Here is a 144,179-nt window from a genome sequence, read left to right as displayed (position 1 = left end):
CATTATTAACCAACCAGGCACGGGGTATTTTGCCTTATTACAGCAACTTAGAGTCACTGGTGAAGCAGTTCTCTGTGCCACATTTTTACAAAATTTCACCTGTAATCTTCAAAAACAGCACAAGTACTTTACGCATAGCTAATTTACATATCAGCCCCCACCTTTCCCATTAATTTCCATGACGTCAGGTGAAAAGCCTGGTTTACTCGAGTAAAATAAACCGAGCAAACGGTGGTTCAGAGAAGGCATAAAATACGACACGATTCTGTGGCAGTATGGGCAATTCACACAGACCAATAAGCCGCTTCAGTGGCAGTTCTGAACCGTCATTAGTGTAAAAGCACCTTGGAAGTATTATTATTTTTGTTTTTATATATAAGATTTTTTTTTTAGGGATTTAAAGGAATACTCAGGGTTCTCAATTTTCACTCATCTTTTGGAAGTCTTTAGGAGCCAAGAGCTTTGTTGTGAAACCTGTTATCATGAAAGTGAACAAGCTGAGTGGAAAATATATTTATCACCTTTCAACTAGAACTCTTGCATATTCAATTATATTTTCACCCTTCATGTAGAATTTAAAACACAATATTAAAGTTCAGTATTACAAATAGTACTGTTGTAATTATCTTCTGTGTCTCTTACGAGTCCAACAAGGCAGGTGTTAGACATGATCGAGCACTAGCTTGCCAGCTTATCACCTTCGATGTCTCCGCTCTACTACAATCCAATCAGGCTTTGTTTCAGCTGGTCAGACACAACAAATACATTTAATATTATCGCATTAAGCCTCTGCTTTTCTCACAAACTTGTTGTCACAATAAAAAGGTTTTAATTATGTTACTAAAAAATGTTAGCATTATAGCAATAGCTAAAGATAGAAATGATCGGAAATTTACTGCAGTAAGGGGAAATCCAAAGTTTTATTTGTTATCATTATCATCAACTACTTAACTAGCACATACATAAGCACAGTTTGAACTGTCTGGGAATCTCATGGCTATGAATACAGAAAAATCACCTGTGATGAAATGTACTTGTTAAAATGCCCATCATAAACAAGTAAGTACAATAGAAAAAAGGGGGTTTTAAATTTTCAAAGCTGATAAAAATTACCTTCCATTTTCCTTGATCATTTTACTATCCTTGTAGTGCAGCCACCACTTCCACCTTCCCTGCTGGTTTAGCTCTTCCAGTACATTGGCTAATTCTTTCAAATGCTCTGCAAAAAAAAAAAAATAAATAAATACAACACACATTAAGAAGACTATTCAAGTCCAAATCTCCATAATATTTACAATATTTGGGGTTTTTCAGTGTTTACTTTTTCACCCAAAAAATGTATTCTGGGCACTTGTTAGTAAAACACTGAAATGATCCGGCCCTATCAATAAAATAAACCTTGGCAAACAAATACATTCCACACAGAGAATTCCAGTCCACAGCACTTCAACTTCAACAGTGGTGCAACGATAACACATTTTTTGAGCACCTTATCAGGAACTGATCTGCATATGAAAATATGGGTCACCCTTAGTTTAAGGATTCACTTAGAAAACATTTCAGGAAATATGTCTGATTATTAGCCAACTTTTTCTTCTCCCACCGCACATACTGAACTTTCTACTGTTGCAATTACTGGTAATCTTGCTTAAGAACATTTTATTTCTATACACTACTCACACACAGCATTAAAAAATGCACACATTTTGCTAATAAAACAAAAACACATGTGTATGTTTGTTTCATCCAGGGAGAAAGTGATACAGTCATTACTTCATGTTTCAAATGAACATCTGGATTTATTAATGCTTAATTCCTGCATACCTAATTCTAGACCTTCCAGTACAGCACCATCACAGACAACAAACCCTCCTTGGTTGAAAAGCTCCTGGTAGTTGAAACTGAGGACATCATCAATGCTGTCAACACCGGCAAACAAAACATTTGGCAACTTCTTCAGATCCACCAAGTGCGGAATCTGATCAAGAAAACAACAACATAAAACACAATAACCATGCAATCTTCCTTCTCCTGCTGCATTCATTACAAAGCATCTCCTTGGAAGATTACATTTTAAAGTTACTACATAAATAACTCTTTACAGACAAAATGCTTAACGATTTAATGAATTGTATTTCAATATACTCATGTTCTAAACTTACTCTGTGCACATGTTTAGCGATATCTTCATTCCTTATGATAATGATCAGGGGGCTCGATGGACACTCATCCGGCTGATCAAAGTAAGACAGTTGCACTTCAGCATGGCCTTCTTTCTTAAGAATTTTCTGAGTTAGCATCATTTTAGATATAAAAAAAAAATAGATTGTAAATTTGTCAGCAAGTTCAAACATCACCTGTACAATGTTGGTCCTAAATTGAATTTGCAAAGTTATATGCATACAATAAAATAAGTTCAAGTAAAAGCTTCAGCAAATACAGCTTTCATCAGCTCAACTAATCTTGACTTTGCAGTTTATGAAGTAACTTCTTTCAACGGATGTGAGTGGGTCTCAAAAGCCTGACCTATCAGAATGACTAAGATTAATAGAATGCAGATTAAGAGAATTAATCCAATTCAAAGACAATATTTGAAAGTGTTTGGTCTTTATGATCAAGTAAGCAAAATGTCACATGACCATAGGAAAACCGTCCATTTTAATTGGACAATACCAATCAAATTTAACCAAGAGAATTCTAAAACACAGCAGTGTACCAAAGATATTGGTCTCATCTCTATCAATCATAAGCAAAAAAATGCACATGACCGCAATTTGGCACCATTCTTGGTAAAGATAATAATGCAATAGAATGCCACCATGTCTTATTTCAGTTTCAGTCAGCAATTTAAGTGTGTGTGTTAATACAGGAATTCAACTTTAATCCAATGTTTTGTTTTACAACCCTGCTGAATTGTTTACTGTGTTTAAAAAAAAAAATGAATACAAATAATAATTATTACCTTAACGTTCTCAAAGAATTCATCAATCTTTGTTTCAACGATGTAAAACTTGAACTTGGTTTTAAACGACTCCTTTACTACAGCATTCAGGCTTTGGTGGAGGCCAGTACATAAATGATCTATGACTTTCTGAAATGGCAGAGGCTTCCTTGTGCTAGACTGCAGAAAGTCCTTATTTCTGTTACGACTGTCTGTACTGGTAGTACCCAAATCCAGTTCTTTCCCCTTTCCAGAACAAACATGACTCATTGATGACATATGTGATTGAAAACATTTGGCTGTGATGTCTGAGACCTCGCACTTTTTTCTTCTCATATCCTTGACATAGGATAGTTTCTTAAGATGCGGAAGTGTCACATCGTTACCAAATTCGTTAATTTTATTAGCTTCTTGTATTGCGGTTCTTTGAGGCATATCCACTGTTATTTGGTGATTTCTCAAGGGTAAATAAGTGGTCTGAAGTGAGTCATCTGGTACAACATCTAAATCTGAAAAAGTTACGGTTAATGGACTAACTGCTCTACCATTTACAAGTGATGCTTTTGAAAGATCAGTGTGCTTATTCCTTTTGGTGATTTGATTCAGTTTATCAGAAAAATACAAGTATTCCCGGTCTAACGTGTTCTGAGTAAGATCAGGTTCAGTGTAATGCATTTCTTCCCAAGATTTTAAGAAGTTAAATCCTTGAAGTTGCCAGTTCTCCTTCTGCTTGTTTTGAAAAGTTCTAGCACATGTATTCTCTCTAAGTTTAACAATTGAGAAGTTTGCATATGTTTTTTGGCTGCCCCAACAATCCGTGATATGAACAACAGAAGAATTGGCCAGATTATCCACATCCATCATATTTTGCAAATATGTTGTACTAGTGTGTTGCTTCCCTCTGTTTGAGATATGTGCCTTTATACCGCCTTCATTTTCTTCTGCATTTCCAACAAGTTCAGTTTGAGTCTCTCTGAATGCTGAATTCTGGTCTAAAACCTCACTGCAGACAACACAGCTTGCTTCTTCAGAATCACTACAAAGACTTTCCTTTCTGAAGTGGCTGACAGGTGCACAATCTGTTTTAAATTCAGAGTACCAACAACAGCCTCCATAATCATGAGCTGGTTTATTTGATAGTTGTGAACCTTTCTTTTTACTACCCGCCACAGACTCATCTGCTGAAATATCTTTGTGTACTTCAAGGTCTGACAATATTTCTTCCCTTTGACTCTCATTGCCATCCAGACATGCATCCATCTGTGAGCTTTGGTTATTGATATCTTCTCCATGTTCACTGTGCATAAAAGCAACTTCCCCATCAGAACTTCCAACAGTTTCTGTGGATTCTGAGATGATGTCATCTTTTTCACTCCTTGGTGCTGCCATTATAATCCAAGACCTCTCATTTTGTCTGCACATTTTTTGTGCCACCACAAATGAAATATCTTTGTGTACTTCAGGGATTGACAATATTGCTTCCCTTTGATTCTCATCGCTTTCCAGTAATTCTTTTATCATTGGGCTTTGCAGATTGATATCTTCTCCATTTCCGCTGTGCACAACAGTCACTGCCCCCCCTGATACTTCTATATTTTCTGTGAGTTTTGAGAATATGTTGTCATCTTCTTCACTTCTTGGAGCTTCAGTTAAAATCCAAGAACTCTCATTTTCTTGGCACATGTTTTGTTCCACCGCAGACTCATCTGGGGAAAGGCTGTGTTTGACTTCAGTGTCTGACAATATTGCTTCCCTTTGATTCTCAATCCTCTCCACTAATTGTTCCATCATTGGACTTTGCATACTGACAGTGTCTCCGTTTTCACCGTGTAGTACAGCCACTATCTCACCAGAATCTGCAATAGTTTCTGCAGGTTCTGAGATGTCATCTTTTTCACTCCTTGGTGCTTCTTGGATCTTAACTGAACTCTCATTTTCCATGTGCATTTTTTGTTCCACCTCAGACTTGTCTGACGAAAGGTTTTCGTTGACTTCAGGGACTGACAAACATTGGTCCTTTTGATTCTCATTCCTATCCAGTAGTTGTTCTATCATTGGGCTTTGGATATTGATATCTTCTCCATTTTCGCTGTGCACAACAGACACTTTCGCTCCAGAATTTGTTATAGTTTCTGTGGGTTCTGAGATGGTGTTTTCTTTCTCTCTCCTTGGTGCTGCCATTATAATCCAAGACCTCTCATTTTCTCTGCACAATTTTTGTGCCACCACAGACTCATCCGATGAAATATCTTTGTGTACTTCAGGGATTGACAATATTGCTTCCCTTTGATTCTCATCGCTATCCAGTAATTCTTTTATCATTGGGCTTTGCAGATTGATATCTTCTCCATTTCCGCTGTGCACAACAGTCACTGCCCCCCCTGATTCTTCTATATTTTCTGTGAGTTTTGGGAAGATGTTGTCATCTTCTTCACTTCTTGGAGCTGCAGTTAAAATCCAAGAACTCTCATTTTCTTGGCACATGTTTTGTTCCACCACAGACTCATCTGAAGAAAGGCTGTCCTGGACTTCAGTGTCTGACAATATTGCTTCCCTTCGATTCTCATTCCTCTCCAATAATTGTTCTATCATTGGGCTTTGCATACTGACAACTACTCCATTGTCGCTGTGCGTAACAGCCACTGCCTCACCAGAATTTCCAACAGTTTCTATGGGTTGTGAGATGGTGTTCTCTTTTTCAGTCCTTAGTGCTGCAGTTAAATTATAAGATTTCTCATCTTTTTTGCACATCTTTCTTTCTTTGCCCTCTGGACCAGTGGTATATATGTGAACTAGTTTCTCAGCTTGTATACAGGTTCTCTTTGTAGTTCTTTCGTTAACAACTGGAACAGCCACTAAGGCAAGTCTCTTCATCCAGTCATTGACTAACGTCCTCTGTACTCCACTGTAGAGTTTCCCCTCAGCAATACACACATTTGTTGCTTTGTTACATAACTCAATGTACTCCTTATCAGTATCCAAGAATCTGATCGGGTACATATAAGATACATCTGTGTTATCATCTTCAACCTCCTCCATTTCTTTATGTAGCCCAACATTGACTCTGCAATCCTAGAAAGGAGAGACAAGAATTAGTTTTCCAAGGACAATGGATCTTCCAGCCCTGGGTTTGTCAATTACAGATGATGTTTCTCTGTACTTGTTGATTATGCTTTGGATACCTCACCTTGAAAATTGAGTGATGCGAGCTATTTCACTCAATGCTTTTCCTTCTTTATGAAAATTAAGGTTGTTATAATAGTATAAAACAGTACTGGAGGCTTTGAGTAAATTGTTGATGCTCATAATGGATCACAGTAGAAAAATGCAGCATGTCTAAGACTTTTGCACAGCAATGTGTGTGTGTGTGTGTGTGTGTGTGTGTGTGTGTGTATATATCTTATATATATATATATATATATATATATATATATATATATATATATATATATATATATATATATATATATAGTGCTCCCTCGCTATAACGCTGGTCTCGGGGAACACACAATACAAGCGTTATAACCGAAGAGCATTATAAACGGGAAAGGGGGTGGGGTCTGTCGCAGGACATATAAACATTTGACTAAAATACAAAACAAATTAACTCCCTCTCTATAATGCGCATATAGTTAAGCAAATGTAACTTTCTGTGAATTAACCATGAATAAAGCACATGTAATCAACGCTATATTTTTTTGTAAAATAAATAAATAAAAACATTCCTTTTCACTCATTATTAGCAGTTTTTAAACTATAAATAGCCTGTCTAAATGGCGGTCGGGAGTTCAGCTCGAAGCAACAGACAAGCAAACCAAGTGCGAGAAGGAGAGCAGGTCGGGAGAAGGGAAGAGGCAATGGGCTCACCCCAGGTTTGGCTGCCGGAGCGGGGCTGAAGTGAAGCTGAAGCGTCTCGTCTCCCAGCAGCAAAAACGTAAATACAGTAGGAAAGATAACCACGTAATAGGCCTAATATTTATTTAGTTATAAAACGAATGCTGAATAAGATGTCTGTGTTATAAAGTGCCAGCGCAGCTTTTCTTCGGTTCAGATACTGTATCAAAAGGGAGAGACTGAAACGGAAGTTAGACTGAGAAGTCGTTTACAGTTTGTACGGTATTTACTGTTGAACTATTGCATCAGTCACTAGTACAGGGAATTGGGGGAACCAGCTGTAGGAGCATTACATCCGAGGCACGTTATAACCGAGAGCCTGATAGCGAGGGAGCATACATACAAACAGTTGTAGTCAAAAGTTTACATACCCCAATGGAAATTTATAATTTCTCAAAAACAAAGAATTTTTGCTTTTGTGGATAAGGATAAAGAGTTAGAAGAAATAAATGTTGACAATTATTTATTTCAGAATTTTTTTGCAAAACTCCAAAAATTCAATAATAACTCATTCAAAAGTATTCATACCCTGATAAGGAAAATGAAATGAATACCTAGTTTAGGCACCTTTAGCAATGATAAGGATATTTGTCAATGAGCTTTTGGCATGATTCTTTAGTGATTTTTGACCATTCTTCAACACAAAACTGTTCCAGTTCATTCAAATTCAGAGGTCTTCTGTTGTGCACAGCCTCCAACTCATACCAAAGATTCTCAATCGGATTTAGATTGGGACTTTGACTAGGCTATCCCAGTGTTAGTTATATTAGTTAAATGTAACTGGCACAGGTCTGGCCTGTGGTGCTTCATAACTACCAGCCAAACTGTGCTCTGTACTGGTGCCATGGTTAATGTCGAATCCTCAATACCATCATAGCATCAAAGGGTGTGAATACTACTGAATTAGCATTTTTGGAGTTTTACTAAAATAAATGCTGAAATAAATAATTGTAAAAATCTATTTCTTGTAACTTTTTTCCTCATCCAAAAAAGCAAAACTTTTGCTGCAAAGATTTTTCCTAAAATTTTTTATAAAAAATAAAGTAAATGTTTTTTTTGTTTTTTTTACCTTGTCTGAATATTCGCCAGCAGTACTCCAGGCTTTGGTGGTGTTTGTATCTTGCAATTGTGTATAATCTATATTTTCATTTCGGCTGTCCGAGTAATTACTGACCCAGCTTTCCTCTGGAGTTTCAGAAGGCACCCGTTCACTGGTAGAGCGAGGAACCATGTTCTTTGTGTTTTTTGGAACAGTAAGATCCAGTGCTTTGCAATTGGTCTCAGTGAGATCTAATGCTTCATTAATTTGCTCCCTTCCATCCAGTGCCTCCATATTGAGCTCTTTTACAGCTTTCTGAATAACAGATGGCACCTGAAGACTCTGGTGTTTAATCCAAGAGTCACAACTGACAGCTGGGAGTGCTCTCTGAGTTCCACTTTTAGAAGGAGAGATCTGGAATAAACATTTCGATTGATGATTGCTCTGAACTGTATCTGTCTGAAAGAACCTCAAAGTAGACTTGCTGTAGAAAAGACCAATCCACATATGAAGGATAAGGTGCACTTGCTCAAATGTTTCCTCGATATTAAAGTTCCATGGTCTGAAAATGAGAAATTAAGACAATGAAGATCGATACACGCAAACAGAATCTTTCATGTACATTGCACACTTTTCATTTATAAGGTGCTCAATGCCAGTGATGCCACATGGAAATGCAAAATTGAAAATGTCATAGCTGTTAATGTCTGAAACTGGTTAAATCTTAAAAGGATTCAGCCCACAATGAATCTAATACAAGAATTAACTGGATACATCTAGATAGACCAAACTTCTAACCTTACCCTCACAGAGTATGCAGATGCAGAATACAGATACCAGCATTTACTGAATTGTGTAAGAATAGAAGTTAATTAAATGACTATACAAGGTTTGATTCAAAATGGTTGCTGTGTTTGCGAAAAGCCTTTGGACCAAACGCAACAGCTGGTGAGCCACTCTTTTCAAGATAGAGCGTTCCTAATCAAATACCTTTCAAATGTAGCAAATAAGAGAAGATGGCTTACTTTGATTCTAACATCTTCATGCACTGTATAACACTAATGTAAATTAATTTAAGATGTAGAAACTGATGCTACTATTTTAACAGGTAACACTGAATGGAGTTGCAAATATAAATATATCAGGGGAAAAAATATATATGCTACCTACCCATGGAGGGCCCGAGTCACACATTTATCCAGAGGATCGTTGCTGTATTTGCTATCCAATGCAAACTCGTAATTCTCTTTCCACTCTCTTGTCACCTTAAGAATTCCATTCACTTCAAAAACAACCCGAGGCACGCCTGTTTTTACACAACTTGATTCCTGCATATTTTGAGAAAAGGACGGATCTTTTTTGGATTTCTGATAGTCATAACAGGGTTGCTGCTGATGTATGAAAGGTGCAACTCTTCCAACTAAGGTAACTTCATTCACATTTTCCGATTCAGCTTTTGAAGATCCAGCACTATTTGTTGAGACCAAAGGTGGCTGTTCTGTTAAACCCTTCAGCACTGATGAAGGTTGTGAATAGGAATGCTCTTTAACTATCACACCAAGAATCAGCTCTTCAGTAACTGGAAGTCCTTCAGGAAATTGAGTTCTTGGGCGATTCGGATGTATATTACTGTTCAACAAAACTTGCCGCAAAGTTTCACAACTAGCCAAACTTGTTGGGCCAAGCTTTGCTTCACAATCTAGCACTGTGTGGCTTTGTACATGCTTGTCTGTAATTGAAACATTTTCTTGACAGGCACTTGTATTCACGTTTTTAGAAACATCTGAGGTCTCACTAGCTTGCACTGCATGAGCAGTTCCTGAGGTATTTGAGATAAGAGCCAAATCAGCCAGTAAGTTAAGTGCATCCGAGGGCTGACTGAGCCTTGTATTTCTTTCAAAATCAAGCATGGGTTGCTCTGATGGACTAGTTTGTGTATTTTGATTATCTGAAGAATCTGATTGAGTTTCAAAATTCAACCATCCTGCAACAAAAACAATACATTAACACACAAACACAACAAAACTAACCAATACATTAAGCATTATAGTGTAGTATCCTTTGTTTAACATTTGCCCTATGATGAGTCTACAATATTTTCTTAACAGTTCCTAATGAAGTAGCTACATCATTATTATTTGCTAAAATACTTACCATTTTCTTTCATGTATTTAGCTATCCTGGTCTGAAAATTCACTCTTTCTTTGAACGCTTTTACAATTCTTTGTTTTGTTACTTGTTTTTTAGGCTGCTGGATACTTGGCTGAGGACTGAGTCCATCTACAATGTTATTCTCAATTGGATTAATCACAGAAACCTTCTGACCTGCAGGGGCCAATGGCTTCTTTCCCCTTCTGCTGCTGTTCTTGGTTTCTGCCATTGTTTTGGTCGATTTGGAGGAATCCGCTTCTCCAGCTGGCTTTTTTCTTCGGTATTTTCTGGTTTTAGGCCTCTCCTCTGACCCAATGGTAGGCTCCTCTGATTTCGAGTCAGTAATCAATGCCTGCACACTTTGTGGACTGACCGATTTTCCACAGTTGACACCAACAATTTCTAACTTGCAGTTTTCTCTGTTGCTATCATTTTGTTTTTTCCTTTTCGGTGAACTTGGCTTATCTGTAGTGGGCGTTTCTTTAGGATCAATCAAAGCAACCACCTGTTCTGTAAGATCCAGTGGTTTTTGTTTCTTTACACTGTCCGCACCTCTACCTGTACCTGTTTTACAGGGCGGCAGTTTCTTTAGAATATCCATTAACTCATTTTCTTTAACCTGTATATCCTTGGGTTGCTCACTCTCTTTCTGTATTTCAGGTTCACTTGGAGCTATTCTGTCTGCTGCATTGTGGCTCCTTTCTGTCACTGACTGTGTCAAATCTGAATCTGCTCCACTAGCTAGACTGTCTTCTTTGCACAGGTGAGTTTTACATAAACCCTCAGCTCCAGTGGTTTGTTCAGTTGGTATAAGATCTGTATGCAACACCTTTGAACCATGTGGAACAAAAACTCTACCACAATCTGTTATAATATTTTTTAATCCATACCGATAACTCTCCCCTTTCATTTTTCTTTTCAACGGATGTAGCTCATCTCCAGTGGTTGTCTCTTTTGGGTGAATCTGATCGTCAGAATCCAATGGCCTCTTTCCTTTTGCACCATTGGTTTTTGCTAACCTTTTACTGCAACGTTCTTTTTTATCTGCACCTTGCTGATCCACTGAAGCCATAGGTTTATTTCCCTTTTCAATGTCGTTTCTTTTAGTATGTTTACTAGGTCCTTCTGTTTTGGTACCAGCAGGTAATACAGGCTTCTTTCTTTTTCTGCTGCTGCCTGAAGGCATTTTATTGCATCTTGTTTTTATTATTTTAGATCTGTTATTATTGGACAAAGCATCTTGTTGATCTGTGCCTTGAGCCCCTGTTATCTCCATTCTTTCAGCATCTCCTCCCTGGGCTTCCTGAATTGCCATTTCTAAGCCCTTGCCTTCCTTGTGAATATGCTCATGGGAGGATGCATTTTCACTTTCTAAAGTTCTAATTTGCTCATCAAGGTCACCTTCACTCCAGCACATATGCTGTTCTGCCTCTGGTGAAGACACAGGAGAATAGCAGATAATCTCACAGTCATCATCTGCATCTTCACATGCTTCATTCTGATATACAGCCAGCAGCTCTAAAGCTTTTGATACTGGTACCACGTAAGTGTCTGATCCACTGAAATAGGACTTCAAGTTTGCAACTGCCGATTTAGGACATTTTGCAGTTCTGTAGAGGTGTTTATCCACTCTGGACACATCATATTGCTCAGCCAATGGAAACAGCTCTCTAACGGGACTTGAGTCTGTGATCCCTGGCCGAGTTATAGTTGCATAGTTATGCAAGTGTTGCTCCACCAACTCACAAGGAGGAGTTTTCTGATCAGTTTGGAATTTTTCAGCTTTCATTTCTGCGTAATTAAGGGCAGGCAAAATCCGCATTACATCACGAGAAATCAGATCCTCAGATTTTCGTACAAAATAAGGAGCCTTCATAGCTGTAAAAAGATAAATGATAAACTCTGATGTCATTGCTTTTTAAATCTCAAATACAATATTGTACCATATATTACAGCAAACAAGTCACTGACAAAAGACTTTAGTAACATTTATTTTATAAACAAGTTTGTATCTACTGTATCTTTTAATAGAGCATAATTACAGAAAATGTACATACCTTTTGTAACTGTTCTTGAGTTCGGAAATACAAACAAAGCTTGTAGTGCATGATCGTTCTCATAGGTATTCTCTGCAATGCAAAATTGAGAATACAAATTGTAATTTAAAAAAAATATATATCTCTTACTACAATCTGGCGCAGCCCTCGTATTGACGGCGCAGTAATATATCAGTTTTATAACAGAGACTGCCCTCAAATAAACGCCGCTATCAATAAAGAAACATTAAGGTACTTCCCCCCCCCCCAAAAAAATAACACACACATTAAACAAATAAACGTGCAACACTGAGTATGTACATGTAACGCCCCCGAAGAGACGGGAGCCTCAGTCTAGCACATAAATTACGGTAGTACAGTTCTGAAAGGAAATGCAAGATAAACTATGTACAGAACAGCAGTCTTTCTGAAGTTCTTATAGGTGGTTTTGTTGTTTTGTTTTTAGTTCAATTGTAATTCCCGTCCACATAAAAACAATGTGTTTACTATCTATGAGAAGACTTAGTTTTGGTTTCTCTTGCAGAGAAATTACAAACAAGCAAGTTACATTGAGAAAAAAAATAACCGAGTAGGATATGTTGTTTTTTTAAACTGATATTCTGAGGTAATTTTTGGTGCAGAAAAACATCTGTGTCACACTGTTGGATTTAATTGCCATACCAGCATTGTCCCCACCCCTTAACAACCAACACACACTCCTGATTCACTGGTACAGTACTCCCTTATCTTCCAACTCCCACCTAATAGGCTCTTGGTAACTGTCACTGATAAATGTATTGTAGTCAAAGTAGGATAGCCACACACACTGCTACATACAGGTAGGCTACCGTATTACAGAAAATAAGCAACCGCGACACTTCTAAAATGTCATAAATCACGTAATAAAATATTGCAGCATTTGAAAATCAGCGTTATTAATAAAGGTCACCCTTGTATAAAGGCCGTCCCCTTAAGCACCGCATTCATTTGATCAATTTAAAATAAACACAGCGGTGCCAAATTGAAGTAATACGATATATATATATATATATATATATATATATATATATATATATATATATAATATGTTAACATGTTAACAGTTGTTTGGTTATACAGTGCACTCTGTTTATAAGAATCACATCTGTCTTAAAAGTGGACCAGTATGATTACTGTGGTTGAGAATGAAAGCTTTGTTCCCTGCAGTGTAACATATTGACCGCTAGATGTCACGAGTCCCTGCATGTATGCACAGGGACCACACAAAGTATGGTTTAGTTAGTTCTCCAACTGAAAGCAAGGTTTACTTTGCTTGTTTGTTTGTTTTATTAGCGGTTGTTTCCCCACCGCACTAAGAAAAATAAAACCAACACCGGTTTTAAACTGTAAATCAAGACTCCAGCCTGATCATTAACACTGCCCTCGGCCACGTCACATTGCAATTAGCAAAAGCACCTCCGCGCATTAGCAATTTAAATGCACTATACAGATGTCAATGGTGCTCAATCACTGAGGACAGTACATCAAAACAAGTCCTCGTGGGTAAGCAACTTGTTATATGATCACGATTATGTTTACTCAAGGCTGCAGAATCCTATTTTACTGCAGTATACTGGAGAAGCGATCGTCTCGTGAGAATGCCTAGTTTAACTGCCATGCGGTGTTAAGTGTAATGGCCTTTTGTAATAAAAAAAAAGTGTGTTCTAGAAAGTTCTAGAAATGCGTTCGAGTTCATCTGTGCCCTTGCCCTATAATAACCCGTATCTTATATAACTTGTTTTTGTCACGCTTATATAACTTGTTTTTGTCAGAATGTTCTAGGGAAAGGAGTGGTTTATTCAGAGGGCCGAGCCTCGAGGGAGTGATCTGGCCAATTACTCTCTCGCACGCAGAAGCCTAACTTGGTAAGTTATAAAGGACGGGGTTCTCCCCTGCTCTGATGAGAGTCAGCCGTGAGGATTAGCGCGCAGTCCTGCTCGGTATTTTCTTGGAGACAGCTGCTTTCTCTTACCAGGGTCGAAGGGCTCTCCCGATCTGCTTGGAAGGGTAAGAATTAGTTCAGTTGCGTCTCATGGATTGTATTGATCTGTGATTAATATAATCTTTGTATGTAACCTTGTTGGGTTGTGTCCCGTTAGGGATATCGTTATTCGCAGTATAGCATCTGTGTATGTAATTGTGTGTGTGTGTGTGTGTGTGTGTGTGTGTGTGTGTGTGTGTGTGTGTGTGTGTGTGTGAAATAATAAAGGACCTTTTGAAATTACTCTGTGAAGTAATTGTCTTATTTACTTCCACATCAACTTCCTTTTAAATTTAAAGTAATTAAATTTCACACAACACCTTTGAATTAAAATGACATTACAGTACAGTATTTTACTGTCAGGACTACCACTTCATTTAAGCATCTGTGGCTTACTTATTTTCTGTTGCAATATCATATGCAAAGCTCCGCAATCTTACACATCTTGATTCTTATATTAGTGATTCTTACAAATGGAGTGCACTGTATATTTGCATGTTGCACTTCTAATAATTTGCAAGGAAATCGACACACAATAAAGGACTCCTCAGTCCATTTAAAATCATGATACATTAGAATAACCCACTGTAAAAGAAGAACATTTTTCACTTCTACTTACCTTCATCCAGCTCAAAAGACGATGAAGCTAAAAACAGAAGTAGCCCGTGGTCATTTAATTGTTGAGCAAGTGCCTATTTAAAAAAAAAAAAAAAAAAAGTAAAAAGTCAAGATTAGGCAGACCTTTTAATTGACGTTTAAACTTTTAATCTCTAGTCGTTTTTTCTCCAGAAAACGCAGAGAAAACCTTTCAATGGCCAAGTGAGACCAATTGGAGCCGACAGAAGCCGGAAAAAAAGGGGGGGGGGGGGCAGATCTGAGCAATACACACAGTCCACGCACCACAGACCTAACACGGACATAAACAAACATGATAGCTGCTTCCGTATCCAGCGGGATGTTATTTGGTGATAACACAAGTGATCAGGAGATGATTTACCAGTATGCATGACTATGAAGAGGTACGTGATAAATAGAGCAAACAAGGGGTGGTGCAGGGCTGGAGATGCAGTACCGAGTGCCCTGCTGATATGCAGTGCCTTTTAAACCTTTTTACTTTGAATAAAATTACTTTTAGACAGCCCACGTAAAATATAACGGCGCGTGTGACAATAAAATTGGACCCGACGCACCTGACAGGCACTGAATAAATGGACCGCTAAGGGTTAAACATTATCTTACCAATTCTTTTTCTTTTAGTTCTTCTGTTAACAAACGAAGCTGGCCCTCCTCCTCGGCAGAATTTACCACTTCATACAAACTGCAGTACATTCCATCCAAGCAAACTATTGCATCAAAATAAATATATCAATTAGTCATTTCACTGACAACATTTTAAATCTCAAGGTTTACCGTGCTTTTCAAACTCCTACCCCAGTACTTTGTTTAGCCTAGCACTTATCAGAATGGATTATTATCCAGCTTCTGAAAGTTTTCTTTAAGTTTCCCTGCTCATTTACCTTTGCTTTTTTGCTTTTCTATTTCTAACCTTTTTATTCCTGTTCAAATTAGGGGTGCCTGAAAAACTTAAACAATATATTTTCACAAATGTAAGTTCAATATATTGTAGCTATCCGGTCAGCTCAGGTTGGCAGACTTGTTTCATCTGATCCTACGCATTCACGCATTTTATGTGGTGTGGTCCTAACCCAAAAACAGACCCTGTTTAATTAATAAAGTATTTTTGTTAGCTTCTGAATCCTGTCTCCTGCTTTGAGCTTTATTCATGTATACCACCTCAACACTAGCCACTGAAGTCATTTTGACGGGTTGAGGTTTTCAAATTGAAAACGTTCTGCGAGTCTGAAAGTTATGTGGTTGTCCGTTTATGACTTCTCCTAAATAAATACCCAACGGCGTTTGAAAGGCAGGATCACGAAAGAAATTTATAAGTCCACCCACCTAGCAACAAAGCCATAATTGTGACTAATACATGCTTTTTATTTTGAATATAGCCTACAATACTCTTATATTACAGTCATTGTGTGTGCTGATGCGCTGGGGAGGCAAAATAAGCTGATCCCTGGAGCTAGCATTACACTTTAGCCAGGCAGAAGGATATCTACATCATCAGATGGAAAGCAACGCAAATGGATGGAGATGCAGATGGATCACATTAGTTTACAGTAAAGCTACATCTTAGTTGGTGCTTATCTTGGAGAGAGCTGAGTTCAAATCAGCATGAAGTTTTAACATCTACTCTCATGTAATGGAAATTGTATGTGTATATATATATATATTTGTGCCTACAGAATTAAAATGCATTAAAATATATATAATTTTTTTTTCCCCATTTATCTACACATCCTACCCCACAACTGCTAAGTGAAAAAAATATTCTAGAAATTTGTAGAAAATTAAAAATAAAAACTGAAATAGGTTGGATAAGTGTAGCAATCCATATTTAGCTGGGATGGGTATAAAAAAAATATCAAAAGCCCTGAATATCTCTTGGAACACGGTCAAGACGATTATTAAGAAGTGGAAGGTATATGGCACAATCGAGACCCTGCCTAGATCAGGCCGTCCGTCCAAACTGGATGACCGAGCAAGAAGGAGACTGATCAGAGAAGCTACAAAGAGGCCAATGGCAATATGCAAGAGCTACATGCTTTTATGGCCAAGATTGGTCAAAGTGTGCATGTCACAACAATATCCCAAGCGCTCCACAAATCGGACCTGTATGGTAGGGTGGCAAGAAGGAAGCCATTACTCAAGAAAGCCCACCTTGAATCCTGTTTGAAGAAAGCAAAAAAAACACTCAGGAGATTCTGTAGCCATGTGGCAAAAAGTTTTGTGGTCTCACGAAACTAAAATTGAACTTTTTGGCCTAAATGCAAAGCGTTATTTTTGGCGCAAACCCTACATAGCGCTTCACCCAAAGAAGACCATCCCTATTGTGAAGCATGGTAGTGGCAGGATCATGTTATGGGGATGTTTCTCATCAGCAGGGACTGGGGCACTCATCAGGACAGAAGGGAAAATGAATTGAGCAAAGTACAGAGAAGTCCTTGAGGAAAACCTGCTGCCCTCTGCAAGAAAGCTGAAACTGGGATGGAAGTTCACCTTTCAGCATGAGAACGACCCAAAGCACACAGCCAAAGCTACACTGGAGTGGCTAAGGAACAAAAAGGTAAATGTCCTTGAGTGGCCCAGTCAGAGCCCCTACCTAAATCCAATCGAAAATTTGTGGCATGACTTGAAGACGGCTATCCATTAACGCTCCCCAAGGAACTTGACAGAGCTCGAACAGTTTTTTAAAGAAGAATGGTCAAATATTGCCAAAGCTAAGTGTAGTGTTTATATATAAAAAGCTAGTCACAGCGCTTCAGCAGAAACATTGCAATCAGAAAACTACAAAGCAGCAGGCTGCAGCGGCTCAACCTGGATTCTGCGCTGCACTGAGTGACACACGCAAGAGAAACCTGTTTTAAATTAAAAACAACTTTTGTTTTTACAGTTTTGTATGTACATATACCTGTTTACACAGTAGTTTCTTATAAAATGTTTATTTTATTATATATTTTTTCTTTCTTTGAAGTAGTGCTTTATATTTGGCAAGATAGAAAATAAATCCTTTTATGTGCTTGAATAAAACTTTTGAGTTGTATCGGACAGTTGTCTTTCATTTTAATATTGATGTTGTTAAAATGTACCGTCATAATGACGCCCCGGTTTTAGGTATGAGTATACCCACGGCGGCTCTAGTGTTAACGTGGTAATTTTTGTGGCATATGTATAATAATATTATCTGGCATTGGGTTTCAGTATTTGAAATTTAACGCTTGAGTACTCGAGCACTAAATTACTCTGAATTCTCACCCCTAGCTCAAAAGTAATTGAATGTAATTGCTGTGCTGTAGGATAACGCTACTTTGTGGTGGACCAGAAAGTAACATCCCGGAACCAATAAGAAACTACACTTCGTAACCAAGCAGTGATAATTGCTTGGTTACAAACAAAGGTTCTTAGGGACAGCTTACCTTCACTTGTATGGTAACTTTCTCTTTTGAAGGTCGCCTCTGGTAATGCTTTCTTCAAATCACAAAGTTTCATAACACTGTCAATTTTTAGTTTCTCTGGTCTAGGGAAAAAAAAAAAAAAAAGTGAAACTTAGGACATTTACCTGTTCAACATCAGAATATGCCTGCCCCCAAAAAAGCTGCCCCTTAGAATTAGTAACCAGCTACATCAACAGTACGGGGGGCGTGAGAAAATGGTCTTATAGGTTTTTACACAAGCAATGTAGATCACTATTCCTCTTCTTTTATTGTTGAACAGCTACTGATATTTTGTAATTACATTTGGAAAGCACAGATGATATTTCAAAGACAATGCTACAGATACTTTTGCTGCTGTTTAAATTTAAATTACCTGAAATGATCTACTTTCAATCCAATCATGGGACCTTCAGTAAATGTACCACGATACATCAACTTAGGAAGCCATTACATGGCAACATCTTTCTATTTTTAGATGGTAATTCGTTATTTAATTAATTAAATAGCCAAACAAATGAACAAGCAAGCAAGCAAACAAAGACACACACATACAACTTACAGCATGGATGGGATTACTGCACCGGTGTATGACTTGAGAGCTACATGATACACTAGGGAGTGGTCTTTGATCCTGATCTGGCCTCTCCAAGTACAGTAGTGCCAAGCTGCACACAGAAAACACATTATTATTTCAGCAGTAACTGCATCAAACAAAGACATACAATTGGAAAGCACCTGACTTCATCTCAAATTGTTTCCTAACATTGACATAAAAAAATTAATTAAAAAAAAAAAAACATCCTACCTGTTTTGTCTTGAGTAGCACTAGGGAGGGAAATGAAACAAGAATTGGTTTAATTTATTTTACAAAGGTATATGGTGTAATGTTATCCTTACTGAGAGTAGAGGTACATTACATGACTTACCTTTTTCCGTTTTTTAACACTGATATAGAGGATTTTGAATCACTGTATAGAAAGCTGACAATGGCGAACGGACAAATGTGTCTGGGGCAAGAGACGGCAGCACCGTTCTGCAACTCATACATATAATACTGCAAGAGAAAAAAAACAAAACACACCATTAAAAAGTATTCCAACATACATGCTTAATTTCAATTAATAACATAACTTACGGTAGCAAGAAAGTACCTATCTGATATTAAAAGGTGAACAGAATGATGTATACATTGCTTAATGACTTCGTTTCCATAAAAAAGGGAACAAATTGTCATATTTGTATTCAATCCACTATGTATATGTTCTCTACATTATGCCGATTGCATGGGTGAAAGTGGCCAATGATCTTTTTGACCGAAACTCCTGGGTCAAAATCTTTTGACTGGGGTTCTGGGACCTGCCCAGGCCCCCCGAAGCTCTGTGGTTTTACATGCTCTAAGGTGCATTCTGAGCCATTTTGGACCACTTTCAGAAGCAAATTTCAACTGTAGAAAAAGAAATTCGGAAATTATAACTTGTCATTTTACTAGATGTATCAACCTGATAAATCACGCGAGGCTAGTTAAACATTGTTTTTGAAATGTTACTCATCAAAACATTTACACGTATGCCCGTTTCACGTATTCATTTGATAAAACCTCAGCTGCAAATAACACACAATCTCTGCTTAAAATACAAATAAAGCTTTTGCTATTTAACTGTATATTAACAAAATCTAAATAAAACTCACTGAGTATAGATAAACTCTGGACCAGTAAACTTTTTATTCAGTAACTCTGGGTCAGTTTTGGTACCTATAGGTGAGTTTCATTCTAAAAGCCGTACAACAATTCAGTGCTTTAATCAATGACAGAAGCAGCAGTTCAAGAATTTTTGTGTCTCAATCATAGGTGCCTAACTCTGTTAAAAAGTGGGGAGCAAACAAAACAATACATTATTATTATTATTATTATTATTATTATTATTATTATTATTATTATAATAATAATAATGTGATGAATGTAATGAAAGTGTTAAACAAAGAAAAGAAAGTACAGCACTGTTGTTTTGCAGGTAAGTTTCCCTAATTAAGGCAGTTGAAAATACTTGCCATGTAAGAAGCACTAGTTTGCTATATAAAAAAATTACAATTTTGCTGAATAGAACAATTTCAACAGTATAAACTTAGTTGCAGGAAGGATCAGTCATGTGTTGTTTCTTGTTTTATACCATTAAAATGGTCTTATTTTTCTAATAAATTATGTTTCTGCCTTTGTGCTTGCTTCTAAACATGGTCCGTGGAGTTAGAGGGCAAAGCTTGCCCATAATAAAACAACTTAAAAAAAAAAAAAAGAAAATGGCTCTGTGGCAGGTCATGCTGTGTACAAGTAAAACAAGAGCTGTGTAACTATGCCCAACACAGTGAGAAAGTGTCTGAACATGGTACAAATGCACATTTAGATTACCTTTGACCATCAATGTTAAAAATGATGCAATTCATTGACATAAGAGGTTAAGCTGGTCCACTTGAGCTGGAATGACTATCAGGTGTTCTTACCTGTGTGCTTTCATAGGCTTGAAAAGAACTACTTGTTGAAGAGATTGTCCCAATATTTTCAGAGACATGGCAATCGTAACCAACAGATGGTTTTGGAAAATTAGCAGTGTAGTTTTCTGTCACTGCTTTTACTCTACCCTGTAAAGAGATTTAAAAATCAGAAAATGTCCTTTCATTATGTCAAGAGAAAAAGCAACACTAGCACTGCTAATCAATTTTACAGGCTCCAATTTTTTTTTTTAAATCTGACTTACACAAACAAAAAAATTATACAGTAAAATATAGTACTAGTATAAAATTGGCCTTAACAATGCCTAACTGTGAATTAGCTAAATATCAACAGCGATATGTATGTTTAATTTAATGCTCACTTATATCATACCTTTATAAGTCTGAAAATGACAATGTAGCCAGATTTTCCATTGTGCCATGGCTTTAGGTCTAGGCAGTCAGAATATTTAGAAACATAAACACCTAAGAAAAAAAAGTATATTTAAAAGTAAAGTATTGCCAAAGCAACCTAACAGAATGAAGCAAATCAATGACTAATTAAATGTATTCAATAGATTCACTTACTCAGCTAAGCATTTTAGAATTGAAAGCATGTTCCTAAATTGCTTATTAAAAATAAATAAATAAATAAAAAATTAATAATAATAATAATAATATATCCAGCAAGAAAAGAAAATGAGAAAAGCTAAATGTTCCACCATAATATATCCAGTGCACTTCCTCATTCAGCTGAGCACAGGATTAGTCATGTGCTAGTTAGCGCAGGACAGGCAAAGAAAATAGATAGAAGTAAGTTCTTTTCTTCATGGGTTTTTGTTGGAACAATTTAACCAAACACATCTTAAATTGGTTTGTGTAGAAACACTTAAAATTGGTGTGGATTTCAAACCAGTATATATATATATATATATATATATATTATATATCATATATATACTATATATATATATATATATTATTATAAAAACTTTCTTGTTTCTAGTTGACACAAACCTAGTTGGTACAGTCCTTCCAATTCGTACAGTACTAATTTGCAAAACTAAACTCATTTGCACAATTATCATTGTTATAACTCAAATCTCAGCATATCATTATCTTGCGTATAATATAGGGTCACAGAGTTATGGCTAAAAGTTTTGCATCACCCTAGAATGATCTAATTTTGCTTCATAAAATTGAATGAAAACTGATTTTTATATCAGGGATTCTTATAAACAGAGTGCACTGTATTTTTAATCTCCGTTACAAATCAATCCGCTGGAAAATGTGAAAATATATATTTATGTAATTTACCTTTTTTCTGCTCGATGGAAAAAAAATCTGTTCTTGTTCTCAGCCTTGAATGTTGTCTTTCAATGTAGACTAAAGTATGCCTCCTAGAGGTCTAGTTATTATCTATTTATTTAAAATCAGTATAGCAAATTATGTAAAAATAAATAAATACATAATTATATATATATATATATATATATATATATATATATATATGTGAGTTTTTCTTTAAAAGAAATTTATGTCCTACGGAGTTCAGATTCTAATATTTAAAGAGACTGAATTAAACCATTTGTAACTGGGACTTCGAAGCTTGAAGACTACCAGACCACACAAAGAATTTTTCAGCAAACTGCCTTACTCATGGAATATTGAGAAACACGTTTGTATTCATTACCAACAAAAACTAGTGCGCATTAAAATCAGAAAAACTTTTTTTTTTTTTTTTTTTTTTTAAATGCATCCATTTTGTAATAGCAATAGAACCCCCATCTGGGAAGGCCCTTCTTGTTATGTTAAATGACCTCATCTTTGGCACGGGACATAACTGTTCTATTGTTTAATTACTTAACTTTAGTGTTATATTTGAAACGTCTAAATATCTAAGAGACAACCAATCTATTCTCAGCTCAATAAAAAAAGGCCAATAATTATGTTAATAAACCTAGTAAGAGATAACAAGTTAGCACTCCTGAACTTAATTCTGCTGTTGACCATTTACAGGGATATTGTGGAAACCAAATGTGAATTTCCATGCATGTTTTGTACAGAAATTGCAAACAAAAAGCTATACAACTAAAAAACAGAATGATATATAACTGAATTTCAGAAAACAATGACACATTTGTGAATGAATCTTCTTGTACAAATTGATTAAACGAGTTAGTGAAAGTACCAGAATATGCCTATCCAGAATGCTGCTTTCTCTTTAAATACACATTCAGCTTATTTAGTTTCATTTTCTTTTAAGAAAATGAAACCATTAAGACAATGCTGATAGAACAAGCAGGGTAAGTTTTTACTACTGATCTATACTTTATATTTATTTATGAAGACAAACGCAGTAAGAATGTATACATTTGTTTATTCTCAAATTATAGTCAACAATTTAAATTTGAACAGAGCTCAGCTTTCATTCAATATTTACATTTTCCTTGCTTTCTTTCCAATGACATCTCCACATGTGTTTTGTTCATCTGTAAATCATGTACTGTATGTGTTATGATACGATTTTCCTTTATAATTGAAGTGTCTAACACTAATGTTTCTTTTTCAACCTAGTAACGAATACTGAAACAGTTACTGGTAAATCTGACCGAGAAAATAAATCCAGAACAAAAAGTAAGCAAGCTGTTGCTTTTTCAGTTTTGCTTTCAAAACAAAGATGAAACAAAAGTGAAACCAGAAAATATACTCTGCTCAGACCTAAAGTATATATAGCACAAATTCCCCACGTGCCTTAAAGTGCTTACATGCAAGGCAATGACTCTCAAACCTCTCTCAGCTGCCAGACTGCTTCTGAGAAAGGGGCTGAATGCTGTGCAACAATTGTTTTGTGGGTCTCTGCATTATTTCACTGGAACTATGATCACAAATAAGTAGCACCAGTGTTCCCTCCAAGGCTAAAATGCATCAATTTTTCACAATAACTGGCAACAACCTTCAGACTCAGGTTTACTAACTTTCACAAGTTAATATCATAAATGTCAACCTTAATCGAGACTCCAACATCTCGATTTAACATATAATTTTTAGAGCATTCTTGCAAAGCATTAACATAAGCATATTTGCGACTGTCTTGCAGCTGATTCTCTGATTTTCCTCTGTGAAAATGCATGTTACTAGTGATGGGTCGGTATACCGTTTTTTTATTCACACCATTCTTGCTGCAACGGCTGTTCTTGGCTGGTGTCTTTCTGACGTTGCACGCAGCTTCTAGAGGAATGCCTTCTCCAAACCTTGCAGCGCAGAACACATTTAACGTCCTACATTTACACTTGTCTGCAGGCTACTCGGAAACAACCAATTTAAACGTCTTGTTCTTATTATTGAAGAAAAAAATACATATTACGAAATATAAATATATATTTTGAACACAGTAATAAAAACAATTACTGGACATGCTGATTTTGTACATATATGTACATTTAAGCCGGACGCGCACAGAGAAATAGTAACAGTTTATTTCAGACACCGTTTTTTCCGCTACGCGGTGTGAAAGCCTGCATGGTACAATATTCATAATAATAATAAAAAATAATAATAACAATAACAATAATAATAATAAATATGTTGGCGTGAAAGGACCTTTTACTAAGTTTTGTACTCTAAAGTAACATTTAAAACTTGCCAGCAGTCAAAAGCAATAGTTTTTATATTGTTATTTTTTGGTACTATTTAAAAGCTTGTGTATGTTGATGTAGCTAAAGCTACATTATTTAGTGGCTTCTCCGTGAATTCTTGTTATTTTCCGCAACTCGCCTGTGAAACGTACTAAAAATTACCATAACAAAATTGTCTCCTTAATCATTAATGAACATTACTGTGGGTGTTGTCGAGTGATTGAAAACAATACATTTTGTGTTTGAATTGAAAGTGGTCTCGAGGAGTCGAATGGGTCAAATTTCAAGTACATTTTCTTCTAGATAATGTAGCACATTTTGACATCACTACTGTGATATTATGCCTTTATTTTTGACTGGCTGAGGATGCAAATATAGCCTTCATCCGTGTATTTCATATATGTGTAGATAAATCCGTCCACACTTGTAATAAAGGCAACAATCTTATTGCAGCTGTCCCTGCATAGTAATACCTAAAAAAATCAATATTAAAATCTAAAAAAATGTATATGCTCAATGAGAATTTGGTCTTTTTAAAAGCATTATTATTATTATTATTATTATTTTAGTAAATGTAACAAATTTTCAGAGAAGTATTTACAACATGGGTTATTTCATCAACCATTACAGCTACATACTTGGCTTCCTGTACTTCTGCTTTTATTGCATCTAGCAGAACCTGAGACACTGAAGACAGTAAGTCGTTCTGAATCTTGTCAGAGGTACCCAAGACTATTGACAAGCAATTGTTTAACATGCTGTTGTAGTCAGAAATCAGAGAAAATTAATTCCACGGTTACCTCTATTTGAGGAATTGGTGCCTTCATTGCGCTCTCTAAATGACAGTTCTTGCTTGCCAACTTAAACAACAGAATCAATCAAGCATTTAAAAGCCTCGCAATTTTTTCTTACTTGCTCTTTGCGATGCATTGTATCCTACGCTTCTGCTCATCCAGTTGAACATCAATCCACGTTTGTCCAAAAGGTCTGAGTGTTACAGTGGCTCGCAAGTGACTTTGGGAACGTTCATGTTTTTTTGTTGTGCTGACTTCGACAGACATCCTAGATTGCTGTAGCCAGTGTTGTTGCATATCGCCTTTTTTTTTTTTTTTTTTTTTTTTTTTTTTAATTTATAAAAAGCAATTTGAAATGTTACTTCGAAGTTCTCAATATAATTCTCATAAACCTTCAACAGTTTATGCCCCGCCTCTGCTCAATCATGATTAGACACCTGCATTACTAGGGTTTTGCAATTCAAATTTCAATTTCTCCGCGTACATGAATATCTCATGCATGTCTGTTTTTAAGTGTTACTAAATATTTGAATTGAATTACGGTGTTTCAGCTGCAGAATCGTAAAAATTTGTAAGTCATAAGCACTTGCTTCTTCACAATACACAATACAGTATGACATAGCTACTCTACTTTTTCCCCCCGTTTGCCTGTCCTCTGAAGCAGCTCAGCAAGTTTGTAACTGTCCTTTGTAATTCAATCTTGAGAATGTTGCAAACCCAGGTGTTGTGATCAATGCCTTGATCAGTCACCTCTTGATCATGTATGCCAATTCTTTTGTATTAGGTGTAGGGCTGACAACAGCCTGGCTGGTGTTAGCGTTTATCACTCTGCTGTGGGCACACCAATTCATTATTACCTGTACACTGACTGAAAAGATGGTTCAAAAGACGAGTACTGAATACAGAAGTTGTGCTTGAACTGTTACAAGATTTGGCTGAAGGAAATTCTGATGGCGGGGTGAGTGATAACAACAACGATGCATCCTGGGCTGTTGAAACCTGCAGTTCTGACAGTGAATGTGAGGACACCGAGTCGGATTTACCTGCAGGTCAAACACAACAAGTGCCGACCAGGGAGAGGAGGGAGAGGTTGTGGCCGTGGCCAATCCAGTACTGGAGAAACAACTGCTGTCCCTGCGGCTCCTCTTGCATCTGCCGCTTCAGCACCAAGGACAACTACACCTGCTGTATCAGCTTCGCCAAGCGTAATTCGGAACAGGGGAAAAGATGAGATAGTTTGGAAAATTATAAATCCCGGTGATGAGGCTTTGTGAAAAAGCACATCAGAAAATGTTTTGTCTGAAGCTTCAGGCCCAACTTTGCACTCAAAATGAAACGCAGATACTCGACTCAGTGCATTTCTGTTGTTGATCTCTATGCAACTGCTGCTTCACATTCAGTACTGTACCATGGCAGAGGCGCAGTGGGTACTGAATGTTGACCCCTGGGAACTGTCTTTGGAGGAATTACATGCTTTCATTGCAATCCTGTATGTGCATACCGCATATGCGGTTAAAAGCATTTATGTGGAGAGCTACTGGTCACAAGAGTGTGGTCTTCCCTTCTTCGAGGAAACAATGTCACGGAATAACTTTTGGGAAATCATGAGATTCATACGTTTTGATTTGAGAACAACAAGAGCAACCCGACTTATTACAAACAAATTTGCAATGTCATCAGAGGCTTGGGACAGCTTCATCACAAATAGCAGTGCCTGCCATAAGCCTGGACCTAACATTAACGTGGACAAGCAGCTGTTTCCCACAAAGGCACGCTGTCGCTGGACAAACTGCATGGCCACCAAACCAGACAAATTTGGCATCAAATTCTTGCTTGCAACTGACTTGAATTCCAAATACCTTGTAAACGGTTTCCCCTACCTGGGAAAGGATGAAACGCGCCCTGCTGGAGAGAGACTGGGATTCAGTGTTGTGCTGAGGCTGATGGAGCCGTACTTGGGCAAAGGACGAAAGTGCCACCACTGACAATTTTTTTTACTTTATTTGGCCATTTGGCCAGGGAGTTAAAGAAAAAAAAAAAAAAAAAAAACCTTGCCACACTGTGAGTGTAGTGGAGCCACCCCACTCCACTACACTCTTCAGGCAGAACGACTGTGCCACCCTGAGTGTGAACAGGTGTAAAAAAAAATGAAAAAATTAAGAAAGAAATAAAAGAAAGAAATGTGCTTATTCTAAGCTCTCTGCACAAATCAGTGACCATCGGGACTGATGCTAAACAAAAGCCAGAGACTTGCATTTTAGAACACAACGAAGTACAGTGTGGACATACTGGATCAAATGGCACGGCTGGATTCTGTCACAGATAATACTCGCAGGTGGCCTGTGGCTGTTTTTTATAATGTTTTGGACCTGGCAGCCATGTACAAAACCAAAGCGTTCAAGAAGTGCACCGGCAACAGAATCAGTCGGAGGGTCTGAATTTTGCAGCTAGCCCGAGAGCTACCGCAAGAAACATTTTGAAAAGAGACACGAAAGCCGGCTGGGAAATGCCCCTCAACCTTCAGCCAGCACTGCACCCACTGGCACACGGAATAAAAGACAATGCCAGGTTGCTAAATGCAATAAAAACATAACTTCTGATGTCTGCGCTCTATGTGAAAAGGCAGTCAGTGGCAAAAGCACTGGTACAGTTGCAAAGTGTGTTTTCTGCATAGATTGTACTGAGAAAGCTGTAACAGAACTCTGAACAGACAGAAAGAGCCTTTGAACTCTATTTCACTCAAAGCGCTTTCATGGTATGTTATATTTTTGTTTTATGCTATTTTTATAACTAGTTATTTATGTTTTAGAATTTTACATGTGCATGCAGCTTTTCACACCTGCTTACACAGAAGTTCATTGCGTAAAGTTTATTTTATTACAGTTTGTCACATTTATGTATATGTGCTCTTTTTGAAAAATAAATTAGTTTCAATGTAAATACTCTGTTTCTGCTCTGAAAATGTTATGATGTTCATAAATAAACATATTTAGTTGTATCTGATTGTTTGTTTTTCATTTTCATATGAAAGCCGTTTTAAAATGCAGCCGTACATTTTGCGGATGCGGTGGTCGTATGTAGTCTGAAAACTCGGCGAGAATACCTTTCAACTGTTTATGTCTAACCTTCTCTCAACTTCTGATTGGACTGCCACGGAGAAAATACAGCATATAAAAAAAAAAATTCTGCACAATTAAATTGTAAAAAAATAAAAATAAAAAATAAATTTGCAATTAACTCTTTAGTTAATTAAACTGTTAAATGGAAAAGCCCTACATATATTATAACAACAAGCAGATTTAGAAGGCACAGTATGTATAAGGTTCTTTGTTTCTTACAGTAACATTAGGTTAAAGATCTTACCCTTTGTAGGATCCCCTAGTGTAGAGCATGAACTATTTCCAGCTTTCAAACCAGTTTCACAGAGCTGTTTTGCCTTGAAAACAAAATTGAAATGGGTTAGGATATAGAACAGATCTCTCTTCTGAAAAGCGTGCTTTGTTGCAATATTTAAATTGTACCTGTTTTTCCTGCTCACACAGAAGGAAGCCAAAAGACTCTTCGAGCTCTTCAGGCTTATACCCTTTTTTCTTCTTTTCTACGTAACTGAAATTGAACTGAAAAAAAAGTCATAAGAAAACAGGATTAACTCATTTGGAAAGCTTAATTTATATGTGCTTTAGTTTAAATTGATGCAGACCTTTACCTTGTCCAGAAGAACATCATTTTTTACTAGATAAGCATGGTTATAGCTGAAACATTTTGCAGACTCCGGGTTCATGTAAGAATTTTGCAGTACAGGAAGGATGTTCTCTATGAAGCCACTTGATCCTGGGGATATGCTTTCAAAAAGATCTAGAAGAGAAACAGCAAGCATAATTAATAATCACTCTGGCCCAGGTGCTCAGATAGAGGAAGTTACCTAATGAACATCTACCACAAAGTATGGTTGAGGCAGGTTTTAACATGGAATTCAGGACTGTGAATTAATTGTAGTTAATATTTATGATTATACAATCAGGAATTAGACTAATTAAACTGACAAACGGCTGGATTTAACTGCAGACTGTTGATGGATACAGCAACACACAAGAGATTGATATTGGGACGAGATGAGATCAGGTTTATGGTTCAGCCTGATTACTGGGGAGAGACAGGCATGAAACATCAATTTGAATGGAGCGTAGTTGACTGGAGATGAGAATTATGAAGTAGGCCTGAGGTCTTGTTACATCTGCATTATAGAAATGTATTGCTGTCACTTCTCTGTGTTGTGTAAAATTCTGCATAAATGCAATCCCTGGTCATAATTGCCAACACATTTACCATGCAGTGTTTATATAGATCTAAGTCTGCAACTGCTTACAGTAGTCAACAACTCAAAAGTACCGGTACAATAGGGTTCATTTTTCTTTTAAAAAAAAATTCTAAAATCACAGAAAGATATTGTGTACAAAATATGAAGCTAACATGAAGAAAAATTTACGATTTGGCAATACTGTTTCACCAAGTTGTAACCACATTCATTCCGCAATACTACCGGATGCTGACTGGCTAAAACAACCCAAAAGATAAATGAGATTTTTAGGCATCATGACATGACATGACATGACACCAGATTGGTTTAGGAACCACATGTCCAATCTTGACAGATCTCTGCATACATTTACAATTTGTTTAGAAATCTTATTCCACATGTTGGGGCCACTCCAAACAGCCAAACGTTGCCTAATCCTAAATGCAATGTAACTTGCTATGTCTGTGGTGTTAATTAGGCTAATGTCAAAGCAAAACATTAACTTCATAAATAACAATAAATTACACTATGTAACACAATTTTTGTTCCTGGGTAGTAAGTGTTATTTCCTAATTGCTTATGCCTCAAAAGTACAGAAAATGGCTATTATTCGCCACAAACTTTGCTTTTGTCACCAGGACAGTGATATTTCAAAATATCACTATTTCCAATGGGAAAACGGGCAAATGTGTCTTTTCGTTCACATAAAGTCAGAAAAAAACAACATATAAATAAATTAACATGTATTTATACTAAAGTAATACAAAAATGACTACAAAAGATTTAGAAGTGAGTAGTTTTTCGAGATTTACGATTATACTGTAAAGAAAAAAATTGTTACACGGTGTTATTAGTAGCAGTCGTAGTAGTAATTATTATTGCTATTATTAAAAGGAATTTAAAATATATGCGAATCTAGCCAATACGGAACACATACAAAACAAATAAATTATGTAACCTTGCAACTTTGTCATACCGGAATAAACGAGTAAATAACACTAAAACAACAAGTAACACAAAGGCCCAATTGACATGTGGTTTAAAAACAAAAAAGCCTGCCACCAAGTTAAATTATAGTAAACGCGAATTGACATATCGTGTACTTATAAGGCTGTACTTTAAAACAAAACTAAACGATTCCCCAGAAAGGCGACTGTTGCCTTCAATCTACTACCCTCTCACCTGTGGACGGCACAGAACTGTTTTTCTCATTTTCCATTTTACAGAACCTTCTCTGCTTTTCCCTCAGTCAGATCTTTTTTTTCCCTTGAAAAGCTACATTTCTTCCGACCTTCTTTGTTTGAAACGACATTGTGTATATTTTTATTAACAAGAATAACACGTTGTAAGTAAAGCTAGTAGAATTCCATTATAACTGTGAATACCAAACTCCACGTTTTTTAATCCAGTTAGTTACAGCGTGATTTTTCAATGTTAGTGTGTATTTTATTTAAAAAGTCACAACCAGGAAGAGCTTGGTGGTGCAGCAATCAAGTCACAAAACCCTCCGCCGTTAATCAAAACAACTTTGTTTTTACCCCATCTAATCAGCACCTCTCAAAAAAACGTTACTGTAATAGACACACACGTGGAACAACACTAAATGAAAAATGAAACAGAAACTCCAAATTAGCGATCCATTTGAGTTGTGTGAAGAATATGTTTTCTGAAAGCAGAGGATCTATAAACCGGAATAAAAAAAAAAAAAAAAAAAAAAAAACAGCCTCAGAACCACTACCGGTGTCACCACGTTGGTATTTGTCAATTTTCTAAACTTCCAACGTCATAAGTTAAAGCGAATAATACAGCTGCATTATTAATTAAAGGTAAAATAATCTTTGTTAGAGTTACTCTTTAGAATTTTACACTAGGCTTTTGTTCCCCTCAACAATAGGTTTATGGAGGTTTCAATAGTATTATGCTCTAAAATGATTCAACATGGAGTTGAATATATATTCAGAATAACCACATGTTTTTTTTTTTTTTTCTTATGATCTAAATAACAGTAACGAGTTATTTTAACAAATTAATGTTATGTATGCATGTTGATATTCTTAAAGCAATAAAATGTAATTTAAATGCTGGCTTGTGGATATTTGAAGATAATGTACTATAACAAAGGGATGGCGCTAGGACTTTGTGTGTGTGTGTGTTCCCTCTCAATGGAATGACAACCATTACCAAATGGGAAAGAGCCCTCTCTGACCGCCAATCACTGAGCATATATAAAAAAAAAGCTGCCCTATCAGGGCCCTTCTGTGAAGGGGAAGTCCCTCCCACCTCCTGTTGAAGAGGGTCCTCACAGTAATATATCGCCATTTTCTCTATCACTTCACTGAGAGTTTTTTGAGAGTGCTACTACCTAATTCTCGCATCAGTTTATTGACTAGAGCTGGTTTCGACCCCTCTTTGGGAGATTGGTAAGCGGCCATTACTCTCTTTTCACTGCACAAGGCCTTGTGTAGTTTTCATATACCATGTGGGGAGCTGTTCTGGTGTGTAAAAAGACCCCGCGGGCTCGCGGCATCGTCCTCTACGCTGATTTAATCGGCCACAGCGACCACAACAGCTAGGGCCGAGCGTCCTTCTCAAGCCTCGGGCTCTCCTAGCGTGGCTGCGCTTGCCTTCAGCAACCACGCTTCTCCTGGAGCAACCCAGCATCTGCACCCTGAGCGTCCAGAACAGCAGAGTCTCTGCTGCACACTGCAGGAGCCCAAGAAGCGGACCTAGGCACATTCCCCACTATTGGGGACATGGTCACGTTATTGGTGCAAGGTTCCACCTTCAGTACTAACAATATTAACCTTCTTGCAACACCTGTTTGACGCAGGAAAATCAGCATCTACTTTGAAGGTATACCTGGCAGCAATATCAGTGTGCCACGACAAAATTGACTCCTGGGGCACATTTCCTGGCAGTACAATTTCTTAAAGTGGCTCGGAGGCTTTGTCCTCCCATGAAAAGTATGGTCTCCAAGTGGGATCTAGAACTGGTACTGCGGGTCCTTATGGGTCCCCCATTCGAGCCCATGGCGTCAGCAGAACTGCGCTCTGTTTCCTTAAAGGTGACTTTTTAATAGTCATTACATCTGCCAGACAAGTAAGTGAGCTTCATGCGCTGTCTGTCGATGACACATGCATGGCTTTCACGGGAAATGACACGCAGGTAACATTACGAACAAATCTAGCCTTTTTGCCAAAGGTGGTATCATCATTTCATATAAACCAGCCGGTGGTTTTGGAAACTTTCAGACCTCCCCCGCACGAGTCAGAGGAGGACCGTATACAGCACACGCTCTCCCCAGTTCGGGTTCTGCGTTGTTACCTGGATAGGACAGCGTCTTGGACACAGTCCAACCAGCTGTTTGTCTGCTAAGGGTCCCGCTCTAGAGGTCAGGCCCTATCGAAGCAACGTATAGCGCACTGGGTGGCAGATGCTATATGCTTGCCGTATGAGCAGACAGACTCCACCTTGCCAGGGGAAATTACTGCCCATTCTACCAGGGGCCAGGCAACTTCGTGGGCTCTCCTTCATGGCGCCTCCTTAGATGAGCTATGCAATGCTGCTACATGGACAGGTAGTCAGACATTTGCACGTTTTTACTACCTTGATGTGGCAAACCGAGCAAGACCCTCTCTGGGCTCTAGGGTGTTGCAGGAGGCATGCCTTAGGCGTCATGAGGGCTCTGTGGCTATCGCCGTGAGGCTGTACTGTCGGTAATCTGGAGCCACGACAGCTTCCCATTCGGTAATGGTTGCCATTCCTTTGAAAGGGAACGTTAGGTTATTACCATAACCCTGGTTCCCTGAAAGAGAATGACAACCATTACCCTTCGAGGTCGTGTCCCCAGCTGACCTCTGATTTCAAAAGAAAATGTCGATATGTTACTGTGAGGACGTCCCTCTTCAACAGGAGGTGGGAGGGACCTCCCTCTCACAGCAGAGCCCCGATAGGGCAGCTTTTTTATATATGCTCAGTGATTGATGGTCAGAGAGGGCTCTTTTCCCATTCGGTAATGGTTGCCATTCTCTTTCAAGGAACCAGGGTTATGGTAATAATCTAATGTTTTCTGCGCTTGAACTCTGCTTGCACAGAACTATGCCGGTTTGCAGAGCTGTGCCTCCCGCACGCAGGAGTGTTAACCCTGCTGAAGACACAGTTCCCCTATTTGCATGAGCATTAACCCCTTCCAAGCGTGAGAAACGCTCCCGTGGATCATTGAGTGCACCTGGCAAGAGCCACTGATTGATAAATACTAATACAAAAAGAGTCAAAGTCATAACAAAGTAACATTACAGTTTTTCATATATTGGCTCTAACAAAACAACTTATGATATGTAATGTTTTCATACAGGAAGAGCCTGTTTAGCAGATTTGACACTGGAGGATAGCATAGAGATAGAGCAAGATCGAAAATGGAAATCAAAGAGAGAAGACGCAGTTTATTAAGCAGAAAAAAATGGACTAGATTTGCAGCAGTAATCAGCAATAAAATAGAATCTCAGAATTGTATGTTATTGAATTGCTACTGTGTAATGCTTGTTGTGTAGAAATTAAATTACAAAGACAATAAGATCATTTATTAAGAAAAACAAGTTTTTGAAAGTAAAGGATTCCACTCTGAATATCACCATGAGTCTCTCCATTCACTTTCAATATGATAATAGATCAAACATTGCCAAAGTGAAAATAAAACCCTAGAGCTTCCCCGTAGCTTGGAAGTTTTTATTTATTTACCCCCAATTTGGAATGTCTAATTATGTTTCTTTTCCTCACCAAAGCGAGTCCCCACACAGCACAAACATTCTGAGGAGACTTCTCCACACACCAGAAGCGATTTTTAAATTGGCAACGAAATACTTTTGCAGCAACATGACCATACATACACACACACTAGAATTGACACAGAGGCGATTCGACAGGTTTGAAAACGGTTGCCTGAAAGAGAAGACGACCTCCAAATCATACTTTTGGGATATGCCTGCTTGTCAGGTATTCACTGAGAATTTTATATCAAAGCTGCCAATAGGCCCCTCTGCAGAGTGACGTCCTCAGTCCCGCCTCATCGACGTAAAAAATTGTCACTGCGCAGAACTCTCATCCTCTCTTGCATTGAACCCGCGAATGCGAGTGATGCAACCTCACTAGGTTGGCGGTTATCTTCTCTTTCAGGGAACCAGGGTTACATCCATAGCCTATCGTTCCCTTTCAATTTGAAGATGACCGCCAAATCATACTTTTGGGAAAGTATACCAGAGCCGTCGTGAGGGAGAATGATCGGACAGCATATGAGGGACATCTTTCTACCACCATCTAGTGTTGGTGGTGTGAGCGTGTAACCTCAAGGACCCTAGTGCCTATTAAAGGCATAGAGGGATCTACGACATTAAGTTGGTAGAACCTGGTAAATGTATGCTGGGTAGTGCAGCTAGCCACAGTACATATATCGGTCAATGAAGCACCTCTGAACAGGGCCCATGACATAGCCACACCTTTGGCTGAGTGTGTGACCACCCTCCCAGGTGGGTGTAGGCCGGCATTAGTATATGCAGTTGAAATCATGTCCACAATCCAATGGGACAATCGCTGCTTAGAGAGGGCTTGTCCTTGGGTGCGTTCACCATGGCACACGAAGAGCTGATCAGACTGATGCAGGACTGTCGTTCTATTCACATAGCATCTCAATGCCCGAACTGGGCAGAGGGAATTAAATCTCCTATCCGACATCTCCGCGAAGGAATTGATTCAAGTGAAATGCTGCAATCACTTTAGGGAGGAAAGCAGGGTTCATGCACAATGATACCGTTTCCATCGTAGCTCACTGACCCGATTAGCAAAGGTGATAAGCTAATAGAAAGACTGTCTTCCTAGAGATATTTCAGCTCTATGGTATCTATGGGCTCAAACGGGCCTTCATGAGAGCCTCCAGTACCACGTCATTCAGGGAGGACAGCCTTTATAGGAGGATCTAACCGCCAAGCATCCTTTAGAAAACAGGTTGCCAGAATATGAGCGATCGGGGATACTGAGTTGATGGGAACGTGGCAAGCAGATATAGCTGCTAGGTAGACTTTCAATGTAGATTGGGATTTACGTGCCTCTAGTAGATCTTGCAGAAACTGCAAAATAACGTCTATAGGGCAATACATGGGATCATTCCACTTATATGCATACAACGCTCTTGTGGAAGAAGCTCTAGCTTTCTGCAACGTACTCACTACTGCGTCTGAGAGCCTTAGGGTGGACAGACCCACAGTTGGAGTCTGCCCGGTTCTCGGTGCCAGAGGGTGTCTTTCTCCTGACTGAGGATATATATATATATATATATATATATATATATATATATATATATATATATATATATATATATATGTGTGTGCACACACACACATGTGTGTGTAGCATATATATATATATATATATATTGATATATAGATATCTATATATTATAATATAGCATATATATAGCTTTCTCTCTCTCTCTCGTTCTCTCTCTCAAACGTATATAAAATATTTTTGAAACTATGCAATTATCATTTAGAATATTGTAATATTCAATACTTTAGTTATTTCAGATGTAAAATTCTGCTGAAATCAATACTAGCAAGTAACATAAACTGTGTATATTGGTCACATGAGCATCTTTCGTTGAGGGCAACAAGACAAGATCGGGACTTGTGTTGCCATATGTTGTAGCACGTTGGCCATGCTTTCAACAACAGGGCATTTCTGACATTACCAGCAACGCGTTGCCCAGCACAGACTACAGCACAGTTCAGCAGGGCACTGTTCTGTTTTGCTGGCGACATAACAACAAACCCAATAGTAGCTGATCATATTTCATAGTAATGCCATGTGACATGGTAAAAAAAAAAATTGCTTAGGCTTTGATATTAATAACACGGCGTCAGTAACTCACATTTTAAAATGAAAGCATAATTTGATATGATGTGTAGGCTGGGCTATTTGAAATGATACAGAAGTTGCATTACGGTAGCCGAGAAGTACAAACAGATAGCAAATCAACTCTGAGACGAGGCTGCAACCAGGAGACTGAAGGGGTGTGGTAACTTCTGAGAAAGTGATGGTGACCTGAAAAAGCGCAGCCGCATCGTTTAGAAAGCGTCTACCAGAAGCGGCATTTTGTGCCAGAAATGTCGCCATGTTTATGTCAGAGGCACTCAATATTATCAGTGCAGCAGTATTTGTTCTTAGTATTTATCTATTTTTTGTAATACATTCATTTTTACTGTACAGATGTATTGTTTATATAATATCTAAACTTGTCAGCTGCTCTTGGCATTGGTAAGTTTTCTTCACGTGACATATAAAACAAATACTGATTGGTTTTCATTATTTTGTTGCCAGAATTGCGACACATTCAATTGCATCAATTTGTTAAGAACTTTTGAAAGCACGTTCTAAACAGTCGCATTTGTTGCTGGCATTTCCCAGTGCGCTGCCAGTTGTGCTCAATGCATTTTTGAGGCGAACACCCAAGTACCTAATTTTCACTAAAGGCAGGGTGTACTTACAAGCCTTGAAAACAAATTTCAATGACATTTTTGGTTTCCCCAACGTGTTGGCTGCACACCTGTGCCAATAACATGGACCATGATCTAGTTAGTGTTAATTGTTTAGACTAAGTTAAAAAAAAAACACTAAACCACTAAAATCATTTAGTTTCAATTTAAAATAATATTTTATTTGCATTGTACCCAATGTGTACAATGCAGCAGCATGATTTATTTTATGTTACCGGTAGCCTACAGGCTAAAGTAAAAAGGAAGTACACTTAGTGCAGCCCTTTCCCCAGAATGTGATTGCTTTTACATGACTTAAAAGTATAAATCTACCACACCTGGACAAGCAATCTAATTTAGAACGAATGAATGTAATTAGTAGTAAAATGTGTAAATTTAAAATTGAGATTCCTTATTTTAAGTTTTTTTTTCAGCATATTTTATAATTGTTGCACAAATTAGCATGAAAGAATCCTTGTTCAATTATGTAAAAAAAAATACATGAAATCAATTAATTTGCTTTACAAGGTGCAAAGGTGAATGCAGCAAAGTTACATGAGACGGTCCTTCATCATGCAGCCAGAGTAAATAATATGGATTTGATAGACATGCTGATTGAATTTGGAGGGAACGTCTGTGCCAGAGATACCCCTGGTAAAAAGCCAATTGAGTACACCTGAGCTGGCTCTCCTCCATCACTGTGCCTGCAGTTCTACGAAAGTAAGTTTGCTTTTGGTATAGTGGAGAACATTCACCCAACCTTCACATGGACTTTATTTAGGATATTGTTATGTTTTAATGCAAAAATCAGTCATTTACAGGTTCAGTACAGTAGAACCTGTCATATCCAATCCTGTAAGATACGCTACCCTCTATTAACCAGTCCTCTAGCATGTGTGCTACCAATTGAGCGGTACTGTTGGAAGCTGATCAGTGTGCATTATATTATGGGTCTACAACAGTAAATTCAGCTCTTAGCAGGACAGAATGAATTCAGTTGCAGATAAAAAAAAGATACTGCACCATTAAAAAGCTGAAACAAGATTTTCCTGGGCGATTTCCAAAGCCAGTTTGTGTTTGTGTGCACAGCTGCACGCTGCTTTCTTCTTGTTTCTGTCTCGGGTTACACAGACTTATTACTTAGACATGGGCTGAGACAGCGTGGTAAGAACTGTTTTGAATGCTGTTTTGTAAACTGCCAAATACTGTATTGCAGTGCTTTATTTTTCAGTAATTTAATCAGAGTTACTTTATATAGTACTCTTGCAGTATTATACTTTGGTGTTTTCGACAAACTGATGCTCCTGACGTTGTTCATTCATAATGCCCCCATGTTAATAAAACAACTACAGTGTAGTATAATAACTCCCTCTGAGATATGACATTTCACATATCCGATGGACACTTGGAACCAATTCAATCGAATATGACAGATTCTAATGTACATACAGCGCACTCCGTTTATAAGAATCACAGCTGTCCCAGGTGATTCCATTCTTATAAGTGGTTGATTCTTAAAGTGGACCAATATGATTACTGTGGTGAAGTGCTGCAGAATCTATGTTAGTTTGTGAATGAAAGCGTTGATCCCTGCAGTGTAATGGGTTGACCACTAGATGTCATGAGTTCCCACGTGTAAGCACAGGGACCACACAAAGTGTTGTTTAGTTAGTGCGCCAGCTGAAAGCTTGGTTTATTTATTTTGTTTGTTTTAATAGCAGTTCAAGACTCCAGCCTGATCATTAACACTGCCCTCGGCCACGTCACATTGCAATTAGCAAAGCACCTCCGCGCATTAGCAATTTAAATACACTATACAAATGTCAATGGTGCTCAACCACTGAGGACAGTACATCAAAACAAGTCCTTGTGTGTAAGCAACTTGTTATATGATCACGATTATGTTTACTCAAGGCTGCAGAATCCTATTTTACTGCAGTATACTTGAGAAGTGATCGTTTCCTGAGGGTGCCTAGTTTAACTGCCCTGCAGTGTTACGTGTAATGGCCTTTGAATTAAAATGACATTACAGTACAGTATTTTACTGTCAGGACTACCACTGCATTTAAGCACCTGTGGCTTACTTATTTTCTGTTGCAATGCAAATCTCATAGTTTTTCATTAAGTGAAAGATGCAAAGCTCTGCAGTCCCCACCCCCTTCCTCACTGCGTCACAATCCCACTCCCTCTACATGCACATCACACAGTAACACTGCTGTACTCAACATGTATTCAATGAATGTGTATCCACTTTATTGAAAAAAATTTTCACTAACAGAGAACACACAAAAAAAAAACATACCTGCACAATGCTGTGGTGCACTCACTGTCTGACTGCAAACAATACAGTATTTCCTGCACCACTGCACTATCCACGCTGCGTACGTGCCTAGTCTCACGAGATGTGATCAAATTAAAATTCAAAAACATCTTTTTTGGCTGTACACGTCGTTGCACTTGATCAAGTACTGTATTACATGTAGTCAGTTTACCCCAAAATGATTCTTACAGATGGATAGCTTGATTCTTACAAACTGATTATTTTACATCAGTTGGTAAAGAAAGGATTTTTTCCCCCAGTGGTTTTGATCACTATATGCAGTTGATTCTTATATCAGTGATTCTTATAATCAGAGTGCACTGTATTATCTTAAATGTGTTCTTTGATCACTAGATGGCGCTTGCAGTTCAGGCATGATGAGGCATTGCCACAGCTAGCTTTTAGTTGTTTTTTTCATCAGTGCATTAGAGAGCTTTTATGGAGTGTATAAGATCACAGTCTCCAGCCCGAGGCTGGCAAATATAACCTATACATATGTGGTTGTGTATTGTATTAGTGTTCTGTATGGAATGACTACTTTTATCGTCTCCTCCTCTGATTCCAGCAACACCTCTGAGTTTGCAACAACAGTGCAGGGTCTTTCCGAGGAAAGCACTGGGGACCAGAGCATTGGAAGTAGTGTCGAAGTTACACATTCCTCCTGGAATCATCAACTACCTCTCATATCAATGAGCAGAAAGAAAATGGTGGAGTAGCAGTATACTTGAACATTGATGCAGTATCAAATCAAATCAAAACACTCATTCCTGTCTGGCGTAGTGTATGCAGGTCAGCCACATATCAAGAAATGTAGACTTACGTCTTAATAATCATAGACCAACTTTATAACCAGTGTTTGCTGGGAAAATCAGTATTATTAAAACATATTCAATCATTTATCAATCTATCTTTTCCCCAGATGTTAGTTTAAAAGTAGAACAGCTAGCTTAAAAGTACTTGCACCTGTAAATACTTGTCTAATGAAGGCCTTTGAGACCACAAGAATTAACTTAATATATTTGTAGGTGGTTGACGAGGTTAACAATGTATTGCCAATATCACTTTTATTTTAGCTTGGAAGGCTTTTAACTTTGTTTCCCTTGCTGTTTGTTTCCCATATTGCATTTTCGCCTCATACTAAAATCAGCAGTACAAAACACGGTATTACAATTCTTGGGGGGGAGAGTGTAGTGTGGAAATTCAAGATATCAGAGTTGTAACACTTCTTCTGTATTTTTTATTTATACACACAAATAGGTTGCAAATTTTTCCAATGCAAAAATATCACAAAACCAAACTGGCTTCTGGCCTTTTACATATACAAACAGAGGACTACAAAATCCTAGAGAACCTTACTAAACAATACCTGGAGGTCCAGGAGTCTCCTTACCATTCCTTTTTAAAGTGTGGATGTCACACACCCATTGATTGTTCCCCAGCTATCCACCCATGAATACCGTGTTTAGATAAGTAGATGAAACTCCTCATTTGGATCCATATTCCAGAGCACTATGTCACTACATGTTTATATTACTATAAGCTCAGGGCCTCTGTTAGACAGCACACTCAGTGTTATTGGAATCAGAACACATAATGTAAACATAACTTTCTAAAGGGTTTGAGGATTAGGAGTTGATGATGTGCTTTTTTTAATTTTAGTTATTAATTCCCCTTTAGGTATGCAGGTTATATCCGGACCTGCCACTAGTAATTGTGTTTAAGTTGTGTAGGGAGTGTTTGGCAGCTAATTACGCACATTAAGAGCCAAATACATTATTTTACTGGGAAAATAATAGCTATAGCAGCAGTGTTTCATTTATTTAAAGCTACGGCTACAGCTGACGCAAATGGATTGCTTGGTCATTTGAACATCATTTCAAAGACACTCTCCAGACATTGCTTGTCATGAGCAGTTCCTTTAATATATAACCAAACAACAAACTAATCCTGGGATAGCACAGAGAATGTAAACATTGAACTCCAAGTGCCAGCAGCACTTCCTTCATTAAAGTGCCCAGTAAAAGTGCTGCTATAGAGCGTGTTTGTCCCATGGTAATCATTCATTATGGTAAAATTCTGTGAGATTGCTATTTTAGTTGTGTTCCTCCACATTCTATTACTTGTCTGTGCTTTTCCTCTTTATTAAATAAGAAGCACACATAAATGATCAAGAGGGGAGTTTTCTATGGATACTGTTGTTTCACAAGCTAATGACCAATATACAGTGTTACCATGCAATACAGTAGCAAAACTACAAAAAAAAAAGATCGTAATAGTCCCATAGAAAATATATCAAGTTAAAATGTGTGAAAATTGCAGCAGAAAAAGTACTTTTATCCTACAAACTATTGCTGTGGCACAAAAGCAAAAAAGCATGAGGCATTCTTTAAATGTTGCTTCATAGGACCTTCTGAAATTGTAATGCTACACTGTAATATGTCCCCAGTATAGTACAGTTGCCTGAGTTTAATACTTTCATGCTTGGCTACCTCATATGGGAACTGATTAAAAAAAAAAAAAAAAAAAAAAAAAAAAAAAAAACCTATCTTTTAGTCTTTCTATAGGGACATATGGAAGATGCAAATGGATGATGACCTTCTATCAGGATGCAAAGCTTTACCCATGTAAAGCAATGGGGTAAAAAATGTCAAAAAAAGTAAATTATGTGTCCAAAATTACTTTTTCCTCAGCTATTTTCAATATTTCATGAATAAGAACATAAGAAGGGTTACAAAGGAGAGGAGGCCATTCGGCCCATCTTGCTCGTTTGGTTGTTAGTAGCTTATTGATCTCATCAAGCAGCTTCTTGAAGGATCCCAGGGTGTCAGCTTCAACAACATTACTGGGGAGTTGATTCCAGACCCTCACAATTCTCTGTGTAAAAAAGTGCCTCCTATTTTCTGTTCTGAATGCCCCTCTGTCTAATCTCCATTTGTGACCCCTGGTCCTTGTTTCTTTTTTCAGGTCGAAAAAGTCCCTTGGGTCGACATTGTCAATACTTTTTAGTATTTTGAATGCTTGAATTAGGTCGCCGCGTAGTCTTCTTTGTTCAAGACTGAACAGATTCAATTCTTTTAGCCTGTCTGCATATGACATGCCTTTTAAACCCGGAATAATTCTGGTCGCTCTTCTTTGCACTCTTTCTAGAGCAGCAATATAGCGAGGTGACCAGAACTGAACACAATATTCAAGATGAGGTCTTAGTAATGCATTGTACAGTTTTAACATTACTTTCCTTGATTTAAATTCAACACTTTTCACAATGTAAAAAGTGAAAGGGAATGAAAGGGTTAACTACACGTATCTCTGTGTATAATTTTGACTAATTTTGGTGTTTCCTTGATTCTTCTCCATCAGCCAGCGCGTTGGCTTTAGTATATACTGGTATATGCTGGTATATGCTGGTACATGGCTGATAAGTGTGTCAGTGTTTGGATGGTAAGCCCCTCTGCTTTGCAAACACTGAAATTCCCCACGGAAACAGGAGTATTATAACCCTGGGGCTCTACATGAACATTTCCCTTCCCAAAGCAAGCACAAAGGTTATGTTAACAACAGTCTTAAAAAAAAAAAAAAAAACATGAATAAAACATTAGCATTTTATTGACTTATGAGTTCAAATTTTCTATGTTAAATAAAATGAATAGGCTCAATTTAAAATAATTAAAACAATAATAATAATAATAATAATAATAATAATAATAATAACTTTATTGTGTGCATTAAAAACAAATAAAAAAATAAAAAAATACAGTAATGATTTGAAGTAAATGGCTTTGAGAATCTAGCTCTGTATGTTATAAAATAGCTTCGGATAAAATACATCTGAAATTCTCTACAAAGAGAGAAGTTTCATACTTTCAAACAGCACACAGCTACAATGTGTTCTGCTTTAAATTGAACCTGTTGGTCTTTTGAGTGCAAGTTTTAGTAGCATGTTTTCTTTATTTTCTCAATTATTCTTACCCCCTCCGATTATTAACGTTTGGGTGTTTTATTTTGTTTTAGTATTCACTGTTAATTGCTTTTCATTCTGTACTTACAGAATTTGAATGCACTTTGATCCTGTAGCCTTATTTTTTATCTGAGCTCCTCTATTTATTTATCTGTGTGGCAATTTTAGCCTGGCCTCTAGGGGGTACAATTGCTCAAAAGTAAAAGAAAGTCATCAGTTGTCACAAGTACAATAAACTGCACAGGCTGGCTAGAATCACTCTAGAAAACTTTAATTCGCCCTTTGATACAGATTATAAATGTATCCTGTAAAGTGTCAAGATCATCATAACTACGGTATATTGCTGGAGGAGGATTTTAATATGTGATGTGTAAGATCAAATCTAAACTGACCAGATAAATAGCAAAGAGCAACTCTGCATGGCCTCGTGCTTCACTACACACCCTGGCCTACATAACCAGACACCTAAACTAGGGTCATCTGCTCTGAACACAACCTGCAGTGTCACGCAAAATGGAAAAATTCCATCAAGAAGAAAACTAAAACTTGTTTGTGTGTGTGTGTTTGTTTCCACCAAATAAACACTACATAAAATACATAATACAATTTAAAGAAAATAACAATTGCTTCATTTTTAGTTGTCTTATTACATATTACATTTTATTGTTATAAAATCACTTAATGTACTTGAGTAAAAGGCACTATGCAAAATAAATATATCATTAGCAGTTGTGGGGTATCTTTAATACCTTAATTATTTAAATTGCACTTTGAAATGTGTGCTGTGTGTTTATTTAAAGTGCTGTAAAGTGCATCGTAAATACTGACAAGGCTCTTCAAAGTCTCAGAGAGGCATGGGTATTCAACCACTGACCAGTTAGGATCATGTTTATCCTGTGTGGTCTATTCCTGCATGGATTACTACTTATTTATGTACATAGTAAGTGATATTGTATGCAGTTAATACAGATCTAATGGAATGCCTCGTTACAACATGCAGTCCCAGGCTAAAAAAGCAAAATTGTAGGGCGTTTTCCTCTATTGTTTACTAATGTCTTTCCGCAACATTAAAGGGTGTTGTCTCTCAACATTAAACGCTGTCTGTTTCCTTGGCATTTCCCACTGGAATGTCTTCTCTTTATTTCCTTTAAAATACCCCAAAATCCAGTTGCTTTGTCAGGAATCAAAAGCCAATTATAGTTAAACAAAACTGATGTTGTTTTTTTTTTTTTTTAATAGTCCCATTATTATTCTGTCTGCATACCTTTAGCTTTGGATAATGGTATATAATAGGTTGCTTGGAGTGTGCCAAGGTCTGTATGCAATTACATACCCATGAACATTTAAACCTTCAGGGCAAACTGATTGGGTGCAAATCAGTGTTGAGAGGTTGAAGCCAGTGAGCTGTGCAGGAGTGTATTTGGTTTGCAACAACCCACTTCTTTATAAACAAGAGTTTGAAATCTCACTATAATTGACCTTAAAGTCCCAGTTCAGGTCTGCTAAGCCCCTTAAGCAAGTGTGTGGAGTGGAGCCATGAGGGTTGCTTTCAAATGCATTAGGTTACGTTACTTAAAAATGATTATTTTGTATGTGAATCGGGGAGGGGGTAGAATTATGTGTACTTCACTGACACAGATGGGCTTTAGTCATCAAACTTAAACTCACACTTGTAATGCCTGTTTTAAGGTATATAAAAAAGGGGTTGTGATTTATTTTTTGTGTTTTCAAAAACACAGGGTCAATTAAAGTATAACAAAACATGTGTTCATCATAAACAAACACAATGTTGTATTATTATTATTAGTTTGGAATGTAAACCTTTAATTCTGCTAGCCAGCTGTATCGAGACACAGGGTGTAACACATTTATTAGGAGGGTAGAGATGAAAATAAGTCTAGAAGTTTAAAGTTTAGAGCAGTTGGCATACAACATCTATGTATTTGTTTTTCATGGTGTGCAGTAATGATTGTTATATTAGGTAACACAGCATTGGTTTACAATCATCTGCTGTGTAATTACAGTAAATGAAGGTTGCATTCCATTGCCCTTTCGTAATCTGTATATACTTTGTTTTGTCGTTCAGCACGAAAATAAATCTTGGTGGGCTTTCCCTTTCTCTGGTCAAGGTCTCATGATTGAGACTGCTACTCCTAACGCTGAACCCATTCTGAGCTCTGGGTTAATCAGCACCAGACTTGTTCTGCTGAACGAAACCAATTTTTCAGTTATCCTAATTAACCTGGAGTCAGATAAGAATGTTCAGCTGTTTGGTTGTTCACTACATGTTCTTTCCAAACCTGTAATTATGAAATATATAACCAGCTCTAATGATAGTGATCCATTTAATGACATCATCCAACTGCAATGGCCTTCAGTGGTTGTCATTCCAAAGATTTCTTCATAATAGAATGTGTAAGTAAATATGCTTGGTAACAAAGCTCCTGCTGAGAAGGAGTCAATAGTCTCTAGCAGTTGAAAGGCATAGAAACTTATTATATCATTGCCAAGTGCAGTAAACAAAGAACACCTTAAAAGCATGAACAGCAAATAATAATAGACTACTGGAAGAGTAGTGGGACACTGGCATTAGGCCTCACCATGTGAATTGTACTGTAAAGTATATATTAATATAATTATTACTTCCCTTCATAGTATTTAAGTATAATACTATGTATTTTTACAATAGGAACTATTTTATGTTGAATATCTTATACTTTTGTGGAAAGTTGAGTTAGGCTTTAGTGATTTAAAATACTAGTTGGTTGATTCATATACAGAACAGTACATTTTCCAAGCAGGCTGCACATCTTTACACTTTTGCATGCCCTTGATTTGCTCCTGACTTCCCAAGAGATGCACTGCAATACAAATGCAATTCCAGCTGATTTATGTGAATAAATTGCACATCAACTTAAACTATATAACGTGTTGTAACCAAATACTTACAATAAACTTAAACACAAAGCTCTTGTGTCTCAATTTGGAACCATATGTTACCTATTTTGAGGTAATTCTTTTGCTTTAGCTATCTGATAGCTATGACGTTATACCACAGTTGAAATTCTAGCTTTGTTGAACACATTGCTTTTCTATCATTTTTAGATCACCTCATTCCTCCTGGCTATAGAAACTGCTTGTGACCTAAATTTTCGCAGTGTGCATGTGTGTCTGCTATGTAACTTCACAGAGGTGCTAATAGGTAATAAAGGTATCTTAAATGACAGGTGACATGATCGGCCATATGGGCAGAACTCTAGCCCATTATTCAAAGGTCACAAGGGCCTTCTTCTGAAATGAGTTTACTGGACAATAGGATCTCTTTGAACACTCAGCTGGCAAAGCCAACAGCTCCAAATACCTGTCAGTAAACCCTTCTCTCTATCAGTCCCAGGGGAGTCATGATACATTTTTCACATATTTTGTTTACCTAACATTGTCCAGGTTTCAGTTGGATAGCTTGAATTAACTGTTAGGCCTCCTAAATGATCATGCAGACAAGACAGGCTTATTAACCTTGATAAGTGTCAAATGATTATGTAAAAATGTAAAGATCAAAATGAAATAGTATTATTAGAATTTGGAGACTGAAAGGAAAAAAAAAGTGCTTTTTAATGAGCAAAAAGTTACTACTATACTTTAACAGATAAGAGTGATTGGACTTTTAAAAGCACTTTGAAACTCATAAACATGGTGATACAAAGCAGTAATTTATGATTCTTAGTTAGAGATGACTAACAGAAAGATATGTCTTCACATCGTGCAGAAGCATTCAGTTTAATAATATCAAGTACAAGATTTTCTTGTAATGTATAATAAGATTTTCTTGTAATGTGAAAACTTCTTAATGCTGTACTTGAATTGCAGGATAAATTGTACACTGCAGACAGTATTAGCCAATGGGTCCTGGCAGTAATTTGGGCACAGGCAAAAATTGATCTTACTTGGCTGTTTGCAGGCACACTGAATTTTGCATAGGTTCTTATCTTACACACGGCCTTCCTGTGACATATACAGTATATATATATATATATATATATATATACCAACAACCTTGTACTTGGCTTGATTCATGCTTCCTTCACAAAGACAAATCTGCTCGATTCCAGCCTTGGTGAAGCACCCCGTGATGAGTCCAATTTTCAGCTTTGCCCAACACCTGGTCGTTTTATGGTTAGAGGGAGACCTGGAGAGGCCTACAAGCCACAGTGTCTCGCACCCACTGTGAAATGTGACGGAGGATCGGTGATGATCTGGGGGTGCTTCAGCAAGGCTGGAATCGGGGAGCTTTGGCATGAATCAAGCCAAATACAAGGTTGTCCTGGAAGAAAACTTGCTTCCTTCTGCTCTGACAATGTTCCCCAACTCTGAGGATTGGTTTTTCCAGCAGGACAATGCTCCATGCCACACAGCCAGGTCAATCAAGGTGTGGATGGAGGACCACCAGATCAAGACCCTGTCATGGCCAGCCCAATCTCCAGACCTGAACCCCACTGAAAACCTCTGGAATGTGATCAAGAGGAAGACGGATGATCACAAGCCATCAAACAAAGCCGAGCTGCTTGAATTTTTGTGCCAGGAGTGGCATAAAGTCACCCAACATCAATGTGAAAGACTGATGGAGAGCATACCAAGACGCATGAAAGCTGTGCTTGAAAATCAGGGTTATTCCACCAAATATTGATTTCTGAACTCTTCCTAAGTTAAAACATTAGTATTGTGTTGTTTAAAAATGAATCAACTTATTTTCTTTGCATTATTCGAGGTCTGACAACACTGCATCTTTTTTTGTTATTTTGATCAGTTGTCATTTTCTGCAAATAAATGCTCTAAATGACAATATTTTTATTTGGAATTTGGGAGAAATGTTGTCAGTAGTTTATAGAATAAAACAAAAATGTTCATTTTACCCAAACACATACCTATAAATAGTAAAACCAGAGAAACTGATAATTTTGCAGTGGTCTCTTAATTTTTTCCAGAGCTGTGTGTGTGTGTGTGTGTGTGTGTGTGTGTGTGTGTGTGTGTGTGTGTGTGTGTGTGTGTGTGTATATCTATCTATCTATATATATATATATATATATATATATATATATATATATATATATATATATTTTTTTTTTTTTTTTAAGGCTCTGATAAGGCCAAGTCTCAGGCAGTAATTGTGCGTGCTGCGCATATTCTTTAAATAATTTATATAAAGTTTTTTGGCAAACAATTTAGCAAATTTGTCAACACTACTCTGTTTTAAAGATCGCTCATCTGCAATACAATTATTATTCAGAGAAAGTGGATTTGTAACTAAATCTACTACGGTGTTTCCCTTGTCTTGTGAAATTAAAAAAATATCTAGACAGAAAATTAAATTCTAATTACTGAAATGTATTATTTTTCTCAGTAACAGTTGGCGAAATTCAGTGCTTACCTGGCGTATTAACATCCCGCCTCTGCTCACAAACGATTGGACAGCTGTCAGATCTTTCACTTTCCTATTGGCTACTCACTCGCTTTCAATTTTCATGCAGAATACCGTGAACGTCCTCTGCTTGCTTATGATTGGACAGCTGCGTAAAACTTGGCAGATATTTGACTCTCCTATTGGTTGAACTTACTGTCAGTACCTGCAACTGAAACAAACACATTTTATGTCCCACCCAGCTAACTTATGATTGGGCTACCGCAGAGACAATGCAGATATTCAATTGGTTGATTGAATCGCAGAGGCCTTTGATAAAAAAAAAAAAAATATATGTCTAGTAAGTACAAGCACAGCATAAGCGAGCAGCACTGTTATACCCCTTTTGTGTAAATAATTCACTTTCCCATGTATTTAAAACACTTGCAAACATTTGACAGGCTTTCAGTTTTGTAGCTTTTTAACACAGCTTTTTACCACACCAGTTTAAAAGTCTCTCAGACATATACAGTTTGTGTCAGCGACAAAGGTGTCTTTAGCTTGCTTCAAAAATAATCCTTCTATAACCAACGAAACAGCTTAATAGTAAATCATATATTATGTAATAGTCTTCTTCAGTGTATCCCCAAGTTTGTATCAGCATGGGGAATATCCGTCTATATTGTTAAAAGAACTAGGCCATGTTTTTTGCCAGTCTGAAAACTCTTGCTTACTGACTGACCTAAATATTATCAGGAACGTATTACCACGTCCAGGCTTCCTATTTAAACCTTGTGCTGCTAGTTTATTTAGAGCAGTAAAGGCTTAAGAATAGTCTGTTGAGAGGGTGCTATCTATGTGTGATCTGTCAGGGTGGTGAAAGATCGTGTTGTAGGTATTTCTTGGAATTAAGAGACAGGTATTGCAGTGCAACCTTCATATCCAGGAGCAGAGAGGTTAGAGGTCACATACCAATAAGAAGTCATTGTGAAGTCAAGTAGACACTTGTAGATTTTGTTGGAAAGCATCTGTCCCACTTTTTTTTTTTTTTTTTACCTACAAGTACAGTATCTAGGAAAGATAACCCCCCTCAACATGCCTGATCAGTCCTCACTAAGAGCACTAAATCTTATAATGAAAGAAATTAATCTAAGTGGTGTTGTTACTTGGTGTTGAAAGTGAATTGTGTGAATCAAACATGCTTATATATGGATTTATTTTCTTCTGGTATCCATTGAATGCTTTGGAAAGAAATACTACATTTGAGTGGCTTAAATGAATCAATTAGCCATTAAGTAAATGAGACCAGGATTCTGTCAGTCAAAAAAAGAGCCTGAGCCAATATGAAAACACATTACGCTGTTAGACCAAACAGTGATAGTCCTTACAAAGTGTCCCAGCCAATCAGGATACGTTTTGGTCACAAATTTGGACCGTGTTCAAAACATGTTTTCCTTAAAGTTACTATTAAATGTTTAAAATAATAAAAAGCACATTTAAGGTATAATATTTTTGATATTAATAATAATATTATAAATGTAATTAATGTGAAAACCTCTCACTTCAGCTAGTTAATCCAACAGTCACCCAAACCTGCAGTATGTTAGCCAATATAATGGGAGTGTATATGTTGTAGTTATTGCTTCCTGAGTTCCCTTAGTCCTGCTCTGTCTGGTGTTTCTCCAGAGTTTAGAGCAATAATGAATACCATATGGGAGACTGTGTCTATGACTTGAATAGCTGACTAGCCACTCTTTCAAATTCTCTACTGAATTAGGCATTGCAGCAATGGAGGTGTTAATCCTAAAATCTTTCTCTATCCTTTTTAGCAGCAAAAAAAACCCCACTTACTTCAACACCTTTATAATGGTACATTTTACAGTAGCACAGGTACAAACAACCTTTCATACAGCTTTCAGCCTCAAGATAGGGTGTGACAGGATAGCCACAGAGGGAAGACTCAGAGTCAGGAAAATGCAGTGAAACAAACTACTTTTATTTACAAAAACACAAAATAAAAAGGCATAAGGGCCAAACAAAAGGTATAAACACAAAACAAAGGTTTCCAAACAAAACACCAATTTTGGATAAACCATGGATGTCTCTGCTTTACTCTTTTTTTACCTGAGTTTTACTACACTTTGCAGTGCTTTGCAATGCTTCTATCATGATCAGACCTGTCAACTCTCCCGTATTCACACAGAGTCTCCTTTATTTTGGACCCTTCTCCCAGACAGATCCAGTATTTTGCTCAAAACTCTACTGTTGAACCCCATGTCAGCAAACCTTTAATGTCTGCAAAGGTTGTGGCCTGTGTGTGTGGTTACAGCAATCCCCGTCTGTACCTAGCAGGGTTTAGGACCCAGGGGAGGCATGTGCAGGCATATATTAAGAGCGTGAGGCAAGTTCACATACTTAGCCACGCACCTGCACTCACCATCCCCCCACCCCCCCCCCAGCTGTTGCTGCTCTACAGAGGAAACAGTAAAAAAGGTATCATGGATTGCACCACCCTCCCACTCCCAATTTTTGCATTTTCAGAAGTTGACAGGTGTGCATGACATATATAACAAAATAAATTTTAACAAGGGCAAAAAAATATATATGAGGCCCTGTTGGCCTTAATTGTTCAATGACTAGCCAGAAGCAGCTGAGAAGGGCTGCTGAAATGTTTTGATTTTGATAGTTATTGCCACTCTGTGCAGACGCCAGCTTTTGTTATTTCTTCCATGAAGTCTGTCTGCAGTCCACACAGTGCTGAAAAGATAATCAGGAAACCAGGCCGTAGACAGGAACCCGGCAGGAAGGGTAGCCACAATGCAGCAAGCAGTTTTCCAGGAGAGAGAGCTTTGAGACAACACAGCAGCACATTATCTTTGCTTTTGCAAAATGCAAAAGGTTTAGAGGTGCAACATTGTTTTATTGTCAGAAGGTTTGTCAGAAGTTTACTTGACAGATATAAGATTTTAAACCTTTTTTTTAAAAACATTTACCAGGACAGTCATTAAAAAAAAAGATATAAAGCCTACTGTCAAATATTTTAAATAAAGCATATACTCAGTGCAATGCTTTTATATACTTGTATTTTCCTACTATGCATATTGAGTAATGCAGACCTGTAAAATCTCTCAGGATATTGTAAGTGTAATAAGCATAATTAAATCCACTATATAGGCAAAGTAAATAGATGTTTGGCAAAAGAATGGGAAAATTAAGATAGACAAAAAAACACCCTGCACATATTCCATGGTAAACTGTTTTTAAATTGGTTTATTACTGTGCCTTACTGTGTTATTTATTACTCTCTTACCCTCCTTCAACACTGTAAACTGAGACTTGCGTAACATGAAACATTTCAACTAGAGTGTAGCAAGACCAGCAATGGCAGCTGTTTTTCTGAATAGTCGCCCATTATGAACAACCTCAGCAGTGTTTTGTTGTTTTGGAAGGGGGGAAAACTGAGAACCATTAAATAAAAATTAGCATTATGGAGTCCACCTTAAAAAAAAAAAAAGCATGCCATGATGAAAATAAAGAAAGGTTATTGGACTGACATGCATTCTTCAGGAGAGACCTATGGAGGGAACAAAACCGATGTTTGGCAGAGTGTTAACTAAGCGTGAAATGTGTTCACTTATGAAAATCCCTTGTCTTAAAAAAACCTCTTTCATGGTGTATGTACTGTATTTTGAGAAGTATAGCAATTGAGATGTACACATTTTGAGGTTTGGATAAAGGAAAAACAACAAAAAGTGGTTTAAAGGCTAAAAAAAAAAAAGTATTTGGCCTTTTAAATGGTACTGTCTGAAAAAAATGTTAAAACTTACCACTGCTCAAATCTCCTTTGTTGACACATTTACTAAGATATTTACATTATAATGATCTTTATATAGCACCTTTCATAGTCGATCACCATCACAAAGCACTTTACAAGATATGAAACTAGGGTGTGTGAACCATGCATCAGCTGCAGAGTCACTTACAAGAATGTCTCACCGGAAAGACAGGGGACAAGACTTGCTTGGGGGTCACACAATGAGTCAATGGCTGAGCTGGGATTTGAACCAGGTACCTACTGGTTATAAGCCCATGTCTTATAAGCTTGAGTCTCTGGTCTGTAACCACTGGACAACACAGTCTCCTATAATTTGAATATTATGAAGGAAGAAGACAGCCCTGCAATTTGCACCACCAGCTTTTTAACACCTCAGGTGTATTAGGTCACCCTTTGCTCATTCAATGTGCAGTCTGGATTCAGACTTTCCTTTTCAGAGAAAGAGAAATTTCTTATTTCGCAAACTAAATCTTGGTGATTCTTTGGTGGATTTATAGACAGTGAACCTTGTCTTTGCCGTTGAAAGTCACTACATTACCTCAGTTTGATGGCCAGTATCATTTTGTTCATTAATGTGGGATGCTGAGGCTGAACCTGTCAGTAATATACGTGGTTTACTCAAATCCAGGGCATCACAAAACAGACATCAGTATTTTGATCTGTACTAGAACCTTCATCTAGGTCCTGACCTAGATCCAGGACTATATATCTATATATATATATATATATATATTATATATATATATATATATATATATATATATATATATATATATATACACACACACACACACACACATTCTGTTTTTTTTTTGGGGGGGGGGGGGGGTGTTGGGTGTTAAAAAATCGTGACCTCGAAAACCTTACCCACCACAAACAAGTAAGTCGTTTGAACATTCTGTAAGAATTATTATGGATTTTGATAACCCTGAAGCCTTGTGACAATCGAATGTGTCCTCGAAAACATTGACGTAGATCAGGCTTTATAAAGCATATACATTAGGAAAACAAATCGTACACATAAACAAGACCATTGCCTACTGCGTGATATTGAAAGGCAACATGATCTGAATTATGGTCATGTTTTTTTACACTTTCATAACAGCTTAAACCAATTATTATTTTCTCCAGTGTAGTTCATTCCCAAATACACCGGACTTTGTTATGTTTAATGGTATACTTATTTGTTAGACTAGTATTTATTCCAGTGTTTGAGGACAATACTGGTAATTACTCTGCCGTGGTGTGTAAAATGTAAAACCTGTTTGCATCTTGTAGATTCAGTTTAAAGGCTGTGACAGCTTATCTGGTTAACACAGCTCAATAGTTGTTTTTAGTCCTGCTTCTCCACTTTTTCTTTGCCACGTGTAAAAAAGTCGGAGACTGGCGTAAACTGATCCCCTACCTTTCTGTCTGGAATTCAAATCAACTGTAGCTACTCTGGTTCTTTTCTCATATTTTTGTTTTTAAAACATAAGCTGAATATAGCAGCACAAATCTCAATACAGAGTGGCCTGTTGGATGTTTTTCCCCCACTTTATAAAACAGCATAATCTTTATGGTTTTCAGAAAACTTAATTCAAGGAAATTTGCTTTTTGAAATGCAGACTTTTACTGGTGTTTTTATTTAATGGTGTTTTGAAACTTTGGGAGGAGGGGCAGTCATCATGACCTGTCTCCGCCCCTGCCGCTACGTATTCTACAAAACAAAAGGACAGGTCTCAATGACCTAATCCAGTGGACCGTCCAATTGGGTTTAACACAAAAATGAAATGTAATAACCCACAATCTATAGTATGTATTCATTTCTCAATCACTCAAATTGTGGGTTTGCCCAGATCTATTGAACCGGCAATGGTGTGTGACATAAAACTCTGTAGCCTGGTGGACTGAGGTCAAGCTGTTAAATACACAACAGCTGACCTCGGTCATTATTGCAGTTAAATTACAATGCTCGTTTACTTTACTAATTGACTGTATAAGTAATGTTTTTAATTTCAGTGTATGTATTTGGTGTCATTCTTTCTTGAGGGTATGCAATCAATCTTTTGAATGTGTAGCAACAGCCAATCATTTTCCTCAAGAGGTTCTGATCAAATTGTAATGAATGCATGTACTTCTAAACTCCAGCTGTGGACTCCAACTGTGTCTTCTTTGGTAAATAAATAATATACTGTACATTAAAATGTCAGCAGTCCCCAAATGCACTTGAACATATCTGGCTGTCCAAAACAAGTGGCTGCTTTTTCTGTCTTGTCTCAATGTTCTGGTGTTTATTTGACTGGTACATACTGTAATTACTGAAGTCTGCTTTTTATTACCTACTAGCATTGTGGCAATAATATTATAAGACCAATCAGTGTATACTTTTATGAGAGAAGCAGAGTCACTAGTTGGGTTGGTAAATACATCTACTTCCAGATCAGAGGGTATTGTTCTGTTCTTTGTGACAGGTACGTAATAATAATAATAATAATAACAATAATAATGATAATAATAATAATAATAATAACTGTAAATGTTCACGTCATAGCTGTTTTCAGCAGTTTTCCACAGTCTCCACTGTTGCCTATTTCCCTTTGGTTTCCAAGATGTTTTTGTTTTCATGTGATTTTGATTTCCATTACATGAGAGTAGATGTTGAACTTCATGCTGATTTGAACTTGGCTCTCGCCAAGATAAGCACCAACTAAGACATAGCTTTGCAGTAAACTAATGTGATCCATCTGCATCTCCATCCATTTGCATTGTTTTCCATCTGATGATGTAGATATCCTTCTGTCTGGTGTTGATTGCTGAAGTGTAATGCTGGCTTCAGGGATCAGCTCATTTTGCCTCCGGAGCACATCAGCACACACAATGGCTGCGATGGTGGCTCCAGGGATCAACCCAACGCGGTCTCCCCAGCGCATCGGCATGACAGCCGTCTGGATTGAGCTAAGTAGGGTACCTCTCTGGGGTCTTCAAGTGGGCACCTTCCGTCCTTGGTGTTTCGTTGACTAGCCCACGACACCTCAAGAGGGCTCAACGGTGATTTTGGCATCCCAGCATCACCCCCCTCCATTCCCCACTCAGCTCAGCCTAACTTACTTACCTGTACATCAGAGTTGCTTTCTTTCTATTGTGCTTGAGATCCCCATCCAGAATCTTTCTGTCTCAACCACAGCCAGTTGCTGCTCCTTTCTGCTGCTTCAGATAAGTTCTTCACTGTGTGATGCAACTCATGGCCACTGAACCCAACATCTCTGAGAAACCTGGTTGTAGAGTGTGCCACAAATCCTCGACAACCCACCTCCACTCCATCCTCCATCCATCATATACATTCATATTGTGTGCACATACATTCATGTGTGCTTAACAGCCAGCTTGTTTTTTATGTTGAGCCCAGTGTTTTCACAACAATAAGAGTGTTGTTATCACATGATGTGGTTGTGCGTTGTCAGGTGGCCACAGAGTCTCTTGGTTTACATCCTTTACACAGATTAGGTTACCAGACTCCTAAAACATTTTTTAGAGCTAAACTTGTGTTAAGATTTTAAGGCACCTAACTCCAAAATATGAATAAGCGATTCTGCAGAGAAGTACCTCGAGTCATGTACTTCTTCATAGGTCAAACATGAAGGTCAAAAGGCTCACCGTAGCATTGTAAGTGCTGACTGAACTCCAGATTGTCATGCCCCACATATAAAGGGATTCCTTCTGAAACCTGCCGGCAGCCTGAAATGTAATTCTATTGCCTTTAAATGGTTTTGCTTCCTGTTGTAAGACAGGTGCAGTCACATGAGCTAAAACAGTAGAAGTCATAGAGAGTTGTTAGTAAATATTCGGTTGCCAGGTGCCTCCCTATCTAGGCTGCACAAATGAAATATGTTTCATGAGGTACAGTCTCCCAAGCCCATGTAAGTCACATGCTGGTGTCCATCACTACAATTTAAACACCTTAAAGACCAATGTAGACAGACCTTATCTTTCAATCTGCTACAAATTTCACGAAAAGGTGCAGCATTAATTCGTAAATGACTGTTTACAGCAATAAAGAACAAATGACCTCTCTGTACTGGCAGTAAAGATGTTGTAAACAACTTAATGCCGGCATATTTTGTTTAATAAATGGCAAGGAATACACATTTCCAGAAGAGTGCTGACAGTGAGTGTGGATTGGGTCTTTCTCTCTCTCTCTCTCTCTCTCTCTCTCTCTCTCTCTCTCTCTCTCTCTCTCTCTCTCTCTCTCTCTCTCTCTCTATATATATATATATATATATATATATATATATATATATATATATATATATATATATATATACACACACAATATTAGTCAAATTCCCTAAAAATAACATAACACAGACATGGTAAAAACTGTACTGTGTAGTATAAGTATGGGAAAAGCATGGTACACTTCTGTGCAACTTTAACAAAATAAAATTGTTGGTCTTTGTAGTATTTGTGAGAGCATAAATGGTAAATTGTCAGTTTAAATGTTAAATAATAAATACAGCACTTTATCAAAAAAGCAAGCTGCAATGTGACAGGTTCTGTTGTTAACTATTTTCTCAGTAATTACTGCAGTGTAGTCCATCAAAGGGTCTTTTGTGGTAAAACCTTTATCCAGTTTAACATGACCATTTTCTCCAGCTGTTCCATGTACAAATTAAAAAAAAAACAAGAAAAAAAAACAATACAAAGTATTGGCAGAATGCTCTATGCATTTTCTAATAACTGCACATTTTTCCAGGTCTGTAGAATACTGTGTAGTACTTTTATCATGTGCTATGTGTGAGCTTGCAAGGATAAAGGTCTCCGAGTGGCATAACAAGAGTAAGATAACAAAGCATTGTAAACATGTGCTGTGTGAAGAAACCGCTTCAGGTGAAAAGCAGGTCCTGATAAGGGTTTGTATGCAGGTGAGTTCTTTTAAGTTCCTCATTTCGAGGCACATACTAGATGAAAGAGCAACATTTAAAAGTAAACATAATAAACAGAGACCCTTGCTGTATTCTGCTTGTGCAGTACTATTCAACATTCTGGGGTTAAGAGTCATTTCAGTGTATTGTGTCGAAATGTTTAAAACATAAGAAAAAGGCATTGTTATTTGTCGAGATGGTGGATTAAAAAAAAAAAAAAAGTGACACAATCTTTTAGATATGTTGTTACTAATATGTAAGAAATGCATAAAGATACAGTATTAAAGGCCAGTGTTTTCAGAAAAGGATTCTCTTGTAAAAATAAAGGCTCTGTGAACAAAGCAGTGGCAATAGGGAATACTGTAAGGTTTTATGCAGTTTTAATCAAGTTCTAATAACATTCCAAGTAAAAAATACGCCTCTCAGTAAAGGCTAAGGACTCATCTAGATGACCGAAATTATAGACACCTCTCCTTCAGATCTATTCCGTGAAATAATAAAGTGCAGGAAGCAGAATCTTTCTGAATTACCCAAAAGGGAGTCTGATGCATACAGTACATTCACCATTGATACAGGCAGGTAGAAAAGTGTTACTTTCTACACCTCTAATTCCAGGTTGATTCTTGAGTCTCATATCAAGCCAAATCTCACTCATCAGATTGATAATGAAGATAGTGTGGCAGTCGTCATGGAGAAAAACAAAACATCCTCCAACATCTTTGATTAAAAAAAAATTCCCCCCAAATTCCCAAGAACATGGAAGGAAGCTAGCAAAACATAAATAACCAAAAAATAAAATAAACATTCTCTCTCTCGCTTTCGTTATTTTCTGTAAACCTGAGAGGATGCACCATATAAAATGTAAAACATGATTTTGCCAAGTGATTATTTCCTGCAGTTATAGTAGAAATATTATAAATATATAACCTGTGCAGTTTGTTTTACTCGTATTAGTAATACAAATTAGTTAATACAATTTAATTATTAACAGTACAATTACATAGTGCAGTGAGAATTTATTTAATCTAGAGTAAACATTAAATCCTGCTGTATAACACCAATTAATTATTACCTTTTAAAGTGTTAGCAACATTCCTTGATGTTATGTTTGCAAATGTCTCTCTCATTAGTCACTTGGTGAATGCTGTAGTCACCATTTCATCTTTTAATAGTCAGAGCTGCCAACTTTTAGGAACCTGTTTGAGTGAGACTTTTGAAAAAGTACAATTTTAGCACGTGGTGAAGTGTTGCGAGCCCCATAGGTGCGAAGTGAATGCAGGTGGTCTGAAGTTATTCATTCATACTTTGGCTTCAAGTTGTGTCATGTTATCCACCCTTGCGTTCACTGTAAATTTTGTGATTTGCTGTGATTCCTCCACTATTTTGGCCTTCCTTTGGTGTGACTTTCTCTCAATGTGGCGCTTCACATCTGCAAGGCCCATATGATTACAATTATTATCAGTTCTGCAAATATCTCACCAAAAATGGTGCAACACCAGTCCTTTCTTAATAAAGGGCCACTCTGTTGTCCACTTGGGCTGGAATTTGGGTTCATAAGTGGTTGCCCCACACTTTTCTCTTGGTTTTCCGGCAGACTTTGACTTCTTGGCTCACACAATCGTTTTCGTGGAGACATCTGGTTCTGTCCCATTAGCTGAATCTTCCCCTACATGCTCTGTCAGCATGATCAGGTTCTGGTGAAGGGTGGGTCCAAGTTTCCTGGGACAAAGATGGCTGTCAGTTTTTGGCATTGGTACTTTTCACTTTGATCCTGCTGGCAGAGCCATAACCAGGGTGAGGTGAGCGGGGCAGCCACGAGGGGCGGAAAAATTACTGAAATGCATTGCCACTCACATTTGTTTTTCACTTGTCATCTGTCAGCGCCCCCCTAGCATAGTCTGAAGATCGCATTCACCTCTGCACTAAAAAAAGGAATGTGCACTTCCTTAGCAACGGTAAAAGACCACGAACCTGGTTCTACACAAACCAACACTATGACGTTGCCAGTTCATTATTCTGACCTATCTGTGTTGTTCGCTTTCCCTGCTGTGTGGAGGGGGGGCTAGATTCTGGTATAGTAAGCAAACTTGTTAAATTTGCAGATGACACAAAAATAGGAGGAGTGGCAAACACTGTTACAGCAGCAAAGGTCATTCAAAATGATCTGGACAAGATTCAGAACTGGGCAGACACATGGAAAATGACATTTAATAGAGAAAAGTGTAAGATACTGCAGACAATAAACATGTGCTTTATAAATATCATATGGGAGATACTGAAATTGAAGAAGGAATCTATGAAAAAGACTTAAGAGTTTATGTTGACTCAGAAATATCTTCATCTAGACAATGTGGGGAAGCTATAAAAAAGGCTAACAAGATGCTTGGATATATAATGAAAAGTGTTGAAGTAATGTTAAAACGGTACAATGCACTAGTAAGACCTCATCTTGAATATTGTGTTCAGTTCTGGTCATCTCGCTACAAAAAGGATATTGCTGCTCTAGAAAGAGTACAAAGAAGAGGGACCAGAATTATTCCAAGTTTAAAAGGCATATCATATGCAGACAGGCTAAAAGAATTGAATCTATTCAGTCTTGAACAAAGAAGCTATGTGGCCATCTCAAATCCATTCAAAATTCTAAAAGGTATTGACAATGTCGACCCAAAGGAGCACATTATGTTGAATAAGAAATTTAAAATAAACAAGGCAGCAACATTATAAAAAAACAAACAGTGTTGTCATACTATGAAGACGTTTTAGCAGGTGAAAAATCTTTTTTACAAAATATAAATTAATAAATCATTAACATTTAATTCATATCAATTATATGATTTTAAGCATTTTGTCAGAAATCCTGTTTATAATTTTGTTTTTAATGGAAGTTTCAATTAAGTGTTACTCACCAATGCACGGTATTACAGTACTGAATCAGTTTCAAATAACATACTTTATTGTTAAATATGTTTACCTTCATCTGATGTAGCTGGTTTACTTGAGCTCCTTTGAAAATGTTTTCAATACACAATTCTATACTCTGTACTCCCAATCATTTCAACAAAAACAAAAACATTATGTTTGTTACAGTAACTCTGTCTAGTCTGTTATTTTAAAGCCAGCTCCTTTATTTAGTTGTAGTTTTGTTTCTTCCTCAGGTTGGCAGACCACTGATTTTTGAGGGTACGCAGTCAGTTATTATACAAACAACAACATTTATTTTGTTGTGGCCACCATCTTGAAAGTGGGGTTTGTTTTTTGCAAATTGTTTTTTTTTTCTCTTTTCACTTCTGTTTAAAAATAAATATTTATTTGGCTAGAACAAGTGACATCATTGTCATGAAATGATTTCTCCTGCTTTCTTAGGTGCCAGACAGCCTTTCATTCTCCATTTTCTTCCCTGGACAATTTTCAAATAATTTGAACCATTTTTTTTTCTGTTTTCAAAATGAGGCAATAGTGTTATTAAGAAACCAAAGAGCACGTCAATTAAAATGTCTATGTTGTTTATTTGTACAGTAACTATAGTTTGGTATTTTCCCCCTATAAGGTTCAATTACACCTTAGAGTACCGTTTATGAATATAGCTCCCTGTGATGTTTTCTGTACTCAACGACGTACAGAGCCACAGAGGAAACCTAAGAGCTATCTATCTTTAATGATCCAAAAAATCCTTACAATTTTTTTTTTAAATCCTTAAAATTCACTGTATTAATAAGTAGTATCCTTCTCTATTTCTTTTTTAATACTGCTGGTGAAAAGGCCCTGGATTCTATCAGTTCCACTCAACTGACCTGGTCTTTCAGCAGAGAAAAATACATTTTAATTAATATCTGTTCGCATAATATGTTCATAGGCTCTAATTTTATTTTTCAGGGCTAAGCCATACGCACAAATATTTTTCAAACACACACTGTACAATGTGTTTAAAAAGTAATTTGCTCCATCAATACAAAATCTCCTTTAATACATAGGGTCATATTCACAAAGAAATTACCACCAAGAAAACAAAATATCTGATCATTAAAAGCTGCAGTTAAATAATTAATTGAAGAGCAATTGCATTAGTTTTTTCTTTATAACAAGTAAAAGGTGCAGTTTTAGCATGGTAGTAAATGTTTTGCCCATACAGTAGTTGTACAATGTCAATAATATAATTGGAGGGATGGAAATAAGACTCATTAAACTCAGTGAAACCAAGAATGACTCAAACTGCTACACAATGGGAGTCTTATCTCCATCCCTGTAATTATAATAATATATTTATTTTTATATAGTGCCTTTCATAGTGGACCACCATTACAAAGAACTTTACAGGGGTAGGTTGTGAACTGTGCATTATATGCAGAGTCACTTACAATAGAATATTTATTTAACATTCATCCGCAGGATGGAGCACAAGGAAGTTAAGTGACTTGCTCAGGGTCACACAGTGAGTCAGTCAGTGGCAGAGATGGTATTTAAACCAGAGGTCTTCTGGTTACAAGCCCTGGATTTTAACCACAGGACCACACTGCCTCCTGCAATAGATTGACTACCATAAAGACCAACAGTGTTGGCAATTCAGTACCATTCCCATTTAAAGATTCATTTAAAGCTTCATTCAGATTGCATTAACTCCCACTTACATGAGCAATATCAATACAAACTAGTGGCTTAGTTAAGGCAGAACAATTCACATTGGATAAAATACCCAATCTTGGAATTACAAATTATATTGCCGAATTATGTATGTGTCAGAATAATTATACTAATACTGAAACCTACCCTTTCCTGCCAGCGAATGGATAGGTTACTGCTGGCCCACTTCTAAATTTCATATTACTGTAATGAATGCTAAAACAAAATTTAAAAAATCCTTTTCACAGTCAATTTTATTAACGGCTGCTGCTGAAACAAGGATAAAATGACATGTAGAGTATTATGTTGTTTCAGTTTCGATATAATGGAGTATAATTTAATAAGCGTCTGTTTTTTTAATGTTTCAAAGGAACATGGATTTAAACTGATCAAACATTTATATACACATAAATAAACAATAGCTAGGATTATCTTGGGATTATTGGGTTGTATTAATTGGATACTCATAACCAAAACATTTTTATATCAAATTATATTACTTGCTTATATTGGCAGATTATTCTCATCATCTTTTGTTTACCATGGCTGACTGCAATAATCTTTCATAAGGGTATGAACGAGGTCATTGGCATTATTCACAATGCTTGTAAGTTTTGTCCTTGCTTTTCTTGGAAAAAAACTTCAGTTTCTTTTTTCAGAGAAGTCATTGAAAAATACCAACACTGACACACAGCATGTGACTGACAATATTCCATATACCAGTATTTCTGATGTTTTATAGAATATAATCTAAACAAGTGTCACTAAAAGCAACTTTAAATAAAGGGCAAAGCAGGGGCTATATGACAATTATGGTGGGTGGAGTTAAACACTGGTCTGTATGTATCTGTGTATGTATGTATGGGTGTGTATGTGAGTGGGCAGGTATTACTATCAATGTGCGGAAAAACTTTGAGAAAATGTCCCCACAAAGATAATTTAACTCCTGAAAAACCGATGTTGGAACGTCTCCATTTTGTAAAACATGTTTTTAACAACTAAATGTGCCAAATTTTTTTTTAAAAAGTGCCAAAATCTATAATTTGTCGACTTTTACCCTGTGTGGAGTTTTGTCTGACTGGAGTTAAAAATAGTAAATAAAAATATAATGAGAGTCAATGAGGAGTCCCCACAAATATAGGAATGCAAACACGTGTGTGTGTGTGTGTGTGTGTGTGTGTGTGTGTGTGTGTGTGTGTGTGTGTGTGTGTATACGTGTGGGTGTATGTGTTTAGGTGCAGTGTGTATGCTTGATTTTCTAAGGGATTAAGAATATACCCAAAAAAGCATTTTTTATTAAATATTATACATACATTTGCAGCAAAAACATTTTTCACAATCACAAATGTAAGATATTTTTACCTCTGTGCAATCAAGCCTTACATATTTTTATTTATTTTTTGTTTTTTACATATAGTGTAAACACATTTACTGTAACTTCCAACAAGTGTTAGAACTCTTAAACTGACATACAAATAATCAAGTCTGCAGATGCTAAATGTTTAGTATTGCCATTCCTTGTTTAGTTCCAGAGCACTCAAATTTAGAAGCAATTTAAAAAAATAAATAAATAAATTATACAGTAGCGCTGATCCCTCATCAACTTGTACTACCATAATTACTTGGTTCCTATATCTAAAAATTGTTCAGATAAATAACATGTAAATGTCTGTGGTAAAGTGGTTAACTATGTGCAAGTGAAGGTAATGCAGCAGTGATTAATAAACAGACAGACAACGATAATCCAGGTGCAATGAGGTTCAGTGGTTTTTAAATCCAATGGCCTGATGGCAAAACAACAGTAAATAATAACAATGGTAATGAAGCAACACAGCGGTGTGTATTGCTTATTTGAAATCTGCAGGTTGGCTCCGAAATAATAACAGTCCTGTTTCAGTTCACCCACACGTAACACATACACAAACACCAATCCACATGTGTGCTCTAGTGCTCGTGGTGAATACAGTTTTTTAGTGACAACAAAATTGCAGTGTTGATCTGGGTTTAGTGCTGACCTTTGGCGACAGCTCATTCACGTTGCACAACACAGATTCTCTTTCTGGTCATTTCATTTAACCATTCACCAAGGAACAGATCACATCACTACATCCCTGTTACATACCGTCAACCATGACCCCTTGGTTAACTAGTGCACCCAGTCCTCCAATCCATGGATGCCACATTATTTCCCGTCCGGGTCTATGATTTAGTGTACCTTAGCTTTGCCCCCTTTCTAGATGGCTGACTTCTACTTAACCCTGGGAATGAATTGTCGGGCCATCCAATACAGGGTACCATGTTCCTGTTACACAGCGCCTTCTCAAGTTGGGAGGGAGATCAAACAAAGAATCATTCGATCTCTGTCACAATGTCTCACCAACACCAACTAGCACCAGTACTTGTACTTGTTTTTAGTATTCTATTTCAATATTTGTAGCTGTTCTAGCTGTACACAGCTGCAAGTGCAAACGATAGTGAGCAAATCCTTCTTCTGATCCTGTGTTAGGTTACCATGTTCTGTGAGAGACCTGCTTATAGTTCAAGACATTTAAACTGCTCCCGAAAATTTGAGCCTGCATCTTAATAACTTAGTACTAAAGTCAATGTTGACAAGCTGGCCTTGAGTCCAATGGAAACAAACCCCCTACTAATGCTCTGGCAGAGTCAGAATTTTCAAGTTTTCCATTTACTAGCCATACAAGCAACAACAACCAAAGACTGTAGAACCGACATTTGGACAGGGCGTATATAACGTATTTTATGGTCATGTAATACTGTAGATTTATCGTTATTATAGTTCACTTAGGAGTTGTTTTTTATGATAATTCTGTCAGTGGTTACAGGAGGCCTACACATTTTAGTTAAGCTTAACAAGCATGCTTGGAAAGTGTATTTGATTTATTGTTTGAGGAAATGTCTTTGAAGATGTATGCTCTGAGGTTTTTTTTTTTTTTTTTAATGAAACTATAAACTAAAATAAACATTTTGCTGTTTAAAGGATATCATGTTTGTTTTCATTTTATTGCCCAAAAACTATACAAATGGCAGAATAACTTAGCCCAGAAGAAAAATACAGTTTGTTGTAATACCAGTGCTTGTACAACGTTATGCACACATTGTACCTTTGCATGTCCTTTTCTTTAGTGAAAACTATCAGCTTTTTTAACACTGAAGTTGAAAATACAAGCCTCCCAGATAATTAGTTGTTTAGTGTAATAATACGGAGTATAACGATTGTGTTCCGCTTCCAATATGAAAGTTATCATACAGGAATTTGAAATAGGAACTTCAAGCCACTTCTTGCACAATCTTTCATTGTTGTAACATATAAACCAAGTAAATCAACAAGTCACTTTTTAATGCATTAATAAAAAAATAAAACATAAAGAAAAGATTTTTCTGTCACTTTTGAAATTTATTTTTTCCACAAAGTAAAATAAGTTGTCATAAAGGTACTGAGAGATTTTCTTAATTTACAGCACGAGACAAGAGGGCTGGAAAAGTGAAAACCTCAGCCCAAACTCGGAAAGGATGCTTCCTGCTGTGGTAGAGAATTTTACTCTTGGTTCTGCTTTCAAGCTAGGCCTCAAGCAGAACAAAGATTGTTTGTTGTGAAAGAAAGATTTATTGCTTGGACAAATGGCCTAAGCTGGGGAAATTATATCCCATCCGATTTTCTCCTGAATTTGGATGGATGTTTTTACCTGTATTTCACCATTGCATTACATGTTCTTTTTTCTGTCAATTTATGCAAGAGCCATATAATCTATTTACTTTTGGGAAGTGTGTACCAATTTCTAACATGTAGATTAAAAATTTGGTACTGTATATTGAGTTCAACCCAAAAAGTGACTGCACATGTGCTGAGTTCTGATTAGTAGGACTAGAAAATAACAGGACACCACTTATTCTTGTTATACATCAGTGCCAACTAAATCATTTAGTCAAGAGCCATGTTTGAAGGGTGGGATTAACTAGTCAGGCTTACTAAGAGCCAGGTTAGTAAGGCTTTGTAGGAGAGCCTGATACACAGTTATTATTGTAATGATCATCTCCCTGTCTGTTCTTTGTACCAGTTTCAATATTGTATCTTTTTTATCTAATCGTTAATACAGAATTAAATTGCCTTCTTATTAAAAAGCACCGTACAGTGAAGACATCAAAACAAATAATATTATGAGTGAGAATGAGGGCCAAATAAAGCCCATCAACTCCTATTATTCTTCACCACAGCTAATTACCTTTGTGAGTTTGAACCCTTTGTGCTGCTGTGTACATCATGCTCTGAGACAGAAATCATTCAAATGCCCACCCAGTAATGGTCTGACAGCATCTAGTTTAAACCCCAAAGTCATGTTTTTCCTACACATGAATTATGTTTCCAAGCCCATTTAAGTATTCCCATTACACATAAATCAGACAATCCACACCTAGCAAACTTGATATGACAACTGCTTGGCACCTGTCCCGATTTCCGAGTTCAGTTTTATCTTGGCTGCACAAACATGTTTAAACAACGTTTTCAATGCCCAGCATGTTTTATTTATTTTATAATGCTCATGAAGTGCTCATGATGTGGGAGAGACATAATTAAATTTAATCCCTGGAGCTACCCCTCCCTCTTGCAGAACTGTAAAATGACTTCATAGTCAAATTTCTTCCAATGTATTACTATTATTGTTGTTCCACCATTTTTATTTTAGTGTAACTAATATTGTAATGGCTTTGATTAATCAACTAAATAAGGCATTAGGTTAAAGAAGACACAGGCAGTGCAGGCGAATACCGGGGTTTGCATTCATAAACTGATGAAAAATCAAAAGGTAGTTTTATAACAAACACTGAAGATAGACAGTGTATATTTTGAACACTGAAGCCACTAATAAAGACTTCTCATTGAATTAGTTTATTATTTTTGGTTTCTTTTGAAGTGATAGTGCCCGTCGAAGGCCCTACCGTAGTTGACCGACTCTGGAGTTAAGCGTCCCAAGCCAAAAGCAAGGCCGCTAGCGAAAGTCAAGATCAACTAACACTTGGGAGAGCCTTCATCAAGAGATTTTTCTCATTATTCTCTTTAAAACAACATTTTAAACTCTGGATTTACCCTTCCGCTGAGAAATGTTGATAAAGGATCACATACACAATGAGAGAGAGAAAAAAAAATGTTATAGACAAATACCTTTTTACTTGTAAGACTTGCTTATAGTTTATCACAACAGTTCCAGTTACTGTACCTGCATGCAGCAATATTACTGAATTGCCAGTGTTGTGGTTTGTTGTTGTTAAAAGATGCTGAGCTCCAGTCAAAGTAACTGACTGGCTGGTACAGGACTGGTTGCTTTGATTCACAGTTGATGCTGTAACGTATCAGCGGGCATCTACCCTCTGATAGAAGCCCGCTAGAGCTGGAAGCTGATTGGCAGATAGTACTGACTCATCTTCTGATTAGTTTTATAACAAAGCATTCAAAGGAAAATAAATAAAAAAAACTTTCAAAATTGTAAAATACCTAAGACATCAAAAAAAAACCTATGGCGTGATTAACTGCTTGAAAAACTGACCTATTCATGGAAGTGTTAGTGTAAGGTTACATATTCAAGTTTGAAAATCTGGGATCTATCTGGCTTTGGCTACAGGCTATATTTCTGTATGTGGAATGTCTAAACAACATTGTATGCTGGAGCCCCACAATTTTGGTTGTTTTAGACGATAACTAACATTGGGGTGTTTTTGCTTTCCTTGCTGAGGACTACAATTGTGATTCATGCTGACAGGGAAACTACGGCTGAAATAAAAATACAGAACTTCTATCTGAGGAGTAAGTCAATGCATACTGTATATTTGGGGGCTTATTTTAATGATCCTTTGATTTTTATGCCGTACTAAAATAACATCTTTCTATTAATCAGTGACGTGCTTTTTAGTCCAAAACTAAAATAGGCTGCTGTCAGTGCTCACAAATGAAAAACGTATAGTTATTTGTCTCCTGAAGTGCTTTTTAAAAAGTATTGTTTTCAAAGGGCAACACATACACAGCTGGCTCTGTGTTCACAAATGAAAAACGGTGTTCAGACGGTCTAACTGCACAGCCTTCTGGGATAGTTAACATAATTTTCTTAGGGACCCAGCATGTATGTTTCCAAGTCTCAAATAATAAATGTGTAATCATTCAAATAGCACTGCTGTTATCTTTTTCAGAGCTTGACTATGCATTAACAATAAAGGTAAACTCTAATCATGGCTTATAAGTTTTGAACCAAAGTCAACTATGAAAATAGGCAGAACTATCTAATTTGGTTTCAAAATTTACCGAAAGCTTAAAAGAGTATCTTCGTGTTATCACTATTGCTTTTTTTCTTTTAACCTAATTTGGTTTCAACATTCTAGAGTGACATTGTTTCTATTTTAATGCATTTGCAAAAAAACTCCACAGTCTGCTTCTGGGAATAAGTAGTTTATTCCAGTAGTGTTTGTCAGCATGGTGACATTTCTTTTAAAATATGTTAGATTTTTCTCTGTGGAGGATACTCCTTCAGACTTCAGCAATTACAAACAAATTGACATTCTTTGCTTCAGTTTTGTTACATCTTATTAAATGGCTGTTTATCAACATATAAAGACTTTATGAATACGAAAGCATAGTCAAATAATCAAAACATGCTTAAAAAACAGTAATTAAATAAAGTGCGTGTTTATTTTTTGTTAATTAACTCAACAGTACAATCTGTAAAATAAAGGTACGTCTACATTTTTATTTGTTTTTGGTTTTTGTTTAACAAACTTTACAAGTACCATTTTATGTTCAGGACCAATTTTGCTTTATAATGGGAAGAATATTTCACTTTTCTAAGCTCTTATGTAGTGTTATAGAGATTATAATTGGTGAATTATAGCAATAAGTTCATGTAAACTACACGTAATCAAGTGACGGTAAGGGAGTGACTTTAGAAACAGTTTTCTATGTGGCTAAAACACAAATGACCCTTGTTAGCTTAAGCAATATATTTTCAAATGTCATTACACTTTGGCACACCGTTTTAGACGTTTTCCTGTTGGGGAAGTGATTTGAAATGAGTGTTAGCATTTTGCACAACCCAGGTAGGGTGTTAAAGCTCAACAGACATCTTGCAGGATATTATTTCCTATCTGGACATATTCCACCATTTACAAAGCAAGACACAGTGTCAAAAAAAAAAAAAAAAAAAAGTTTTTGGAACATACAATAAAATGGATTACAGGAAAAGGGAAAGAAAAAAAAAAAGTTTGATAAGCAGAACAACCCAGTTGTAATTGTAGCATGTGATTTGACCCCAGTCAAAGCACCAGCTCATTCCACCAGGCTGACAGAACATCCAGTAAGATCATTATTTCAGCACAAGACTATAAAAATACCCAGGGACAAGGAGATCTTTGAGTGAAATATTTCTGTATAGTTCAAAAATACCACAAACTGAATTAGTGAAGTGTCCTTCCACAGCAAAGTGCCATTACCTAGACTGAATGGTTCTCACACACATCTGGTCACTTTCTTTTTTAAAACAACCCAGAAAGCCTACAACCCTTTGTAAGTAAACATTTATTGTACATGATTTTGGGATAAACTGTAGCAGACTGTTGTTGTAAAGGGCTGACCTGGCATCCTAAGGAGTGTTCTTGAATTTAGTGAGTGGATAAGCGGTAAAGGGAAGTGCATGGTGGGCCTTTTCCCGTAATATACAGCATGACTCAGACTGAAAACAAGAAGTAATCTATTTTCAATATTGTACTGACAGCAGCATTAACTTGTAGATGCCTTTTTAGATGCTTTTTAGATCAGAAGTACAATTTTATAGTAACTGAATAAAAATCGGTTGTCAGTAACCCTAGTTTCCTATTCTGTTTTTCAGCTGGACCAAAATGGTCATTGATGCATGCATGCAAAAAAGAGACTTCCTAAGAATGTGCCAACATGTGGTTCAATGTAGTTGTCTTAGACTTGTGTGTACCCTGAGAAGCGAGTTTGTATAGCAAAGAAAGGTATATCTTTCTACACAATGGCTCAGTTTTGGGTGTATTTCATTGCCTTGGCTGTCAGTGCTCTATTTGTTCAGTCGGAGGCTTTTAAAAGGAATGCATGGAAGAGGAGGGGGGCCTTGGCAGCTGACAGCATATTGAATTGCACACCCCATCTCTTCTGATCTTCCACTGGTACAGTGAAAGAGCTCTTCTGGAAAAGGTGTAGAAAACTGGATCAAGAAGACTACCGCTTGTCTAAGGAAAAGGGAATGCATGTGAGGTTGGTTGGCCGGTCCAGAGCTTTGCAGTGGAAAGGTCATTTCATTTATTTCACATGCTTTTTATGGTTTTCCTTAACTTTTTTAAACTTATGTTGCAAAATGTGGGTTTTTGTTTTACTAACATCCTTGTCTGTAGTAATAATATGAGGTGTTATTATTATACATCTTCGGTGGCATTGAAGTAAAGCAACTGCTTAAAACAGTTCTAAGAATCTCCTCAGCAACAGGCAGTATGACTTCCTTTCTTGTGAGCAGAATTCTTAAATGTGAGTTTGAGTCTGTCTTTGCTGTTTTCGGCATACATTAATGTATGCACTTCACATCTTTAATTGGAAACCCTCCCTGCTGCGTTATGCAACAGAACAGAGCACCTTTTCTTGTGCTAAAGACCAATGCTAACTTACCAAATCAGATGATACAACGAAACACACACATTAACTTTCTGGATTACAGCTGTCTTTGTATGTGGCTTGATAGTTAAATAAAACCATAGCAAGACCGGTAAATGTTTTGTTTCTTCATCCTTTCTGATTGTGTTTGAAGTAATAGATGGTTAAACCATAAATGATTTGTCACTTTGCGATCTTGTACTTGTCCATCATGGTTTATATAAAAGTATATCCAATATCTAAATGGTTTTACTTTAACATTTTGCAGATTTTGTTTCAGTGGATAAGTGCCTTTATCAGTCAAACTTGCATTACTAATTTACAATTGATAATTCTGTAAATGGCTGATTAACTGTTACAAGTCTTTGAAGACTGCACATTAAAAGTTTTCTGTAAATGCCTGTTATATTATATAGCAACAGCAATACCAGGCACTATTCCACTGTAGTTCAAAGATGAATACTCGGGAAAGTGTAAACTACATGAAAATACTGTAGCACAGTCAACAATCCAGGTTATAAAATGCCCCCTCCCCACCTCAGATAATGTGGTCAGGCATCATTTCAGAGTGACATTTGTATTGGAAAAACCTTTACATGGAAAACAATAGTGCAGAAAAACTTTTGAATACAATACAAAAAAAAATAATAATCAAAACAAACTTTATGAAACCACTCAAATAATAGTAACTATGGTATTTAAAGTACTTGGCAGTACAACCTAGTACAGAAATGTGTTTTCTACAGCAAGATATCTCAAAATTGGAACACTATTATGATTTATGACGTCCACCACAGTTTATGCAGAGGATATCCATGCATGCAATGTTGACAATTCTGTAAAAAATTTAAATGTGGAATGGAATATCATATTTTGAAATTATTACAAAGTGACTTAGATGGCATAAAATATACCTGACATTTAATGAAATGAACATGTCTGTAAATATGTGCTTCATTTATACATTACAAATGCTTGACTGAATTGCACACTACCCTGACAGTTAAGTTAAATTGTGAGTCATGAGACTAGCTCTCTTTTTGGTCTTCCCGCAATGCAGAGGCAGAGACCCACAGCAATAGCACTAACTAGTCCACATAGTTAGAATGACTCTGATAAATTAGTTGCATGAGAGTGAATAACACAAATGAACATTACTTTGTGTTTGATTTTAGAAGAATGCAGATCACCTCTAGCTTTTACAATTTATTTGGGTAGCAGAAAAATTGCAATCATTCTGTCTGTAGCAGCATAATTCCTGCTCTGTTCAACGAATACACAATCTCTTGACGAGTTTCTAAACTCCTAGCAAGACAAAGACCTTTATCATACAATGAAAATTCCACAAAACACTGTCTCTTGTAACAGGTGTTCAATTTATGTGATGCAGTGTGCACAAGTATGGTTCACAAGTCCACGTGACATTGTGTGTTTACATAGGTTGCCCTAAAATGTTTTGAAATTTTCAGTAGCCATCACAAACCGAACTGTGAAAATGTCTGCTACCCTTGAAAGAGGATAGACATTCCTTATATTCTTGTAAACAGAAGACGAGATATTCTAAATATGGGCAATAAAGCAGCCCTGCAAACATAAAATAAGAACAATGCAATGCTGTAGGTATACACTCCTAGCTTCTGAAATCTAAGTTGGCGTTCCACGATAAGATGATCCACAATTCTTGTAAACCTTATACTATCTATATGGGCAGATAATGTTACTTGTGATGTGATGCATGTAAAGTGAATTTAGGTATACATATTAAAACATAATTGTATTATTTATTAATGGACACTTGTAATTTATATGACATTAAAACTTGGTTTAACCAGATGATTTTTTCATAAACATTACACAAAGTAGCACACAGTACTAAATGTTTCCTTACACAGAATTTTATTGTACTTCATAATTTGATATTGTACACCACATAGAGAACTGCCCCTTCATAAATATCCATATATTTACAGTCCAAGTTACAACATGCCACATCTTTCTGCAAAACTCATCTTCCCCAACATACCTTTTTTCATACTTCTTAGCTTTTTATACCAAAATGAAATCCCACATATGAGCAAAACACATTTTAAAAAGCACAATGCTTGTATTCTTTAACATGCTGATCAATTTGCACAGAAGCCTTTCCTCTGTTCATTTTGTTATTACAAAACATTTTCAACGTGCACCATTTTTTCCCTTTCAGTTTTATCTTCCTCACTAACCTTCTGTAACATACCACTTTACCTCTATTTCAAACATTTAAATGGCAGTTCTCTCTCAGTAGTCCCCCACAAAAGCAATTTACAGGAACAACAAAAATATCATCATGCAAGCTGCTACATTGGATGGTTTGTTCTGTTTTATAGCTTAGCTCAAACCCATTGTGGCTCAGTTTATAGTTCTTTCAGTAAAAAAAAAAAAAAAATACCACATTAAAAAAGAGAAGTGTTATATATGAAAAAATGCTGATTGTTTAACAAAACTTAAAAATAACAAAATATTCTAAATGTAATTTAATGAAAAAAAAAAAACCAATATAGTAAATTCATGGCTTGGCAGGATAAAATCTGTGTAATAAAGAATGTACAAATACATTTGTAAGACAGTGTGTTCCAGTATAAACTATTGAATCTGGGGTCTGGTTTTTAAAATCCTGTCCACTTATTTACATTTCTCACACAATTTACAACGTGAATGAATCAAATTCCATTGTTTAACGACTGCTAAAATGCTAATACAGTACTGGTATATATATATTAAAAAATAAAATAAAAATGATTTATGAAAATTGAACAAATGCTGTAAAACCAATTTTAACTGTCACTCTACTGGGCGCTGGAACAGAAAAGGTTCTACCATAAAAGCCAGTCTAACCTCTGAACACTTACAACACTGTAGCTATTCATCAAACCCAAAACAGACCCTAAGGTTTTCAATACAGATGCCTGCATTGAAGTAGCTGCCATTAAAAAGATATATACAAAGAAAAACATTTAGAAGAATATTACACTGCTCCATTACTTAGAAAACAAGTTTAAAAATAGTCTTTCACGTCCAGCAATGGCTTTTATTTACACCAACGTTTCTTTTCTTTTCCCTATTGACCGGGACTTTTCTTTTTTTGTTTTCTGTGTAGATGTTTTTTTGCGAACTGAAGTTTGTACATTTTCAATTTCCTCTGTGGTGTTCTCAATATTACCAGTCTGGAAAGTGTTTTCATCTGCCTCCATATGGACAATGCCAGAAAGGATTGATGACCGCCTCTTCACTGTGATGTTTCTTGCCTTAGGTGAACAGCATTCTGGTTCTTCATTAAGCTGTGGGAGCTCCCTTTCTCTTGTTGGGGACTGGGCTGGTTGGTGTGCTGCTACAGCAGTACGGATACAGTTGAGCCACTGTTGCTTATGGAAGATATCGTTGCCTTGCAAAGTATGGGACTGACCCTGAGTTGCGTCTTGGAATCGCACCCTGAAAATATGTTTAGCTAAAAAAAAAAAAAAAAAAAAAAGTGCTGTTGAATGTCACTATCTTCTGACAAATTAAATTTTGTATAAAATTACATTTTTCCAATTATTTTATCATGCAAGACAAACTTTCAACATAGTAAGAACAGAGGGATGCTTATCTAAATCCCCAGGGCTAAGTGAACATTTCTATTTGGGTAATTTTGAAAAACAAACCGCTAATATCAGTAAGAGGCCAGTAAATGTTTTTTTTTTTTTTTTTTAAATGGCTGACTACACATGTTCTTTCATTTTTTTTGACATCTAGCCTGTTGAAATGTGTCTTCACCATGATACCATTTATGTTGTGTATTTTATGCTCCATCAGCCCTCAAGGCACTATTGCTGGTTACTCTGTCAATTTGTAGCAGGTGCCTTAGCAACCAATATCTTACCTTTATCCGAGTTGCTGAAAGCTCCTCTGAACGAGCCTCCCATTCTGACATCTCCATCCTGCAAGTCTTCAAGAACCAGGTCCTGCACTGGGATAGGCTGACGATACACTTGATAACACTGTCGCTCATTGCGGGTAACTGGGCGAGTGAAAATCATGATGTCTTGGAACAAGAATACATAAAGTTTCTAGGCAAAGAAGAGAAAATTCAGATTTTAAAGCATAAAAACAAAACTAAAATAAAATTAAAAAGACTTGCAAGTTACAAAGACATTTGCAAATCATGGATATTTTAAGCAGACAAGTAGACTTAAAAGCAACGTTAAATAAACCTATTACTTCATTTGTACACAAACCCAGCCAAAATATCATTGTGTCTGGCATTAAAAAGGATCCCTCGATATTCTTGTATTGCACAATAGTTATATATTACAGTCATCTGTTCTTGATAATAAGAACCCTCATATGTAGGCTTTAAATAAGAATAACGCAACTACTGAATGTTTTTAGATTTGTAAATTAAGAAACCCACAATTGTATTGCTTAACTACCTAATTTTATTACAATGTTGATCCTACAAACCAAAGCCATCGTTCCCACTTTAAAAAACTGAACTTTTTCCCTCATTTCTAAAAAATTACCAATGAGTTATGGCATTCAAAGTAAAAACGCAATAACTTACTGTTCCACTTTTGTTCCGTAATTCTCCATGGCAGAGCAATGTCTTGCTCGTCTCAATACGCGGGTCCTTCTGCCGGTCATCAAGATACTCCAGTTTGTCAATAAAATACTGGCAGTCAGATTCACCTTTCTTAAGATCGATACCAGAAAGGACTTCATGGATTATGGAAATCTTAAAAAAAAAAAAAAAAATGTTATAAAACGTGTTGCATACCAAGCAGAATTAAGGTTTAGTTAAATTATATCAATGTCTCATTGGCATATGAATTTACAAACTAATTTATTAAGAGGTGTTAAAGTCACATACCGCTCCTTCCAGACTCTGCACATCTGGGTGATCACTGGGAGTGTGTTTTAAAATCTCTTTCAGCAACAGGGGATATTTAACCAGTCTGCTTCGTGGAATGTCAAGGAAGCTCCAGAGGTCCAGCTTGCGGCTGAATGGAGACTCCAGGCAGCGCTGGAGAAAGTCCTGTACTCTGCGGTCCTGCTTTTTCTGATCCAGGAGTGTCTTTGCTGCCAGCTGCTTACTGCAGTACTCTTTATAAGCATTGAGGCCTGGCAACTAAAGATAAAAGAAAAAAAAAAATACCATTATTATTTAGAGAACATATGCTTTGTGTTATTTGACAAACACACACACCCTCCCAAAAAACATACAACTGTGGATACGCACCCAGTTTACAAATACGTGACCGATTTGTCCCACAGTTCCATCTGACCCTGTTGCCTTTGTAAGTTGTGCCAAGAGATCTGGAAGAGATGAAACAGCCTTATTAAGAATGAAAAAAAGAACAAATCTTTTACTTTAACTCTATGGGCACCAAGTACTTTCCAAAAGACAACCCTAAAATAACTGTAGTTTCAGTGTCAAGAGATTAACATTGGTAAAGTATAGTACTGTAAATTAACTGCTGTTTTCCTGTTTTTTGTTTTAAATAATAATAATAATAATAATAATATTTCCAAACATTTTACCTTCATGCAGAGGGATGTATGAATCCAGATCCCCAAATATATGAGTGAGTTCTTCCTCAGACATAATAGACAGCTTCAGCATGGGATCATGGTAAGCCTAAACAAATAAATAAATACATAAATAAATTGGCCTACATAAATAATTAGCAAATGTGTTACACACCTTATTTATTTAAATAGAGACCTGATGGATCGTGTTTATAGCTTTAACCAAGCAAAACAATGTTTTTTTTTTTTTTTTTTAAATGGCACAGTCATTCTTTTAATAGCTATAATCTTGTTTCTAAAAATACTGCCATCACATGTTCTTATATACATTTTATGACAAATTATTTTAAAACCACAAAATAACTGACCTTCCGGGCTAACTTGAGGTCGTCGATTAAATCTTTTTCCCCTCGAGACAGTTCAAAAATAGCCTGAGGAAAAAAAAAGGGGGGGGGGGGGCAAATTGAAATCCAGTACACGTCAAAACGTAGCATACAACGGGATGAAATGTCTTTTTTGTTCTCACTTGATAAATAATAATAATAACAACAATCTTTTAAACTATTAATATTCAATAAGTGTTCCTCATTTCCTTGACTTGAATATACTTTTGTAACAAATTTTCTTCAAGATCTGAAAACATCTGCTGAAGATGAACTTTCCATTTTGAACTGGTACTTTGAATGTGACTGTCACGCATACTTTTCAAATGGTCTTATAGTTTGACAGTTCTGACAATGGGTGCAATGTCTTGGAAGAAATAAGCACAGTCTGGCATAGGAAAACTAATGGGAACAGTACACAAAGTGCTGAGTTTTTATTGTATTAGAATGGCTCAACCAAATTATACATTAGCAGACTGACTGCAAAGTACATTATGTAACCACAATCTTTACACTGACACTGCTAAATAAAACAAACACTAAAGGGTGAAAATAGAAGCTGAACTCCATGTACAGCATGCAGTTATTAAACAATCAATTTCACATTCATTCAAGGGCTTGTATTGGCATACCTCCTGCCTCTTGATTTCTTTAGCTGAAAAGTTTCCTTTCATGGAAACATCCAGAGTCTCAGACCAAAGTGTGCTGTTACGCCTCTTTAGTGGGGTTGGGGCTGCAGCTTTGCTGCACGACTTCAAGGAACCGCTTGGTGACTTGCCTTCCCCTCGAAACGAGATGGACTGTTAAAAAAACAAAAAAACAAAAAAAACTGAATTAGTTATTTTTATTTAACTGCAGACTAAAATTATATGTTTTGATTAAAGTCTTTCCTTTACAGATAATTTCAACTGCCACCACACCTTTAGTTATTTTTAAAGCATTTCACATATGATTAATGTATGCTATTCTTAAGCAATGGCAAATATTGTTTTACCTGGATTGTTTGTCCAAAACGCCTGACAGCGCCATTTCTTGCAGGTGAGATTAGGTTAGCCAGTGATGTTACCCTTCCAAGAGGTCGAACCCGTTTGTTACTTGGCTCCTGCAAAGACAAAGACAGAATATAGCTGCTATAATTAATACAGATTATTCATTTGTCACATATTTTATAGAACATATCAAGCCAAGTAACATCAAATAAATAAGAACCAAAAGATGTTTTGAATAGAGGGTTCCACTTGACCCTATAAGGAATGTTTCAGAATGGGACTGGTGGACTAAGTGTCATACCCTCTTGTGTGGAATTTCTTGACTACAACAATGCCCCTCTTGAACTGGTCAGGAAATTGTCCATATCCAACAGCTGTTCTTTAACATGAGATGAGCCAATGGTTCTTATCTGTCACAATGAACTACTCTCATTTCTAGAAGGTTAGAAAGGTTTGAAGCATTTCTGGTATGCATCTTGTCCAACTCTCAGCTGTTAAGCAAGGGAGTATTGCACTTAGCAAGTGGTTACTAACTACACACTGTTGAACAGTGAATCTCAAGTAATGGAAAGATTTTTTAGTTTAGATTTGTATTTTACATTTTCCTTGAAAGATACACATATTGGCTTATACAGGCACTTTTCAATTTGTGACAAAGTTACTAGAAGTTGTCTAAACTACCATTTTATCTCTTTACAGCAGTAATTAATTAGTTTTCTTCAAATGGACAACCTGCATTTTAATTATATACCTTTTCTACTTCTATTAAAGAGGTCATAACAAAATAAATCAAAGTGATTGGTTATTTTATTTTACTGGAAAAAATGGTGAGGTACAGTATTTGTCTAGTTAAATGAAAATAACTTTTCCACACCTTTGACTTGTCATCAGTGTTCCTTTTAAGTGCTTTTAACTCTTGATAAGTAATTTGTACCATCTATTTACTCAAAACCCTGCAGCACAAAATGGCTTACAGACCTCAAATTGTTCTTGTTTGAACAGGTAGGCTTGCGTGAGACAGTCAGAACACCTGAATCATGAAACACCAGCTGCTAAAAACAACTGGCACAGCCAATATACAGTGCTTCAACAGGTCAAGACATGGATTTAAGACAATAGTGAAGTGTTCTCTAGTTGATGCTCAATGCGCTTTTAAAAGCACACACGTTCATAACTAACTAGCGGATACATCTCCATTGAATCCATGTGCAGCCAATTATTTTAACTATTAGAGTGTGCGTGTGTTACATCAGTACAATCTATCTTATCTTAAATATATGGAGTACTGTATTAACTAGAGAAAGACTAAGATGGCTCCTTGTTTTAAAATTTTCTCTACTAACCACAAGGACCGGTTTAAAAATCCTTATGACATGAACAAAACACAGGTGTTGGCAGCTTTATGGTATATCTAAAAATACAGGTATATCCACTAATATTTGACAATGATATTTGTGTGGTATACTATTGATGCAGAGCACACATTGTAGATAGACACCACAAAGGACATTCAAACAAAAACAACCTGCATTTGACAAAAGCCAGATTAAATCTGAAGCCATTTATCCTCTTTGCTTGTAAAAACATGCCATATAACCTTTAAACTTTACTTGTCACAAATGTATTAGCAGTTTAGCGTAATACATGTAATGTCCCTTGATATAGAATGACTGCTGAAAAAAAAAAAAACACAAAATAAACCTTAGCAGACAGTATGGAACTCTGGGGTACAATAAACAACAATGTTCTCCACATGTCTGACTGGATTGAGCATTCCATTAAGTCATATGTAAAGCATTATATAAAGTATACTAGTTTTTTTTTTCTGGGATTTTAAACAAAAAAATACATATCCTTAAATGTTTTAACTGCTATTCTATACCAGGTTAGTTCATGAAAATTATTACAGTATTCAACTTCACTGACAGATGGTGACTGTAATCTGACATTATTTTTTATACTGTATGTAATGTATCTATCCATGATGTTCTTTATTTCAAAACCTCTAACACTGCAAAAAAAAAAAAAAAAAGAAGCATTTCAACAAAGGAAACCTTAAAGTGCTCATCACGAAAGTTTGGAAGCAACCCAAAAATCATACACGTTACATATGCATCCCGAGTTGGAAAGACCCTGAAAAAACAATCCACTCCCTACGTTAACTCTCTCGGAAACAGAAGAAAAAAAGAGTTATCTATTTTTAGGTATTGATTAGATAGCATCCATGGGCTGTTCTCTTCCCAGGATAAATAATTTTACCCAGACCAGACAACTGACTGGATATTTTGCTGCAGAATACGGCTAGTCTGGGTTTCCACTCCACAAACCACATTTTTCCCCTTTACAGCTGGTGTGCCTCATAAACCAGCTCATATTTCCCTTGATGTGTATTAATTCAGGAGCAGCCCTCCCAATCCAAAAATTCCAGCAGAAACATAAACCTGACTAATAAATGAATGTATGTGGCAGAACACAATTATTCGTTTTTTCTTCAAATTATCTGTTCAATATAAGAGAATATTTAACAAAAGTCATTAGAAATATTTGTATATCCACCAACTAGTGCATTTGTGCCTAGTGTCAATTTACATTTTTCTAGTTTACTAAACTGCAGTGAGTAAAAACGACAGCTCGAGTTGGACCAAATGGTAATTAACATTTGCTATTAAGTCTTAATGCACAAGAGAGAGAGAGTCAGAGGGAATGCTTTTACATTTAAATACAGCATTGGGTTGGTTTCTGTTAAACAACAAAACTGGGGCCTTAGTGAAAGGAATTAAAAGGTTCCTAAGGTGCAAAGGTACAATAATAACAATATTAAACGACAAATCAGTAATGAGTTTATTCCCCACTGAACTCCACTGTCACTGACTAACTTGCATGCCAACTTCAAAAGATATTCAAAATCAACAACAAAAGGCTTCTCACTGTCCCCCAGAATACCGAAACTTGTGGTTTTAAAATGATGCTGACATTCTTGTTAAGCACTTTGAAAAAGTTGAGCTAAGAGATCCACATGGTTTGTGGAAGATAAACACTATAGAAACAACTTGATCAGCAGCTATGGAGATGCTGAGAGTAAAGCCACCAAACACATTTTATGAACAATACCTGTCTGGTAACCTGAGACAGCAGTCATGATTACAGCACTGTTACTGATAGAGAGTTAGCAAAAACATGTACATTTGGTACCAGATAGTCTACTTTACCTAAACCAAACTAATGCACACATACTAAAAAGTAGTATTAACAAAATGACCATCACAATCAAAAAAAAAAAAAAAAAAAAAACAATTATACACTAAAACATTTGTTTAAAAAATAAAATAATAATAAAAAAAAACAAAAAAAAAAAAACACTTACCTCTGATTCTTTATTGGACTGGTTTTGAAAGTCTATGACTTGAAGACTCCTTTTAATAGGCAAAAGGCTTCCGATTTCATCGTAAGCCACCATCCTTTGTAAAATCCTTTAAATCGTCTTCTACACGTAAATCCTCATGAAATTCCCTACTATTAAACAAATACCTCCCCCCTCCTCCTCCTTCTTCAGAATACTTGAACAGACCTAGTCTCTGTATCTTTGCGTGCCAACTGCTGTGTGGCAGGCTGGAGCAAAGTACACCGAACATAAGTAAATGTGGGAGGGCTTAACAGTACAGCCATTTACCAGAATCGTCTGTGCTCCAACTACTGACAGCTGCTGCTAGAGGGGGTGGAGACATTCCAACTACCCTGATAAAATGGGACTCAGTATACACAAGAAATAAAGCGGCAAAATGGATTTGCTATTAAAAAATATATTCAAGACTTCTACATATGTATACATTACTTTCAAATACTGTTTCAGAAGGGGCACTTACTAAAAGAAAAAAAAAAAAAAAAAAAAAAATTAAAAACTGTATACAAGAATAGGCAGTTCACTTGTTCTGCCTTCACCTCAGTACTAATGCATATACGGTGTCCATTTTAGGACATACTCAGACATCACCCCTCCTCAAGCCAGTCATCAGGTATGAAATATCAGTCCTCAGTCCGAGTCAGTAGTCAGGGATCAGTCCTCCTCCTTATATTCCCAGTGCCTCTAGTTGAAAATCTCATAAAATGCTTTCTTTTAAACTCAAAGAGAGGCAGTCCGGGGCCACGTTTTAGCCTACTTTAAATTACTTTACGATTTCAGCTTTAGTGCCTTAAGTAAGATGACGTTTGTTGCAACCGTTGTCGTTTTTTTTTATACACAGATAAGCTTACTTCATTTGAAAAACGTCATTAACGATACAAACAGCTTTTACACTACTTGCTTTGATTAAATGAGTAGAACACAACAAAATATGAAAGCTTAGCATTAATTTCAACAAAAACAACAACTTTTTAATGAGAAAAAAAAAAGAAATGTACCCTACTTGAATAGGACATTAACCTGCTATATTATATTAAACCAAAACAATAAAAAATAATAAGGATCGGGTTGTCTCTTGCCTTTTCAATGAATATAATTTAATATAATAAAAACAATGATAACAACTACCTAGCCTAAGTTTAATTAATCGTCTTTGAAATCTACCAGCTGCTTCTGTTGCATACACATTGCTGATAGCGCAGACCGTGGTTCATGTTGGGGTGCGTATCTTTTTATTTTATTTTTTTTATAATCAATATCGTCCTTCTGGAGTCCTCCGAATGCCTTTTAATTTGTTTGTTTTTTAAAACCATTTAAAATGCAAAACCATAACAAAGCATGTATACAGGCTTATTTTTTATTTACTTATTATTTGTCCCCGCCACTCCTTTCTTTACAAATTAAGCACTGGGCATCGGTCCGCTTCGAGACAATCTTCAGGAATCAGCCCTCCGAGTTCTTTTCTTTTTCTTTTGGGGAGAGTGAACGCTTGGACGGAGTCGCCTGAATCAACCACTCAAACCACAAACGATAGCAAGAGCATAAAAACTTTCGGAGCTTCCATTGAATGACACATGTCAGTGTATCTGCTGATTGGTGCATGCATGTTTACCTTTCTTTAGCATTTAATATGTATATTTTAAGTTTTAAAAGAACACTTTAAAAACAACGATATGCAATTCCATTGTTTGGATTTAAATTTTAAGGAAAATCTTTTCAGCATACGGCATCAGACAACTTTATTTATTTATTTTTTAAAACAGTTTCGATGTATTTTTTTAATTTAATTTACTTTTGTTATGTGAAGCGTTTTGAGATGTCTTACGTAAAAAAGCTATATAAAAATAAATTATAAAACCCCGTCATTAATCATTTTTTGATTTAACAGTGCTAAACCCGGAACGACAGAACTCTGAATAAAACTTAAGTTTGCATTTTCCTTCATAATGTCTTTTTATGTTATGAATTCTTAAAAAAAACAAACAAACAAAAAAAGCCACACAAAGGGTTTTTATACATCAAAATGTCACATAAGACAATCTAAATTACACATATAAACCAGGTCTATTGCATTATTAAACTGCTCAGGTTTTTGTCCCAGCACATCTAGTGTAAGTCTAGTGCCCCAAACAATTGCCCCTTACATTGATTGGATGAAGCATCTCCAATTACACAGTAGTAGTTTTGTCCTGGGGAATAATTCCTAACAGTTCAATAATGCAATATACCTGGTTTATATGTGTAATTTAGATTGTCTTTTGTGACATTTTGATGAGTAAAACCTGTTTATTTTAAGAATTCATAATATAAAAAGGCAATATGAAGACAAGATTTTGTTATTATAGGAAAAAGCAAACAAGTTTTATTTTGAGTTCCGCGGTTCTGGGTTTACCCAGTCCCTACACAAACACACTATTAAATCAAAAAATGATTAATTATAGGGTTTATTTACAATTTATTCTTATATAGTGCTTTTTACGTAAGACATCTCAAAGCGCTTCACATTAAAAAAAAAATTAAATAAAAAAATACGTCTGATGTCGTAAAAAATGTCTGATGCCGTATGCTGAGATTTGCCTTACAATTTAAAACCAAACAAATACAAATAATGAAATTGCACGTCTTAGTATTTTTAAAAATGCTTAAAATATGCATATTAAATGCTAAAGAAAAGGTAAAGGTAAAATGCAATCAGCAGCTACAGACATCTCTGCCATCCAACGGAAGCACCGTAAGCTTTTTTGCTGTTGTTTGATTGGGCGATTCAGATAACTCCGCCCAGATTTCAAACTCCCTGTACAAAAATGCTTTTAAACTTCAGGTATTAGAGTCCTAATTGTTCTACATTATTTAATTCATGACCTTGAATTGTTTAAGACACTTAGGATATCAGTCCAGAAGAAAACATGCAGTTCACTGGCCGTCAGCAGTATTACATGTTTTTAAAGAGGGAGCACCGATAACCCATACTTGCATATGTAGGACATTTAATACTAGAATGATCCCCATGGGCAAAATAACTAGACAAAAAAAAAAAAAACATACTTTGTTAGGCACACCCACACTAAAGGTAGAACCAGCACTATGATCTGAGTTATGATGTATCAGGTACTGATGAAATGGAAAATCCAATGAATCATTAGGAGAGCCTTTTTTTTTTTGGAGTGGAACACATAACTATTGTCAATTCTGAGGACACAACCCAACTAATATTCTTACAGGTTTGTTCTTACACACATTACATAAAAACAAAAAACCTAAAACTGGCAATCAGTAATACAACAAAAAGTTTCAGTTTATAGGCACTATATTAAAGTTTTTTTTTGTTTGTTTTTGTTTTACAAAAGAAGTGTGTTTCATAAGAAAGCCACAGTATAGACATACCGCTGGCTATACAAAATAATATTTAGGCTTTTTTACATTACCACACATTTTGGAATCAAATTGTGTGTATAATTATTCAAAGGCACAACACTTTACATTTGTTTCTATTGCAGGTCATTTTTTATTATATCCACATTTGTATTTTATTGCCTACATTGTAGAACAAGTAGGGTACAGTACATGTGTTCCCAGGGATTCTGTTTTTGGAGATATATTGTAATGAGTGGATTGCACATAGCAAACAGACACAGATCCAAGCATAGACTTGCCTAAGGAGGACTAATTTGACATCACTGGTTGTCTGATGTTAGAATTACCTTACTCATGTTATGTGTAAGTAAGGATTCATGTTTTAAACAACAAAAGTCCTGCAGCATAATACGTAAGTCTGGTCTCATGCAAAACCATTCCTATCCGGGTAGGTGGGAGTGAAGTTATGTTGTTGAAGCTGACACCCTGGGATCCTTCAAGAAGCTGCTTGATGAGATTCTGGGATCAATAAGCTACTAACAACCAAACGAGCAAGATGGGCCGAATAGCCTCCTCTCGTTTGCAAACTTCATGTTCTAAACTGTGGCTGAACAAAGAAGGGGTAAGCACTCACCTTCAGCCTGGGGGAATGATAACCGGAAACATGTCACATCACATGTTCAAAGAATACCTGAAGACAACAGAATATGCATGCCCAGCAGAGGGAGAAAAAAATAAAGCCCTACATGTCTTAGCTAGGACTACCACATCATAATGGCTTTAATATGTAGGCCTAATGTTCTTTTTTGCTTTAAAAATAACTTCGAGGCATTCAATATTCATAACAAACCATTTATAATTTTTATGTGCGACAGAAGATTTTCAGTCAACCAAAAGTCAAGAGCCAGTAAGAATACTGACCTTTCTCTGTAAAAACACTAGTATACTTTTAATAAATACTGGAAGACCAATACTTAAATAGCTGAAATAACTGAATTTAGACTTAGAAGAACCATTGTGTAAAGTTGGCAAAAGAAAGGTACCTCCTGTACAAACTTATAGCTGGTATCAAAATTATTATTATTTTTTTTTTTTTTTTTTTTTTTTTACATATCTCAGAAGTATGATGTAATATTAACCAAATAGCCAGATCTATAACCACCAGCAGTCCCCCAGTCCCTCCACTTGTAATGTTGTCTGTCTCCTGCCATTCCACCCTTGGAATGAGCGCAGAGTAAATCTGGAAAAAAAATCTAATCTAGTTTACAAACACAGCACAGCGATTACAAAAGTCCAGTGACCCGCCTCTTTTTTTTTTTTTTTTTTCAACAGAATTTGTACTCAGAAAAAGGGTTTAGTCTTCAAGTTCCGCATAAAACACTGAAAAGATTGTTGTAATGGGTTTATAAACAAATCTAGTAAGCTTTCTCTGAATAGTCGGCTATAAAAAGATTCATTTTAAGCGCACTAGGCCTATATGGACTTTTTTTTTTTTTTTTTTTTTAAATAAAAAAAAAAAAAAAAAAAAAAAAGAAAGTCAACAGCTGGGCAGCAATCCAACAAGAAATTCCCAGATTTGCACACTGTTGGGATCAACAATGAGCTGGAATAAAGAACTCCTCTTCATCCAAGTCGTTATCTGATTTCAACACAACAGGTCTAAGAAAGATAACTCACAACTGCAGATTCATATAACAGTCCAGGGAAGATAACTTTACCCAAGGGACTGGTGAAGTGTGCTCTGGTAGTATATTGTTACAACCTTTTAAGTAGGACATCACTGAATTTATTGGTATTTTAGAGTTAGAGGAGATCTATGTTCTGTCATATGCTTTATTTGCTTTCCATACAGGGCCTCACTTCAAAATCCTGTCATAAGGTGTCATCCTGGTTAAATATATTTTGAATTATAAAATACTGTAGTATTGTAACACACACAGATATACAAATATATAAATAACGGTGAGTGATGGTTACAAGATTCCTATTATGCGAGATGAAATGTATAGTAACTTATGAGTCCAATTGTTCTACCTACCAGCTACCTGCATGACCGCACATGCCCACACCCACACTTAAGTTTGACCTACACTGTCTTAAGAAAAGCCTTGCTGGTTGCTACCAAACATTGAAGGTAGTGCAGTAAACACTCCTCCAGTTAGGCAAACAAACTATGAATTACGTAATGCCTTGAAACACTTGATCGCCTATCCCACACAGAAATGGAAAGACATCTCAAAGGACATTTTACTTTTAATAGTACTATACTATATAAATAAACCAGCATTTATAGTCACTTTCAGTTAGATCGGGATAATAGGGGAATGCTACCAGCTGGAACTTATTGAATGTTTGCATGTTGATGGACTTAAATAAATATTGCTTCGTTTGCATCTTTAGCATGCTGAATGAAAATCTCACCAATTCTAACCTGTTGAATGAATTTAAGGCTAATATGTATATCTTTTGCATAGCAATTGTGGTGTTTTCCTAATTGGTTGTTCACAAACATTATAAGCCCTGTTTTTTAATGGGTGCTTTTAAACTTCGAATAAACCCTCTCTGAAATTTGATGTACTATAATTAGTCAAAATGGGCTTAAAGAATATTCCTTAACAAAATATTACAACCTTTAAAGTTTTGTGAATGAGCCCAAGTTGTCCATCTCACATTCTTGAACATATCCATACACCCATTAGTAATAGGGTTACAATGTTTTTGTTTTTTTTAGAATTGCTAAAATGTTTTGCCATGGAAAAATGTAGCTACAGTGCCTATAGAAAGTCTACACCCCCTTTCAAAATGTTCACCTTTTGTTGCCTTTTAGCCTGGAATTAAAATGCATTAAAACATTTTTTTTTCATTTATCTACACATCCTACCCAACAACTTTCAAGTGAAAAAAAAAAAATTCTAGAAATTTGTAGAAAAATAATTAAATAAAAACTGAAATAGCTTGGTTGGATAAGTGTCCACCCCCTTGTAATAGCAATCCTAAATTAGCTCAGGTGTAACCAATCACCTTCAAAATCACACACCAAGTTAAGTGGCCTCCAGCTGTGTTACACTGTAGTGATTCACATGATTTCAGGACAAATTCAGCAGTTCCTGTAGGTTCCCTCTGCTGGGTAGTGCATTTCAAAGCAGAGACTCAACCATGAGCACAAAGGCACTTTCCAAAGAACTCCGGGACAAAGTTGTTGAAAGGCACAGATCAGGGGATGGGTATAAAAAAATATCAAAGGCCTTGTATATCCCTTGGAGCACGGTCAAGAAGATTATTAAAAAGTGCAAGGTGTATGGCACCACCAAGACCCTGCCTAGATCAGGCTGTTATGGGGGTGTTTCTCATCGGCAGGGACTGGGGCACTTGTCAGGCTAGAAAGGAAAATGAATGGAGCAAAGTACAGAGAAGTCCCTGAGGAAAACCTGCTGCCCTCTGCAAGAAAGCTCAAACTGGGATGGAAGTTCACCTTTCAGCATGACAACAACCCAAAGCACACAGCCAAAGCTACACTGGAGTGGCTAAGGAACAATAAGGTAAATGTCCTTGAGTGGCCCAGTCAGAGCCCCAACCTAAATCCAATCAAAAATTTGTGGCATGACTTGAAGATTGCTGTCCATTAATGCTCCCTAAGGAACTTGACAGAGCTTGAACAGTTTTTTAAAGAAGTATGGTCAAATATTGCCAAATCTAGGTGTGCAAAGTTGGTAGAGACCTATCGAAACAGACTGCCAAAGGTGCTTCCACCAAGTATTAACTCGGGGGGGGGGACTTATCCAATTATGATCTTTCAGTTTTGTATTTTTAATATATAACTTTTTCCCCTTAACTGTGTGGAGTATGGTGTGTAAATAAGTGGAAAAAAATCATCATTTAAATGTGTGAAACTCTGAGGCAATGGCACAACAAAATGTGAAAAAAGTTCAAGGGGGTGTAGACTTTCTAAAGGCACTGTATATGCTGAGGCTGCTCAGTGTCGTTCTTTAATCTTGAAGTTTCATTAGGCTTGGACAATGCCAGAGTGTCTGGGGTATCTAAGAAGGTCGTTAGCGAGAGCTTGATTAACTGGTTTGGCAGATTGAAACTGATGAGACAAGATTAGGGAGTATCACTGTCACCTGTGCCAAAACCAACTGTCGTGGTCCAATATCTCAGAAAGGTCTGTTCATTAATATCTTCAATTACTTAGTGGACTAAGACTTAAATATGTTGTGAACGAACTTGAGAATAAAGTAAAAAAAAAAAAAAAGACTTAAGTATTGATGTAATAATTGTGAAAGAAAGGTCTTATTCTTACCTTAAAATCAAAACTGCACAGACTAACAGCATCACCATCTTTCTCTCTTCGTTTTCTTTTCTGGAAAGGAAGAAAATAATGTAATATTAAAATAGATACTGTAGTTATTGAGTAAGAAAAAAGAAACAGAAAAAAGTTAGTTATAATATTTTCTCAATAAAAAGGGTAATTAGTATTAAAAAAAAAAAAAGTATTTATGGTTTAGCAGCTGTATACTAAAAGAAAAGGGAAATTTAAGATAAAACACTGCAGGGGTTTTCAAAAGATCTGCTTTACTTGCCTGGCAATAATCATAACAGGGGAAAAAACAGGTTATTAACCAGGTTTCAAAGGCTTTCTATTGCAACCCATAAGATGACTATTAATGAGACTGTTCAAATAAAAATTCATAGGTGTGGAAGTTTAACTAAATAGAGTTTACCTTTGTTTTGTTTAATATCGCTATTACTTTGATTCATTTCTTTAGGCTCGTACATGCAGCAGCAACTGTAGCATGACATTTATTTTAAGCATCTCTCCTCAGAAATTGTAAACAAAATATCCCCATCAAACATAGTTGTACAATAATTCTTACTCTGACGTAATGTTTTCCAGTGGTCATGTGCAAATTGACCCCTTAGCGATCAGGAGGGCTTACACGAAACTCAGGTGCCACAGAGATTATTGACAGAGAGATAGGCTAAACATCCCTTCAGTCACGTAAAGGCCTTCTGCAGCACCCGTGGCTAAAATAGCCATTATAAATACTAAATCTGTATATTAAATTAATTGACTCAAACATTAAAAAACATTTGTTGGTGATGTCACTGCAGCTCAGAATAACCACCTTGTCCAGGACTGTTTGGAAACCAATAAATATCCACAGGGATAAACAGGTGTAATTTACAAGTCATTTATAAGACATTTATTTTTAGGTACCATGTACAAAACACTAACCCTTTTAGACCTAGTGAATTATAGTCTATTCAAAAGTAGTTAAAATGAGGGAAAATAATGATACATAACCCCCTACAATACACATTGGCTTAATAAAACATATGAAAGGGTTTGTTTTGTGGACAAGCTTGCATGCAAGCAGCAGATTTACATGGACTTTTACAACACTTTAAGCAATAAGGAAAATGACTTGAAATGGTCCCCCCCTTGTGTAGACATGGGCTGTAGTCATCAGTTACTTTAAGTATACAATATGTCACAGCAGGCAGACTTTAATAGTGAACTTCTTGAATTATTTGTTAAGTATTTTAAAAGAAAACTTTGCTTTGAGTAATTGTCTTCCTATTCAACATCAACTAATTTTTTATGAACTACAGTTGCACAAGAAGAGAGATGTGTCAAGCTGGTTTACTGGTAACTACTGTTTACATTATTTTATTTTGTTTAGCCCACCTTACCATGTTTAGCTCTCAGCAGGGGATAAATCAATTTAAGATTATGGTGCTCTTTGATAATTAGTCTACAAAAAAATTAATTACTTGCGTTTAAAAGTTTTTAGCAAAACACTGACTACCATTGTTTTTATTATTTATTTAGTGATAAGGGGAATAAAGCATATGCTGACAACGACATCCATTACCTGTTTACTTTTTATTTGACTAATTGCTGTTTGAAATAACTTCTGAATGAGCATTAAGTAGACACATTAAGTCCTTCAGTATAAACAATTCTAATTAGCCTAAGTTATATTAATCTTGCACTGCTCCAAACAATTACATGATAGTCAGTGATGTCTATGTTTTGCTTGTGTACACAGCACTTACCAACACATTCATTTCTAGTATGCAAAATCGATACCAGACCTCTATTAGTGTCAGCAGTGATCTCACACCATACTGACTTTCAATGGGTAGACACAAGGCAGGCATGGAGGTGGATAATTCAGTCCATAGGATATTTGCATATTATCCCACTTGACACCTCACCCGATACCTGTTTTTGCATTAATTAGTCTAAAGCTATTATTTCAATACAAACAATTTTGAGATTTTTAATGCTTTCTGAATACCCACCTCTGAATATCCCTTGTTTGCAGCAGTGTGTTTCACCAAGAGAAGTCACGAGAAAACAATACACTGGACACAAAGTAATATTTGCCTCTGGTTCTGTACAAAGTTTGCACAGCTCAAAATGCTAGACATGACCTGTCATTTTTTTTAATAGTTTTGTACATGACCATTTTTTTCTTCTAGTACAAACTTCCATGGTATATTTTACATATTTTTTTTAGCCTCTAAGTTCCAGAAGAATTTAGATTTTTAAATAAATGTTCAGTGCTTGTTGGTAGCTGATTTGAATCAAATTGGACAGAAATTTGAAATAGAGCGCTTTCTGAAGCATCATGTAAATATGATGCAATAAATCAAAAGCAACACCCCCCCCCCACCAACACACACGTTTATTGCCGTAAGCTCCCTTCACTAAAAAGGCTTTAACGATATTCAAAATAATTTTAGACAAACAAATCACTGTGCCACTTAACTACTGCTGCTACATGAAAGTATGCACGCCACACAAAATACTGATACCACATTTATTGCCCTCTCATGAAATAATGACATTCCAATGCCTCTCTTAGGTAAACAAGCCAGTGTGTCACTTAGCCATATAAAAAATAATAGATATGCCACTTCAGCGAGTTACAGGAAAACAATTCCATCTTGGGTTTCTGTGACAGTTTATAAAATATACATACACACACACATTACATTAGTTCTTTACTCACCAAAGTGAAATCCCAGTTCTGCCCTGGAGTCAGGAAGGTGAAAGAGCTTCCTCGTCGCAGTGGAGGCCTGGAATTGAGAGCACTGTGTAAGTCATTTGCCAATGTTCCTGCATTTTTCTACCCTACCAAAACAGTGTATCATTTCTAATACGTACGCATAACCGATGCCAGGCCTCTGTTAGCGTCCATGGAGATCACACTCGATACGGACTGTTTAAAATGATCAAAACACTTTTTTTCTTACTATCATCTGAAAACAAGTTTGACCACCAACATAAACTTTGGTGATCTTTAATTATAATATAGTTTTAAAAACAACACAATATGTTAGACTGCATTACATGTATGTGATGAGAAGAATACTGGGTCAAAATTCAAGTAAGATCATTTCTTAATTTTACTGTCTACATAGCTCTACTATTAATAAAACAGCTAAAATATATTTTTTAATTAGTTTGCATGAACACAACATACCAAAGGACGAGCATTGCAAAATGTGGTGACCATGTATCAATACTGAGCCATCTCTAATTCTGTAAAACTAAATGGACTGAGGGTGGCCTTCTTTCCATCTATAGATATAAAACAATCCTACATATAAAGGTCAGATTGACAGGTGCCATACAAGAAGAGGTTGTTCCAAGCTAACTTTACAAAGTTTGCGCAGTCAGAGGTACCATAGGACAAGTATATAAGTGTGGTTTAAAAACAAAACACAGTATCACATTGCACCTCTGAACAAACTGCAGGAAAGACTAAATATGTTGAGATACAACATGAACAAAGTCAGCCAGCATTTTCTTAGTCCAGTCAGAGTTGCTGTACTTTGTCCAAAAATGCTTGGGCCGGTTCCTCCAAGTACCATTTTAAGCCCTACATTATTCAAATACGGCCTGCTACAGTCGACTGTACCTGTAGGCATCATCCGATACAAAACTAAAACAATAACCCTTAAGTTTAACAGCCTCTCCTAAGAGGAGTTACGCATGAGAATTCTTGATAGCTCACAATCTGTGGTGCACAAAGACTACTTTCCACTTGAAAGTTCCACCTCTAATCTCTTTATTTTCTTTACCACATACAGAAATCACAACGTTCTGTACAGAAATGCATTATATGAACTTTGACAGAGCTGGATGAACTAGCAATACTGAGTAAACAAAGGTAAGGCAATGTAATTCTTATCATCTTAGTCATGGTTCCTGCACAAGATGGACATTACCCTGGCTTAAGTATAGGTAAACTTTAACACTGTTAATTGTTCTATAGATAGGCCTAACCGATGTGGTACAGATCACGTACATCATGTGCTTTTATAGTAGTATCCGAACGTCACACGAGGTAAACACAATATAAAATCTTGTTCAATTCCTCAATACGATTGGGCCATTTTTCTTTGTCACCCTCTTACATTAGAATGCACTGTAATTATTTATGAATTTGGAACTTTAGTAAAAAAAAAAAAAAAAGAAAGCATATAACAGGAACATTCTATAAATATTCGGTGTATTATAAAGTTTGGGCTTTTAAGAGTACAAAATACTGGCAGATTAAATGGAAAAATCTTAGAGGGACAAATCATGTTGAGCTGGATTTAACTGGTTTTAGGGTGGCATCAGCCAACATAAACTTTCTCAGGACCACATTTCATGAAATGTCTTGACATTTCTTGTGGTTGGTTATTTATGTTATTTTTTTGCCAAAATTAGAAAGTAAATCAGTATATCAATGTAATGGTACTTACATTGACAAATTTGTCTATAAAACTGACAATCTGGCAGCATTGACTAGGGGTAGTAAAGCAGATTCAAAATGCTCAAAAGTATGCACTGTCTACATAAGTAGCCTTAATGTATAAGCATACCACTGTGAATCAGAATAATCAAATAGATTACAATTACTGATAATACAGCTCTAAGAAGGTCATGAAAATAAAGTTGCCCAGGCCTCTGGAGATTTCGGATTTATTTTCCGTCTCAGTCCTTACTGTTTTTGACCCATTCCTTTACAATTTCAGACATGTATTCAAAATGTTTGCAAGACATGGACAAAAATCCCACCTGGATAAAAATGCATGGTTGTAACACTTCTCTAAAATGGTACAAAGTAAACTGATAAAAATGACTCTGCTGCCTCCTAGTGGTTTATTAAATAAAGAAAGCATTTTTTTTTAGTGCAGTTCTGAGAGACACTTCCAAGCCTAGCATGTCCAGTCGATTTATACACAACCAGTGTTTAGTGGATGCAATACTAGTATATGCAATGAAGCAGTGTCGTGAATCTGTAGAGAACCCATTCCTTGAGAAATCAAAACATGCAGAATACAGAACCATCTCAGATTAAGATAAAATGTGTTGTATTGCACATGTATTTTTTTTTTTTGTTACTTTATTTTTTGGCTTTATTACACCAGTGTTTGAGAAGTTACAGGTCGTCAGTTGTAGGTTTTGTCAGGATCAATTTGACTTGAGCTGGAGGCTAGATCTTGCAAGAGCTTTTATTGCTGCTCCCTATGAATATCATTTCTCTCTCAAACAATTTTCAAGTTTTAATTAAATTCAATTAAACCTTGTTATTCAGTCGCTACTGTATGTCAGATAATGTAGTCGTTCAAATTAGTAGTAGTGCCAGACCCAACCAGACAATGTCTTGTAAACAAAAAATAAAACAAATCTGTTTGCCAATTCTGTTCATGTCTGCCAGCTGCTGACCACTAGAATGTGTATTATGAGCATCTCATTTCAGATGACAGGCACCATGTTGCAGCTATATGAAGACCAGGAACGAAGTGTGGCTAAGCAAGTTACATTAACAGGGATACCGTTCGTGTTTCAGCATGTGCATGACAATATTCTTTTATTTGTTAAAAGGCAAGAGTAGGCTAACCTTTTTAGGATCACGTTGGCAAAGCTACAAACATCAAACACAACATACAAGACTCAAATTATGTCGGGTATTTATTCTTACAAAAATTGAATGCTATTTAATAGAAGCATAGTGTATGCCACAGGGTGAATTAATGGTTGTTACTAGTGATGGGAAAAGAGAAGACTTGTGAACCACTGATTTGCCAAAAGGCTAACTGATCCAAATCACATACAAGGCTTCATGTTCTTTACTGCCATCTAATGGCAGATCTATCCAATGTCTTTAAACTCAAGGAATTACTAAGCAATGAAACAATCAATAATGACATTATAGACAACTACACTATTAGTTTACAGAGAAGGCATTGACCATTCGTTGTTTACCAATGTGACAAAATGATATGTAGAGGTGAAGATAACCTTGTCTCTTAGGTAGTCTTTGGTTTTGACATTAGGTATAATGTTTCTAGGTCAGTATTTTGTTTTTCAGTACATGCAAACACCTGTGCATGTGGACTGCATTCATTCAGCCAGAAGATACTGGTGACCCTTACTAACTGGTTAACATTCAGACATTTTGTTCAAACAAGGGGGGCCTACACTACAGTAGCTTGAACTAAGCAGTGTGCAAGGGATCCCAATGGGGCAAGAGACCAGAAGATCTTTCCAGGGGGGCCACAGCCCACTCTCCCTACCGCCTGACAAGTCAACGTTACCCTAGCTGGGGGATCAAGTAACAACATTTACAAGAACTCTGCTGTTCTTTTATTTCTTTTGAAACACTTTTGAAGTCAGCTCTATTATGCATTTATACATTGACTTACTCACTTACACCAAAACAGCACGACGGTATGACTCCAAGGCGAATAGCATTTTCACATTTCTATGGATTCATTCAGTAGTCAGAACACCTAATGTCATGGGGTCCCACAAGCCAAGAAGATGTTGGGGGCCCGGCTTTGAAGATGGAAAAGGAAGAAACCCAAAGATGTACTTCTGCAAAGCAGGGGGGTGGACCACTGACTTTTGTGGTCAATAAATTGCGCATACTAATCAACCTAATGCATAGTGGGCACTGTATGTTGAATTAACTACTTAGCCCAAGAGTCTGATTCATTTGAACAATATTTTTGTTTGGAGGGGAAAGGCAGGCTGCCACATAGGATATGTACGTCCCACAGTGGCAAACTCTGTTGATTTCACTGCCTGCTATGTCCCAAACTTCTGAAATGTCAGTCAGCATCGCTAATGTTTTCAACAGACCTGCAATATTTATATATGGGTCACCTTGGCCTAAATGTACTAACCAACACACTTAATTCGTATTATGCACCGTAGATTAAGCAATATTTAAAACGCTATAGGTAACGTGTTTGATTGAATGCAGAGGTTACATAAAAATATAAACTACTAGTATGACATATAATTTTAGGCCTCTTAACCGAACACGTCTACGTGTGACTTGAGCATGTTGTTAAATGACGTGGACGAAAACGTTCCGAGTACTCGCTGCATATCAGAAGCACTTTATTACGAGGCTTTGCTTGTAAGCTAGTAATCATTGCTTACTCACCGCTTTGAGCTGCAGCTTTCTGGGGTGGCTGATTCAGAGTTGATGGAGGAATTTCTTCTCTTGGATCCAGCTTTCCGTTTCAAACTCTCATTCTCTGACTCTTTAATTTGGATCTGGGGATCCGCCGTGCCCTCCATTTACAAGAAATACACAGCGGGACCGATATGACACCGAAACTATTCTAAAAACAAAAAAAAAAATGGAAGCGTAAGAGGTTATTATTACTTTGTATTGTTTTCAAGGAGCTACATTAAGGAAGACACAATTCAAACCGCTGCCAAAGGAAGTTTGAAAATGGCGGAAACTTAAAAATCCACCAATCAGGAACGAGTGATGAGTCTGGTTACTACAGAACAGAGCTCTGAGAATAGTGAATGGGAGGGGCATGAATTAATTAGAACGACGCAATAGAACGTTGGATGAAGGTATCACTTTCACTGGAAAGAATTAGATTTAGAGGCTTCTGCTTATTTATTTGTATTGTTCTTCTTAAACTGCAGTGAAATGTAATAGTTACCGGGGTTTCAGTTCAGTACTGGGCAACAGCCAGTGGTGTAGTCCTGAATCCAAAAGTAGCAGAACGCCAGCAAAATATTGATTTCTTAAACAAAAATGATAAAAGTTACTGTTTTATTTGTTCATTGAGCCAGAGGTAACGTTTAATAGGTAGGTGTCTCGCGTGCGACTTTAGGCTACCCCTAGTCAGTGCTGCCAGATTGGCAGTTTTCCATCCAAATTTGTCTTGTTTTGAAAGCATCTTGTGGATAAATAGTGTCTTTGGTGGTTTTATATATATATATATATATATATATATAATATATATATATATATATATATATATATATATATATATATATATATATATATATATTTTTCTATTCTTTTCGATTATGAGGGTATAGTCCGCGCAGAACTTCCATCACCACAACGACCTGTACAGCAGTGTATTGCATCCTCCCCCTGTCGTCACCAATTTCAGAACTGTACAATTACAATTGTTTTTCAATTTGTTTTTAAAGAATGGATCCGCTCACAGTTCTGGACAATTTAATTTTAAACGACATTCTGAATTCCTTTTTTTTTTTTTTTTTCTCCTGGACCTACCGCATTTGATCTCTAAAAAAAAAAAAAAAAAAAAAACCCCAAAAAAACACAGCGGTTCTGGTATTGTAAACTGTGAAACCGTTTTCGCTGTTGGAATATATTATCTTAGAACTTTGTACAGGTATCTACTATGAAAAAGTGCTCCCCGTGAGATGGTACAGCCCCTCTGATCCACGGTCTATAACTCGCTGACGCATCGCAAAGCATCACCAGATTAATAGTATTACAAATCCTCTGCTATACTTCAATCAGGGTCGCTCATTCTGAGGCGTAGCGCAGTTTCAGACTAATCTAACAATCTGAGATACAAGGTAGCTCATCCTGAGGGGGTAGCACAGATTGTCAGAACACCGGCTGGACTACACCACTGGTAAAAACAATTTCTCTACTTTAGTTATTCTTGTAGTCCATGCACAACTTTTCAGTCTGTCTATTCTTCCTCTGAGTGAAAATGCATTATTGAAAAAAAGCATTCAAGTAATCCTATTGCATTCATGAACAAAGCATACAGTAAAAAATATTGGATTGGCTGTCCACACCACTTTGCTTTCTGAAGAACAAGAGCTCAACCCTGTAATCTATAACCCCCTACTGCTGCACGTTGCAGGAGGCTGACTATTTGGATCACAGAGCAATGTAGTGGAAAGCAGGTTTCAAGTTGGGGAAACGTCCTGCTAAAGATGTATGGTTGATGTAAAGTACCTTGTTTAACTATCTGAAGAAAAGTATTGCCAGACAGATTATGCAGAACCGCAGCTTGAACCTTGAGTGACATTTTTTGGTTTACACATATTATAAACATTTCAATAATTAAATTATTTATTTTATTCACATAGCGGCAAACAACAGTAAAACACACTTAACAATTAATATTCTTTAGTGAGGTGAAACCACCTGCCTTGATTTGTATTAATTATGAAAATAGATCAAAAAGCAACTGAAACACAAATTGGTTGTGGCAGGGCAGAAGCCTTGCTGCAGTAAATGGTGTCTGGGGGAATGTAAGGTTGGCAGAGATGGGGTTAAATCTGTTCCTGCCAGCAATCGCAGGAGTGACCATTCCCCAGTTAGGTAATTGGTGCTAATTTGGGAGTGTATAAAAGTAGCCCAAAAGCCTTTGTTTGTTTTTGGCGTGGCGTGGCGTGGCGTGGCATGGCATGGCATGGCATGTTTAGTTGCCAGCCTGTTCTTTTTTAATCTTTGTTTTGGCCCTTGTGCTGAGTTTATTTGTTCCTGTGTTTTGTTTAATAAAGTGTGCGACAGCGTTTCAAAACTGCAGCTTTCTGTCTCTGGGTCAATTTCCTGACAGTAGCCAGTCTAGGCCATGACACTACCCTGTCACATTGATTTTGTTGTTTCTTTCTGTAAAAATATAAAATTAGTAAACATAATTTTAAAACAACTCTTTTGAGAGACTCAACTGTTTATTCAAATGCCTTCTTTTAGTTTAAGACCCTGTAATTTTGCACAGTATATGGGGAAGCCCCAATACAAGAGGGTAGACATACAGAATGTATGGGTTTAGATTATATGAAGAAATACCCATGCAACTAAAACACTGGCAGCACATAAAAACAAATACAAACAACTAGTTCTACAAATTACAATTAAAAGGTGTTTGGAAAAAAGTGTGAATGAGAAAGAAACAAGTAAGGTTGGCATTAACAAAAATTCAAGGCAATTGCACTTTTATTACCTTATGAACAACACATACAGTAGTATTTCAGATTGTGCAGATTAAAAACATTACATGTGAAAAATGCCTACTAAAAACACCAAAACGTCTCTTGCATAACGTTATTCGTTCAACAAAAAAGACTTCAAAGTTCCCCTATAATTTACTTACTTTCAAATTAAAATTACTTGTACTCCTGTTGACATTAATTTAATTTTTCATTTTATAAACATACTATACATTTAGAGAAAAAAATATTTGAAAACGATATGAATTTCAGTAGGGTTAAAGAGCCATTTTCAATTAAAAGGTGTTAAAGTATTGTGAATAGGGCCCACTATTTCTTCTGTTAAAATGGTTCTGCAAACCAAGTTTTTGGACAATAATTAAATGTGAGATCAAGTTAGCATATAACGAACTGGCATGCTTTGCTGAAAAGATTCTGAAGTGTAAAAATAAAGTAGACGTCTGCACTCCGTTCCCTAACAAAGTTTATAAAAACAATACAAAGGCAAGCAAAAAACAAATGTGAAATTCCATAGAGTTTTAATATTTGGGCAGCAATAAAGAGAGTCACATATTAAAACGAGAGCTAGGGAAGATCCACAGTCCATTGAGGCACATTTCCACATTTAAAGGCGCCTTGTCCTGGTGCAGCTACTGTGGGTGAGGTCTCTATGACAGCAGACATGGTTAGAGGCTCCCAGTTTATGCTGGTGCAGCCAGGTTTTTCCTCACTGGATATGGAAGAAGGTTCTTTTTCTTGACCTGAAGAAGAAGCCATAACATTATAGATTTATAATCAATTGCATTCTTCTTTAGAACTGATATGGAATCTTGCAATGCAGTCATTTTACTCAATACTGCAACCAGCAACAACAATAAGGATGGCTGCTGTTCAGCTATTGTCCATAAGGGGGAGCACTCCTTAGAAGTCTTTCCATCGCAGCTGTTACAGCTTGTATTTCTAGTTAAAGATATAGCCACACCCTGACATGTTCAATCTGCTAATAATAATAATAATAATAATAATAATAATAATAATAATAATAATAATAATAATAATAATAATAATGCCAGTACCTTTAGGGGTTTCCTTTGAAGAGGAACTTTGTCCAGGCTTCTTGTTATCCAATAGCTTTGGTGGTAGACTGATTCTCTTCACCGCATAGTGATCTGAAAACCATCTATCACTACAAGCATGTAATCGTTCCCCTGATAGAAACCTACAATGGACGTGTGTTAAAATGAATTGAATGCTTACACTGTACTTTATTTTTTTACACAGTAGAACCACATCTGCAACAGAAACAGGGAAGGTAAACAACCAGTCTGAATAGAATCAGCTGGTACAAAAGCAAAGGGACCTTTTAACACATTAACATTTCTTCTTTATCCTCTTTTAAAGTTAACCCGTGCCCTCAAGTATCTGTTACCTGTTTGTCTGTTTGCTATGCGCATTACTCAATCCCTGCTCCTTCAGAATGGTAGAGTTTCTCGCTGTCCTGGAGAGCTGTATTTTGTGGTGGTTAATGGGTGGTAACCCATGAGGTTTGTGAAAAGGCTCTTCAGTCTGTGAAGAGACCCAGATTATAACTGTTACTTGCTAAATCCTTTCATGTTAAATTGTTTCAAAGAGTAAATATTTTCTAGCAGCTGCTCAATGGATGAAGCTCTTTTAATCAATAATAACAGAATATGAGACTTCCTCACATGAATTGTTTCACTTGCATGCATACAGTGTACAGTATACTAAGTCATGAACATGAGGCACATAAATGGCTATTCACACTTCACTGCAATATTTTGTAAAATGTTAAACAATTGTGAAAACCACCACTGCAACTGTATTAACATGAAATATCATAGATTATGTAACTAAAGAGAATTGTAGAAATTATCCCAGTCATTTATAAAGTTCAGCTTTAAGCTGAAGACAAAAACATTTGTAGTTTAGCCCTCAGCATTAGACCCATTCTTAAAGAATCGGATACATGTAATACCCTTCCATTTCAGAATGAGTTTAAACAATCTAAAATCTCCTTAATAAGAAAACCAAGAATCTTAATTTATCACTGTTTCAGAACAGTGGGTTTTATTCCAAAAGTGAAGTTAATATACAGTACCTTGTTCAAGGAACCTGGAGTAAGATATTTCATTGGACCACCCGTCCCTTCCAAGTCATTAAGGCCCAGAAGTGGATTACTGGCAATAATCAATGAAGTTTTATCTTGGTTTGAATCTGATGCTCTTTGCATTAATGCTAGACAGCTTCGAAACCTCTGATACTTAGTGGTGGGTAGATTTTCACACCTGGACATCTAATGCAAAGGAAACATGTCAAACTTAATCAAATCTTGAATGCCAATCTATATGGTAGACTTGTAAGAATTATAAAAATCACACTGTTATCTCAAAGAAAAGAATAATAATAATAATAATAATAAAAAAAAACATATATATGTTTCAGTTGCAGCATATGATAAAGTAAGCTCTTTGGATTTGCAATGAATGACATTGCTTTAGTGTTGTACTGTAGGCCTCTTTTACAATGTTAAGAAAGGGAACAATATACCAAGTGTGCATGGTCGTCACTAGCTATGAGGACACCAAGGTCCTGTCCTCGGCTGTTTTTTTGCATCATCAATGCTGATGCACATGTAAAAATTCTGGTAAGTACAAAAGACGCCTTAATTTTCTTTGCTGGTTTGCCATGTAACATAGATTTGGAGGTTGAATAGTAAATATCAAGCAGTCAGATAAATACCGCCAGCTATAGCTTGAAATCTAAGTTTGATCTTGGTAGAATGTCAGCTCTAGTTACGATTCTGCAAGTTTATGTACTTCATCTGAGGTAAAAAAAAAAAAAAAAAAAAAACAGGCTGTGAAAAATGTCTTATCAGGATGCCTCTAATGTAGGTGTCATATGCAATCTAAAGAGAAACACAAATATCGAATGTAGTTATGAACAATGTTATGAACAATGTTATGAACAATGTCTTACATCAGTTGTACTGACTTCTGACACACTTCTGGCTCTAAAGGGATGTCCCAACCAGACCACATTCCAATGCTTTCAAATGCTTTATATTTTACTATTCTAAGCATAACATTAGACCAGACAGAGGACTTAAATCATCCAAGTTCTTAGCATCCTTTAAATCGGCTTACTATAGTGTGCTACCTTTAGTGCCTGAGGAATTGTGGAGTCCAGTTGTGTGTCTTTGGATTTGGAATTGTCTCTCAGAATTTTCCAGATGTCTTCACAGTCCACAAAACCTGTTTAAAAAAATCTGATAAATTGGCATCATTGTTTGGTAAATGTATCCATGGAGTTATGGCTTAAGGTCAAAATTAGACGTGATACATTTTATCAAGGGTAAACAGTAAAAGTATCATCTGTATCATGTTTTATTTGATTAATTGTGTAAAAAGCGGTTAAATGAACATGAGCTAAACTGAATGGCTTGATAGAAAAGGTTTACTACAAAGCACTAACAGCCAAGTTTGTATGATTCAGTAGCCAACAATTCTGTTAAGATTCTTCCACTTTGTCATTTTATTCAAGCAAATTGCATGCAAGGTGCTGCATTTCATGGATTGCCTGAACACATTCTCTCAGCTTTCATTGGTTAAACAGCTCTGGCAAGCTAAAGAATCCGACAAGGAAAAAGCAGAGGTTAAAAGGTTCACTCTGTATAACTTCCTTGGAATCTCTTACCTTTTGTTTTATTTAACACCCATTTGGCTCTCGGTGAAACAGTTTTCTCCTCAATAGTTGGATGAAGAAAATCTTCAGCTGTTTCTTTTCCTAAAAAGCTATTAAATAAAGTCTGTAAATGATCTTGAAAAGCACACAGTAGCACAATTCTGTACAGTACAGTACCTTGATTTTTGGATCTGGGAAGTAAACGCTGTCCCATATAATCTAGTTGACAATTAGATCAAATTACAGTTTTCAAGTAAATGTAACATTTTAGGAATATCAGGTTAAATCTCACACCTAGTAATGTAACACTTTTGTAATAGGAAATTACAAATATAGATTTTAATATATATCTATAAGAATAGCAATTTCTTGCTTTTACCTTTTAGACATAAGATAACAGGTTTTTTGAAATAATGTAAAATGTTTTTAGTATTTTAGACAACAGTGTTGTAACCAGGTAAAAACAATGTTTCATGAGGAAGATTCCAAACTTTTTTTATGACATCACATTATTATAATCCTCAGTGTTCAGTTACAAATTCCATTTCTTTAGCAACTGTGTTTTCATTATTACTATATTATCTTTATTTGTTTTATTCAATCCTTTCAATGAAGCATTCAGCAAAAACAAGTATAGAATAACTAGTAGAGTTAAACATCAATTGATCACAAATAATTCAAATGTTTAATTATATAGTACATATACAATAAGTGTGCCAGCATGTCCAATATTAGAGGCTAGGAAGGATTTTATTCTTTATTAAAATGGATGGAAATTGTAATATAATCTTGAATTATTGACTTAAAGTGACAGGGTAAAGTATAATACTGGTGAAGTTTGGTTTCCCAACAGGTGGTGGCGCTGTGCTCATGACTCCTGAACAGACCTTAGTCCAGTGGCACTCAACTCTGGCCCTTGAGATCTATTCCAGTCTTGGTCTTTATTCCAACTAGGTCCTAAATTAGTTAATTGCCTCTTAGCAGCTTCAATAAACTACATTAGAATATGATTGTTGTAACAACCTGGACTGAATTGGATCTCGAGGGCCAGAGTTGAGTACCACTGCCTATGGTTGGGTTGCAGTGGCCATCTTGGTGAAGGTGAACCACACATATGCTTCAGTACTCTACTTAAGGAATACAGCTATTATTAGGAGCGAGCACTACATAACTAGTAATAGGTATATCACTGACTCAGTAGGTGGTTGGGAGTATATAAGAGGAACATGTAGGATATGGGGTTGGTGAGCCTGGGGTTGAGAAGTGACGGTTCCAGCTCTGTACTGCGTGTAATCACATGGACGGAGGAGAGCAGGGGGAGTATTTACCCTGTTGGAACTTACTTATTTACAGAAACCCTGGATTGGTGGATTGAGGGCTTTAAAGGGATCATCCTGAACCTGGTGATTTCACACTTTATTATTTTGTTTTTGGATTATTACTTTGTGACAGTTTTATTATTTAACACAAACGGTGAATAAAAATAAAACACTGTTGAACTTGAACTTTATAGGGCTTGTGAGGCTTTTTTTCTGTAAACACTCTTTACAACACCCTTGGACCTTCTAAATGTATATGTTAAACTGTAAACAAATATCCGCTCACCTCTTTTTGAAGCGTGTATAAAAAAATTGATTATAGATCAAAATAAAACCAATCTCCGGCACAGTCTTGTCATAGACTTGTTTTGTTTTATTATTCCTTAAAACACTGACTGCGCTAACATTTCACTCAGCTGACCTTTGTCAGAGCTATCCATTGTAAGTATTACAAATCAATAATGGTCTTTTTGAAGATATTGTGATTTTTCATACCCTACCATGCCATCTAGTGGTAGAATGTTATAATTGCACTAGTATTCAAAATAGTATTCAAAAGTAGTATTCAAAACCATTGTAATTTTTTTTTATTGTATTTTTTTAAAAGCCTTTTTATCTGTATTGAAACTTTTCTTAGTTTTGTGAAAGTTCAAATGTGAAAAACGCTACACAAACTTTATCCACAGTATATAAATGTACAGATCCGTCAAAAATCTAATTTTATATTTTCACATATAAATAAAATCTGTGAAAAACTGAGAAATGTAATAAGAATTCCTCTCTATAACATTCTTCCCAGAAAACCTGCAGATACCTGTAAAGAGTCTGAATGTACAGCGGTATTTCTTCGTCAGACTCAGACAGAATCGCATGCTCGCTTCCCAGGCCTTCGTCCGCTTCAGGCTCATAGATGGGTTTCAGTTCTGTGCCAGTTACAGGAGGAGAGAAGGCTGGCGCTGCTGCAGCTGCTTCTCTTCTTCTTACCCAAAGTCTTCCTTTCTGATATCCTGGTTCAGGGTTCTCCTGGAAGCTCCTACAAAAAGCTAATGATGCAGCACCCTTATAAACATTTACTATGGTGAAGAAGTCGATCAATGCAAAGTTACAGCAATATAGAGGAATTGTAAGAATACAGAAGTATTGTAAGGCATGGTAAAAGCCGCGACAAATACCAAATGCCTACTAGAAGCACAGGTAATGCAATTCAATATAAACCATCACATGAGCTCATCTACAGCCAGGTTTTAAGGGATACAGAATACGAAGATGGAACAGGTGGCAATCGAATTAATTTGGAAGTAAGGATACGCACACTATCTATTCAAAATAGGCATGTATGACAGATGGATTAAGTTCCAGATCTGTGTCTGGCATTCAAAACCATTTGATAGTAACAAAGTTCTAAAATGTAATTTTTACATTTTGGGTTAACTTCTTGATTTCTTCTTTTTTAAAACAGTTGTGCTACTACATTTGAACTCCTGTTAAAGGATAGTGCTGGTGGTCTAGGCTGGAGGAAGACTCAGAGATGGTTGGCTGCAGTTTAAGTGCTTCAAGCACATATTTATTTAAAGCAAACAAAACCCAAACAGGCACAAAAATAAAAAGTGCAATACACAATCAGAAAACAAAAAATACCCTGACCCAAGCTGTGCTATCATGGTGATGAACATAAACATTGTAGTCTCTCTCTCTCTCTCTCACACACACACACACACACACACACACACACACACACACACACACACACACACACACACACACACATTCTCACATGTACTTGGCAGGGATAGGAATTAACCCCACCCCTGCTAACCACCGCCACCCAATAAATTATTTACATGTGCCGGGCTGTATCCTGCCACTACTTCAAAAAAAGAAAAAAAAAAAAAAACTGATTCTCAGTAGCATGGAGAATGATCTCAGCAATGTTATTAGAAGCTAACACAGATTTCTGTTACAGCTCATTATAGTGAGTGACGCACTTATGCTGGAAACAAATAGTCAGCTCATGCCGGGACTTATCCCTCAACAAAAGATACAAATCAACTCAGCTGGACTATGAACTGCAGAACAAGAGAAAAGGTTATGTGTGGCTGGCTCATGGCTCAAACGAGGAGCGAACACTTAATTGATACTACTGTAGATGTTCAAGTAGCAGTCAAATTGTTATTTTATCCAACTAGTGGCTTTAGGTGAATTTATCCTATATGGTTAGTCTATGTGTTTTTTTTTTTCATTAGCAATCGAGTGTGCACAGGCAAAACATACCATTCAATTTAGAACATATGTCATGAAAGTTTGGTCCTTGGTCTGTAGTTAAGCAATACTAAGTTTAAAATGCACTCTAATGCAGAGCAGGCTTATATGGCAGTTCCCCAGAGCTGCACATCTGAATTTTTTTTTTACCATACACCTTATCCAGTAGGACTCAAACACTGGTCACTATACAGTCGACATAATATGCATGCAGCAGCTTGCATAACTTGTGCCAGATGAGAGGTAGTCTTCAAAACAAACTTCATTATAAATGAAGTGTCTTAATATATTGACACACTGGTCTTTCTAGGTACTTTTTGATGAATACTGATTTGACAGGAATATCGCTTCCTGTATTTGCCTTGACTTGTCTTTGATGTAGCACTGTAAGCTGTGGTTAAAGCTCCCCCCTAAGGAAATTGCTAAGGAGAGCCCCCACCCCCCCCCATATGGAACAAGGGGCCATGGGGAGCTGAAACAGTATTAGAGGATAGTATTATTTCAGCTCCCCCTTTCCTCCAGATTTCCACTTTAACCACTGACTGTAAAGCTTGCTTCTGGTCTGGATAGTAGCACAGGTAGCAAAATAGCTGCTACTGTATGGGCCAATTAACCAGAAAAGCAATAGAATTGTTCACTGGAGATTTGTGTTTGATGTTAAGAGGGCTCTAGAGGGCTCTTAAGGCTATTTTTGAACTATCTGAAAAAGAAAAATGACTAGCAAAATTAAAACACATCTTGCAATACAAGTGCAATGAAAAGCATTTCATGAGCAAAACTGTTTACAAATGTAATGTTCTTTTATGAACAAACAGAATAAAATTAAAAAAAAAAAAAACATTTGGGGCATTACTTAAAAACAAGTACAAAGAGACATTTTCAGAGAATAAAAATATTTTACTGCTATAAAGCGCACAAAAAATAACTAACTGCTGCTTTCTGTGACTATGCTGTTTCTGTCTAGCTATTACAACTGTTTTATTCATCCCATTCATATTGCACTTGCTTCGAAATAGACAGCCATTAGCAATAAAATGTACTCCATACTGTAACAAGTGCACCGTATACCACGATGACAATCCACAAAATATTCACCACACAGTGAAAAATAAACCTATGGGTTTCTCAGAGCTATTTACTCCAAATTGTCATTAGCAAAAACTTAAAACATTATAGAGGCTTGTAAGTAACCTATGCTGTTTCTTATTAATTTTATTTGAAGGGAGGACATAGCTAAATATAGTAGCTTGAAATAATGTATTATAACCTGAAACCACAGCCTTAATTATATCTTTCTTTCTTTTCATTTTTATTTAAGATCATGTATTGGTGCTAAAAAAAATCTTAAATGTTTCAAGTTATAAATAAATATAAATATATCTTTAAAGTAGGGCATTTTAGTAGGGATATATAATTGCTCCCTGTTTAAATTCTCCTTTTTTATGAATTAAAATGAGAAGAGATGTCTAGTTGTACTTTGTATTTTTCTCAGTAAATGGCAAATCATAAAAGATATACAAGCACAATAAAACATTGCTTACCTATTGCTTCCTCTGTGTTTTCCATTTTGTGCTTTTGTCCTAGCTTGTTAAACCCTATAACAAGCTGTTCAAAAATATTAGGCACTTTAGTTTGGTATCTTTAGCATCCTTTCATTTGCAGAGGATACAAGGTGAGTATCTTCCTCCTTCAACAGGTATTCGCTAAACACATACAATACCGTTCTTGCAGTTTCAATGTACAGTACACTATTGAAACGATACAGGGATTTAAGATACAATTTCATATGTATACAGTATTTTGAAATGCACCTGCCCTAATAACCCCCTTAGTTCTGAATCTTGATTACCATATTTAGGCTGTGACTCTGTTTATAGTTGTACAAAAGCCACTGTGTTATTAAAGCAACCACAACAGTGGCAACCCTGAGTAAATGTTACACCTTACCTGCACTGCAGAGCTCTACAAAAGCGAACAGCAAAGAGATTGTAAACTACAGGGAGACTCTTACTGCAAGGCACCAGAAAAATCCATCACACCCTCCGGAGTTCAGAGGAACCCAGGCAACGCAATGGCATAGACACATAAATAACATGTCAGTTTGCAATGCGTTTGTTTATTTAGCAACCTTTTCTGCCAAGCCACTGTAATTAATAATTCCACTGAAATGCAGCGAGGGCTTGAATGGGTAGGCTGAATATGATACTATCATCGCAATCAGTGAATAGATTGTACTTATGTCTTTGTAAAACTATCATCCAGCCAGCTGCATTAACAAATAGAACAGACATTTCACTTTTTTTATACAAATACTAATTTAGGGCATCATCTTATAATATTAACATTATACCCTTTTTTTGAAAATGACAGCTCAACCATGGGTGTCTTGGTAAATTAAGCTGTGTTGAAAAATCTATTTCAATTGAGATATTTAAATTTGGCAAAACATATCAAACTGGTTCAGTCATTTGGAGACGTATTTATCGTATAAACGTATAGAGCCAGGGAGCAAACTTTTTTTTTGTCAAAACCTGGAATCTTTACTTTGTATCCTCCATTGGAACAATAGCACATGCCGTTGTCTACCTAGAACCAAGCAATACAAGAAAACTGTATGAGGTCTACCTAATGCCATTCTCTGAAATAAATAAATCAGCTTGGTCTCAACTGGAGAAAAAAAAAAGACTCAAATATTGACGTCAAACAATGTAGGTGTTGGCAAAATCACCTGTAGTGGGTGTTTACCACAAAAAACGTTTGATATGTATCAAGATCTCACACCTTATATGCACCCATTCTTTACCAAGAAAACATAACAACACTAAAAGAGAGTACTAGTTACTTGTGAACATCTGTTTTGAGGCTCAGCTTCCACACAAGCTTATTGTTACTTTCAGGCATGCATTTCTTGAAACCTGAGTCAGGCATGCTCCTGCTTCCACTGCAACAGTAATATGTTTTAGAAATTGTAGCTTGCAGAAATTGTAGATTGTAGCTAACCCACATATTTTCATAAATCTCACCTGTCATACAATTCCATTGACTGTGTAGGAATCAAATTTGCAGATTTGCATGATAAGCATGATATTGCAAGTATGTATTTTAAGTGTAAACATGACATTGGGTTCTACAACAGGTAAAAGAATCTGTTCAGTTTGTCTGCCTTTTTTTCTAGGAAATCTGTTACACTTCCTGGGTCATTTTATCTCAGCAGTGGCTTCGGGGTCAAAGCTTCTTCCTGGCTGCAGTGTCACTGGAACTATTTTTAAAGTGGGGGTGCTGAAAGCCATTGAACAAAAAAAAAAAAATAACAAAAAATTGAAAAAAATGTCACTCTCCAGGTGAAATGAAGATGAAGGCAGCAATTTATTTCGCTTTGTGTAGTTCCAGAAATCATGTGTTTTATTGAAAACTAACATTTGAGATCCATACCGTGAATGAGTGTGCATGCTGTGAAAAATGAACTGAATTATTTTGTTAGCTACAAACATTTTAAATATGTAAGAAATATTTTAATACTCTGTGGTGCAAGAAGAGTGCAGTGGAGAATAGAAAATGTAAACATTTAATGTTTCAAACAGTACAGGGTTTAACAAAACGAAGTAAGTCGGAAGTGAGCTCATTTTAGAAACAAAATCTCCTGATATTAACAAAAAAAAGAACCTTGCAGAAATGCATTACTTCAAAGTTGTTTATACACACATTAAGCTCTCTCTAATTTAAAATCTGAGGTCGCTTTATATTTCACTAAAGCAGAAATGAGTAATTAGATCTGTGTTCTTCATGTGTTCTCCATACACATTTCATGATTTAAACAAACAGATGTATCAGCGAATGTAAAAACACGTACATTTAAAGAAAAATGTGGATTCAGGAGGCCAGGGCCCTGCTTATTAGGTCTTTGGTTAGTTCTAGTTTTGGTTAACAATTTATGCTTTCCTAATTATTGTATGTTACCCATCTTCTTTGTAAATACGTCCAGGTGCGAGGCAGATGGAACTTATATCCAGGATTTCCCCTTTTTCTGGGCAGCTGCACACATGTGAAGAGGTCTATGGAGGCACTCACAGTATTTGTTTTCATTTATTTGTAAATGCAGCAAAAGCACAGTAATGGTATATACTGTAGTCTATGCAGAATGGGAGCTCAGTAGTGCAATGAATTGGCTGTTAGCCACTTTTCCATTGTGCATTTGTCTTGGAAACACCACCGGATTTGGTTACGCCTTTAAGGTACGTCACTGAAAAAAGTCCAGCTCATCCACAGCTTTTGTAGGTCTGCAATAGTAAACAGCAGAGCCAGTTCTAAAGCCCTGAGGATTTTTGTGGGACTTTTAGTACACTCTATTTTAAATGTTACTGATCATTTTACAGCCTCCTGGAATGCTGTACAGATAAATACAAGAGATTTGAACCTTTCCATAGTCCTTTTGCTTACTGCCCATCATTTGTTGTTCTGTATTATAACATCCTGATCTTGACAAGAAAGTCGGTACACTGAAATGTTCAGTTTCTTCATTGCTACGTTGATTTGAAGCAGACGAATGTATCCCCAGTCATTATAACCGATTTCAAATGGTGCTAGAAAATACTGTGGACTCTGAACACCAAAAGAAACCAGTCATCCTCCAAAGGGGTTTAATAGAAGAAATGTAGAAGTAGCAACAGTTCATAGAAAAAATAACATAATTACAGGTAGAAATTCAGAAATCTTTACTTAGGAACATCAAAATTGTTAATATGGCTGCAAATATCATTGATTTTCCAAATGGTAAACAACATGTTTTTCTTGCTGACAGGAAATTACTGCACACTTTGGGACTCTTTTAGTTTTAAATACCACGTCATGTGCACCAAAAATCTAGAACATGCCTTAACTTCTTATAGAGAAATGCAAAAAATAAAACCTGTGCTGGAGTTTCAGGAATCTAATAAATACCATGAAAATAACTAGAAATGTACACATTTTAATGCCATTTTCTATAGCTTGCCCCAGTAAACATTATGTAAAACTGTGTCTGTACAAACTCTTATATTATTTGTTACCCTCTATCAATTGTATTTGCATTTATTAAAAAATATTAATTTCCCTATGATGCGACTAGCATGGTTTTTTCTGAGATAATTGTCCATTCTATTCTTAATGCTGTCATTCTTTCTCCAAGAACACTGATTTCAAATGGTGCTAGACACTGCACAGTTACATCTAAACCACCATAGGAAACCAGCCTCCTGGGGAAGAGTACAACGTTGGGGTGTAGTTTTCTGGTACTTGCGGTAAGTGTGAATAGCATTAACTCCCAGAACCTAAATGAAAGAGGACAAATATGTAACTTTAAATATTCATAACAGTCATACAAAAAAACAACTCCAATTACAACATAAACATATACCTGTACTTAAAATAAACCAATTCAATTCTACAGAAGCTAATGAGGTACAGTACCTCACACTGTATCCTTAACCAGGCTTAATGGTTAAAATGTGGATCCATTAGCTTGTATAAAATCAAGCTAATTACAAACAACTGAATTACAAATTCAACAGAATTCAATGCAATGTGTATAACGTGGCCATGTTAGGTTCAATAAGCATGACTTACAATTGTTGTTTTTTTTATTAAACAGGAAAAAAAGATAATTGTTTTAAGTAAGGATCTAGAATAATATAAATCACCATTTTGTTCCTATAATCATTATTAATGCAGCTTTGGTATCCAGTGCTCTCTAGTTATCAAGGCAGCCCTTTATACCAATGAGCCAATAGCGTGATCAAGGCTCCCCAGTTTTACCCAGTCAACTAGCACTTGCATTCTCATTCAGGTAGAACGCAAATAGCATGGCCTCTCAACTATGGCTCCCAACAGAATTGTAGTTTGTTAAAAACAAATATATAATAATGTTTACTGCACTTACCAACCATGCACAAGGAATATTCAAGCAACTGCAGTGAAAGACATTGGCCATTAATTTTAGTCATGTTATAATATATAGCTTTGTGTTCATTTTGGTTTCCCTGAACCTTTTGCCTTTTAGTGAGAAAGTGTTCACATTCATTAAATACTACCAAGAAGAACAAGGCTGGTACCATTACAATCCTGAATCCTATTCTTTACTGACCTTCTGTACTTGATACATTTAAAGCCTGTTCAGTAATGTTTTTATTGTATCCCCTCGTTACCGGGCGAGCATCAACAAATCCACTATTAATAACCACACCTGCCTTGGGATTTCCTTTCCAACCAGTCTGTTATTGAGAGAATGTTCTGTACAACACAGAAAAAGGCTGTTCTCTTTCAAAGCTTCAAGAATGCAGATTGTTGTGTTTCGATGACAGATACCAGAACCACAGGGGTTGCTGGAATGCTCAAGGAGATCAGCTCAGAAGTTTGGCATCTAGTAGAAAAAAGAAGAAAAAAACAAAACAAGAATAACAAAACGCTGAGCAGAAAGTAAATATCAGCATATAGAAGTGTGTTAAACTTGAGCAATATTGTATTTTTGTCAACAGTGCAATATTAGGACGTTATTTGACATAAAGTACTGTACGACTTTCATATGTAAGAAATATGAGGTATTGCTGTTTAAAATCTAAATGATTGGAAAGTTCAATGGTCAACTGAGTGGTAAATTAAAGGCAAAAAAATTATACTTAAGACCCTAACTGCCAACATCTGTAGTATCATTTAATTTACAATGTACATAAATGGACCACTTGGCATACCCCACACAATACAGGTTGGTCAAAGGGGTTTTATTTAAAGACCAATCTTTAGATGCTCTCATAAACAAAGGCTTCTCTGCAACAGGTTTTGGCAGAGGACACACAGGGCTTCTGTCTCCTAGAAAACAATACCAGCATGTTAATACAGATCTTCATGTCATCAATTCATAGTGCTCTATCATTCTGCATCTACGTGTTTAACACAAATAAACATACCTTGTTTACAGTACCTTGGAGACTGTTTTAGTTGTGTCCGTTCATTTATCAGAAACCTAAAAAGAAAAACAAGTTTAAATATGTCATTAAAACAAGCACCTTCCTACTATATTGATTCCTATGGAAACAGTGTACACATTAAACAGGGTGGATACAGTCGAAAGGCTGTAAATCATCATGACTCGCCCTGGATAGAAAGGAAGACGATGGTAAAATACCTCTATCAGTACAATGCAATAGAAAACTGTCTTTCTTAGTCTAAACACACAACCAGAGACAAAGGTCAAATGCCATGCCTTTAAAGGTCAAATGTACCACAGAAACGGTGTGACCAGGTGTCACAAAGACGGCTGTAGTGGGTGACGTCAGACCAGAAACAGGAACCAACACAGAATAAACAGAGAGGTGAAGTTTGGTGAAGCTCAGCAATTGTTTTTGCTCAGCATTTAATAATTAAACAGAGCAGAAAATAAAAAGGTTGCAACAAAACACTGACACCAAAACAGGACACGGCACTTGCGGCCAAAATAAACAGACAAACAAAATGAGTAGACACTAACAAAACAGGGTGGACTAACGCTACACAAAACAGGTACGGTGCTGGTGCTTCCAACACTCGTAGCAATTGATATGATTTACTCTACGTTTCTCCTCTCTCTCTCCCATTCTCCACCCCCGAACACACAACCCCGAGTGAGTGTAAACACGCTGCTTTTATGCAGCAGTACTGAGACTCGATTGCTAACCAATCATTCAATTGAAGTCTTAGTACAATTGCACGTGAATTAATAAAGTGCAATTCCCCGTGCTTGCATATTATTACATTTTACCTGCATTTTACCTGTGCAGTCCTTGTGCCTAAATACAAATATACATTTTAAACCACTTGTGTTACACAGACCCATTTATATCCCATGTACCAATGACTATACACCAACACTGACACACTACACGTAACATACAACACAAACAAATAGCCCAGGGGCGGGGCACTTTGCCAGACCAGGATATTCCTGTTGTTCATGCTAGGCCCTGACCACCAGACCAAGCTTTGAAATGAACTTTTGTTCCTTTTTGAAATATTCTTACAAAAAACGTGCAGATGTTTGTATTGTGGGTTACATCTGTGAGGTGGGAAAGTTTATTGTTATTTCTTATGCCTTGCTATTTTATTAGTCATACGAAAAACAACACCTGCCATTAAAAGAAAACCTTAGCTTATTGTGACACATATTTAAATTATATGAGCTGCTGAAAGGAAATGCAAAACAACATTTGCAATGTAGGATGAGTTTACAGAAAGTGATGCACCGTACCAAGTTCCTGACAACTGGTTTGCCAACACATAATGACATGTGCTTTAATCAATCATATTATGAATCACTGAGCACACAGGGAGTGGTAGATTACTTTTGTATTGGAGTCTTATATTATGCATGTTCCTAAAATAAAGTATCCTTTTTAAGTTGTGTTGAAAATAACCCTTCATTTAAAATCTATCCCATTTTAAGGGCCATGCAATATAAAATGTTATTTGAGAGTTTAAATAAATATGAAATAAATGCAATCACAGTAAACGTGATAATTTTGACCACAATAAAACAAATAGGTTATACATTGTCATTACAGTGGATAATATGGGCCCTGAATGTCTTTAAAAGCAAATGCAGTTTCCCCCCACATTGAACTGATGATGTCTTCTATTCACACCCTTGTACGGATATTAGTGTACAATCACAAGATGGCTCTCAACTGTCTGCTCTGTGTAGAACACATATGGAACACTGTCAGGGCTCCAAAAAATACAACATGAGTCAATAAGCCACTATAAATCTCAGTGCCAGTCAGAATCCCCTGATTCAGTGTGAATAGGAGTAACACTGGCACGTTTTTTTTTCAATTATTCAATTATTTAAAATGTGAATGAAGATGAAATGCTAAAAACAGTTTTAGAAATGGTTAAGGCCGCTGCACTCAGACGTGATGCCACAAAATGAATACAACCTATACTTTTGATAATTATGTTTTATACCACAGGTGACATGACAGGCGATGTGGGAGCGTCACCATGGCGTCACCATTGCGACATGTCATGCGACAACTATCAAATGACCAATCAGAGAACAGCTTCAATGCACGTGGTCCAGCAGGAATCGGATAAGCCTGATATGTATGACTTACTGCCATATATGTTGAAATACTGTCAGAGAAGACACTCATAACTTGAATATGTACCAGTCTTGATCATAGTTTTGTCAATAGCAATTTTTAATAGTTTTATAGATAAGGCAGTTTTCAAACCTGTCGCATCGCGTCTGTGTCGATTCGGTTGGGTATGGTCAAGTTGCTGCGAAATCTTGTGCTTGTGGATGACATCTTAATGAAAAGCAATTTCACTTACAGTGTAATTGCAGTCTTATGGAAAATCCCTGTATGATGAGGTTATTCAGAATTGCTACTCTAGATAAACAGGCACAATCCCTAATATTGTTTCATGACATGTTTATCATAACCTCCTCTCTGTTTGGCATTCATTAGGGACTTTTTCTTTCTCAAAATGAAAGTCTGCAAGAATGCTGTCTCCATTAATATAAATTACTTTTACAGTAGTGAATTTTACTTTCATCTCAATAATGGCTTCAAGGGCTTGAGGTTATATACTGATGTTAATGTTCAGGGCAACTCTGGACCACAGAAACTGAAGGAATCTAATGGAGTCCTACCAGTCCATACAGTGATATGCTTTAATTCAAAGAAAATGCTTACCTCCTCGTAACTGGGATCAAAGCTACCACCACAATGACTTGAGATAACACAATTGCACAGCACAGCAGATGCATGGTTTTGTACTTCAGGAATCAGTTAACAGCACTCTAAATGATATCATCGTCCTGTACGGAGTGAGATTACTGTCAAATACGAGAGCGCAGAAACAGAATTTGTAACTGTAAAATGCAAAAAATACCTCTCAAAAAAAAATTCTTGCGGTTTTATATTGCCCTTACAGTTCTATTTTGTGTGTGCTCGATTCTCTTTCTATGCTTACAAATCTTTTCTCTGCTCGCTGTCGAGTTTTGGCAGTAGTTTCTTGCTCAAAAAAATCTGCAAATGTGTAGCTTGGGCAGCCTAGATTATTGTCGACACGATCGATGAGCATTTCAACTCAAGCATGGCGGAAAACCAAGTACCCGCTGCTTCACAGCCTGAGGTACAATTGGATTTCGATCATTTTATATGGTTTATGTGTTCCGTAAGTGTACATAACGGCATTTTATTTTAGTTTTGACACTTGTATGTATGTAAGTATAAAAAAGTACCATTAAGTAATTACTGGTTTGTTATTTCCTCATTAACTGCTCATTTGGGAGTTCGATATGATGAACAAAAGGTTTAGTAATGTTTAAGGAAACATCTATTTTTTCCTGTCAAAGTTTACTGACAGCCTAGCGTTCACCACAGGAACTGGCATACTGTCATGTCAACATGGATTTGTGCGCTAGTGTTGTAGCATGCATGAGTAATGCTGCCGCTGTGCTCAGTTTCAGCCCAGTACGCCTTTTTGTTGTTGCACTTCTTCCTGGTCCGTGACATCTCCACACATGCCACTCAAGCCCACCTGATCACAGCCATGCATAAATGTATTCGACCTGCCTGACCAGGACATCATGCAACGGTTCAGATTGGATCGGGTAGCACTATTAGATTTGTGTGAAGTACTGAAGAATGACTTAGAAAGTCTGACATCAAGAAGCCACTCATTACCTGTGTACATGAAAATGTTAATGGCGTTGGGATTTTATGCAACAGGGTCTCTTCAAAGAGTGAAGAGACAGATTTGGGGTCACCCAGCCAGACATGTCCTGCATCAGGTGACAAATATGTTAGTTTGTAAAGCAGGCAATTATATAAACGTTCCTACTGACCAGCAACAGCAGCGTCAAAATAATTTTATAACATACATGAATTATAGCATATTTTAGAAATGTATTTATACAGGATTAATGGTTAGAAGACAAATATTCAACTTCCTTTTTTAAATAAGTGGTTACCCCAGAGCCTGACACATGCAAACAATGAGCTTGTTTTCATTAGTAAAAACGGGAATATACCAGTAATAAGCGTTCTTTTGAAACAGTTACATCCTAGCTCAGCCACTGACTCATTGTGTGACCCTGAATAAGTCACTTAACCTCCTTGTGCTCCACCTTTTGGGTGAGACGCTGTTGTAAGTGACTCTGCAACTGATGCATAGTTCACACACCCTAGTCTCGTATCTTCTAAAGCACTTTGTGATGGTGGTCCGCTATGAAAGGTGCTATATAAAAATAAAGATTATTATTATTATTATTATTATTATTATTATTATTATTATAGTTCATCACTTTTGTTGATATCTGTTTTTGTCTTGTTTTTCCTTTTAAACCATATAAAATGATCGAAATTCAATTGTACCTCAGGGTGTGAAGCAGCTGGTACTTGGTTTTCCACCACGTTAGAGTTGAAATGCTCATCAATGGTGCCGACAATCATCTCGGCTGCCCAAGCTACACATTTGCAGATTTTTTTGAGCGACAAACTACTGTCAAAATTCAAGAGTGAGCGGAGAAACGATTTGTAAGCGTAGAAAGAGAATCAAACGCATGCAAAATAGAACTGTAAGCATAAAAATGGATTTGAGTGTGCACAGAATAGACCCGTGAGGGTAAAATAAAAATGCAAGGACATATTTTTGAGAGGTTGTATTTTTAGCATTTTGAGTTACAAACTGTTTCTGTGCTCTAAACTCACTCCATAGTCCTGTATTTTAAATGCTTGGGTCACTTTAATCAGCACTGTTTAGTAGTTAATGAAACAGGCACAGTGGGCAAATTAGTAGAAGTAGAAGAGAAGAGAGCAGTAGAATTTTAAAATGTTTACATTGCACATGAAAAAGACATTCGTTACGAGAATCCCAGGCTTACAAAGAACATGATGTCTTGTTGATTAACCTGCTGTCTAGTCACTTGCTGCTACCTTTATAAAATGATTTTAGTGACAGACTGTTGATATTTAGAGCTTTTCCCAAAATATTCAATGACTGAAACAAACAGATAACCCACCCAAAAATACACTTTTTAAATCAATATTTATACCTCTGTGTCTAAAACTCTTGTGGACCACTACATATCCAGATTTCTGTTTAACTGAGAAATCTCAGTAATCGTACATGAAATAAAAAATTAGTTTGTTCTTATTCATTGTTTTGTTTAGTAAATCACACACCTGTATGCTGACAATCCACCACTATGCCTATTTACTTAAAATGCTCAAACAAAATCCTGCTGTAGCCTATTCTGCTGGGACCAAGCTAAGCAGGGAATAAAGCCTGGTAATGAAACTTCTCTATTGTTATCTAACTTTATTTAATGCTGGTATAACAATTTTTGTTTTGTTTTTTTTTAACCAAGAGACTAAAAAATATGGCGGTTGATTTATTTTTGCTGTCCCTTTTTTTTCCCACCTAGAAACTGAAAAATCACCTCTCTCCTGTGTAAGAAATTTTAGACACAGCATGCAGCTGAGGTTTCTAACAAATCATGACACAATATATCTTTCCTGTAGTACTAATGAACCAGATATCGAACAGTTTCAGCATAAACATATTATTTGTCCGGCACAGTTTCCCTTTTTACACATGGTATTGTAAATCTTGTAGTTTTATAATTAAAAAATAATACTGGTTATGCAACAACAATCATGCTTTGTTTTGAACACCTGAGCTCCTGCTATCTAATGACACTGTTTGCATGGAACATTAAATATACAGATATGTCCTGTAAAGCTATAGTAAATCTTAAGAGGTAAATCACAGCATTAAAATCAGGGTGAAATGTAACACAATGAAAGCATACCAAAGTCCCTGAAGCCAAAAATGCTCAAATATAAACGGCATAATAAAAATAATTCTAAATCACATATCAAAAATCAACCAAGCACAGTGAAGTATTTGTCAAACTTCCAGTACCTCTAATCCAGTGCTCAGCACTGCTTCGTGGTCCTCTTGCTTCAAACTGCATGAGATGACAATAAGACTCTTATACAGTAAGAGTGAGGCACCCTACACATGTTGTAACTTATATCACAGTGTTTTTTTGTTCTTTGTTTTTTTTTGTTATAGTGCTGGCATGATTCAAGTCTTATGGGGTTTTTTTTCTGTTAGCAAAGCCTTAGTATGAACATGAAAACTATTTTCAATGACAAATGCTTGAATGTTTTCCGGTAATACTTAACAGGAAATTGCAATTATGACAACGACTCATAACACTACATACTCAGAACAAACATTCAGGATTCAGGATTTCGCTTCCCTTCCTATTCCAATCAAAGCCACACAACTCCAAATACTATTCAGATGACACAGCACTAGTCATCATTCAGAGTGTAATTAGCATGTATTTTAGGATACTACTCACCATAATGCTATTTAGTAAATATTTTCTTAATTGATATAAAACCACATGTTTTTACAAGATCCTACAATAACCCCAGGATAAGTACTGGTTTATTGCAAAAACAGTTATAAAGGCAAAGTAATTTAGAATTATATAATATGAGACATTACTCAAAACATTCCTGCTCCCCTTAGGTTTCACTGCATTCCTAAAATGTTAAAAACAACTGTATTAGTTCAAAAACACCCTTTTTTATTTTACTATCCTTATCCTGAGACACATTTAAAACAAAACGTGTGTGATACTCATATACCTGTCCATTCGTCACTGTGACCGGAACTGACTTGTAACAAGGAAAAGTAGTTTTTATAAATAGTAAATAGTAATAGCATACCAGGTATGTTATTTGCATGACCAGTTACCTGAGGGACAGCCACTTACACCAAATTGTGTATAATAAATGTGTAATAAATTCTGTAATTCCCTCATTTAGTTCTCATTTTGCAATAAACATGGATGTCTCTTTTTTTTAATTAACAGTAAATTACTGTCTAGAGAAGTGTGTATATTACATGTCCACTGTACAGTATGCAGGTGCAACTACAGAATACTAATGCACTGGAGCTGTGGTACCTATGCAATCGACCATGCCTTACCAACATCTGTTTCCTACAGTAGTACAGAACAGAATTGCATAAAACTGAAACCGGATTGATAGTAATAGCAAATTAGAGTTCATACTAAAACTATGCTTTTATAATCAAAGACACTCACTTCTCATTACACTCAAACTCTGCAACCATTTCCTAAGCCACAGGCTGAGACCAATAAAAAAGCCCCTGTTTCGTGATGCTGTTCCAGGATCACCTCAAACCAGGGTTTTAAACTATTTTTCCTGGAATCACCAAATTCATGATATGACTGTTGAGTACTTGTAATTTAAAAAAATATACATCAAAAGGGTGGCTAATGCTTGGATAGATAATCCCAGAATGCCTTAATATTTCAACACTAACTAAAGGGGTTTAAACAGTGCTACATGTGCTTTAATTAGACAGTTCTGTTGTATTTACACATCCCATTAAGTTTCCTCTAACAACTTACTTTATCCTACTGCATCAGTCCTTACTAAAGATGCTCTGCTGACAGTTATTCCCTTGACAAGCCAACCAGGTGAATGACTCTTAAATACTGTCTGAATAAAAACCTGAGCTGGACAGCTTGCAGATATATCTCTCTGTATCTACTGATTAGGTTACAAGCATGCCATTTCACATTGAGCACATTATATGGTAGTCCTGTACATGCAAGTCCCTTAATCACTATTTCTAGTTCACCTAATGCATAATTTACTATAATGCAGACAATGTAATGCACTTACAGTTTTCAAAATCTGAGGCTCACATTGTTAAATACTAATGAGCATGTTGTAGCAGAAATCATCAAAAGGTTTTTTTTTTTTTTTCTCTTAAGGCCTTATTAAATTAAAAAACAAAATACAATTTTGATAATTTGTTACCATAATGTTCCAAGGATGATACTGAACATTTGCTTTCCGTTGGATCCATATAGCAGCTTTGTTACATTCTACATAAAATGACAGTGACAGAAATGCATGTTTTATAGGTGTTTTATCTTTTACATGTGCTACAGCATAAAATACCACAGCACAGTGCTTTTCGAGTGTTAGCTTGTTCCTAGAAATTGCAATTCTATTCTATTAACACATAGCATTATGAGCCTCGTCCATTCTCATGACTCATCTCCATCCACAGTTAATTTACGCCACTTTTTGGAAAAAATAATTAATACAAAAGCAAATAAAATAATCAAACATCAGACATTTTCCTGATAAACAGCACAAAATAATTCCCAGATATATCCCGGCCACGCAATCATTCAAGCATGGAATTTAGGATGCTATTTCTTTACATGCAGTGTCCCAATTTTCTTGTCAAAATAAGCTTAAGAAGCATACTCCCACTGTTAGGAACATGACGCCTTTCTTTCGTCGGCTCTTCAATAAAGAATGAATATACATGTAGTGGGGATTGAGAGCAACACTACTTGTCAAGTTGCTTCACCACCAAAAGCATATTAAAGGAAGAAGGGTTAAACAAATCGGAACTCACTTTACATCTCCAAACTTAGATAAAACACAGCAGGAAAAACATCTTACACTTTACAGCACACAGCCACGACCTAGCAAGGTTTTATTACAGATAAAAAAAAAAGAACGCATACTATATGAAGTATGAGACACGGTGAATTTCTACTCAACCCAGCTTTAATATCCGGTTGATTATTTTTTTGTCTTGCACCGTGGTTATCCCAAGCCACCTGGCACAGCAAGCCGCTCTGCCTCTGATTATATGAAGTCCTCTTTTGCTGCCTGCTCTTCCCCTCTGTCACCTGCACATGTATTAAAGAAACTTAAGGAAACCCTGCTGTGTTTACAAAATGCTGCTTGTCTAAAAAAAAGGAAACACACACCCATTAGAAAAAAAAAATGGCAAAGAATCAAACACGTCAACTACAATACTTCACGGAGGCTGCTCTCAAATGAAGCCAGGAAACAATAGTATATTTCATGGAATATCAGATGAAAATAAATCTGTTTGATCAGTAGTGCACATGCATGAGTTACTGCGTACGGGAAACCTTTATTCAACCTTCCTTCTATGTGGGTGTACCTGCTTTGGTGCCCCACGTCATTTTGAACAGAAGCAAAATTGCTGAAACCCTTAGATGGCAAATACATTGTTATTATTATAAACAAGCAATAATTCCAAAGGGTTAAAAAATTCTCAGCAAAGTTAAAATTAGGCCAAATACTGAAATGTGAGATTCAGTCACCCGCTTCTTTTATATGACATCAGTGCAGCACATAAAGGCAATGTGCCTTCTTCGGATTTCTTCTATTTGAAGTCATGTAACAGATATACTAACCTTTATAACATACTGAAGCCCCATCAAAAGCCACGTCACATACCCCTGTAAAGCAAAAGAAAGTGTTTCTTTATTTCAACACTGTTACTTACAGTAAATACTGGTATATAATATAATGAATTATCAGGCATCTACACTGATTTGGAAGTAAAGAAAAGAAAAAAAAGCTTTGTTAATTAATGCTATTTTTATAACATTTAAAAACATAAGAACATAAGAACATAAGAAAGTTTACAAACGAGAGGAGGCCATTCGGCCCATCTTGCTCGTTTGGTTGTTAGTAGCTTATTGATCCCAAAATCTCATCAAGCAGTTTCTTGAAGGATCCCAGGGTGTCAGCTTCAACAACATTACTGGGGAGTTGATTCCAGACCCTCACAATTCTCTGTGTAAAAAAGTGTCTCCTATTTTCTGTTCTGAATGCCCCTTTTTCTAAACTCCATTTGTGACCCCTGGTCCTTGTTTCTTTTTTCAGGCTGAAAAAGTCCCTTGCGTCCACACTGTCAATACCTTTTAGAATTTTGAATGCTTGAATTAGGTCGCCACGTAGTCTTCTTTGTTCAAGACTGAACAGATTCAATTCTTTTAGCCTGTCTGCATATGACATGCCTTTTAAGCCCGGAATAATTCTGGTCGCTCTTCTTTGCACTCTTTCTAGAGCAGCAATATCTTTTTTATAGCGAGGTGACCAGAACTGCACACAATATTCAAGATGAGGTCTTACAAGTGCATTGTACAGTTTTAACATTACTTCCCTTGATTTAAATTCAACACTTTTCACAATATATCCGAGTATCTTGTTAGCCTTTTTTTATAGCTTCCCCACATTGCCTAGATGAAGACATTTCTGAGTCAACAAAAACTCCTAGGTCTTTTTCATAGATTCCTTCTCCAATTTCAATATCTCCCATATGATATTTATAATGTACATTTTTATTTCCTGCGTGCAGTACCTTACACTTTTCTCTATTAAATGTCATTTGCCATGTGTCTGCCCAGTTCTGAATCTTGTCTAGATCATTTTGAATGACCTTTGCTGCTGCAACAGTGTTTGCCACTCCTCCTACTTTTGTGTCGTCTGCAAATTTAACAAGTTTGCTTACTATACCAGAATCTAAATCATTAATGTAGATTAGGAATAGCAGAGGACCTAATACTGATCCCTGTGGTACACCGCTGGTTACCACACTCCATTCTGAGGTTTTTCCTCTAATCAGTACTTTCTGTTTTCTACATGTTAACCACTCCCTAATCCATGTACATGCGTTTCCTTGAATCCCAACTGCGTTCAGTTTGAGAATTAATCTTTTGTGCGGGACTTTGTCAAAAGCTTTCTGGAAATCTAAATAAACCATATCATATGCTTTGCAATTATCCATTATCGATGTTGCATCCTCAAAAAAATCAAGCAAGTTAGTTAGGCACGATCTCCCTTTCCTAAAACCATGTTGACTGTCTCCCAGTACTCTGTTACCATATAGGTAATTTTCCATTTTGGATCTTATTATAGTTTCCATAAGTTTGCATATAATAGAAGTCAGGCTTACTGGTCTGTAGTTACCTGGTTCAGTTTTTGTTTCCCTTTTTGTGGATCGGTATTACGTTTGCAATTTTCCAGTCTGTCGGTACCACCCCTGTGTCAAGAGACTGCTGCATGATCTTGGTTAGCGGTTTGTAAATTACTTCTTTCATTTCTTTGAGTACTACTGGGAGGATCTCATCTGGCCCAGGGGATTTGTTTATTTTAAGAGCTCCTAGTCCCTTTAACACTTCTGCCTCAGTTATGCTAAAGTTATTTAAAACTGGATAGGAACTGGATGACATGTGGGGCATGTTGTCAGTATCTTCCTTTGTAAAAACTTGTGAAAAGTAATCATTTAACATATTTGCTATTTTTTTTTTCTTCCTCTACGATTTTGCCATTTGTATCTCTTAAACATTTAATCTCCTCTTTGAATGTTCTCTTGCTGTTGTAATATTGGAAAAACATTTTGGAATTGGTTTTAGCTCCCTTAGCAATGTTCATTTCTATTTCTCTCTTGGCCTTTCTAACTTCCTTTTTGACTTGCATTTGCAGTTCTGTGTACTCTTTCTGTGTACTTTCTTTTTGGTCCTTTTTTAATGCTCTGTAAAGTGCCTTTTTTCGCTGAATATTTTTTTTAATTGATCTATTAAACCATTTTGGCAATTTAGTTTTACATTTAGATTTGTCTACTTTAGGGATATAATTGTTTTGCGCCTCTAGTACTACGTTTTTGAAGAACAACCATCCTTCTTCTGTGGGTGTTTTCTCTATTTTACTCCAATCTACTTCTGTTAGTCTCTGTTTCATGCCTTCATAGTTTGCTTTTCTAAAATTGTAAACCTTAGCTTTAGTCTTTACTTTTGAGGATTTAAAAAACACTTCAAATGAGACCATGTTGTGGTCTGAGTTTGCCAGTGGTTCTCTGACCTCTGTTTTAGTTATTCTATCTTCGTTATTTGAAAAGACTAAATCAAGGCATGCCTCCCCTCTAGTCAGTGCCTTGACAAATTGTGTTAGGAAGCAGTCATTTGTCATTTCCACCATTTCTATTTCGTCCTTCGCGCTACCCACCGGGTTTTCCCATTTTATTTGGGGGAAGTTGAAATCCCCCATTAGTATGGCTTCTCCTTTGCTACACACATTTCTAATGTCATTGTATAACAGATTATTGTGCTCACCGTCTGAATCTGGCGGTCTATAGCATGCTCCTATTATTATGCCTTTTGAATTTTTGTCTGTTATTCTGACCCATATTGATTCGGTTTTATTTTCTTTGTCCAGGTTTAACACCTGGGCTTCAAGACTGTTTCTTATGTATAGCGCTACCCCTCCTCCTCTTCTGTCCTGCCTGTCTTTCCTATACAGTGTATACCCACAAATATTATATTCGTCCCCATCACTCTCAGATAACCACGTTTCTGTAACACCTATCACATCATAGTTACCTGTTAGTGCAGTAGCTTCAAGTTCTAGAATTTTGTTTCTGATACTTCTAGCATTTAGATAAATACATTTAATGGTTGTCTTACCTGAGTTGTTGTTCTTGTTTTGATGCGGTCTCCCTTCTGTTTTTTTGTTGATTTCTCCCCCCTTCCTTTCTAGTTTAAATGCTTCCGAACCTGCTCGAGGATCTTTTCTCCAAGTAGACTAGTTCCCTTGTTATTTAAATGCAGTCCATCCCGTCTATACAGATAGTCCTCGTTGTAGAAAGTGGTCCAATGATCAAGATAGGTGAAGCCTTCCCGTGTGCACCACGTCTTCAACCATTGGTTTTGATTTATTATTTCCAGCTGTCCATATGGTCCTTTGCAAGGTGCGGGTAGTATACCAGAAAATACCACAGTTTTGGTTTTCTCTTTTAATTTCCTTCCTAGCTCTCTGAATTTGTTTTGCAGGGATTTTGGTCTGTCTCTTCCAATGTTGTTTGTACCGATGTGGACGACTACTACCGGGTCGTCTCCTGTTCGTTCTAGGAGCCTGTCCACGTTCTCAGTGATGTGCTTGACCGAGGCTCCCGGAAGGCAGCACACTGTTGTAGTAAGGGGGTCCAAACTGCGAACTGAACTTGCTGTGTTTCTCAATATGGAGTCCCCAACAATCATGACCTCCCTTCTTTTTGCTGTCTGGTCACCACTGTCAATGGGGTCCTGGATGTTGTTCCTTTCATTCTCTTGTTGTTGGTTCTGCTCATCACAATTCTGAAGTGACTCAAATTTGTTGGTTGTTTTGATTTCTGGTGGTTGTGTTTGACGAAGTTTCTTTTTTTCCCTGCTTCTGCCTACCTGAACCCAGCTGTTCTGACCTTCTATCTCCCTGGTGGCTTTCAGTCTGTTAGGGGTGATGCAGACTTCCATGAATTGTGGGTGTGCCAGTTCCTCAAGATCTTGTTGCTGTCTCACTTCTTCCAGCTCCATTTCTAGCATACTTACTAGTTTATGCAAATCCTGGATCGCGCGGCACTTTACGCACACTTGGTTTAGCTCCGCTGGGTTTTCTCGGATTTCCCACATCAAGCAGGTGTCACAGATTACTGGCTTGAAGACCATGTTGAGGTTTTTTTTTTTTTGAAGTTTAGTTTCTTCTGCAGCCGTCAACCTGCTTTCAAACTGCTTCGAAACTGCTCTGTACTTTTCCACGCTGTACTTCTCCCACTTGCTGTCGCTTCCACTCGCTGTCGCTGGGAAGACTGCCTCGTTTAACTGCGTTGTTCTGCTGTGCTGTCGGCTCCTCCCCTCGCCCGTGTCTCAAAACGGCGCTGAATTTGAATCAGCTGCTCCGAGTTTCAGCTTGTTTGTTATCAGAAAAACACACGCGGCTGTGTTTCCCCAATGTCCTCTGTTTTCTGATTAAAGCAATTCAAGATGCAATTTCTCCTTTCTGCTTCGAAACTGCTCTGTACTTTTCCACGCTGTACTTCTCCCACTTGCTGTCGCTTCCACTCGCTGTCGCTGGGAAGACTGCCTCGTTTAACTGCGTTGTTCTGCTGTGCTGTCGGCTCCTCCCCTCGCCCGTGTCTCAAAACGGCGCTGAATTTGAATCAGCTGCTCCGAGTTTCAGCTTGTTTGTTATCAGAAAAACACACGCGGCTGTGTTTTTCCCCAATGTCCTCTGTTTTCTGATTAAAGCAATTCAAGATGCAATTTCTCCTTTCTGCTTCGAAACTGCTCTGTACTTTTCCACGCTGTACTTCTCCCACTCGCTGTCGCTTCCACTCGCTGTCGCTGGGAAGACTGATCCTCAATCCATCATGTATTACATACATACGTGTATTTGGGTACCCAACTGTGGCAGGCTGGCGAGTGGATAGAGGCCCAGAGACAGACTGCAGTTCAAAAAAATAACTATTTTATTATAAATAAACACAAAAATAAAGTGCACAAGGGCAAAATAACAGATACTCAAACACAAATAAAGCAAAAACAAAACTCACAAAAATAAAGTTTCCAGGCTGGGCAATGCCTTCACTGGATTTAGAAAATTCAAAAAAACCACAAAACAAACACCAACCTGCTTCCTCAGCTCCCTCCTCCCAAAATGAGAAGCTGAGGCCTCCTTTTATATGAGGTGGCTGGGCGCTGATTGATCGTTAATCAACCTAATCAACTAATCAACCCCAGCCACCTGAACATAATAAACCCAGGCAGGCAGGGGAAATTAACCCCATCCCTGCCAATTTAAAAGGGCAGAGCTTTGCTCTGCCACACACCTCCCCCCATGTACAACGTACACCGGCCGCAATCGGCCAACTCCCCCCTTCCCCCCCCCCCCCCCCCCACCCTCCCCCCTCCCCCCAAGAGTCCAATTATGTCCCTTGGGTGGGCTGTTATGGTGGGTGGTGGTGGGCGGGGTTGATGTCGGAGCCCCCAAGCCTTCTTTGGTTGAGGGGGCCCCGAATCTCCAAGGTAGCATGGGGACGGCGGCCCGGCTCCCTCTGGTGGCGGAGGCGGCGACGGCGGCCCGGCTCCCTCTGGTGGCGGAGGCGGCGACGGCGGCCCGGCTCCCTCTGGTGGCGGAGGCGGCGACGGCGGCCCGGCTCCCTCTGGTGGCGGAGGCGGCGGCGGCGGCCCGGCTCCCTCTGGTGGCGGAGGCGGCGACGGCGGCCCGGCTCCCTCTGGTGGCGGAGGCGGCGACGGCGGCGGACCGGCTCCCTCTGGTGGCGGAGGCGGCGACGGCGGCGGACCGGCTCCCTCTGGTGGCGGAGGCGGCGACGGCGGCGGACCGGCTCCCTCTGGTGGCGGAGGCGGCGACGGCGGCCCGGCTCCCTCTGGTGGCGGAGGCGGCGACGGCGGCCCGGCTCCCTCTGGTGGCGGAGGCGGCGACGGCGGCCCGGCTCCCTCTGGTGGCGGAGGCGGCCCGGCTCCCTCTGGTGGCGGAGGTGGCGGAGGTGGCGGAGGCGGCGGCGGCGGCCCGGCTCCCTCTGGTGGCGGAGGCGGCGGCGGCGGCCCGGCTCCCTCTGGTGGCGGAGGCGGCGGCGGCGGCCCGGCTCCCTCTGGTGGCGGAGGCGGCGGCGGCGGCCCGGCTCCCTCTGGCTCTGGGAGCGACAGCAGATCCTCCTCCCTCTCTGGCTCTGGGAGCGACAGCAGATCCTCCTCCCTCTCTCTCTCTGGGAGCGACAGCAGATCCTCCTCCCTCTCTCTCTCTGGGAGCGACAGCAGATCCTCCTCCCTCTCTGGCTCTGGGAGCGACAGCAGATCCTCCTCCCTCTCTGGCTCTGGGAGCGACAGCAGATCCTCCTCCCTCTCTGGCTCTGGGAGCGACAGCAGATCCTCCTCCCTCTCTGGCTCTGGGAGCGACGGAGGCTCCTCCTCCCTCTCTGGCTCTGGGAGCGACAGCAGATCCTCCTCCCTCTCTGGCTCTGGGAGCGACGGCAGATCCTTCTCCCTCTCTGGCTCTGGGAGCGACGGCAGCTCCTCACCCCTCTCTGGCTCTGGGAGCGACGGCAGATCCTCCTCCCTCTCTCTCTCTGGGAGCGACAGCAGATCCTCCTCCCTCTCTGGCTCTGGGAGCGACAGCAGATCCTCCTCCCTCTCTGGCTCTGGGAGCGACAGCAGATCCTCCTCCCTCTCTGGCTCTGGGAGCGACGGCAGCTCCTCACCCCTCTCTGGCTCTGGGAGCGACGGCTGCTCCTCACCCCTCTCTGGCTCTGGGAGCGACGGCAGCTCCTCACCCCTCTCTGGCTCTGGGAGCGACGGCAGCTCCTCACCCCTCTCTGGCTCTGGGAGCGACGGCAGCTCCTCACCCCTCTCTGGCTCTGGGAACGACGGCAGCTCCTCACCCCTCTCTGGCTCTGGGAGCGACGGCAGCTCCTCACCCCTCTCTGGCTCTGGGACGACGGAGGCTCCTCACCCCTCTCTGGCTCTGGGAGCGACGGCAGCTCCTCACCCCTCTCTGGCTCTGGGAGCGACGGCAGCTCCTCACCCCTCTCTGGCTCTGGGGACGACGGCAGCTCCTCACCCCTCTCTGGCTCTGGGGACGACGGCAGCTCCTCACCCCTCTCTGGCTCTGGGAACGACGGCAGCTCCTCACCCCTCTCTGGCTCTGGGAGCGACGGCAGCTCCTCGCCCCTCTCTGGCTCTGGGAGCGACGGCAGCTCCTCGCCCCTCTCTGGCTCCCGGGAAGGCGGCTCACCCCTCTCTGGCTCTCGGGAAGGCGGCTCACCTCTCTTTATTGGAGTGACCGGTGGATCTCCCATGTCTACCGCCAGGTAATTAACCACCATGAGGGCAACCTCTGGGAAGGAGGCCGGGTGGTGCTGTTCCTCCCACTGTTCCCACCTCTCCCCATCTCGACGCCACAGCGTGTTGATAACTATGGGGAGATCGTGGACGAGGTCTGCCTCAGGGTGCATCAACCAGTCCCAGATCTCCTGGGACGGTGGTGAAGGTGGTGGTGCTGGAGGTAGTGGGGTGGCCCCTGATGCCCGGGGTGAACACTGCACCTCTTCCTGGGCCTGGTTGTAGGGGCATCCTGCCCAGTTGTGGCCGTCCTCCTCACACCGGCCACACCAGTTTGCCGGTGGCACGTCTGGGCAGGACCGCCAACGATGGTCCTCCTTCCCACACCAGGAACACCAGGGGAAGAGGCTGGCCGGGTCCTCCAGCGGTGGCTGCAGCAGCTTACATTTCTTCAGCTGCTGCTTTTTTCCTGCCTTTGCCGCTGTCTGCTCTTCTTTCCCATTTTTTTTTCTCAAAAAAAAAAAATAAATACTGCTCTGAGCCTCTAGGTGGCGCTATCCCACTTCTGACACCAAATGTGGCAGGCTGGCGAGTGGATAGAGGCCCAGAGACAGACTGCAGTTCAAAAAAATAACTATTTTATTATAAATAAACAAAAATAAAGTGCACAAGGGCAAAATAACAGATACTCAAACACAAATAAAGCAAAAACAAAACTCACAAAAATAAAGTTTCCAGGCTGGGCAATGCCTTCACTGGATTTAGAAAATTCAAAAAACCACAAAACAAACACCAACCTGCTTCCTCAGCTCCCTTCTCCCAAATGAGAAGCTGAGGCCTCCTTTTATATGAGGTGGCTGGGCGCTGATTGATCGTTAATCAACCTAATCAACTAATCAACCCCAGCCACCTGAACATAATAAACCCAGGCAGGCAAGGGAAGTTAACCCCATCCCTGCCAATTTAAAAGGGCAGAGCTTTGCTCTGCCACACCAACCCATAATGGGGAACATGTATCAAGATCGACGGATGCAGCGCTAAATTGGCGGAGTGTACAGTAGCGCTTTGCCGTGGCACAAATTTTACCCCATCCTGAATGTACTAACTGATCCAAAATTAATGAGTGATGGCATAAGCTGACTCATTTAAATACTTAAATGCGCTGTGTCGGTGCTCAAAATGGGCTATTGGTAGCACAGATTGACAGACTGATCTGAAAAACAAAGCCTCCTCTCCAAGTGGGCTACCTAAATTAAACAATAGGTAGGTCATTTGGAGAGGCAGAAATTACAGTTCAAAATGGTCTAAGCTGTGTTTTTAATAAAATGTACAGGTTTTAACCCACTACAGCCTGGCCGGGTAGCTCATCTGGAGAGGCTGAAATCACCTATGTTGACCAAGTGTCTTGACTTTATACTATATTATTTTTATACAACAGATAAAACCAAATATACATAATCAAAAGGATAACTTAATGAACCAAGTTTATTGTACATAATGAAATATCCGGTAAAAAGCGAAATAAGGACCCTAAATACTCTCCCTTCTCAGTACTCTCCCTCTGGTCCTGGGTTGTTCAGGAAGGTTAGCAGCCTGCACTCTCCCTCTGTTCCTGGGTTGTTCAGGAAGGTTAAGAGCCTGCACTCTCCGTCATAAGAAATACATTACAACTGCTTCCATAATGCTCTTTCCTATCAGCTGCTTTCTGACTTTTTCTTTTTGCCCAAGTAAGACCAATTTGAAATCTGACTTATTTGTGGACCCTTTTCGAGCTGGCGCAGCTGTTTTGCCGCTTCATAAATCTCATTTTAATATTACAGACCTCATTTACAAATGAGCCCCACCTACAATTTGCCCATGCATATAATTAAGGATTGACATGCCTTGCAGTGCATGGCTGATGCCCCATATGGAGGGGAGTTCACTGCATGGAGGATGAGCAGCGGAGTTCACTGCACGGAGGATGAGCAGCGGAGTTCACTGCACGGAGGATGAGCAGCGGAGTTCACTGCACGGAGGATGAGCAGCGGAGTTCACTGCACGGAGGATGAGCAGCGGAGTTCACTGCACGGAGGATGAGCAGCGGAGTTCACTGCACGGAGGATGAGCAGCGGAGTTCACTGCACGGAGGATGAGCAGCGGAGTTCACTGCACGGAGGATGAGCAGCGGAGTTCACTGCACGGAGGATGAGCAGCGGAGTTCACTGCACGGAGGATGAGCAGCGGAGTTCACTGCACGGAGGATGAGCAGCGGAGTTCACTGCACGGAGGATGAGCAGCGGAGTTCACTGCACGGAGGATGAGCAGCGGAGTTCACTGCATGGAGGAGTTGCATTTTGGTGGTGCTAACACAGCTTTAACTTGCCCAAACTGTCATGACACATATGGGGCAATTTTAAGGCCAGCGTGAACCCGGTGCTATGGTCTAATGCTGGCAACTATTCTCCAAGCTTTAACTGCTTCTACCAAAGACACATCGAACATGCAGGCTATTTGGCAAACATTTTCTGCCCATCCCCTTGTGAACTTTGCAATCAGACATGATATGAATAGAAGTTAGGCTGCCAAGGTTCAAGCAGAGCTTCTTTACTTAAGGGCTTTGAATTTGACTGCTTCCTTGACAATACATAATTGTACAAATATTGTGACCATGGCAGCCTTTTTCAATATCTAGGTATGGCACAGGTAGGTGAAGTCAGTGCAAAACTCCTCTGGCATCAATCTAGTTATGAATGCAAAGGGAAACATAATACTGTAGGTCTGTTAATTTTTTTGTTTGTATTTATAGTAGTTAAGCTCTAGTCCTGAAGAGATTGAGGTACAGGAATCGTGTCTAGCCTCTGTGCAATGGGTTGTCTCACCTCACCATGTCAATCTCTCCCTAGTCTGACGAGTATCTGCTGGAAACCCTGCTACTTAGGAATACAGTAGTATTTTAGTAAGGAAATCAGCATTCCTCAAAGGGTTTTTGCAGGCCAAAGGTGAAAACTGCACCATCTTGAGCAGTGCAGTGTTCATATAAATAATTTAATAAAACAAATGAGTATGACAATGTTAATACATGAGGTGACCTTGACTTTCGTTAGCAACCTCGCCTTCGGCTTGGGATGCATAACTCCAGTCGTAGTCATCTACCACACAGTAGAGCCTGCGTCGACAGGCTTTATCACTTAATTATACCAGGTGTACCATTGTTCCATGGTTACCAATATACAGTACTGATTTTTACAAAACCTTTACCATGCCTACCTTTACAATGCTTGTCTGTGCTTTACAATGCTTTTACTGCTCTTTTACTGTACTTTACTACACTTTGCTATTTTTTTTATCCATAGGATACCACATTAAGCTTTTCTAAAGGTTTACTTTCAACATAAAAAGAAAAGTCTAACGAAGTCTCTGTAATTTAGCTCAAATCTTTCAAAGACAGAAAACCCCAAACAAACAATTCCCCAAGCTTTGTGTGGGCTTTTAGCTGAACCAAGGACTGTTTGTCGCACACCCTCAGAAGTCAGACATTGTCATAGGTCTCTGAGATGCAAAGCGATATATGCCATGATATACAGTAACTCTGTGAGCACTCTTGCAAAAGCATGTGACATTTACTCTGGTTAGATTGCCTGTGTATGTTTTCATAAGAAAGGTATGGCATTCTGTGACCGCCCAGGGACGACTGTGACCTCACTGAACAGATACAAACCCCTCCTTTGCCTTGCCTGAACTGCTCCCGAGACAACGTTCCTAAAATCCTCCGGGCACTGGATACAATGAATTATCCTTTACACCATGACTCCTTGAAGCAATGCAAAGTCTATGTAATGTCTTTCACACTTATGGAAACATAAGGGGAAGTCTAAAAATAGAAATACAGCAACTTGAAATTATGACAACCCCACTACCACCACCACCACCCACAAATAGTTTTTGGTGCTTCCTCAAAAGAAAGAATGACCACATCCGAATTCAATTAGTATTAAATTATTCACATACAGGCAGCAACCTAATTAACGAGAGACATAACAAATCAGCAGCCCACAGTGCTGAGGTTCATTAAACAAATGTTTTTCCTACCCTAATTCTTTAAAAAAAAATTGTATCTCACAGTGCACACCCATCTCTTATACTCTCAGTGATAAACATAGAAATAGTGGAACAAAATACTCTTATTATTAAGGTTCCTTAAACATTAGAACACATGACCATAATGTCCCTCATTTCTGAGAAGCGTGTTTAAAAAGGAAGCTTTAAGAGATATTTAACCCATCCATTTTGATTAGAAAGGTAAGAATGCATATATTCGATTGAGGTACGATCAACCCTGATCCATCAAACTAAACAACTTAAAAGTGAGTTACATGCTATTTCATTATAGTCACGTTAATGTGCAGTCATGTGAAAAAAAAAAAAATCAATAAGAAAACTTTTAAAGAACTCAGTAACCCGAAAGACCACATCTAACTACATCACTACCACCTAATCTTGCTTCATATAATGCAATTGCAAAAGCCTCATTTTGAACTGTTATGAACACCAAGAAAGAAACTGCAGTCAAGTCTTTTGAAAGGTGTAAATAACACAAAAGCATTTTCAAAATGTCACGTTTCTTAGAATAATCCATTATATCCAACATTATATTTGATCTGTTCATTGCAGTTTTTTTTTTTTTTTTACACTGCTGGTGTAAGAAAGCAGAGAGCAGAAAATGTTGTACCAGCACACTGTATTATTAAAGTACTTTAAGCTACCATAGTCATGAAACAAGATCAAATAAATAGGTAAGTACAAAAGCTGTGTAAACCAACCTCAGTCTCCTCAGTGTTAGTCCATTTCAAGAAGCCTGGAAACTTTTCTCCCTGGACTCAAATGAAATGCTTCCTGGTATCAAGTGAAAGAGGAACAAGTGACCATGCCGCCTCTACTCTTTAATCCACTTCACATATTTCTAGACTGGCTGAATCAACCACTGGAATAAAAGGAAAACCACATCGAGTTCTTCTTGTCAAGTGAGTCAACAGGCATGGATAGATTAGTTCACCTTTTTACCCACACATTAACAAACACGGTATTGCAGGTGTTCAGACAGATGGGGGCGCTCCCACAAAAGAATACTGCCAAGAACACATACCCAGCTGCACCTGAACTGTTTTATAAGCTTCTTTATAACAAAAAAGAAGCATCCCTAAAAGCATAGTGGCAGGAACATCTAAACAAATGCATTACAGTAAAGCTAGCCAGACCAGCAGATTCATAAGGTCAGATTCTTGTGAACCAAAATAACCCATGTCCCATTACAAGCTCAGGTGCATGTTTGACTATCAAGGTTAATCCATAATTTTAGATTCATCTCAAGTAAGTCTTACGAAAAACATATGACTCATACATTCTTTCTCAAGTCTTTTGTAATCTAAGCCACTTGCTACTGACAACTGCTCCGGCTCTTTTGTGGAAATGATTCACAGGAAAGAAATCATATTCCCGGTTTGATTTATGCACATAATAAATCTACTGATGGAAGAGAAACGTGCCTGGCTAACCAGCAATTTCAGTCTTGTGAGTCACCTGACCACAACATGACTTGCTATACCTCAGTTATTTTCAGCTGCTTCACTCTGCTGCGACCAGAGCTGAAACAAAGTCCTCTGGGGGCCCTTCTCATTCCTGGCATGAAGTGAGTCAAGTTCCTGCTTTTGAACATCACACATAAACAATGCCAGCTTTTACTGAATCACCTACCATCAGTATCCAGTTACTTTATTAAGAAATGAACCCTGATCTAATTTATACTTTTAATTTCCTAAAACTAAATTTCATTGAGTTTAGATAATATGTATTTTCAAAAGCAGCAATATTAATGCATCTATCTCTCAGGTATACATCTAAAGAGTGGGCTGCATAATGATTGCCTACATATCAACTAATAATGTCTTCTGCAACATTTGCATTATCCTTCATAGTGAGATAGTTACTGTACAACAGACTTTGGTACAGTACTAAGCTAAAGCCCTAAAAGTTTGGAAAAATTGTTAAATTGTTTAGTGGAAAGCTGAAGCCATTGATGTGTATTCAATATTACATACCTGTTTGAGTGATTTCAAGACCAGATACAAGAATCAAACAAAAATGTAGGAAGTTGCTCTTAAAGACCCACCAAAGAAACCAGCATGTTTTAAGCTGTCAAGATGTGATACGCTTGATTGTCTCAGTCCAGCAAAAGGAGGGTTCTCTGGCCTATATGGGAACCGTAACAAGGCCACAGGAGAGGCACATTCTGTAATTCCCACTGAGGGTCCTAATATAACATTGCTGTTTTTTGACAGGGTAGCCTGCCATGTGAAGGTCTGTCAATTTGACAAAAGCACATCATAAAGGTGTTTTCTTCCTTTAGCCCAGTGGTTCTTAAAGTAATTCGGGGGCACGGGCATAAATTGATCTTACTTGGCTGTTTGCAGGCACTCTGACTATTGTACTACCTTCTCAAGACATTCACAGTGTGTGTGTCTGTCAAATTCGTCAACACTACTCTGTTTTAAAGATTGTTGATCTCCAGTACAATTATTCAGAAAAAGTGGATTCATAACTAAATATACTACAGTGTTTCCCTTGTCTGGTGAAATAAAAAATAGAGATAGAAAATTAAGTTCTACATACTGAAAGTTATTATTTTTCTCAATAACAGTCGCCGAAATTCAGTGTTTACCTGGCATATTAACACCCGCCACTGCTCACGAATGATTGGACAGCTGTCAGATCTTTCACTTTCTCATTGGCTACTCACTCGCCATCAATTTTCATGCATGTGAAGCCTCTGCTTGCTTATGATTGGACAGCTGCGTAAAACTTGGCAGATATGACTCTCCTATTGGTTAAACTTACTGTCAGAACCTGTACCTGAAACAGACACAGTTTATGTCCCACCCAGCTAACTTATGATTGGGCTACCGCAGAGACAATGCAGATATTCAATTGTTTAATTGTAGCGCAGAAACCCTTCAGCAAAAAAAATAAATGTCGAGTACGTACAAGCACAGCATAAGCAAGCAGCACCGTCAACAGACTGCTGTTGCGCTTTTGTTTAAAAACAAGTTTAAAGCTTTCTTTGTTTTCCCATGCTACGACCCGCCAGAAATGTGTTCAGAAAAACCAGCCAATCAATACTTTGCATCAACGAAAGCAACCAATCCTGTACCTGCAACTGCAAAAAGCCAATCACAGACTGTCAGTTCGACTGGAGCACAGAGACAGCATCTTTGAACAACATCAACGTGAGACACGGACAGTTCAGTAATATTGCTCCATTCACATATAGATTCAGGAGAGAAAGGCTTTGGATGAAGGTAGAAACATGGCGAGTTAGGAGGCATTTTTGAGTAGAAGCCATCAGTAATTGCTCCGTTCAGTAATTGCTCCGTTCATTTCTCAGGCAATGTCCTAGTAAATAGGGGTTTAAAACCCTAACAAGTTAACAAAAAATAATAATCGATTTACTAAATAAAAACTGTTTTTCTCTTTATATGTGTGCCATCCTTGTTCTTTATTTTAAAAATGTTCGGGACTATTTTTTTAGGACCTCTTTACTCAGCGGAAAAGGTACCCAACGAATCAGTACAAGTTCAAGGTAACTCTAGGTTTTAAGGTTTTTTTTTTTAAAGAAAACAATGGTTTCGAATAGCGATAGTGCCCTTTTGATGATGGCTGTATCATGCGATATGGGGCGCAGAAAGGTTGGTTTATACTTCTGACTGCGACCCAATTTTTGGTCTCAGTCAGTGGTCTCCGACGGTCAGAATAACATCATCCTCACTGCCGCGAGCTGTGTCTTTTTTTAAAAGTGGTACAGCCTTTTCCAGTGTGTCTGCGACCGCAAAACGCGCAGGGTCGGATAATGTTGAAAAAATGGTCGCAAGCCAGTGAAGAGCGATAGAACACATTTTTGAGCAACACAATAAACATGAACAGAACAGGATTTGCAGTAACGCAGACTGGCTGAAATAATGAGCGACAGCTAGGACCACTTTGCTGTGTCAAAAACGGCTTTTATCTACGAGAGAAGTGTAAACCAACCTTTACTCCCGTTGCGGTCAACTATCACACAGTACAGCCATCATCGACGGGCACTATCATGTAAATGTTCATTTGGAAATGCTGAACATGGATGAACACGGCTTCCTAATATTTCATGATCTAGCAGGTATAATGTGCATATCATTTATAAAGCCACTTTAAGGTGCACGCACTCATAAGCCAAGGTGATTTAGCAAAGCACAACACCCAGTTCTAGACAAACTCTTTCCTAACCTTTGATCCTGTAAATATGCTACATGTTTATAATCACTCATCACCATTCAGCTGCCTAACCAGCATCCATGCAACACTTCTAAAAGCCATTACGAATACTGTACAGAAAAGTACAGAATACAATGACATAATCTTATTTTATTAAAATAAATTAATAATTAAATAGCTTAGAAAATAAATAAATAGCTTAATTTGGTACATTGTTAACATGATCGAAATAAAAAAAAAAATCCCAGGTAGCATAATCCAGACCAAAATGCTTTGTAAACATGAAGTAATATTGAAATGTTAAAAAAGATCTGTATCATTGATATATCCAGAGGTTAAAAACAAACAGGCTATGAAGTAACCTTTTACTCATGTAATGTATTTTTGTTTTGTCCAGTTACAATTTGACATTATCTAAATCAATGTCAAAATACTTTTTGAATAATGTTATCTCAATGCTTTATAATTAAAAAAAATAACTTCTTTCTTTAATATGTTGAAAATACACATCAAAGAATTATATTCATATGAGCAACACATTAGCACAGCTCTTAGTCGAAAGAATTACTGGTACTGTGATACTTTGTCTTACAATCCTCCAAGGGCAGAAGAATGTGTGTTCGTTGCAATTGAGAACATCTTAAAACCTGCCAGCAACACTTGATTGGTTGCAATTGAAACTATCCTGCGAGGTTAATCTATAACTTTATCCTAGTTCTTTATCGTCCAGCAACCAAAAAGAAAGTAAAGGGTGCTGTTAGATTTTGCCTGCAGAGTTTCCATAGCACTGAAAATGTGAAGTTGCCAGCCTAACTGGCTGATATTAACGGTAGTGGGTGTGGTGACTGTGGTGGCAGGCTAACAAACCAACAAAAACTCCCCTTACAAGGAAGCTTAATGGCAGCAACTTCACAAGTAGTTTATCTAATTTATCCTCAAAATAAATCAAGGTAGATAGAAACACATTAAGATTTTTCATTTTTGTACATTCAGATTGTGCTCAAAACAGTTGCTGAATGAAAAGGGCTTAGTACTTTTTTCTTCATTGTAAATCTCTATGAGCCACTAAAAGCCTTAAGAAGGCAGATAATTCTTGACTTTATTAGAGTCTTGACTGAGAACAACTATTTGATGGAGGACAAAATCAGAAGGGATCTGAGAGTATCAAAATCCTTTAGCTTTCTGAGCAGTAATCGAGTATATCATTTAAAACTATGAATCACACACATAAACAAATCCACATGACCAACAAATCTGTGTTCATTTTGTATTCTATGTCTAACTATTCTGAATCTAAAGACTTTTTTCATACATTTTTTAAGTCCCAGATAACAAGCATCCACATGACTAAATTTTTGTGGAAAAAGAAAAAACAGGAGCTGCAGAAACCTGTTAAAAATCTCTCTCTCACACACACAAAACTGTTAGACAATTTTAGTCCTTCATCTTTTACAGCAGTTGTTCCATTATAAATGCATAATAACGCCTACGACTACTTTGAACCAAGGCCACAAAATTCCAAATATTCAACAGTGGCTGTATGATGTTTTTATTTTTTTATTTTTTATGTATAAATTAATAAAGCAGCACTAAACAGCCTGCTTGCCTTCTTTCCAGCAGCATTGCTGTTTTATAAGCTGTACACATAATGAAATCATAAAACCTTTAACCTTGAGTTTCTTTTCATTAAAACAAAACATTTTTAATCGTAAGACTAACGTTTGCCATCTTTACAAGCTGATTAATTGTCCCTCTGTACATACAAGTCGACTCAAAAACTCGTACATGTTAATCTGCCCGACCTTAACTGTGGAAACACCTGCTTAGTTGCATAGTTTACTGGAGCACTCTTCTTCATTGTACAATGTAAGATCCAGTCATTTTTATTAAACTAGCTAACTTGGTAATGTTATTAAACTGGTTCTTCCCAGGGTATCAACACTTTTTGGTCATCACTTATTTCAGTTTGCAGCAGCCTGATAATAAGAATGGGACATACGCTCAATTGCATACTGCGTGTGACTATAGAATGAGTCAATGACAAGATGTCACACAAAGAGCAACGGAAGAGAGCGCCAATACATTCAATGTTAATTTATTTTAATGGTTTTTTAGAAGATATGCTGTTCAAGGAGAGGCTGGAAATGTGTCAAAAGCTTTAGTTAACATGTTTTCTATTGAAATGGTTATATATTAATTTGCATTACAGTTCCCCTTTAAAGCTGTTTGGCTTTTAATCTTGATCATCAGTAATTGTTTTAAACCATTAAGTACAGAATAGACATAAACAACATCTATCACTATAACAGGTAGATTTGTGACTCATGTGGGTTTCAGGTTCATGCGACTGAAGGATATGAAACATAATGCTAATGATCGACTACACACTGAAATATGAATTGATTTGGTTGGGTGTTGCCTCCATCTTTTTTTGCAGCACAACTGAAGTTAATTCTGGTCCATTAATTTGAACACAGAACTGGACTCAATATGAATATAATGCGCACCTTCCATTAGACCTTTCCTAAGCCCCTGCTGCTCTCAGGGACACAACAGATTTATGACTCTCAAGTCAACCCTATATGTTACCAAATAAAGTAGGTCAAAAAATATCTAGCATATTGTACCAACATTATAATTTAGCAGTGGATGCTGCTAAATGACCCAGTATGTATTGAGTTGCCTGATTGGTAAAATAAAACCCTTAGCAATTCATCAAACTGTAACTGCACAAAAAGTACATTATTTAGTGTTCTGAAATTAAACTGGGACTGTCCCAAATGTTTCCACTATCCATTTTTAAAATTAACTTTAAAAGCATGATATGACTAAATTCCCACAATTATTATGTTATTGGGCTTTTCAATAAATTGCTGGTTTGAGTATACCCTGTTAAAAAGGGATGGTTACAATCTTCAATGTGGTTACATAATCTAAAGGGTTGGGAGCAGCTGTGAAATGCTATGAGTAATCAACAATAAAGAGAGGGATACGTTGACTTAAAGCCCTATAACCTATTATCCTGTGTTATATTTGTTCTATCACAAGTTTAGCAACATGAGTAACAGGACAGTTCACAGTGAATTTCTACTAGTGTTATAGATTCTTAGGCATAGCAGTTTCAGTCTTTCTCAAGTTTCTGGAGGTGACTCAGAGGCTGTGAGGGACAATCAGAAAAGTGTTCTTAATTAGTTATAATGTTGGATTTAGAAAGTCACAACAAATGTAAGCCTAAACGACCAATGCAACAGAGGCCCTTCATTAAACAACGTCCATACACAGTGGGCCTGAGTAAATAATTTTTGTATTAGGAAAGGAAGACAGAGATTGTTCTGCCTCAGCCTGGAGCTTTGGTTTAGTACTGTAACAACCTTTCATGCTTCACACATCTTGGGGAATAATTAAACTATAGTGACGTGATTATATACAAGTTCTGACAACTATTAATGTGCACACAAGAGGCTCTTAAAATATTTCTGAAATGTTTATTTCTGGTTTGGTATTTTATTGGGTACAATTTTCCTTTCTGAAAAAAATAAAAGTGAAAACAACAATTTGGAGTAAACAGCTTTAAATTGAACCATAGTTCCTGGGTTTTAATAAAACCAGTATGTGTTGCATTTGCTTTTAACTCCTGTGTGACATTTGCTAATCCAAATAAAAATCAATGACAGTTAGATTCCACCTAATACTGAATAAATTAGCTTTACAGTTTTATAGTTGACCATGTGATACACACATGGTCTTTAATAGTGCCCTCAATGGGTTTTTTTATTGCATCATTGTGTTCCCCGCGTCTTATTCTGTACCAGTACCAAAATTCAGCACGCTATGTCAGCTAGATAAGCCAATGCATGGGGTTCATGTCCAACATGTGTGACATTAAACCTTTTTCTATGATTTGGAATTGTATCAAAACAGCAAAATATGATGTTTTTTTTTTTTAATCCAACACTAGCCACTGAGTTACTATAAAACAGTTTGAGGTAATGTCTGGGTTAATTCTGTACTTTTATGAAATCATTTGAAACCTCACATATACACCCACACATAACCTGGCCACCTTATTCCTACATTAATTTAGCTCCAGTATTTCTGTCTTTGGCACCATTTCTGTCTTTTGGCACCACCACTAGAGGCTACAAGCTGCACACTTTTAATTTCAGTATGATAATGATTAGTGGTTGGGCTGCACATCATTGTCTCAACAGCTATTGTTGGGAGTGGCTACGAATAGAACGACATTGAGCTTCCTCACAGCCAGTCACGCCAGACCCTCTGGACTGATTTTTTTATCAAATGTCCAACTATTACATTAACTGAAAGAACAACACAAAGCTACCAGAACTGTCATAGTTTCTCCTGGGATTTGGTATTAGTTGAACTTGTTCAAAGACATTTTCTGGATGGAGATCATTTAGATCTTGGAAATCACTGACCTGTCTTTGACTTTGTCCTATTTCACACACTCAGCTTGGATATTTATACAGTATGTGCTATATTTTGACACCACAGGAAGATATGGCATTTGTTTGTAGATGTTAAACCTCAAACTATCAGGGAAAACCATATGAGAAAAAATGAATGAATGAGAATAAAGTATACATTTACGCAATCACTGAGCTTCATGTAATGTCATGTTGCAGATTGGAGTGCAGACTGCAGATGGGAGCACCAGTTTGGCACTGTCTACGGATATCTTGGACACACCTTTGCTACCCACCTACACATATACTGGGTCAGGTGTAAACCACACAAGTATTTAGAACTTCTCAGAAAACCTAATAATTGGAATCCTGTACTTTTTGTGTGCGCGTCATTTAGTTCTTAGAAAGCTGTTGCAGTGTCAGCTCAGAAAGCACACTGGCAACCACAGAAAAGGTTCCCCCCTAAAGGCAATTACTGTACAGTACACCCTGCTCTGAATAAATAACCCACTCTACATGTGGTCATTCATTTTCAAACATAGCTTTTTATAAGCAAAATAAACATATAGGATTAGGATTTTACTTTCTCCCAGATCCAGATTAAAATCCAGCTACTGCTGTTAATAAACAATCCTCAAAACCTCTTACCATTTTTGTATAATAAAATATACAAAAATAAAGTTATTGCTGTCATATATTTATTTGATCACAATAACATGATGATATAATCTAACTGGAAAATGTACTTTCTTTCTTTTTTAAAAAGAAAAGTGCACTTAAGGACTGTGCTTATCTTCCTACGCAGTTTAAAACACAAGCCAAACCACAGTGACCTGAAACTAATGTCTGTAAATCCCACCACGTATTTTGGGAAATGCTCTATTAAGTGAATACCCGAATGCCAGCAAATGAGTATGTAACAGTGCTGGCTCCAGCTTCCTTTTAGACGCCTACACACTGCAGCACTTTGAATTCCAAAACTGCTTCCTGTGAATCATTATACCATTTGCCAGTTTTCATCAAACCCTGGTAGGACAAGTAAGAGAAATGAAACAGACTGTGGTGTGCTAGATAATACCTATACTACCTGCTTTTTATTCTTCTGTCTTTGGTGACCCAGGGTGCAAGGTAACAGATTCTGCTAGTAAAATGGTATAGTATTTAATTAATTTAATGGTAATGGTACAGTACATCCTGATGCTTCCTGCTTAGCCTTATTCAAGCACTAGCAATAACCTGGTTATTAGTTCTTAACATTTTAACAGCCTGTCTTCTGGATTCCTAGAATGGCTGCAGAGATTCATACCTCTATGATTGCAATGCTTTGTCTGTTAATTCTTAAATAAGCACTGCAAAACATAGAAAGGAGGCAAGCTTACAAGAATTCAGAATCTAAATGGTTACAACTGAATGATAAACTTATTTAGACTTATTTGTATTACTTTATGTTACACAGACAAATAAAACAGACACATAAATCATTAATATTGAAAACAAATACATTGTCTAAAATGTTTAACACAAACATACAGATAAAAAAATGCTTAAGACATTTTATTATTAAAAATGCATTGGTAAAACTCATGTGGTCAAATGTCTCATTTAAAATAGCTAACAGTAGGTTAATCTTAATCAACTCTCAGTTGACAGTTTTACATAATCATTTACTTGCAGGGTCTAGGGTTAAAACACAAAGATGTACAGCTATGGATTAAGCAGGTTCCACTTTTGAGTTTACTACTGTACTTAAAAAAAAACGAACAAATGGAACCTGTATATTAAGCAAATAAAGGTCACTATTAGAAACTGCAACATTATAAGTTTATAATTAATAGTTAATAATTTGTTTGAAAAAACATACCTAGTTTCTGCTATTCTATCTTATTCCTCGACAGCAGCAGAAGTGTGTTTTGCCCCTACACCAGAGTTACCGAGACTGGAGGTGCAGTAAAAAAGTGAGTGAGCCTTATTCCTCTGACGTGTGACTCCTCTTATAAATGAAACAGAAACATGACTCGTGATGGTGTTGTCACAAAGCAACCCGCCAATTCCTCTGTTTAAATCTATTGCAAACTGATTGTTGACCTACACCTCCAGCGTACAAGCTAACCTTTCAAATGTTTAAAAACAAATAAACCTCCCCCCTCCCAAAAATACACTTCTAATCAGATCCAGTTTCGAATGATG

At 37.3% G+C, this 144,179-nt stretch overlaps 3 protein-coding genes across 5 annotated transcripts in view; all 3 read right to left on the bottom strand.

The window, feature by feature from the left end:
- LOC121318246 overlaps window positions 1-31,029 on the bottom strand; it is a 35,653-nt gene extending 4,624 nt beyond the window's left edge. Inside the window, exons 1-20 of one of the 2 annotated variants that reach the window (XM_041254706.1) lie at window positions 30,535-31,029; window positions 28,762-28,910; window positions 28,577-28,672; window positions 28,419-28,491; window positions 21,018-21,109; window positions 20,636-20,773; window positions 19,066-19,193; window positions 18,945-18,964; window positions 18,699-18,804; window positions 18,122-18,222; window positions 15,321-15,424; window positions 14,701-14,773; window positions 12,083-12,154; window positions 10,029-11,903; window positions 9,045-9,858; window positions 7,905-8,436; window positions 2,963-6,013; window positions 2,163-2,288; window positions 1,825-1,978; window positions 1,114-1,219 (exon numbers count right to left, since the gene is read on the bottom strand). In XM_041254706.1, coding sequence (XP_041110640.1) covers window positions 1,114-1,219; window positions 1,825-1,978; window positions 2,163-2,288; window positions 2,963-6,013; window positions 7,905-8,436; window positions 9,045-9,858; window positions 10,029-11,903; window positions 12,083-12,154; window positions 14,701-14,773; window positions 15,321-15,424; window positions 18,122-18,222; window positions 18,699-18,804; window positions 18,945-18,964; window positions 19,066-19,193; window positions 20,636-20,773; window positions 21,018-21,109; window positions 28,419-28,491; window positions 28,577-28,672; window positions 28,762-28,910; window positions 30,535-30,571 — 7,847 coding nt within the window. In that variant the 5' untranslated portion in view covers window positions 30,572-31,029. The remainder of the gene's footprint in view (window positions 1-1,113; window positions 1,220-1,824; window positions 1,979-2,162; window positions 2,289-2,962; window positions 6,014-7,904; window positions 8,437-9,044; window positions 9,859-10,028; window positions 11,904-12,082; window positions 12,155-14,700; window positions 14,774-15,320; window positions 15,425-18,121; window positions 18,223-18,698; window positions 18,805-18,944; window positions 18,965-19,065; window positions 19,194-20,635; window positions 20,774-21,017; window positions 21,110-28,418; window positions 28,492-28,576; window positions 28,673-28,761; window positions 28,911-30,534) is intronic. The other variant, XM_041254707.1, reaches the window with a different exon arrangement.
- A 41,416-nt stretch (window positions 31,030-72,445) lies between these two features.
- On the bottom strand, window positions 72,446-95,850 carry LOC121318245 (neuroepithelial cell-transforming gene 1 protein-like). 2 transcript variants are annotated; one of them, XM_041254704.1, is made up of 12 exons: window positions 95,699-95,850; window positions 91,259-91,325; window positions 88,537-88,596; window positions 77,488-77,595; window positions 77,126-77,293; window positions 76,479-76,541; window positions 76,123-76,219; window positions 75,821-75,897; window positions 75,452-75,709; window positions 75,146-75,316; window positions 74,465-74,651; window positions 72,446-74,050 (listed from the first exon to the last, which is right to left on the bottom strand). In XM_041254704.1, the coding sequence occupies exons 1-12, from the start codon at window positions 95,833-95,835 to the stop codon at window positions 73,638-73,640; spliced, it is 1,806 nt and encodes a 601-aa protein (XP_041110638.1). In that variant the 5' UTR covers window positions 95,836-95,850; the 3' UTR covers window positions 72,446-73,637. The 2 variants fall into 2 exon arrangements, with proteins under 2 accessions (XP_041110638.1, XP_041110639.1); XM_041254705.1 differs by lacking the exons at window positions 88,537-88,596; window positions 91,259-91,325; window positions 95,699-95,850 and adding an exon at window positions 80,847-81,091.
- A 2,623-nt stretch (window positions 95,851-98,473) lies between these two features.
- Window positions 98,474-107,817, bottom strand: LOC121318244 (testis-specific gene 13 protein-like). The gene is made up of 9 exons (XM_041254703.1): window positions 107,712-107,817; window positions 107,306-107,369; window positions 104,320-104,548; window positions 102,199-102,296; window positions 101,662-101,756; window positions 100,604-100,798; window positions 99,914-100,050; window positions 99,561-99,703; window positions 98,474-99,245 (listed from the first exon to the last, which is right to left on the bottom strand). Exons 2-9 carry the CDS (start codon window positions 107,328-107,330, stop codon window positions 99,070-99,072), a joined length of 1,098 nt encoding a protein of 365 aa, XP_041110637.1. The 5' UTR covers window positions 107,331-107,369; window positions 107,712-107,817; the 3' UTR covers window positions 98,474-99,069.
- Between the last annotated feature and the right edge of the window lie 36,362 nt (window positions 107,818-144,179).

This window comes from Polyodon spathula, chromosome 7, assembly GCF_017654505.1.
Source record: "Polyodon spathula isolate WHYD16114869_AA chromosome 7, ASM1765450v1, whole genome shotgun sequence".
In the NCBI taxonomy this organism is placed as follows: domain Eukaryota; kingdom Metazoa; phylum Chordata; class Actinopteri; order Acipenseriformes; family Polyodontidae; genus Polyodon; species Polyodon spathula.
Note: the sequence above shows the minus strand (reverse complement) of the source record. Positions and strands in the feature narration are given on the sequence as shown.

Bases quoted from the DNA above. Each gene is read 5' to 3' on its own strand.
- LOC121318245 (XM_041254704.1), bottom strand. From the start codon at position 95,835: ATGGAGGGCACGGCGGATCCCCAGATCCAAATTAAAGAGTCAGAGAAT. The intron at 75,710-75,820 runs GTGCGTATCCAC...TTTTATCTTTAG, and splicing joins GTCACGTATTTGTAAACTGG to TTGCCAGGCCTCAATGCTTA. The intron at 74,652-75,145 runs GTAAGTTATTGC...TTCTTTGCCTAG, and splicing joins TACGGAACAAAAGTGGAACA to AAACTTTATGTATTCTTGTT.
- LOC121318244 (XM_041254703.1), bottom strand. From the start codon at position 107,330: ATGGAAAACACAGAGGAAGCAATAG. The intron at 102,297-104,319 runs GTATCTGCAGGT...TTTATTTAATAG, and splicing joins TACATTCAGACTCTTTACAG to CTTTTTAGGAAAAGAAACAG. The intron at 99,246-99,560 runs GTACTGGCATTA...CTTCTTCTTCAG, and splicing joins TTCAAAGGAAACCCCTAAAG to GTCAAGAAAAAGAACCTTCT.